We start from the raw sequence: 144,179 nt of genomic DNA, 5'->3' as shown, positions 1-144,179 counted from the left end.
AATCACTTGGAATGGGTCTGCCTAGGTAAGATGACTTGAATGATCACTGGACACATGTAGGCTTAAGCCCCAAGAGGAAGAAATATGATGCAGAGCTGAACATTGCAATTCTTTCAAATTTATCTTACGATTGTCATTCCAGATTCCCTAAGATAAAGAGTATAAAGGAATGGAGAGTACCCACAAAGGTCACAACAGTGGAGTTCCCTATACCCGAAAGAAAACAAGATGCAAGGGGATGAAGTATTTTCCCCACTCCAGCAGCCTTTGAACCCAGTTAGTCACTCTAGACCCATGATGTTTTCATTATACTGACTGATCTTAACTCTAGGTCATTGATTCTCATTTTCCTCCTCCCTCACTCCCAAACAGCCTTGAGATAAAAAGGAAGCCAAAGGCTTCAGGCTAGAGGACAGCTGAGTTTTGGAAATAGAGTAGTTTTTTAAGTTTCTGCACTTAGGAGATAAGACTCCTGAAGTGGTGTTCCAGTGTAGGCATTAGGCTAAGCATGCTGCACAGAGAGAAAGGCACTGTGGTTCTTCTGCAAAACTCTTTCTGAGTGAAAGCTGCCAGTGAGCATTAGTGGTATCCAAGAGGGAGAGCTACTCTGCAGCCTGTTGTGCCTTCACAGAGGGAGATTTTGATGATTCCACTTAAAAAAAACACACAAAACTTTCCAACATCATTGACTTTGTATTGTTAAAATTTTAAGTCTGGTGGTATGTTTCTATGTGGACGTCACCATTTTGATGGGTCAGGAGGGTCAAATTATATCATCAATGATGTCTTCATTACATCACCTGGGGAGTTACTCAAATGAAGAACTACTCTTCTTCCTAAATAATTATACCTCTCTGCATATCTCATGCTGCCTTTGCTGAGAAATGGTGTTCTTTTTTAACTTAGCCGCACAATGAACTTGGTGAAATGTGCACAATAAAAGAGGTTCCTATTTTGAGCTGCTTTTTAACTAAGAATATTTTATACTACTGCATCTCCATAGTCTTCAACACACTGACATTATGTAAATTAAATATGTTAATCCCCAACTCTATGCAATCTTCTTCCATTTAAGCTTTTTTCCCCTTTTGTTGCCAGAGAGGAGAAACAAAAAGAAAAAAAAGAGGATGGAAGAAAAGACTCCTGCAGAAAATAATAGCTATGTTCAATGTTTTCCCTGGCTTCTTATTGTTTAAAATGTGCTTTTCCTGCCAAGGTCCCATTAAAGTGCATTACCTCCACATGCTAATAGACTAATTAAAATATGAATAAATTAAAAAACATTTCCTATAAACTTATTTTTACCTTTTCTGGTGAATTTGGAGTTAGAGATTTTCTGAACTTGGAGTAATCAAAAAATGTCCTTCACTTTATTGCTTTCTTGCTAAGAAAACTTCAGCTCCTTCCTCTGTCTTCAGTATAAACCTATGAGTGGATAGTGCTCCATGGAAGTAGAAGAAAAATGTTATTTAGGATCAAGAAGCCTACATTGGCAGCTTGGCTGTGTAATCTTGTTCTTGGTATCTTTTAACTTCTCTGTTCCCATTCTTTTCTTACATATGAAATAGGTATCGATTTACTGCATCTCGAAAGGAGATTATAAAGAAGAGGTGGTGGTTTTGACAAGGCCTTCCTTGCATCTGTCAAGCCCTGGTATACAGAATTACATCTGATTTATCGTTTATCCTAATCATTTAGCCCAGGTAGGGAGCATAATAGGACTTTGGAAAATGTTCATCACATGGATGTAGTTTTGAGGATTATGGCATAGGTTAGATTGTGGAGGTCTGTGAAAGCTGATCTGAACTGTGGCTAGGAAGAGCTTGGTTAAACCATCCGTGTCCCTGATGTCCTAAGTAAATAAGAGAAAGCAAATAGTAACGAAGATGTGAGACAATTTATTGGATTCTAGAAAGCTATCCTTGTTGCCTAAATGTTGCTAATTGAATCTCATAACTTTTGGGTATTTAATAAGTATCCAAGAGTATATTATAGGCTACATTTAGAACTTATGCTTAAGGGGCTTCCCTGGTGGCGCAGTGGTTGAGAGTCCACCTGCCGATGTAGGGACACGGGTTCGTGTCCCGGTCCGGGAGGATCCCACATGCCGCGGAGCAGCTGGTCCCGTGAGCCATTGCCGCTGAGCCTGCGTGTGCGGAGCCTGTGCTCCGCAATGGGAGAAGCCACAACAGTGAGAGGCCTGCGTACCGCAAAAAAAAAAAAAAAAACAAAAAAAAACCTTATGCTTAAAATGTTGTAACAAATTGGACAGGTTACACACTAACTCATACTTAATGAATCATTATGGGGAGAGGAGACTGCATTTATCAGTTCTTTACAATACAGCCACTGAGATAGACCCTTTCTTGGAGCATTTTGTTTAACCCATGTGACTGTCTATGAGGAATAAGTAATATTGTTTCCATTTAACAGATAAGGAAAATGAAGGAACGGTATTTAGAACTCAGTTTGTGTACAAAGATTTTATTCATGAGTTGTGGTGGTTTTTATGTGCCTAAATAACTCAGTGTCATTACTAGGACAAAGAGGTTGATAAAGTAATTGATTGAGGCACTATAGTAAACAGTTATATAATGAAGCCAGAGAAGAGTGAACTGAGTGGTGGTCATCAGGATTTCCCTTGGGATAAAAGAGATGGGTCCACAAGGTCTGGGTATCCATTTCATGAAGTTTTGAAGCTCAGGAAGTCTTGGACAAGCATCTAGTGAATAGATTCTCCTGACTATGGCCTAGGGCAGAAAGATCTTTTTTCCTTTGGATCATCTAACACCTCCAACGTCTTTTAGAAAGACGGATGATATATATTTTTAAAATATGTATTTATTTATATGGCTGCATCGGGTCTCAGTTGTGGCACATGGGATCTTCGTTGTAGCAGGCGGGATGTTTTGTTGCGGCGCGGGCTCTTTGTTGCAATGCGCAGGCTTCTCTCTAGTTGTGGTGCATGGACTTCTCTCTAGTTGTGGCACGCAGGCTCTAGAGCACATGGGCTCAGTAGTTGCAGCATGCGGTGCTCTCTAGTTGTGATGCATGGGCTCTAGAGAGCACAGGCCTAGTTGCCCTGTGGCATGCGGGAATCTTAGTTCCCCAACCAGAGGTGAAAGCCACATCCCCTGCACTGGAAGGTGGATTCTTAACCACTGGACCACCAGGGAAGTCCTGAGATGGATGATACTTTATTCTAAAATGCCTGATCTTTCTCACATGTGGTATTGCTTAGAAATTGAGTTTTGTGTCACTTGATTACAGCTGCATAATTTCACTAAAATGAACAACTCCTCTTCCAGCAACACATATTCCCTATTCATTGATAATGCTTGGTGCTTGGGATCCTTTCCTCATCGTAGAGAGGGATTTATGCCATAATTATAAGAGTAAAACAAATGTCTTTTCCAAGCGTACAGCCTCATGTTTGTGGGTTCCTGGAATAAAATGTAAGAGTTTCTGAGGAGAAGACAGGAAATCAGAGTGTCAATTTTGGGATTCAGAAATCAAATTTGGCAGCCACAGTCTCAGGTCAGCTCTTGTTATCAAACTATAAATATCAATCCTTTTTACACCAAACTCCAAACTGGGTTAAGCCTTTTTATGATCCATGTACTTAATATTCACTTGTTCATTCACCAAATATTTGAGTTACTACTCTATTTAGTCACAATGGAAAACAAAGGGAATGTTTTAATAAATTAAATAGGCATGATCCATGATCTCAAGGAGCTTGTAATCTGCTAGAAGAGATAGACACTGATCAAGTAAAGAAATAATTCATTATATGATTCCTCATTGTGTTACATTCTATGGAGGATTCAAAGAAGGTGCAGTGACAGAATAACGAGAGGGACCTACTTATATATGGGATAACATTTAAAACTCTAAGCTCAGGAAGAGAATCAAATTTTTGACAAGGGGAGAAGAGGAGTTTCCAGGCATAAATAGGAATTTCACATCTTCAAGGAGGAAGAAAACCTTCTTTACGTGGGAAGTTGTTCAGTTTTCCGGTGTTAATCTATGGCTCTCCATTCTGCCTGCTCTATTCCTTCTGGCTATCTTTTTCATTCCTGTCTATCCACTGCTGATACCTACATCTCCACCTTAGATGTCTCCTGTGAGATTCAGATTTTAGAGCCAGTTTGTCCATTGAACACCTCAAACTATGCATCTCACAGGTACCTCAAAGTGACTGTGTCCAAAATGAAAGCCTTTACTTTCTCTTTCAGTCCTTCACAATGTCCTATAATCTCTGACGCCTTTCTGCTTCATTCTCATGTCTAATTAGTAACCAAAGTTCATCAGTTCATCTTTTTATTTTTTCTTATATATATTTCCCACCTCCCTGTCCTATTGTCTCTTCATATCTGCTGCTTCCTCTCTACTTTAGGTTTTTGTTTTGATATTCCTTTTTACAGCCTCAGAATGATTTTTATGAATTCCAAATCTATCATGTCACATCCCTGCATAAACATCTAGTGATTTCTCATGGTCACAAGAGAAAGTGCAGGTTCCTATTGACATAGAAAACCTTTATCTATCTGGTACCAACATATTTTTCTTGACCTTTCCCCTAACCATCCTCTATTTTTAAATATATCATTGTATTATTTTGTTGATTATATTTATTTTATATTAAATATCTTCTAGGTATTTCAATCAAGAAGAATAAAGGATACTTCTCTGCCTTTGCACATGATGTGCATTCAGCCTAGACTGCAACCTGCTTCTTTGTGTGCCAGTCATTCTTCTTGTCATACTTCAGGTCCCATATTATATATTAGATTCAGCACTTGGGGGCTACATCTATCAGATCAGTCAGCACAGTGGATTCTAATGATAGCTGTTTTTCTTTCATGGCCATGATTCTTTTGAGTCCAGGAATTTCCCCTTCATTATTGCATTATTATATCTTCTAACCCCCTACACACATTAGCAGGGCATTTGGTACAGAGTGAGTTCTTGAATGAATGAGGGCATGAGTTGTCAGTGGACAAAAGTGTCTTTCAGGAACCACTTTCTTTCATGATTCTGAAAACTTTAAAATGAATGACACATATGTCTGTACAACAGAGAAATTACAACCTCACTTAAACATCAAATCCTCATTTGAGAGAACAAGTTAAATTGAGAAGAATGTATCCAAAATCAAGGAGCAGAATGTCTTTGTGCTTAAAAGGCTGTTTCTTTCCAGTCAGTGTGATGAGAACAAGGATTGACATTCTCAGCCTATCTGAAAAACAGGCCTTGAAGTATCAGACTTCATTGATCATTCAGTAAGCTGTTATAACAACAGAGCCACAACCAGAAAGTTCTGGAGGGGAACAGAAGGAAAGAAAGCTCTGGGTTCTGACTTAACCTTACCATTTAGTCAGTATCATTCAAAGATTCAAAAGTGTCTTATGTTTGTTGTGCCTATACACATAAATTTCAGCCATCTTTAATCTACCACAATCTGACTTCTGTGAAAAAGAAGGCATGCTTTGACTTGTCCTAGCTGGGAGCATGCTAGTTCCAGGTTGGGTTGTGGGGGAGGGAAAAAAAAAAAAAGCAAAGTGAAGAGAAAGAGAAATTCATACATTAAACCCTCTAGAGCAGTGATTCTCAGTCAGGGGTGATTTTGCTCAACGGGATATTTGGTAAAGTCAAGAAACACTTTTATTTATCATGAGGCAGGTACTAGTGGCATCTAGTGGGTAGAGGTCAGAGCTGCTGCTAAACATCATACAGTGTACAGGATAACCCATCCCCCTAAACAAAGAATAATACAGCCCCAAATGTCAATAGTGCCAAGGTTAAGAAATACAGCTCTGTAGTCAGTGGCATTAATTGATCCTGTGACCTTAACAGTCACTTATAATTTCAGGACCTCATTTAACTCATTTGTGAAAGAAAGGGGTTGGACTAGATGGTTGTTGAATTTTCTTTGATATATGGTGTTATCTAAGTCCTAATCCTAATATGGGATAGAAGCATGAAGACATTATAAAATAGAAAGCAACAATTAGAGTAAGTAAAAACACACGGCAAAGACTTGAGTCATTTGCTTTGAAACATGTAGTTGATATAAGATAGGTTATGCAGGGATTTTTTACAAATATCTGGGGTTGATCTTCAACAACCCTCTGTATTAACCTTTGAGCTACTCCCTTGTAGAGAAAGACTGCAACAGAATTAAAAAGATATACCAAATAGAATCTAAAGTTCTTTAGGGTGTCTCTTTCTGCAGATTCAAAATTACTAGTCTCAGTGAAAGGCCATTTACGTGAGACTCTAGCAGTGTGTGCCAGTGATAAAGACAGACTCAGAGACATGGGGATGGTTTGCTGAATGATTGAAAGGAGGTATTTGTGTGGGCGATTTACTTTCAGTTTCAAATTTTAGTACCTTGCTCCCGCTTATCCTTCCAACTGTATAATAACCGTGACCCCAATTCACAGCTTGAATCTCCTTATACTAACAGAAGGTCATCTTGGAATAAATGGCCTTGCATTGCCAGATCAAAAAGTGCAGTTTGGGAAGGAGATAAGGAAGAGAGGACAGGAAGAAAGACCTGCTGACAGTTCCTTAATTCTTCCAACCTTAGAAGTAAGAAGACATTGATTCTCTGTTCTGGTGTAACAAACTATGCAAACCATCAGCTTATTATAAATAGGTCTTAATATTCTGTGGCTCAGGACACATCAGGGACCGTTTGTCTTTGTTCCATGATGTCTGGGGTCTTGTGGAAGCTGGAATGACCAAAGTACCTTGTGTCATCTCTCTGTCTCTCTGTCTCTTTCTCTCCTCTCCCTCCCCCATACCAACTCTCAATATGGCTAACTTGGGCCTTCTCAGAACATGGCAACCTTAGAGTAATCAGACTTCTTCCACTGTGGCTTAGGGCTCGAGGAGAACAAGACAAAAGCTGCCTGTCTTTTTCAAAGCTAGGCATGGAACTGACAGAACATCGCTTCTGCTGTACACTATCAGTGCAGTCACAGGCCTTCTCAGATTCAAAGGGAGGTGAGATATACCCCATCTGTCAATGGGAGAATTGTCAAAATTTGTATGACCATTTTAAATTTGCCACACTCTAAGTTAATTCTTCTGTAAAAATGTCGAAAGTGTGTTCTAAACACTCTGTTGGGAGCATCGGTATTTCACAGGGCTGGATAAGGAGAGAGGAAAAGATGAAGTGAGATATAAAAAGATAACAGTCAATGTAAAAAGTAGACTGCCTATATGAGACCTAATGTCATCAAAATTTTTTACTTTTAATTTATTTTAAACTCAACATCTGTGATTTGGGTTCCTCTAGTTGACTTTTCTGGCCTCTCATTTCTGCTCCTACAACCTCATTTGTATATGCATTACAACTGCAGTTTTTTCTTAGTCTCCCTTTAAATGATCTAGAAACTATGTGTCATTCAGAAGTTTCACTTAGCCACTTATTAATAATCTTAAGAAGTTACATTAATCATCCTGGTTTTCAATTTCCTCATCTTTGTAATGGTGTTAATACCAGTATTTACCTCATTAGATTGTTGTATAGATGACATAAGTTATATAAAATGACTACTACTGTTGAACACATAGAAGAAACTCCATGAGAATTTGCTGGATTAATTTGCCAATTCTCAAATTAAGGGCCACATTGGCAATAGCTAAGTGTTTGGTGGGAGAAGGGTGATTAAATATGGGTGAATTAAATAAACCTTTTGGTGGCTTGAATAAATTAGCAGGGAAAGGTGTCTTATGCATCTCTTCTTATTCTATATTTTACCTTGTTGATAGTTGATATTATCTGTCCCCTTGGTATAAATGATTATTTTTATGCTGTGGCTGCAAAATCTCTTTCTGTTATGACTTAACTTTTTAACTCCAGAATGGTATGTAATTAATTGTACAAAAGCTCTTCAAACCCTACATGTCCAGTACCCAACTCATATCATGCGAATTTTTTTGTCCTTTAGTTTGATTATGCAATTCAAGAAATAGAGCAATAAATAGAGCAGAATATAAAAGCTCCTATAGCTTTATTTGAAAAAAAATGAAACAAAAACAAACTACTTTAGAAGATTTTGGCATCTATAGTTTTAGATGTATTTCTCTTCATGTGTAGCTAGAAAAAGAAAGATAGATGGTTAAAAATATAAAGGAGTTGAATTGGTTTATTTGACCCAAAAAAAAGAGAAAATTTAATCATATTACATATGATTTAAAGCTCAAATGTAATATACCATGTGCAAGTGACTGGTGCACAGGAAATATTTGCTGTCTTCTATAAAATTATCCATTACAGTATTCTTCATGTTGAATTCCTATCCCTTCATTATGATTCTGCATTTTCTTCACTTCAATGAAAAATATGTCTTTATTTATAGAAAAACATGATTATATATTCAGTTATGTACTATGTATCCTTCACTAGGCACTAGATGTGCAAAAATAAAATACACTTTCTTCTTTTAGGAAATTATGAGGGGAAGAGGCAGGAACAATGAAAAAATCATACAGTGAATGAGCCACTGGGGTCACATGCAAGCCAGAAAGGTAGAATGGAATAAGGTGCTGAATCACTAAATATGTACAGTATTGATGTATGTTAGGTAGTGTGTTTGCTAGTAACCCCTTATTGTTGAACCTTAGGGTAACCATACAGCATAATCCTCAAGAGCACAGGCTATGAAAGCAGAATTTGTGGGATCCAGTAGTAGTTCTGCCAGTTATTATGACATTAGGCAAATTATATCATCTCTCTAATTCTCAGTTTTATGCATTTGCAAACACATATGTCGTGAGAATTAAATGACATAATACACATAAAGAACATGGAGGAGTGCCATGCATACTGAATACTCAGATGTCAGTCAAAATCAGAAGGGGAAAGGGAGGGGGAGGGATGGTTTTTGAAGTCCTTTTAGACTATGCGTAGAAAATATGAACTTTAACATGCTAAGTGATAGGTGCCATTGAAAGATTTTTAGCACAGACTTTGATATAGGAAAAAAAATCGGAACAGATGAAACTCATGCACAGGCAGAACTCCTCAACCAGGTACTACAGATGTGATTAAGGGAGTTCTAATGGTCTTTGTTTGGTGTGACCAAATGCTTGGCAGAGTTTTTCCTTTCTATTAAATAAAACTTTCCGTAGCCATGAGTTTTCAAACATTTTGTGTTTCAGAGATTGAAAAGATCTCCCACACTTTGTCATTATCCAGGTGGATATAACAGCCTCAAAGTATGTTTTGGATTTCAAGCTCAGAACGATTTGGCAGCAATTTCTAATCATGAGTGTATTACATCATTTTTTTAAACTCAAAACTTCACACAAGGTCCTGACTATCCCATAGTACAATAATAATTTTTAAAAGGACAGTTTCCGCATAGTACAAGAATAATTTTTAAAACGGACAATTTCCCTCAATTTTACGGGTAGCCTTCAAGTATTTGTAAGAATGTTTTTACAAAATAAGAGAAGTTTCTTATGTTATTTCTTATCAATAACATATTGAAGTTATTTTGATGCCATTCAAGTGAGGCTTGAATGTCAACCTCCATATGTGTTCTGATACTTGTCAGATCATAACATGACAGAGTCTGTTCGTTGTCAGAGAGTCATTATTGCCAAACTCACAATATTCCTTGTGAATGATTCCTGAAAGACCATCTCAGATTTTGACCCAAGTGAAGCCAATGCCATCTGTTCGTGGGCAGTGGAGTTCAAGGATTGGGGCAGTCAATATCCAGCTTCTGAAATAAATTTCAGATTTAATGAGACACAAATAAAAACAGATAATTGCGGCTGTGGATCTGAGAGGTAAGGTGTGGAGTCCATGCATGACTGAACAGGAAAAAGTGCTGCTTTCCTGTGGCACGTTACAGGACTGCCAGACAGGTGTGATTAAGGCAATTTACACATGAAATTCGATTATGAATAAAAGGATTCCCCTTCTTTCCATGCATGTTACGTGAGGGAAATTTGTGAGTGGTCTTAATTAAAAATAACTGGTAGCTGATTGGCAGTTGGGCATTAGGTGGAAACTGGCAGCCGCTAACGGGAGAGAAGATGGAGAATTAATGACAAGTGAAAGCTTTGTCAGAAAAAAGAACTAGGTGCTTGCTGTCAGTCATCCATCCTGTGCCTCCACAACCAGCGATTCTCCCGAGGATGCAGGCTGCTGGGCTGGCTTCTGCAACATGGCAGTCAATATCACACTACTCAAACACAGAGTCTAAAGTGATAGGGGACTTCGGCAATGGTGTGTAGGTGTAGATAAGGCAAAATTCTGACTTTCCCCATTACCAAACAACTCAATCTTTTCTGCATTTATAATTTCCTTTAGAAGTCACACTGTAAAAATTGTTATCACACTCCTCTTACAATGAGGAGGAGGAGGAAGAGGAGGAGGAAAAAGGCAATGGAAATTCCTTGTAACATTTTAAAGGTCATGTAACTCTTTTAATAGAGTTTTTTTTTTTAACTCAGTGTGGAATAAGGGACATAAAAATGAAACAGGATAAATAAGTTGAACAATCTATCATTAGCAATCAACTATTTTAATAATGAGAATAAAATGAAACTACATTAGTATTTTTATTTTAATAATACAAACCTTTTATCTTATATTGCACACACAGTGTCATCCAAGATAAATGCAATGAGATAGCTGTTATAAGTGCCATTTTATGGATTTAAGGGGGAAAAAAAGCCCTGAGAAGCAGTAGGGTTAAAGAGATTTCTAGTCATAATGAGTGTACAGTCCAGATTACATCTTTCTTTTTTCCTCATTTAAAATTCTCTCTCTTTCTTTCATCTCTCTCCACACTCAATTACCTCTGCTTTTTCTGCTTCTGCTAACACCTGGCCAAATATGGCTTTCCAAGACCTGGCTTCACATCACCTCAGGTTTAAAATCTGATGTAAAATCTTGTAAATGAATTTTAGAATTAGAGTATGAACTGAGATTTAGATTCTCAATTCAGAAAAAGTCAAATTTTTATATAAATAAGAATTGAAGATTAAATTATTTTCCCCTAATATAAGGATCGGAAAAATAAAATGGAAAAAGTTGGTATAAGGTGACATAGTGGATATAGACACAATTAGAGCAAATGTAACAACAGGGCTGCAGATACCTCACATAGGAACACCAGGCATCAGGTCTGAATCCTTACTATGTTATACTAATACATAATCTTTTCCCAGAGGTCTTCATCTCCTAATGTGGCATTGATATTTCCATTGTGGAAAACACATATTCATGTAAGGAATATACAAAATCTAGAGATTCTAGGGAGTTCTGTTACCTAGAGGAAATATAATAAATAGGAGATGAGGGCTTCCCTGGTGGCGCAGTGGTTGAGAGTCCGCCTGCTGATGCAGGGGACACAGGTTCGTGCCCCGGTCCGGCAAGGTCCCACATGCCGCGGAGTGGCTGGGCCCGTGAGCCATGGCCGCTGAGCCTGCGCGTCCGGAGCCAGTGCTCCGCGACGGGAGATGCCACAGCGGTGAGAGGCCCGCATACCACAAAAAAATAAATAAATAAATAAATAAATAAATAGGAGATGAAATTGCAAACCAGTTAGTAGGTATTTAACAAAGTGGTTGAATGATTGAATAGCTGAACCCATGCAGTCTCTCTAGAATATATCAATGAATTACATGTTTTCTCTGTTTGAAATAAAACCCAGAGTATCCAAAATATTCAAATAGGGTCAGTGAGACTTGACCAGCCATGAGTGTGAATGATCTATCTATACCATCAAAGGCTAAAAAGAAAATATATGAACAAAATACAATAACTAGTGCATGAATAAAAATCATACTTAGAAAGAACTATGTGGAAAGAATGATGGTGAGGTTATGAATCATGCCTACTTCTTCAAGTGTATGGATTAAATGTCTTTACATATACACATCACTCTGTAAGTGCATTAGACTAAGTTGGTGCATAACAACTCAAATGGAACTTTTCTCATTTCTTGCTTCCACTTCAGCCTTTTTCCTTGTGCTTTTCTTTTTCTTCTCTTTCTTTCTCTTTCTTTTTGCTTCTTTTCCTTCATAATCCTCACCTGAAAGATGGACACTGTTATGTAAGTTTTACAGAAAAGGAAACAATGACTTATTACCATTAAACAACTTGCCCAAAATTTCAGTAAGTGAGAGCTGGAACTTGTACCTAGCTTGGTCTGTGTCCAAACAAATCACACATTCAAAAATATTTCCTCCCCTCTCAATTTCTGGCCCATTTATCCAATTTTGTCACTTTATAGATGGAGATATCAAACTTTGGTTACTGAACTACTGAGGAGTCCAATTTAGTTTTAGTTTGAGAATTGCTGACATATGTGTCTAAATATTTCACAAATCCTACTGCCAATGCATCAAAGCAGCCTTTGATAAAATGGTATCCTATTTTTCTAACATGATTCTTCAGCGATAGAAATTTATGTGAACCAAATCTATAGTTTTGTCATCTCTGTGTCTAATGCCATTTCTTTCAGAAATTGCTTGGAATAAGGGACGTAATCCTTACAGAACAGCTTACACAAAATACAAAGGTTTATCATGGGGCCCAAGGGCAGGAAAGTCAGTTAGGCCTCCCTTGAGCCAGTAACCAAGGGGCAAAATGGTATTGTATTGCAGGTAGCTGTGCTCTTCTCAGGCCGCCTTAATCTCTTATCTCTAATTATCTCTCTCTCTCATCTATCTCTACAATCAACTACCTTTGCTTTTTCTGCTTCTGCAAACACCTGTCCAAATAAAGCTTCCTCATACCTGGCTACTCCTCACCTCTAATTTCAAAACAGTGCTTGACTGAACAAGGTGAGACTGGATTCCAAATTCCTACAAGAAAGAACATTATGGGCCCTCTTTGAGAGGGGGGTTTACCTCTGGTCCAATCAGCAGTGGACTGGGACAGGGTCATGTGACTCTCCATCATCTTGGCTGAGGTTGTGATGGTGAAGTGAGAAGGCAGTGCAGGCCTCTACAATGAGAGTGAAGGATGGGGGCAGAAATGATTAGCTTTTCTAGGCCAGATATTGTCAGGCATAGAGGTATGGTTAAGATAAGGTGCTCAAGAGCTCATAGAATGAAGGGCAGGTTAGCATGAGGCAAAGATGTAAGTAATTGGCATATTTGCAGCTCAAGAAACCTATCAGTCTGTAAATTCTCATTCACGTTTCTCAATAGTTCTTTAAGTGTACTTAAGACAATATGGTCATTGCTTTCACAGTTGCCTTTATTTACCCAGATGAATTTCTGAGGAATGAATGAGAAAGGAGAATAGGGGAATGAAGACAAATGAAGGAAAGAAAGTACAGTCAATCCTCAGTATCCATGGGTTCCGTGTACTATGTTTTACATTTGAGGCTGGTTGAATTCACAGGTAAGGAACTCGCAGATACAGAGGACTATGGGAATTGAGCGTCCTCAGGTTTTCGTATCCATGGTGGATCATAGAACCAGTCCCTCTTGGATACCAGGGGACGACTGTAGGTTATTTACAGGATGGGAGAAAAAGGAAAATGCAGCTAAACTGAACTATATAACACAAACACAGACCAGGGGATGGGAGAGAGAGGAAGAAATGGACAAACAGAGGGATAATATAAGGGAATGAAAGACCTCAGAGAGTGTATGTGGAAAGAGGAAACATTCAGTATTGCTGGATTTTAAGAATTTAATCTTCTTTAATAGTTCTAAACTTCCTAATGAGGGACTGGAGTGTTTTGATGAACTGTGCTGTAAGCAGTACCTAAGTTTCTGGATTCAGGATTCGTGGAATAAGGATCTGACAAAAGGAAGTTGCTATAGGAATTTTCAAATTTGAAGGAACATCTGTCAGAGGAAAAGTTAAATGCTTTGAGGACTTTGTAGTCTTTGGTTTGAGCCTTGAAGGGGTTTAGGCATGTGGACTCTAGAGGACCTGCCCATGGAAGTGAAGGAAAAAGAAAGAAGTTGGGGTGAGGTAGCACTGATCCCTTCTGCATGAAAGTACTAAATGTACCTTCTATGCAGTTAATTCTTCTCAAGTCCCTCTAAGACCCTTAACTCCATTTATAGTCAAGGAACTGAGGCTGGGTAATGTTATGTCCCACAGCTCAGTAGTGGCCAGGTATTCATTGAAATCCCTCCTAATTCCAGAAGTCATGGTGATCCCAGTTTACCAGCCTTTCTCTCAGATAGGAGATAAACACAAAATTTGTTCATTTGTTGTATCGTTTTTATTTATTTTTAAAATATAACTAGTCAAAATGTGACCTCTTCCTTATATAGTTGATTTTCTAGCAATGCAGTGAGTCAGGGACTCTGATTTGTATTCACAGGGATTCTATCTGTCTTTTATTATTATTATTTTATTTATTTATTTTTTGCGGTACGCGGGCCTCTCACTGTTGTGGCCTCTCCCGTTGTGGAGCACAGTCTCCGGACGCACAGGCTCTGGACGCGCAGGCTCAGCGGCCATGGCTCACGGGCCCAGCCGCTCCGCGGCATGTGGGATCCTCCCGGACCAGGGCACGAACCCGTGTCCGCTGCATCAGCAGGCGGACTCTCAACCACTGCGCCACCAGGGAAGCACCTTTTTTATTATTGAAGTATAGTTGACTTACAATATTATATTTGTTTCAAGTGTACAACATAGTGATTTGACATTTTTATAGTTTATACTTCATATAAAGTTATTATAAAATATAGACAATATTCCTGTGCTATATATTACATCTTCGTATCTTAACTATTTTATACCTAGTAGTTTGTACCTCTTAAGCCCCTTCACCCATCTTTTCCTAACCCCCCCAGCCCCCTCCCCACTGGTTACCACTCATTTGTTCTCTATATTTGTGAGTCTCTTTCTGTTCTGTTATATCCCTTTGTTTTATTTTTCAGATTCCACATATAAGTATACCTGTCTTGGATCATAAATCAAATCATGATATAGAATAATATGGTGTTCATACCTTCTTAGCTCTTGACTTTTATATTTTAAGCAAAAAGGCTCTATGTTAAGTTATATAAATATAGGGACTTCTCTGGTGGCACAGTGGTTAAGAATCCGGCTGCCAATGCAGGGGACACAGGTTAAAGCCCTTGTCCGGGAAGATCTCACATGCCGTGAAGCAACTAAGCCCCTGCACCACAACTACTGAGCCTGCACTCTAGATCCCGTGAGCCACAACTACTGAGCCTGCGTGCCACAACTACTGAAGCCTGTGAACCTAGAGCCCGTGCTCCACAACAAAGAGAAGCCACCGCAACGAGAAGCCCGCGCAGTGCAACGAAGAGAAGCCCCCGCTTGCTGCAGCTGGAGAAAGCCCGTGCACAGCAACAAAGACCCAAGGCAGACAAAAAATTAATTTAAAAAAAAAAATATATATATATATATATTTATATATATAAAACTTCCTCTGTACCATGTTTGGGAATTACTTTTATTTGTAAAACTAGAGACCTTGCCATGGTTTCAGAATGGAGAAGTTTGACATATGTTTGGACATTCATGAGTTCTCCTTTCAGAAGTAAAAGCAGCAAATTTAACAATAAGGCTAGTGTCCTTTCTGGGACATTTTAGAGAACTTTCAAGGAAAATGTAAAGAACTGAGCAAAAAACTGTAGAGAGGAATTCACCAAGGAGAACTTTTATAAAAATCACCAAATTCAGAGGAAAGCGGTTAAAATTCTGAGCTCTTGAGTGACTATCTGGTCCCACATCCTGCCTTTACAAAAAATTTCTAGCTGGTAACCTTTGACAAGACAACCTTTCTCAGTTTCTACTTCCTCATCTATAAAATTGGATGATACTATTATTATTGCATAAAGTTGTAGTAAGGTTTAAAAGAGTTAAAATGTGATAAGCGCTTACACCAAAGCCTAGCACATAGTAATGGCTCTAAAATTTTATCTGCTCTCATGCTTCTCCTGTATGACTTTTTTCCTCCCCACATATCTATCCTATTTCTTTAAAGAGATTCTCGGGAAACTGGAGACTATGAAGTAGAAATCTAGGGAGGTGGTGGCCTAATTTTGCAACCAAGCACTGGAGGAAGAAGCTGAGACAAGTATGTAGAGATGGTGGGGGGAGTGATAAGGCCAAAGCAGATGTACCTGGATTCCTCAGGACTGTGGGAAGTAAGGAGGAGGAAAGGATAGAAGGGAGGGAGAGGAGGAGGAAGGGAGATGCATGATCAACATTAGTGAAGAACTATAAATTCCTTGAGGCTGGTGTGAGATGATATCTCATTGTAGTTTTGACTTGCATTTCTCTAATGATTAATGATGTTGAGCATTGTTTCATGTGTTTGTTGTCAATCTGTATATCTTCTTTGGAGAAATGTCTACTTAGGTCTGCCAATTTCTGGATTGGGTTGTTTGTTTTTTTGATATTCAGCTGCATGAGCTACTTGTATATTTTGGAGATTAATCCTTTGTCAGTTGCTTCATTTGCAAATATTTTCTCCCATTCTTAGGGTTGTCTTTTCGTTTCATTTATGGTTTCCTTTGCTGTGCAAAAGCTTTTAAGTTTCCTTAGGTCCCATTTGTTTATTTTTGTTATTATTCCCATTTCTCTAGGAGGTGGGTCAAAAAGGATCTCACTGTGATTTATGTCATAGGGTGTTCTGCCTATGTTTTCCTCTAAGAGTTTTATAGTGTCTGGCCTTACATTTGGGTCTTTATTCCATTTTGAGTTTATTTTTGTGTATGGTTTAGGGTGTGTTCTAATTTCGTTCTTTTACACGTAGCTGTCCAGTTTTCCCAGCACCACTTATTGAAGAGGCTGTCTTTTCTCCACTGTATATTCTTGCCTCCTTTATCAAACAAAAGGTGACTATAGGTGCGTAGGTTTATCTCTGGGCTTTCTATCCTGTTCCATTGATCTATATTTCTGTTTTTGTGCCAGTACCATACTGTCTTGATGACTGAAGCTTTGTAGTATAGTCTGAAGTCAGGGACCTGATTCCTCCAGCTCCATTTTTCTCTCTAAAGATTGCTTTGGCTATTTGGGGTCTTTTGTGTTTCCATACAAATTTTAAGATTTTTTGTTCTAGCTCTGTACAAACTGCCATTGGTAATTTGATAGGGATTGCATTGAATCTGTAGATCGCTTTGGGTAGTAGAGTCATTTTCACAGTATTGATTCTTCCAACCCAAGCACACGGTATATCTCTCCATCTGTTTGTATCATCTTTAATTTTTTTCATCAGTGTCATAGTTTTCTGCATACAGGTCTTTTGTCTCCTTAGGTAGTTTTATTCCTAGGTATTTTACTCTTTTTGTTGCAATCGTAAATGGGAGTGTTTCCTTAATTTCTCTTTCTGATTTTTCATCATTAGTGTATAGGAATGCAAGAGATTTCTGTGTATTAATTTTGTATCCTGCTACTTTACCAGATTCATTGATTAGCTCTAGTAGTTTTCTGGCAGCATCTTTAGGATTCTCTATGTATAGTATCACGTCATCGGCAAACAGTGAGAGTTTTACTTCTTTTCCGGTTTGGATTCCTATTATTACTTCTTTTCCTTCTCTGATTGCTGAGGCTAAAACTTCCAAAACTGTGTTGAGTAATAGTGGCAACAGTGGGCAACCTTGTCTTGTTCCTGATCTTAGAGGGAATGGTTTCAGTTTTTCACCACTGAGAACGATGTTAGCCGTGGGTTTGTCATATATGGCCTTTAATATGTTGAGGTAAGTTCCCTCTATGCCTACTTTCTGGAGGGATTTTATCATAAATGGGTGTTGAATTTTGCCAAAAGCTTTTTCTGCATCTATTGAGATTATCATATGTTTTTTCTCCTTCAATTTTTTAATATGGCTTATCACATTGATTTGCATATATTGAAGAATCCTTGCATTCCTGGGATAAACCCCAGTTGATCATGATGTATGATCCTTTTAATGTGCTGTTGGATCCTGTTTGCTAGTATTTTGTTGAGGATTTTTGCATGTATGTTCATCATGATATTGGCCTTTTTTGGTAACAGCTTTGTCTGTTTTGGTATCAGGGTGATGGTGGCTTCGTAGAATGAGTTTGGGAGTGTTCCTCCCTCTGCTATATTTTGGAAGAGTTTGAGAAGGATAGGTATTAACTCTTCTCTAAATGTTTGATAGAATTCGCCTGTGAAGCCATCTGGTCCTGGGCTTCTGTTTGTTGGAAGATTTTTAATCACAGTTTCAATTTCAGTGCTTGTGATTGGTCTGTTTATATTTTGTATTTCTTCCTGGTTAAGTCTCCAAAGGTTGTGCTTTTCTAAGAATTTCTTCCAGATTGTCCATTTTATTGGCATATGCTTGCTGGCAGTAACCTCTCATGATCCTTTGTATTTCTGCAATGTCAGTTGTTACTTCTCCTTTTTCATTTCTAAATCTATTGATTTGAGTCTTCTCCCTTTTTTTCTTGATGAGTCTGGCTAATGGTTTATCAATTCTGTTTATCTTCTCAAAGAACCAGCTTTTAGTTTTATTGATCTTTGCTCTCGTTTCCTTAATTTATTTTTACTTCTGATCTTATCTTTATGATTTCTTTCCTTCTGCTAACTTTGGGGTTTTTTTGTTCTTCTTTCTCTAATTGCTTTAGGTGTAAGGTTAGGTTGTTTATTTGAGATGTTTCTTGTTTCTTAAGGTAGGATTGTATAGCTACAAACTTCCCTCTTAGAACTGCTCTTGCTCCATCCATAGGTTTTGGGTCATTGTGTTTTCATTGTCAATTGTTTCTAGGTATTTTTTTATTTCCTCTTTGATTTCTTCAGTGATCTCTTGGTTATTTAATAGTGTATTGTTCAGCCTCCGTGTTTTTGTATTTTTTACATATTTTTTCCTATAATTGATATCTAGTCTCATAGTGTTGTGGTCAGGAAAGATAATTGATATGATTTTAAGTTTCTTAAATTTACCAAGGCTTGCTTTATGACCCAAGATATGATCTATCCTGGAGAATGTTCCATGAGCACTTGAGAAGAAAGTGTATTCTGTTGTTTTGGGATGGAATGTCCTAGACATATCAATTAAGTCCATCTTGTTTAATGTGTTATTTAAAGCCTGTGTTTCCTTATTTATTTTCATTTTGAGTGATCTGTCCATTGGTGAAAGTGGTGTGTTAAAGGCCCCCACTATGATTGTGTTACTGTTGATTTCCCCTTTTATGGCTGATAGCATTTTCCTTATGTACTGAGGTGCTCCTATGTTGGGTGCATAAATATTTACAATTCTTATATCTTCTTCTTGGATTGATACTTTGATCATTATGTAGTGTCCTTCTTTGTCTCTTGTAATAGACTTTATTTTAAAGCCTATTTTGCCTGATATGAGAATTGCTAAAGCCTATTTTGCCTGATGTGAGAATTGCTACTCCAGCTCTCTTTTGATTTCCATTTGCATGGAATAACTTTTTCCATCCCCTCACTTTCAGTCTGTATGTATCCCTAGGTCTGAAATGGGTCTATTGTAGGCAGCATATATATGGGTCTTTTTTTTGTATCCATTCAACCAGCCTGGGTCTTTTGGTTGGAGCAGTTAATCCATTCACATTTAAGGTAATATTGATATGTATGTTCCTATTACCATTTTCTTAGTTGTTTTGCATTTGTTTTTGTAGGTCTTTTCCTTCTCTTGTGTTTCCTGCCTGGAGAAGTTCCTTTAGCATTTGTGGTAAAGCTGGTTTGGTGATGCTGAATTCTGTTAGCTTTTGCTGGTCTGTAAAGGTTTTAATTTCTCTGTCAGATCTGAATGAGATCCTTGCTGGGTAGAGTAATCTTGGTTGTAGGTTTTTCCCTTTTATCACTTTAAATATGTCTTGCCACTCCCTTCTGGCTTGTAGAGTTTCTGTTGAAAGATCAGCTGTTAATGTTATGGGGATTCCCTTGTGTGTTATTTGTTGCTTTTCCCTTGCTGCTTTTAATATTTTTTCATTGTATTTACTTTTTATAGTTTGATTAATATGTTTCTTGATGTGTTTTTCCTTGGATTTATCCTGTATGGGACTCTCTGCGCTTCCCGGACTTGATTGACTATCCTTTCCCGTATTAGGAGAAGTTTTCAACCATCATCTTTTCAAATATTTTCTCAGTCCCCTTTCTTTTTCTCTTCTTCTGGGACCCCTATAATTCGAATGTGAGTTCATTTAGTGTTGTCCCTGAGGTCTCTGAGACTGTCCTCAATTCTTTTCATTCTTTTTTCTTTATTCTGCTCTCTGGTAGTTATTTCCACTATTTTATCTTCCAGATCATTATCCTTTTTTCTGCCTCAGTTATTCTGCTATTGATTCCTTCTAGAGAATTTTTTATTTCATTTATTGTGTTCTTCATCATTGCTTGTTTGCTCTTTAGTTCTTCTATGTCCTTGTTAATCGTTTCTTGTATTTTCTCCATTCTATTTCCAAGATTTTGTATCATCTTTACTATCATTACTCTGAATTCTTGTTCAGGTAAACTGCCTATTTCCTCTTCATTTGTTTGGTCTGTTGCGTTTTTACTTTGCTCCTTCATCTGCTGCGTATTTCTCTGTCTTCTTATTTTGCTTAACTTACTGTGTTCAGGGTGTCCTTTTTGCAGGCTGCAGGTTTATAGTTCCCGTTGTTTTTGGTGTCTGCTCCAAGTCGGTAAGGTTGGCTTGGTCCAGTGGGTTGTGTAGGCTTCCTAGTGGAGGGGACTGGTGCCTGTGTTCTGGTGGATGAGGCTGGATCTTTTCTTTCTGGTGGGCCGGATTGCATCTGGTGGTGTGTTCTGGCATGTCTCTGAACTTATGATTTTAGGCAGCCTCTCTTAATGGGTGGGGTTGTGTTCCTGTCTTGCTAGTTGTTTGTCATGCAGTTTCCAGCACTGGTGCTTGTTGGTCATTGATTGGAGCTGGGTCTTAACATTGAGACGGAGATGTGTGGGAGAGCTCTCACTGATTGATATTACGTGGGGCCAGGCTATCTCTGGTGGTCCAATGTCCTGAACTCGGCTCTCCCACCTCAGAGGCTCAGACCTGACACCTGGCTGGAGCACCAAGACCCTGTCAGCCACACGGCTCAGAAGAAAAGGGAGAAAAAGTAGGAAGAAAGAAAAAAATAAAAGAAAATAAAGTTTTTAAAATAAAAAAATAAATATTATTATAATAAAATAATAAAAACCTAAAAAAAAGAGAGCAGCCAAACCAATAAACAAATTCACCAATGATCACAAGCGCTAAAAACTATTCTAAGATAAATATAAAAATCAGAAACAAATCAGTCGCATACAGCAAACTCCCAAGTCTACAGTTGCTCCCAAAGTCCACCGCTGCAATTTTGGGATAATTCGTTGTCTATTCAGGTATACCACAGATGCAGGGAACATCAAGTTGATTGTGGAGATTTAATCCGCTCCTCCTGAGGCTGCACAGAGAAATTTCCCTTTCTCTTCTTTGTTCGCACAGCTCCTGGGGTTGAGCTTTGGATTTGGCCTTGCCTCTGCATGTAGGTCGCCCTCTGGCATCTGTTCTTTGCCCAGATAGGAGTGGGTTAAAGGAGTGGCTGATTAAGGGGCTCTGGCTCACTCAGGCGGGGTGGAAGGAGGGGTAAGGAATGCAGGGCGAGCCTGCAGCGGCAGAAGCCAGTGTGACGTTGCAACAGCCTGAGGCGTGCAGTGTGTTCTCCCAGGGAAGCTGTCCCTGGATCACGGGACCCTTGCAGTGGTTAGCTGTACAGGCTCCTGGGTGGGGAGTTGTGGATAGTGACCTGTGCTTGCACACAAGATGTTTAGTGGCTGCAGCAGCAGCCTTAGAGTTCCATGCCCGTCTCTGGTGTCTGCGCTGATAGCCACAGCTGACGCCCGTCTCTGAAGCTCATTTAGGCGGTGTTTTGAATCGCCTCTCCTTATGCACTGCGAAACGATGGTCTCTTGGTAGTTCCAGACTTTTTCTTGGACTCCCTTCCGGTTAGCTGTGGCGTACTGGCCCCCTTCAGGCTGTGTTCACTCAGCCAACCCCATTTCTCTCCCTGGGATCTGACCTCCGAAGCCCGAGCCTCAGCTCCCAGCCCCCACCCTGGCAGGTGAGCAGACAAGCCTTTCAGGCTGGTGAGTGCTGTTTGGCACCGATCCTCTGTGCGGGAATCTCTTCACTTTGCCCTCTGAACCCCTGTTGCTGTGCTCTCCTCTGTGACTCCAAAGCTTCCCCCCGACCCACCCCCCGTTTCCACCAGTGAAGGGGCTTCCTAGTGTGTGGAAAGTTTTCCTCCTTCAGAACTCCCTCCCAGAGGTGCAGGTCCCGTCCCTATTCTTTTGTCTCTGTTTTTTTTTTTTTTTTTTGCCCTACCCAGGTAGGTGGGGATTATCTTGCCTTTTGGGAAGTCTGAGTTCTTCTGTCAGCATTCAGTATGTCTTCTGTAGGAGTTGTTCTACATGTAGATGTATTTGTTGGGAGGAAGGTGATCTCCGCGTCTTACTGCTCCACCATCTTGAAGGTCCTCCCCTATGCCCCATTTTCTAATTCCCTCTAACTCCCTAATCTTCCCCCATTTTTTCCTCCATTCACTCCTATTTAAGACCATTTTTCTTCTCTTCCCCAAGGAAACTCAGCTCCTCATAACTGAGAAAGAAAAAGTCCTGGCCATGCTTCCTTCCTTATTCCCATAAGCCCTGCTATCTCCAACTTTGAGAAAATGATAATGTAGGGTTTGCTCTGTCTTCATGCTTTGAAGAGGGTAGAACTGCATGGTGGAAATAATTCAGAGCCTGCACATGCAGGCAAGTCTCTGCCCATCCATGGCTATTGTCAGGTTCTTCCTGAAATTCTTAGGAAGAGATCATTCTGGACAGAGTGACTTTTCTTGTGCTGAACACAATACACTCTACTTCTAAATGAGGAAAATATGTTCCCACTATTAATGTGATTTTGACCACCCTCAGGTTTTGAAAAAAGTAACTCTGGCATTATCGAGTTATTCCTGCTGCACCCCACAACCAATGAAGGAGATTTTGAATAGAACCCTCCCTGCCCCAGCCCAATCAAATGAGAATCTTTGGGAGTGTGGTCTTAGCATTAGAGCTCTTTAAAAAGCTCCCCAGCGGATTGTGTAGCAGTGGTGGGAAAGCTATGTTTAAAGAACATCAGTCTACCTCCTATTCTGATTTTATTACAAAGTATCAAAAGGAAGGAAGCAGAGAAAAGTCATAATTAACTCAATAATTCCTGAATACATTCTTTCTGATCCCCGAATTCATTATAGAAGGATGGGGAGGGGCAAATAACCAACATTTTACAGTAAAGTTATTGTGTGGATTATGTATATTAGGGAAGCTAGCACTGATACCTTGCATATAGTTGGTGCTTAATACATTGTAAATGTGTATGTCCATCTTTTCCTCTAGCTCTTCATAGAAAGAGAAAATAAAATGAATTGGCACTGATGTACTCCTAATGCAGCGACTTGGGAACTGTTTCAGGATTAGGTTCAAATTCTTCCTGTGTCTACAGCCCTGACAGTCAGTTTTCTGATCTGTAGAATTCTTTACTAAATCTAGTTCATAGGATTAAATGAGTTAACCCTCTTGAAAATGTCAGGCTCACAGGAGGAGATCAGTTAATATCAGTGACCCTCTCCTACTGCCCCATTTTTGAACTGAGGTTACTGCTAGGCTGCCTGAAAAAGTCACTGTTGAGACTTCCATTTTCTGTGCATCTAACATCTCCCAGAATACTAACAAGCATCAGCTCCCCCTGGTTATTTGTGGTGACTTTAATTCTTGTTCATCCAAGCTGCCAGCCAGTGCTTTTAACACTTGCTAATAATCACAGCCTCTACATTAACATTAAGGGCTCTGCAATGGCTAGTTGTTTCCTCAAAGGTCTGCTGTACAGGTTGGTAAATCAGTCTTCCTGGTGTTGAGACCAGGCTTCTGGGAGGGGGTTAATATTCAAAATTTCCAAATGATTTCCTCAAATAACAGTCTTTGTTCCTAGTAAAAATATCTCTCTACTATCAAGCTTTTATTTTCCTTCAGCCAACAACATCTATTTAGTTAAGCAGATCTGCACATCCACCCCAGTGTTCACTCTTGTTTTTATTCTTATTTCCCCACTGACAATTGACTGTGAATCTTGAATGTTTGCAGCAGTGCTTGGAGTGGCCAGGAGGAAGCCTTATTAGCTAAATGTTATTTTAATAGTTTTTAGGTTTTACTTTTCTCGCCTATTAGGTTATTTCTCATACTCTGTCCAAGTGGTGTCCACAATCCATTTCAGGACACTTAAGGCCTTGCTGGATTTGTCATCAGCCTACACCTCAAATCAGTATGCATCCATGCAACCCACGGATCGGAACAGTTGTGTGCTTTCACCTCAGTCTGTTGAAGTCATTGTCATTTGTACCTGAAAGCACTTCTTCTGAGTTCCCAGTGGGATTGTCCCTCCTTTGTCTGATTGTACTCTTATCCCAGGAGCTGTCCTATTCTCTCACTAGCTATAGTTGTTTCAGTGCTAATCTATCTTCTTGGCTACACTAGAAAAAATCTTAGAGATTATGTTTGTTAGTCGCTATACATCTCAGAAGTTGGTAAATACAACCAAAAAATATGCTTTACAAAGCTTATTGAATTGGATTACTCCAAATTATACCATTTTTTTCCTCAATTACATCATCACCATGGATTTCAAGCTAAATATTGGTTGAGAGCACAGAGCATCCTACCCTCTGTAAACTGATTCTTTTCTGTAATTAGTTCAAGATCCTAATTTCCAGATTTGGTTTAGTTCTCGTCCTAAAAATCTTGCCATCCCTTCTCATGTTCTTTCAGAGACTCCTCTTACTTTTTGTTCTATTAATTTCATATTATGTTCTAGAGTTTTGAATTGTCATTCCTCTTCCTTATTTGCTATTCACTTTCTTTGGGCAGTGTGAATTGCCACCATGATTTTAATTATATAAGCCAATAGCTCCAAAATCTGTATCTCCAACCTACACCTCTTCTCTGAATTCCAGAAGTTGTCCCATGGTCTGGAATGGAATAGATGCTCATTGAAGTGTTTTCTGAATGAATGAATGGTATTTTAAGTGTGTACCTAGTCTTAGAGGGCTTCAGAAAGTCAGATGCAGGTCAAACTTGATGCACTGTACAACAGAAATTTAATGCAAACCACATATCTAATTTTAAATGTTCTCATAGCCACATTTAGAAAGCAAAAAAAAAAAGGTAAAATTAATTTTAATAATTTATTTTCCTTAACTCAGTATATCCCATAGATTGTCATTTCAAATTGTGATCTCTGTGAAACATGGTCAGTGTGATATATTCTTTTTCATATTAAGTCTTTGACATTCAGTGTGCATTTTACACCTACATGTCAACTAGAATCAGATGCTAAATTCAGTTCCTTGGTCTTACCAACTACATTTCTAGTGCTTATCAGCCACACATGACTTGTGACTGCTCTATTGGATGTCACAGCCATAGTAAATGGAAGTCATTGCAGGTCCTAGAGCAGGAGACAAATGTAAAACAGTAAGGTTTTGAAGTAAAATAAGAACAAATCCTCTCCTTACTTAAACGTTACCCTTAATCTTTTTTGTTTGTTTAAACAGATGTTTAGTTATATTTTGCAACACAGCAAAAAGACTGTACCAGAAGGAGAAAATGATCATTATTAACCTGAAGACTTAAATATCATTAAAGACTGGCCAGTTTGAGGCTGATGTCTGTCATGAACTTAAATATCAAGACTTAGCTCTTCTGCCCCATTTTGCCCATTTGACTCTTATTACTATCCATTTTCATGTGTAAGATTTAATACATTGAGTCTTTTTCACTAGAGTTGCTGCTTTCACTTCTCATTTTTCTCCTTCCCATAGTCATTGTCTGTCACATCCTACAAGAGTTTGGATAGGAAATTGAGAACCAACATGAATTGATCTGACCTGATTGTGGAAAGTCATATTGCAGTCTAAAATAATGAAAGAAAGACCATGTCATATAAAGGGAGTGTGTTTCCGCTTAGATGTGCTGCCACACAACCTTTATAAAAATAGCATTTTCTCTTGCTAAATAGTATTGGACTCGAGTCAGTGACTCAGAACCATCTGAGAGTCTTCCTGAGGTTTGCAGACGAGTCATGGAGATGCAAAATGCCTCAGGACCTGCAGCTTACCTCTTGGTTTTTGACCTTGGCTTTGTCCTCCATCGCACATGTCAGATCAAGGAAACCAGGCAACAGCTTGAACGAAGCAAGTTGTGTAATATAAATACAATGAAAACTCTGCCCAGATGACTCCTATTGATCCTCTGGGGCTTTGAGCCATACCACATTGAATTTTTTTTTTTTTTTTGGCGTGCTGACTGCAAACAGATTTCACTGGATTTATATGACTTTTTCAAGCCACTAGGATACCAATTAACAAAGAGCTAATTCAGTACAAGGCTTGAAATAACTGATGCAGCTCTGTGAAGGCCTAAATCCTGAGGAATATTTTATCCTCTAGAAAAAGCCAGCTGTTTAGAGGCTTTCAGACCACTGACCCTCTCTGCTAGGATAAAATAGGAGGTGCTTTTGGGTTGGCTCCTTATCTTCTCTCCCTGCTGCTCCCTTGGCATCCTTTTGAACGTCAGCCACCTCTTGCCTATTACTCTGCCTCTTTCCAATAAACTCTGGAAAAGGGAAATGGAGTGAAAAATAAGCCCCAAGCCTTGCGGCATCGGTGTGGGTTTTAGAGGAGGCTGGCACAGCTGAGGATGGGGGAGGCATTCTTGTCTTCTGACTTTCTGTCAGTACAAGAAGGAATTCCACAGTTTCTTCAAATTAATCATCATTATGTTAACTTACCCTGTGTCCTTAGTCATAGCTACTACTTCGCTGAGAGGAAAAATAGTATTCTTCATGTCAATATGGAGCTATGAATAGTCTGATCACCATCTCTGAGCAGTGAGTAAAGAGGAAATAAGTAGGAAAATAAGTGATTTGGGGTGAGGGTAACTGTTTATCATCATTTGAAGGACAATGCTAAGGATATTCTTAGATGCCAAACGTAACAGTAAAGTGGAAGTTAAAGGATGGCAGAGTTTGTCTCAGTATACAAAAATAAAACGCTGACAATTGAGTGCCTTCGTCTTTATAGCTCTGTCCTGAAAAAAAAAAGAATAAACAGGCTTAAAAGAGGGAAATCAATGGAGTCATTCAGGAAGAGACGGGACACCATATTTGGAAAATATTAGAAAGAATTTAAGCCTTATACGGGTGTCACAATGCAAAAAAAAAAAAAGTCTTCTTTCCCCTTTAGTCCAGGAACTATGAGATTCTGTGGTTAGAGAGATCTCTTGTTATCAGAAATCCTAAGCCAGCTTGTTTTGCAGTTGGACAGTTGTTTGAGGATGAAAGCCCCTTGGTGACCCAGTGATAACATGTGCAGCAGTCCCCACTTGGAAAAGGTCTGGGGAGGATAGGAGTGTATGACACGGGGCTGAAGACATGAGGTTTATGCCTGTGAAACCTTTGAACCAGTGACGTGTTAAAGAAGAGTTATTAGGTGACTCTCAGAAATTGCCCTGCACTTTTTAGATTCTGTAATATAGGAATAACTATCTGGTCTGAAATGGCATGTTAAAATACAGAAATAGCACTATTGATGAGCCCTGCCTGTAACTTAAACAGAACAAATTAAGGTTGGCAGGAGGACACACTCCTTTTCTAGAGCCATCAGCATCTGCTCAATCAGATGACCTAATAAAAACAACACACAGATGCATTTTATGGCCTGGGGGTGTTTTCTGGGGAATGGATTAGATGTAAGTAATGAAGGCCAGGCAGCCAGCTTAATGCCTAGGCTGGCCCTGTGTGGCACGCTTGGCCAAGAAAAGCTCAATAACTAAATGACAAAGAGAACAGATGAGTCCTGTAATTGGCAAAAGGGAAACGTATTGGGGGCCACAGTAGGGTTGGCGGAGTTGGAGTAATACAAATTTCAGTGTGATCTTTCTCACATACTCTGTGGTGCTGGGATTCAGTGGGGGTGATGCTAGGATGCGTGAAGAAAAATTTCAGACTTAGGGAACATATAGCCCAAATTCTCACTCTTTTGATGAATTAATTTCTATATTTATATTTCAGTAAATATTCTTGACAAATAGTTCAGTTTGTTCTTGACTATGTATACTAATATTCAGTTTTACATTCCACACTGATCAGTGAATGTCTATTAATAGTCAGACCTGACTGAGGAATGAGGGATATAATTAAGAATGTTTCCTGCTTTGTATGTAGCTTACAATGATGTAGAAAGACAAAAACAAAACAAACATATAAAAACAATCTCCAGCCAAGTAAACACATATATTAGTGAATAGTTTCAAAGAGATCTAAGTATTGTGAAAGAAAACTATGTCTGAAATAGAAAATAATACATGGTGGGATAAATTATTGAATGGGTGGTCAGAGATGGACAAATGGAAGTGACATTTGACTTCAGATAGAAGGATGATAAGGTGTCAGGGATTCTTTGTGAGGAATCTATTCTAATGATGTAAACTTCTATTTGTGAGATTTTTTTTTCTTCAATATGGAGCTTTTCTCAGTTCAACAAGCACTGAATTTGGTAAGTGCATCAATGGGTCAGACATTGTGCTACATAACAGAGACATCATCCTTTTCTTTTAAGGGCTTGCAATCCTCTTGGAAAGGACGTAAAAGCCAACAGATACTGTACATTGTAATATATACAATAGTAGAATTTTATATCAGGTATTAATTTAACACATTTGATGGTGGGGTTCGTTTTTCCATTGGAGATTTAATAAAAATAATAATAATAATGGCTAATCTGTGTGCAGCAGAATGGTGAACCATAAAGGTGGAACAACCCAGCATGTGCAAAGATACGCTTGCATGAGATAACAAAGGATTTCAGAGTAACTGCAAGTGGTGTATAAATTAAGTATAAAATGGGACAGGTGGCAGAGAAATATTTGACTAGAGAGAGAGTCAGAAGTCATATATCAAGGATAGTATGTAAGGGCTTTGGTACCCAACTTATAGATGATTAGAGTAATCTCAAGTTTAAAACAGTAGAGTGAAATAATGGTAATAATAGTAAGAAGAAGAGGAGGGGAAGGTTGAGGAAGAAGAAATAACATTTATTGAATATTTAATAAATGTCAGGCATTTTCATAAGAACCTTATTTGTAGTAAATCAGTTCTTGTAAAAATCATCTGAAGAAACTGAGGCAGAAAGAGATCTAAAAAAATGTATTCAAGGTCACACAATTTAGCAGAGCCAGGTAGTCTTGCTCCAGGGTATATGTCCTGCAGGAGGCTACCACTATACATATATGATCCTATTTGTTGTACGTTTAAAGAGTCACCTTAAGAGCTAGGTGTATGTTCAATGTATGTTTAAAAATCACATCAAAGGCTATGTTAAGGATAAGGTCATGGGAACCTTGCAGTAGTCCAGGTATAAGCAATGATAGGGACCTACCTCTTGTTTCTTCTATGCACTAGTTCTAGTGCGCCCAATTAAGTTATACACTGTCCCTTCTGTAGTTTTTAGATATTAGAAAATCACCTGCTTCCTAGGTTTTTTCTAGGGTACCAATCCTCAGTTCTACCAACTGTTTCTCGTATGATGTCTGTGTGTGCACATTCACTGTTCTGATCACTGTTATTTTGAAATGGTCCAGATTGTCAATATCACCCCTCCTGTTTGATACCTAGAGTGTTTCCCAGTGTTCTAAATTATGTTGCTTCCATGCATAATGTGAGTCCCCTCTAGTTGTAATAGAGAACATGGGTTCTACATTTAGTCTTCCTTGGGTAATTTGTAAAGTATGAGTAAGTGTTAAATGGCCTGCAGTTCTCTCTTGAATATCACTCAAGGGACTTCCAAGAGAGGTATTCCTCTCAAAAGGGGATTGTCCTGTCCTGCCCAGTTTTAATCTCACAGAGAATGCTTTTGGTCTCATGGAAACATGTGGCAGATGTTCAAGAAATGCACATTATATCAATCTTGTTGCACTTATACAATAGATTTGACACTGTATGTACTAGTCAGGGTTTTCCATCTGTTTCAAGTGTCAGAGGGGTAACTCACATTAGCATAACAATGTATATTGGAAATTTCTAGAAGAGCTCACATTTCCACTCTGAATATACTTTTTTTCCTATCATCTCGCCTCAGAGTTTCTTGCATTATGTAGTGTAGTTCCACATTTTATACCACAGTGTCACCAAGCCTCCTTGGTGTTCTGTAAGCTAAAAATGTTATTTAAAGACTGCTTTCAACTTTCTGTATACAAAGTAAAACCTGGACATAATAGGATATCAAGGACTAGAGCTGAGGATTCTGACCCATCTCCATCCATTTCTTTTTCTCCCTTTGTTTATGCTTCTGTTGAGATCATTTTCTTCTACTGCATAAAGGACCCCTCCATGTGGTTGAGAGGAGGTCTGCCACATCCGTACGTCTATAAGCTTTGGGCTTGCAATCCAAAAGACAACAGCTCTATCTCACTGGAGAAAAAAATAGTTTAACTGACCTATGCTGTGTTCTGTACTCTATCCAGTTGTTGGGTGGAGAATACTAAGAGGACCCTGTGAAGAAGAAGAGCTCCTCAAATAATAGGTGGTGCAGTTATAAAACATGGTAATGGGAAATTGTATTCTGTGGAGAAAGAATAAAGGGAGGAAGAAAGAAGGGAAGAAGGCAGAGAAGGAGGAAGGAAGAACAGTTGCCATCACTCACAACCATGTTGGAAGAATTTGGCATGATCTAGTAATACTGAAGAAGTTACGATGATGAGTCATAGGTGACCTGTCACTCCTAAGCATGTCCCTTGGAGAAACCTTTGCACGTGTACAACAGGATACATGTACAGGAATACTTTACTGTAAAAGCCAAAATCCAGGACAAAGGTTCATCAGCTGTAGAATGTATGGATAAATTTTTGTATATTCATATAAAATTTTCTATGTTCATATAACACTGGAAGTGACTAAATCTAGCTACCTCTAACAAAAGAATAATCTCATTTACTTTAGATTGGCAAGAGGAAAGAAAGTATATAAAATAAATGTATTAAGATTCCACTTACCTTAAATTCAAAATAGGAAAAGATATACTGTATTGTTTAGATCAATATATATTGTTTATAGATAATATAGATCCAAATTATGTTGTTTACTGGTTAAAGAAAAAAATTAAATGGTTATCACGAAAGTCATTACAGGGTTTACTTTTTCAGGAAAGTGATGAGGCTCCTATCAGTTAAGAGTATATAAGGGGTTCCTGTTGTGGTAACAATAACTGATTTCTTAACTTAAATGATAGTTACTTGGAATTTCTTACTATAATTATTTGTTAAAATGCAGGTATTTTAATTAATTTTTGGTACTTTTTTATTGAAGTATAATTGACATACATTATATTAGTTTCAGGTATATCCATTATGAAATGGTCACCACAATAAGTGTAGTTACCCATTATAATATAGAGTTACAAGGTTATTTTTGTGATGAGAAATTTTAAGAATTAATTCTTAGCAACTTTCAAATTTACATTACAATAGTATTGATTATTATCACCGTGTTTTACAGTGCATCACCATGACTGACCTATTTTATAACCGCAAGTTTTTACTTCTTGATCCCCTTCACTCATTTTGTCCACCCCCAACCTCCCTTCCCTCTGGCAACCAGTAATCTGTTTTCTGTATCTATGAGTTTTGGTTTTTTTTGTTTTGTTTTGCTTTTTAGATTTCACATATAAGTTAAATCTTATGGTATTTGTCTTTCTCTGTCTGACTTATTTTACTTAGCATAATACCCTCAAAGTCCATCCATGTTGTCACAAATGGCAAGATTTCATTCTTTTTTAAGGATGAGTAGTCTTCTATTGTATATACATACCACATCTTCCTTATCCACTTATCCATTGTTGGTATCTTTTACATTAAAAATGAAAAAAATAGTTTTTACTGTACCCCCTTCTGACTATGTGTTTGTAAGTGAGAAATGTTCATAATTCTTGTTCCATGGCATGCTAACTAGGTGACATCGGGCAAATTCTTTCACCTCTTTGTCTGTCATTTTCTTCAGCACATAGTTGAAATACTAAAATAATGATGATTAAAATAGCAATAACAACAATGTTAACATTCACAAAGTTGTGAGATCAAATATGACTGTGCATGTAGAGTCACCTAATAATTTGGTTGGCGTATACTAAATGTTAAATGGAATATAATTTTTGTACTTTATTTCTGATAATGATAATAGAAAACTATTCAGTGAGAAGTATATTGTCTCCCTCTGGCTCTCTGCTAGCAATAGGCCCTTATCTTTGAGCTCTTTTAATTAAAATATAAAATTAACCAAACTAATTGTTTATCTGGGCCTGCATAATATTTTAGAAACTGTTTTCATTGCTCGGAGTCAAAAGTAAAAATAAAAAATTCTAGTCTTTAATAAGTCTCCATAGAGACTGGATTGCTCCCTCACTGCCCACATACTTCCAGTGCTAGGATTCATAGGCTATGTATATAATATGATATGATATCTGTGTCAGTATCTTTGTGCAAGATTATCACATGGTCATAGAATTTAGCAAAATTTTCAAAAATGAAAATATTTTGGCCACAACTGATTAAAACCACTTTTCTTTCTATTCTGACTTGCCCTTAACCACACTTTATCTCATGTCAGGTGGCATTAGAGTAGCTGTGGGCTGTGTTGTCATCCAGCTAAGGGGAAATTGAATTGAGAATGTACTTAATTTGTATTTAAATAAAATATAGTTATATGATTTACCTTCATGTCTGAATATCAGCTAGTTAGTTCTGGCCTTCCATTATAGGATGAGTTTCCAGGAATACTACTAAACCAAACTTTGCTGACTCACCTGACATCACAGTGCAAATGTGCAAGGATAGATGTCATATACTAATTTGAATGTATGTTATGAATCCCAGAATGCAAAGTATGTGGACACTGGGGGAGAAAGAAGGTTTGAAATGTGTGGCTCCTGAACCTGGTCTGTGAAATATTAAATTATTCAAAACATTATAATACAAAATAGTAAGTTCTGGTCAATACCTGCTTAAATGGAAATTCTCTTTTATGAGAAATATACTAATTATTCTCATATAAAGTAAATATATTGAATGATAGATCGATAGAGAGTAACTGATAGATTGAGTGATTGATTGGTTGATAGAAAATTTGATATAAATTACATGTGGTTCAATTTTTTATTACCCTGAATTTGTAGAGTAAAAACCTCTAGCAGTATTACATACAGCAGAAGCTTTGTGTTTGAAATTTCATGTTTTATGCATCTCAAATATCAATAAATTTTAAAATAGATGAAAACACTAGAGGAGAAAATTGGTGAAGTCTCTAATACTTTAATAAAATAATATTAAAAATATGTTACCTGAATAGATATATACCCAAATAAGATATACAAGTGGCCAATAAGCATATGAAAATATACTCAACATCATTAGTCATCAGGAAATGTAAATCAAAACCACGATGAGGTACAACTACAATGGTTATAATAAAAAAGATGGATACTCACATGTTTCAAGGATGTGAAGAAATCAGAACATTCATACACTGTTTGTGGGAATGTAAAATGATACAGCAGCTTCGGGAAATAGTGTGGAAGTTTCTTTAAAAAGTTACACACAGAATTATCGTATGTCCCTGCAATTCCATTCCAAGAGAAATTAAAACACATATCTACACATAAACTTGTATATGAATGTTAATAGCAGTAGCTCAATAAAAAAGTGATACCAGGAAAAAAATCCCAAATATTTGGAAATTAAACAAATAGAGATTTCACTTGGGACATTAGACAAGAAGTCAAATCAATTGAAAATAAATATATATGTTATGAAAATGTAGGAGATAGAGCTTAAGCAGTGTTTATTGGGAAATTTATATCTTAAAAAATTTAAAGATTATAGTAGATAAAAAGAATGATAGAAAGTCAAGGACTTGAGTTCTACATACTTACCATATGTTCCATCATTTCTAGGTATTTGCCCAAGAAAAATGAAAATACATGTCCACACAAGCACATACACATGATTGTTCATAATAGCATTAGTTATAATAGCCCCAAACTAGAAACAACCCAAATGTCCATAAGCTGGTTCATGGACAAATGCATACAGACAATGGCTTCTCAGCAATAAAAATAAACCAAACACTGATACATGCAACAACATGGACAAATCTCTTTAAACATTGTTCTGAGCAAAAGAAGCTATAAAAGACTACTTCTCTATAGTTCCATTCATATGACAGTCTAAAATGCATACATTCAGGGGCAGAAAACAGATCACAATTACTGAGAGCCAAGACTTCAGGGGGTGGGGGGACTGCCTGCAAAGAGACTGAGAAAACTTTTTGAGTAACTGGAAATGTTGTAAATATTGATTATGGTGTTGTTACATTATGCTTGTATTTGCCAAACTCATTGGACTATGCACTTGGAATGTATGAATTTTATTGCATGAAAATTATACCTCAGTAAAGTTGTTTGAAACCTGTCCTTTGAAAAAAGTAGGGTTTTTGGAGTTCAAATCCTTGAATTCATTTTTATGCAAATACCAGCTATGTGATGTAAGGAGTGTAGCTTACAGTCTATGAAATCAGTACCCTGTTTATAAATTGCAAGTCATCATATTTACCTCCCCATTTTGAAGAAGAAACAATTAAAATCATGTATATGGAAGTGCTCCATGTAAACTGTTCCATCAGTAGCACCATAGCACATTTTCTGCTCTTGAGTTATATGCCTTTTGTAATGTTTGTACCTTTAAAGCCTTTGAAGTAATAATACATCTACATACCCTATACTGTATTTCCACTCCCCATTATTTACTTCACATAGACCCAGGACTTGCCTGACATTCCCTCTGTTTTGCCGGCTTTGATATGAATGCCTTCATGAACGAACTACAGCAGTTAATTTCAGTTCCCAGAAGTTCACATGCAGGACTGTTTGAACAGTCTTGAATCCACAGTCTCCATTAGCAATGACAGGTGCCACCTCAAGGTGTCTTGGGCAGTTCTTCCGAAAGGTCAGCTATAAACACATTTGTTCTTGTACTTTCTCCTTCCCCCTCCTCCTAGCACCAAGCCCAATTACTTCTGTTTTATAAGTCAGTATCTTCATCAGTACCACACAGCAGAAGGAACAATATACTTAGGTGACAGTTTTTAGCTGGCGGCAGATCCGATTAATGAGGCAAGGCTGAAATTAACTTTTCCTCATGTCACATACATTTTCCAAGTCATGTAAAATCCCCCATGTTACGCTACCTATTAACATCTTCACTACCAATAACCACATTGAAATATAATCTACTTTTTACTGAAATAAGCATCCATCCATGTCCTATTATCTGTAAATAAAATGTGACATGATTTGATATTAACACAGATAAATTTGTCCACTTAGAGAGCTCTTTAGTCAATACAGTATTTCATGATTGCATGTCTCATATACATATATACATATAGGCATATTATGTTAAAAATAGTAATAGGTACATCTTGATGGCAAAAATGGAATATAGAATAAGGCAGAAATCTTTGACAGGTAATTATTGTGAATGGCAGTTATGCCATATACTTTAAAAATAATCAACCATGTAACCAAAGGCAGAATGCCATTCCCATTCAAAATTAATTTTCCAACGGAATGCTGTTCAGCATTCTGAAATTGTTTTCGGAGTTCAATAATAAAAATGGCGAATGCTCCAACTCTTCTCCTTTGTCTGTCTATACTTAAAATCCATTTGGCTCAGACCCACAGAGCTTAACAGCAAATGTTGCATATTATCATTGTAATTAGAAATAAATAAATTAGAAATCTGCTAATAGAAGATGTGTTTATAAATAGAGTTAGTTGGCCAAAAAATAATTAGAACTTTTTAAAAAGGTTAAAACCATAATTACTAATTTTCTTATTACCAAATGAAACCAATATTATTTTTTAGATAACTAGCTAAAAATTGTCAACATGGATTCAATTTACAACCTGGAAGCAATTAGATAAATTTAATGTGGAGGAATCTCTAGATTATTTGATCTGTAGTAATATAGGGACAAAACAGTATCTATTTTATGAGGTTTTATAAATATTGAATGAGCTTTTACACATAAATCACTTAAGATAGCATCTAGTATATTGTTAGTGCTCAATAAGTATTAGCTATTAATTATCACTGTGGTTATTTATGTTCTAGTTCTGTCTTGTGAGGTAATGGTGTCATGCTTTCTAGTCTGTACAACAGAGTGTACAGTTATACAGTCTGTTTTTGGTTTTGTCACTGAGTAATGTCTGGCCTTGAGCAAGTTAGCAGGCCTCACTGGATGTATTTTACTTTCCTTTTTTAAGAGATAATTTTGGTGTAGATAAAGATCCTTTTCTCTCTTAGAGACTATAATTAAGTCAATGCCTGATGTACATTAAAATGTTCCTGGAACCAAAAACATATTTGTGCTTCCAATAATATCTTTGATGATCTCATACAAAAGATGAATGATTATTACTTTTATTTCAAATGTTATAAATGGACAATGGCTTTAATATTGGGGGTTCAAGGTGCATTCCCATATCCTCCAAGTCACATCTTGGTGCATCCCTAGTCCAGCAAAGGGACATCTTTCATTATGTGTTCTCTCTGTGTGAAACTATGCCCAATAGATGGTTAGTGAGTGCCAACTGCATGCCAGGCAAATGCTAAGTATTCTATTTGGAAGATGTGTAAACTGAGGCTTATAAAGATTAAGTGAGTTGCCTGAGGACTAACAGTCTAGGAGTACCAGTATCAATAGCCTTTCTCTTTGTAAATGTAATGTTAACTCTCATTAAAAAAAATAAGTGTAAACAAAGTTAAAGTTAAAACCTTCACACCCCTACCTTCTCTCTTTAAATGCTACTCTTCCAGTTTTGCATTTTGTTTAAAAACAATAACAAATATAGATAGGTGAATAGATAAATTTAGATCTAGATCTATATAGGTTATCTCTATCTATCTACCTATCTGTCTTTGTTGTTATTGTTTTCAAATAAGCATAAAGAGTGAAAGAGGGATAAAGCAGGCAAAAGACATCTAAAGAGAAAGAAGGAAAGAAAAGGGAAGCGAAGCAAAGTAGTTTTCTCTTGATTTGTTTGATTTTAGGGTCAGTGCAAAGCGGAGAGACAGAAGGCAGGAAAAGCAAATCAAGATGATGAGTTCTGAAGCAAACTCAAAAGTCTAAAAACACAGTCCCATCTTTATTCTCTGGCATGGTCTCCAGTCTCTGGGCCCTTCCCTTGCCCTGTCCACAGTGGCTCACACATCAGCTGACCTGGTGACCAACTCAGCCCAATATGACCATTCTCTCCTCTGAGCCCAGCAATACTTCAGAAGAGGATCTGACACACAGGAAGGGGATCTTGGGGCCCTGCCATGACCATTGGCTCACAGGGTCTGCACAACTAAGGCCTCTACCTTTTACGGGCTGCAGACGCTCTCGTGAAATTCAATCGGTCGAACTTCATGATGGACACAATCTCTTTTAGCCCTGACATACAAAGATTTCAAAAATTGCCAAGTGTCCTACTGGCCTCCCATTTATAGAGCGTATCTCCAAGTATAAATAATGCTATTTTTTATAATCTTGGTCTCGTTTGTGTTCACAACAGCACTCAGTAGTGTCTATAAGCTCCATAGGGCAGGCGTAGCCTCATGACTAGCACAATGCCAGCAACAAAGCAAGTCCTCAAAGAAGGCTTGTGAAATTATAAGGAGATAGTCCTAATAAAGACTCCCTGTTTGACTCATTTACTGCAGTGGACTAACCCTGAGTAACAAAGTGTTAGACATTATCAAGTTTATCAAAATTTAATTTAATTTATAAAAATGCATCAATTTTAATTTATGATTATATAAGCTATTTAATTTATAATTAAACTTGATTTAATTATAAAATCCACAATTTTGGTCAAACCAAAATTATTAAAGTTCTTTCTTTGACTCCGTTAGCTATAACCCTTGTCTTGACATTGAGACAAAGGCAGACAAAGGCCTTAACTGTAGTCTTTGCCTTGTTATCAGCAAACAGTGTAGCTGGATTCCAATTGGGATCCCAATCCACTGGGATTGACACCCCAGTCCATTAAGTGATCAGTTGATTAACCAGTTTTTAAAACAATTGTGGACACTCCCAATAGTATTTTAATTTACCAACTATTTTACCACCCTTTTCTTAAGTCTGTAATGAGAGACACTGCTCAAAGGAAGGTCTATGTCCTATCAATTATGTAAATACAATTTGGCATAATTCAGGTTGACTCCTAGTGATCAAGGGTGTCACCAGATGGGATGGAACGAAAGGCACAGGCATCGTATCATACAGATCCAAATTTGGCCCCCATAACTTTGACTTTTCAGTCTAGTTCACTTATTCTCTCAGTCTTTCTTACTTTAAGCATAAAAAGGGACAATAGGATTTACCTTTCCTGCTTTCCTTAAGAATTACAGATATTTGTCAGCCATAAAATGGAATGAAATTGGGTCATTTATAGAGATGTGGATGGACCTAGAGAGTGTCATACAGAGTGAAGTAAGTCAGACAGAGGAAAGCAAATATTGTATAATAACACATATATGTGTAATCTAGAAAAATGGTATAGATGATCTTAGTTGCAAAGCAGATGTAGAGACACAGATGTAGAGAACAGATGTACGGATACCAAGAGGGAAAGGGGTGGGGTGGGAGGAATTGGGAAGCTGGGATTGACACATACGTTATTGATACTATGTATGAAGTGGACAACTGATGGGAACATGCTGTATAGTACAGGGAACCTCACCTAGTACACTGTGGTAACCTAAATGGGAGGGAAGTCCAAAAGGGAGGGGATATCTGTATGTATATGGCTGATTCATTTTGTTGTGCAGTGGAGGCTAACACAACATTATAAAGCAACCATATTCCAATAAAAATTAATTAAAAAAGAAAAAGAATTACAGATATTTGTATTAAAGCACTTGCACAGTAATATACATAGTAGGTGTTTAATAACTGATAGCTGCTATATTTTATTACTGATATTATTATAGATAAACTTTATTAAATAATACACAGGTTATTATTAGATATTCTATCTGGTATTTAGATTGTAATTGAATTAGGAAGTATGTAGTCTACAGTTTCTTTATTGAGATGTATTGGGGAAAAGTTGGGGGATTGTGAGGTGAACTTACAACTCCTCAGGTACAAATAAAATCCTGATGTAGTTAATGAGTGATCTGACGTGTGATAGTAAGACTCAAACTTCTCTTAGAATTGAGAGAGAAAGACTGGGGGGTGAGGGTGGGGGAGAAAGTATTGGGGAAGGAACCAGCAGAGAGAAAGATAAAAATATATCAATTGTAGTTTCTGAATAGTTGCATTCAAAGAATGTAGTGCTGGACTTAATTAAATATTTTGTCTCAAGTTATGAAACCTTCAATCCATTTATTTCTCCTTTTTAAGTCCCCTGCTTTTGTGTTCTTTTAAAATTAATAATAATAATTGTCAAAAACACTATCACTGCCACCACCTTCTTCTCAAATTAGTGCTGAGCCAATTGTGATAGTCAGTAAACTATAGTGGATAAACATCCATGTGATCTTAAATATCTTAGAGGTGTGCAAAGCCATGGGCCATGTGGGAGCCATCTGTAAACACTGAGAAGAAAAAGGCAGAATGGGGAGAGGTACTAATATCTTTTCAGTACTTTCTTCAGACTTTTCATGTTTTGTTTCATTACATTCTCAAAACTATTCAAAGGGTATTTATTACTTCCACATACTACAATGTATAAATTCTAAGAATCAAAGAGGTAGGGAATGGCAGAGCCGTGACAAATACAAGTCTCTGGGTCTCCAGTTTTTTCTGTTGTCTCCAGTCTACCAGAGTTGTTGAGTGAGAACATGGATAATATGATGAATAAAACTGAAAAAATAATGTCTTCTGTGATAAGTTGGGAAAGACTTCCTGGAAAAGAACACTGTGACCTTGGATTTCAACTTTCTTGAGATGACTACCCTATCTCCAAAGTGGGGCTAAGCATTCTAGTCTCTGCTGATTTTTGTGAAATGAAAATAAACAGATGGAAGTGAATGTGTTTTTAAAACCCTAAAGCATCCTAAAAACATGAGAACATTTTCAGAAAGGAAATAGTTGGGTGAGCTGGAATTGGTGATTGAGTCTCCTATAATACTAATCACCTAGACCAACATTTCCCAAAATTTGTTCCATCATTGATTCCAGGAACCATAGGTGCTTCTGGGGGGGAATGTCCCAAAGTCAGATCACTTTTTGTTGGTAAAGTTTTTAATTTTTTTTTCCTTTTTATGATATATTTAGTTCATATTGGCATATTAAAAGCTCTGTGATTTCTGCGATAAAATAGAAAACAGTTTCCATTCAATATTTTAAATGAATAATAATTTTTTTCAATAGGAATAAAAATTTATTCAATATGAATAACAATATTGAATGAAAGTCCTGATTCAGATGTTAGCTCTACCACTTACTAGTTATGACTTTAGACAACTCTTTGAGTTGATATTTGCTCATTAGATAATTGGGTGATCCCATTGCAAAATAGTGTCAGTTCAGGGAAATGTTGTAGGTACAGTGTCTAGTACACAGTAAGCGTTCAATAAATATTAGATGTCCTCTCCTTCCCTCTACAGATCCCATGTTTTTTTGTTTTGTTTTGTTTTGTTTTTCACCAGACAGATAATTGCCTTGGAGCAAAAACACTGTCTATTAGACATATTTGCCTTGCGTGAAAAGAGTTTGTGTCAAATCCTAGTTTTAGGAAGGAAAGGATAACTAAGCACTTTCTGTCATATTGGCAGGCACCCATCCCATTCTTGGAAGCTAATAAGATAAAACACTGCAAGTCAGTATCTCCATGTCATTTTCTAAAAATTTCATTAAGAAAAAAAAAATTTAAAGAGATACAAAATTGCTTCTGTATTTCATCTCTCACACACCAGGAGAAGAGGAAGTTCTGAAATCAGGCTTCCCCATCCCCAGTGGGCCATCCCAGGTATTTCCCTGTCTCTGTCCTCTCACATCCTTCCTCTGCCCCTCCATTTATCTGGGGCTTGTATTTGGAACTCATTCATGTTTACTCCATAGCTTGGATTATCTCTTTTACTTATGCTGGAATTCATCAACATGAAAAGGAGTGAGGGATGATCTTTCACTTCTCGTAAACACTTCATTATTTGCCTTTGGTATTTGAAGACAACAAAACAAAACAAAGCATATTCTTACAGAGTGTCTCCTCAGTAATTACAGCTGGTGTTGTCAGTTCCAGACTGCCCTCCTGCCAGCATCTGAAATATCTAGCAGAGAAAGACAAAGAAACAGCCATTTTTACTCTTTCCAAAATGATAGCCTAAAATCAACTCAGCTGTCCTTGCTCTCTGGCAAGCTCCCAGGCCAAATGTGCCTCCCTTGTTTGGGGTGCTAGTCTTCTTGAAAACACATTTGGACAGGGGGCTGCCAAGGAACTAGCAACAGAACTGAGCCAGTCATTTTGCCAAGACAATACCTGACCTTCAAAATGCTGCTTTTCTTTAATCCTGTATACTTTACAGTTGTCCTCATTGCCTTTGCTTGGCATTTCTTGGAAAGCCTTTGTTTTACATTTACTGCCTTTGCCTCTGTTTGCCGTGGCACAACTTAATGAACACTTTTAATTACATAGTTTTTTACCCCCTCAGATAAATGATATTAGGTGAAGAATAGTTTCTTAGAGCTTGCTCTTTGTTGTTGTTGTTGTTTATTACTCAGTTTACATGTACAAAGAAAAAGAGGACGTGGAAAAGAAAAAAATTGCCCTTTAGTAGATAGATCAAGCTTATTATCTCTACTGCCTTTTGCTTATTACTTCATGACCTTGAACAAATAGAATATGTTTTTGTACCTGAGTTTCTGTCACTGTTAATAAGGAAAAGTAATATCCATCTTTATTTTAAGAATAAAAATGGATATTTTTGGAACTTCCCATTCAGACAGGATGGCATAAACCTGTATCTTTCTGCTCTCTGCTAAACACAATATAAACCCTGGAAATAACACAGGCAACAACAAAAGGAGAACTCTGAAAATATGGTAAGAAGGAGCTGAGCTGGTTTGGGACCCCAGGACTGGAAGAACAGGCATTTTAATTTTGCCCCACCCCAACAGAAGAAGCCTACTAAGCTCTGACATTTTCTGACCCCAAGGCAAGCCATAGAAGGTGTCCCCGGTAAGTTCCTCCCTCTCCTGGATCTAGCAGAGTACTTACGACAATATCAGAAGAACTCAACACAAACATGACCAGCAAGGCAGATCTACAAGGAGCTCTGACAACAGTAAGTGTCCAGAGAAAGCACTCTCCTATACTGCAGGGCCTCAGACTCTACTTTCCCACTGAGAAATACTGAGGCAGGAAGATAGAATAGGCTGAAGGGATCTAGTCAGGAAAGGAAATTCCATTTGGGAGTCTCTTTGTCCACACAGTCCTGAGACTGTCGTTTTTCCCCTCAGTTCAGCCCCTCAACATCATCCAGAGACATTGGAGGTGGGACATAAGCAATGGATGGACACAACCACAGCGAGTGGCTAGAAATAGAAAACCTCACTCCTCTTCAGAGGTACTGGAGTGCATAGGCAGAATCAGCAAGAAGGAGCCAGCAGTAGCAAGCTGCCTGTTTTAGAAATGCTTTTTGACTCAGAGGGTCTGAGAGCCCCTGTCCCTTCAGAGGCAACCAGGCAGCTGAGGGAGGGGGAAACTGCTAAGGGCTTCCTACCACATCCCTCCCCCATGAAAAGGTACCCAGCAGCCCAAGATGGGGAAATCCCATTTGTATCTATGGTAGGAGCCCTGCTGGTACCTAATAAACTAAGAATAAAACAAAAACAAAAAAACACCCAACCAAACAAGGCTCTGGAAATTAAAGTGCCATTGGAACCACAGTCCACAAATGCAGGCCAAACTTGTGTGATAAACCTAAACATGGTGACTACCTGCTAAAATAAAGAGTTAAAGAAAAAAAGAGTTAAATAGGGCAATGAGTTGCTAAATTTAACAGACACAATGTTGAGAATACTATAAAAAATCACCCTTCATACCAAGAACCAAGAAAATCATTTATATGAGAAATGATACTAAATTAATGCTAATGCCAAAATGAATCCAATATTGGAATTATCCAACAAGGATTTTAAAGCTTCTTTTACAAAAGTGTTATAATAAGCAATTACAAATTTCTTGAAACAAATGAAAAAATAGAAAAAAAATTATAGCAAAGAAATAAATGTTATATTAAAAAGATCAAATAAAAGTTACAGAAGTGAAAAATACAATAAAAGAAATAACAAAAAAATTAACCAAATGGGCTCAGTAGTAGAGTGGAGATGACATATAAAGGAACCAGCAAACTTGAAAGCAGATCAGTACAATTTACCCAGTTTGAAACAAAAGAGAGAAAATATACTGAAAAATAAATTGAACTGAGTCTCAGGAGCCTATGGAACAAAAACAAAGCAAAACAAAACAAAAACAAAAATCCAATATTCATATTACTAGAGTATCAAAAAGAGAGGAGAAAGAGTGGGGCTGAAATAATATTTGAAGAAATAATGGCTGATAACTTCCAAAATGTGTTGAAGGAACCAACATATAGGTCCAAGAAGCTAAGCAAACCCCAGTAAGATAAGTAAGCACAAAGAAACCTATGCCAACAACAATAAGTAAACTTTTGAAAGCTGAAGACGATGAAAACACCTTGAAGGCAGAAAAGAGAAACAGTATCATCCATAGGAAACCCCATTTCAATGTCTGTGGATTTCTCATATGAAACCTTGGAGTCCAAAAGAAAGTGGCACAATATTTTTTCAAGTGGCAAAAGAAAAGAACTGTTAACCGCAAATTCTATTTCTGATAAAACTACCCCTCAAGAATGAATGAGAGATAAATTCTCAGTTGGAGAAAATGAAAAGAATTTATTGCTAGCAGACCTACCTTTATAGATTGGCTGAGAAAATTTTTCAAACAGAAAGGAAATAATAAAAGAAAGAATCATGGAACATCAGGTAGGAGGAAAAACCAATGGAAGAACAGAAACATGGGTACATAATGTAGACTGTTCTTTTCCTCATGAGTTTTATAAATCACATTTGATGATTGAAGCAGAAATTATTACATCATCTAATACTCAAGACGAAGATATTTAAAAGTGAGGAAGGTAAAGTGACCTGTGTGAAAGTGAGATTTTTATATTGACTTGAAGAGGTAAAATGTTGATATTCATAGACTGTGATGTTATACATGTATATTGTAACACACAGAGCACCCACTATGAAAATTACACAGAGAGATGCACTCATGAACACTACAAATAAATCAAGATGGAATCCTATACAATAATCAAGTAACACATGAAAAAGCAAGAAAAAAGAGGGATGAGAACTGGAGGAAACAAAAACTATTAGTAAAATGGCAGATATGATTCTAGCATACCAGTAACTATCTTAAATGTAAATAATCTAAATACAGAAATCAAAAGAGAGAATGATAGAGCAGTTAACAAGATATGACCCAATTTTTGCCTGCTTATAAGAAACTAACTTCAAATTAAATGATATATGTAGGTTAAAAGTAAATGGATGGAACAAAAGTTTAACATGCATATAGTATTTTTCAAATGGGAATTATAATAATAATACATAATAAAGTAGAATTCAGAGCAAAGAAAATTACTACATGCAAAGAGGGGCATTGCATAATGACAAAAGGATTATTCACCAGGAAGACATGGCAATTCTAAATGGGTATTCATCAACAATAGACGCTCAAAATACATGAAGTAGTAATGGAAAGAGCGTAAAGCAGAAATAAGCAAATAAACAATTATGGTTGCAGACTTCAATATGTCATCTCTATAATAGGAACTGACAGAAATACTAGACAGAACATCAGTAAGAATATTAAATCTCTAAACAATGCAATTAACCAGTAGGATCTAACTGACATGTATAGAACATGCTGCCCATAGACAGAAGGATCATTCTACCCTATATTAACGCCTACTATACATCTGTAGTAATCAAGACAGTATAGAAGTAGTGGAAGGAAAAAATACAGGCCAGTAGAATAGGGAACCCAGAAATAAAATCACACAAACATGCTTGACTGATTTTTGGCAAAAGTGCAAAAAACAATTTAATGGGGAAAGGATAGTCTTTTCAACAAATGGTGCTGGAACATTTGGATGTATAGAGGCAAAATCAATCAATCTATCTATCTATCTGGCCTAAACTTCTCACCATATACAAAAATCAATTCAAAATGAATTACACACTTAAATGTAAAACAGTAAAAAATTTAGGAAAAAAATAGAATATCTTTAGAATCTTATCTAGACAAAGAGTGCTTAGGCTTGATACCAAAAGCATGATCCATGAAAGAAACAATTGATATATTGGACTTCCTCAAAATTAAAAAAAAAATTACTTTGTGAAACCCATGTAAAGAAGATGAAAAGAGAACCTACAGACTGAGAGAAAATATTTGCAAAGGAGTAGTATCTAAAATATATTTTTTAAAACTCTCAAACCTTAACAGAAATACTTTTTTTTTGAACAGACATTTCACTGAAAAGAATAGACAGATGGCAAATAATGACATGAAAAGATGTTCAACATCTTTAGCCATCAAAACAATACAAATTTACACCATAATGACATATACTACACATCTATGTATAAAATAATAAATAATGACAACACAAAATGCTGGTGTGGTTGTGAAGAAATTGAGTCATTTATACATCACTGGTGGGAATGTAAAATGATTCAGCAACTCTGGAACACATTTTGGTGGTTTCTTATGAAACTAAACATTCAACTGCTATACATTCCACCACTCCTTGGTATTTATCCATCCAAAATGAAAGTTTATCTTCACACACACACCAAAAAACCCTGTGCATGAATGGTCATAGCAGCTTTATTTGTGATGGCCAATACTGGAATCAGAGCTAATGCCCTTCAGTAGATGAATGGTTAAATAAACTGTGGTATATACATACCATGGAATACTACTCAGCACTAAAAAGCAATGAACTGTTGATAAACACCACACTTTAGATGCATCTGTAAGGAATTATGCTGCATGAAAAAGCCAATCGCAAAAGAGATGCTTTCACTTATATAACATTTGAAAAGACAAAGTTTTAAAAATGGAAAACAGATTAGTGGTTGCCAGGAGGTATGGTCAGTAGTATGGGGATATAGTGTGGAATGAGAATGGTTTACAGAGTTTATACTTAGCTGTGCAAAAGAATCAGCATCACTCCATGCTAAATTTGTATCTTTATTTATGATTGTGTGTTCATTGAAATCTCTCTGTCTTCCTCCATTGTTTTTCTTCTTTCAGTAACCATGCATGCATTCATTTATTCATTCAACAAACAAGTTCAGTCAGCATACTTTTATGAGGCCTGCATTTCTTTAGATATGGAATTTAAAGTGAAAGAATCAAAACGCTCCTGGGAAAAAAATAAAAATCATAGTAAAATTTCTAATTCTGAAATAAATCTTTAAAGTAGTATTCTGTCCTCATATAACTTTATTACTATGAAAAGTTACTTGTCACTTTCTCATATTGCATTATTCAGATCAGCAGTATGTACCAGAAGTCATATGGAATAGTTATAGGACATTTTACTGTTTGGCTATAGCACTTAAGTCATTATAGGAAATGTACGTTTTACTCACCAATGTAAAAAAGAATCAGGAATTTGTGAAGCAAATCATGTTACACATTTTCTCTACCCAAATTCCAAATAAACTACCCTGCGGAATGTTTACCATGCTCAGACCTATTTTATTTTATTTCTTTTTAGTTTAATACTTTCATTTATATTGGAGTTTTTATTAGTAGTGGCAGTAAATAATGCATTATTCTTTGAAAACGTTGTTAGAATAAGTGTGCCTTATCAATAATGTACTGTGAGAAATCCATTGTTTTGATTTAAATTCTAAATTCATTTATTATTGACCAGTTTTGGAAAACTATCACATTATCTTTTACTTGAATTGTCAAGTGCTTCACATAATATCAATCCTTGGTCTCTGGATAGTCAAATGGCATAACAAATGCTGGATCAGCAGTGCTTATAGGTCTAACACACACACACATACACTCACACTCATACACACACACACACAACATTCAAAAATCTTGAATTTCAAGCATTACAACTTCAGTAATTATCTAACTTCTTACATTGTTTTCCTACTTTCCATTTTTGGGGCTAACTAAAATGCTAAGTTTGCACTTAAATCTGTGCTGGTGAAACATAGGCAAACTCCCTATATATTCCAGTTTTATCACATTCCAGTGAAATTATGTAAAGCCTACTTGTAAGGAAGGCATTGGTTTACTGCTTTGCTTGACTAGAAGTTCATTGAAAGGGAGTACACATTGTCAATTTAAGAGAGTCATTTGGAATAAGAGTTTAGAATTGGCATTGCTTGTAGACTAAAAATATTTATCTGTCATTGGTAGTTCAGTTTAATCCGAAAAAGGTAAGAGAGAAAGACAAGTAGCTTAGTGTTTTTTATTTCTTGCGATGTGCATGGGGCATTCCATAAATCCATTCATTGCAATAACACCTATACTTCAATATCCAAACATTTCTTTTCTGGAGTGAGACTGCTAAGACCAGAACTAGGATCTTCAATTTATTATCTTTGTCTCTTTGTGAAATTAGTTTATTACTCTATGCCTCAGTTTTCTCATCTGTAACATGCAAATGTAATAGGTAATAGTAGTACCCATGAAAAGGGCTTCAGCGGGCTTCCCTGGTGGTGCAGTGGTTGAGAGTCTGCTTGCCGATGCAGGGGACATGGGTTCGTGCCCTGGTCCGGGAAGATCCCACATGCCGCGGAGCGGCTGGGCCCGTGAGCCATGGCTGCTGAGCCTGCGCGTCCGGAGCCTGTGCTCCGCAACGGGAGAGGCCACAACAGTGAGAGGCCCGCGTACCGGGAAAAAAAAAAAAAAAAAGGGCTTCAGCAAGTATTAAATGTAACTATATATACATATAAAGCTATTACTCTGGAGGATGGCCCAGGGTCAGCATTCAGTGTATGTTAGCTATTATTATTATTATCTTTCTTACAAAGAAGTGAGTATTAGTCTCAAATTTTCAGAGTATTTTAAAGCTCAGAGAGGCTAAATCACTTGTTGCAGCTCAGACTGCAAATAGCAGAGCCAGGACACAAGCATGGATGTGTTGGGCTCCGTAGCTTTATCTCTTTCCACTTTGGCCCTGCCTTCTCCAGGATTTGATCAGGTGGAAAAGAAATCTCATTTCACATTCCGTGTGTACCAGCTGCTTAGAGCGATGCTGATTCTTTTGCACAGCTAATTGGCATAAACATTGTGCCTTTTTCTTAAAGAATTTCGATCTGCTTTGTGTACTTTTATTATTGCAAATTCTAGATTGAAGAGGAGGTAGTGGGATAACTTGATAATTTGGAAGGATTGCTTTAGAAGTTAGCTTGGAATAGAATATTTTGTAACCACTGGACACTGCAGTTATTGATAGAAAATTTTTTCTATATTCCAGGTAAAAAGATAAAAATGAAGGGGAAAGGGGTAAGATATCGGTAGAGGATTAAGAGGTACAAACTACTGTGTTTAAAATAAATAAGCTAGAACTTCCCTGGTGGCACGGTGGTTAAGAATCCGTCTGCCAATGCAGGGGACACGGGTTCGATCCCTGTTGTAGGAAGATCCCACGTGCCGCGGAGCAACTATACCCATGCGTCACAACTACTGAGCCTGTGCTCTAGAGCCCGTGAGCCACAACTACTGAGCCCGTGTGCCACGACTACTGAAGCCAGCGTGCCTAGAGCCCATGCTCTGCAACAAGAGAAGCCACCTCAATGAGAAGCCTGCGCACTGCAACGAAGAGTAACCCCCGCTCCCTGCAACTAGAGAAAGCCCACGTGCAGCATCAAAGACCCAACGCAGCCAAAAAATAAATAAATAAATGTTCCTTTTAAAAAATAAATAAATAAGATATAAGCATATATTGTACAGCACAGGGAATATAGCCAATATTCTATAATAAGTACAGATGGAGTATAAACTTTAAAAATTGTACACCTGAAGCTTATATAATATTGTGCATCAACTATAAGGCAATTAAAAAACAGGTGTAAAAAGGTAAGAAATGAATTGATTGTTCTTCATAATTACTTTACCCTTCCAATATCACGAGAGTCAATCTGGGCTCAGAGCATATTCTAGTGTTTCTTAAAATGAACCTGTATATGAATCATCTGGATACTTGATGATTTGTGTACTGATTCTCTAGTTTTTTATTGAAGTATAGTTGATTTACAGTATTATATTAGTTTCAGGTGTACAGCCTAGTTATTCAAAATATTTATAGATTGTACTCCATCTAAAGTTATTATAAAATATTTTCTATATTCCCTGTGCTTTAGAACATATCCTTGGAGCTTATTTATCTTATACATAATAGTTTGTACCTCTTAATCCCCTACCCCTATCTTGCCCCTCTAGGTTTCGTTACAACTTGTTTGGGTAAAGCTTGGGACTATTCATACTTAGGAGCAATTCCGGATATCTATATGAGGGTGGTTTGGAAACAAAACGTTGATCTCTAGGTAACGTTTAGTGTAGCAGTGATATGCACATATTTAATACCAGCATTGGGGGTGGTATCCTCAGTCCTTTGGTATTTGTTAACACCTCTCTTTGGTTTTTGAACCAAGAGTTTGTTTTTCCCCTAATATTTATTTATTTTATAATAAATTTATTTTATATTATATATAAATATATATATATAATAAATTATAATTTATTTATAATTATAATTTATAATTATACCATATATAATTTATATTTTATAATTATAATTTATAATTGTATAATTTATATAATTTTTATATGTATTATATAAACTTATATAAATATAATTATAAATATAATTATATAATTATAATTTATAATTATAAATTATAGCATAAATTTATTTTATAATAAATTTATAATAAATAAATAAATATTTATTATTTGTTTTTCCCCTAATATTTATTTTTTATTTATGTTTTTCCTTTATATTTATTTCATCATTATGATAAAGATTTTACTGGAGAATGATTCCCGTTTTCTTATAAGTAACTAAAATGTTACATCAGATTCTAGCATGTTTCTACTTTTTTTTTTTTTTTTTTTGCGATACGTGGGCCTCTCACTGTTGTGGCCTCTCCCGTTGCGGAGCACAGGCTCCAGACACGCAGGCTCAGCGGCCATGGCTCACAGGCCCAGCCGCTCCGCGGCACGCAGGATCCTCCCGGACCGGGGCACGAACCCGCATCCGCTGCATCAGCAGGTGGACTCTCAACCACTGCGCCATCAGGGAAGCCCCATGTTTCTACTTTTTATAGAAATATGATTAAAGAATATTTTTATACAATCAGTAAATAATTTGTGAAATAGGAAATAGGAAATTTAAGCAACAATTGTCAATTTCTACTTAATTAGAGAATATATATTGATAGCTGTTAATTTAGATGACTCAAATTTCTTTTTTTTTGTTATCTACTTTATACATATTAGTGTATATATGTCAATCCGAATATCCCAATTCATCCCACCACCACCACCGCCCACCCCACTTTACTGCCTTTGTGTCCATACATTTGTTCTCTACATCTGATTCTGTTTCTGCCTTGTAAACTGGTTCATCTGTACCATTTTTCTACATTCCACATATATGCGTTCATATACGATATTTGTTTTTCTCTTTCTGACTTAGTTCATTCTGTATGACAGTCTCTAGGTCCATCCACGTCTCTACAAATGATCCAATTCTGTTCCTTTTTATGGCGAATATTCCATTGTATATATGTACCACATCTTCTTTACCCATTCATCTGTCGATGGGCATTTAGGTTGCTTCCATAACCTGGCTATTTTAAATAGTGCTGCAATGAACATTGGGGTGCATGTGTCTTTTTGAATTACATTTTTCTCTGGATATATGCCCAGCAGTGGAATTGCTGGGTCATGTGGTAATTCTAGTTTCAGTTTTTTAAGGAACCTCCATACTGTTCTCCATAGTAGCTGTATCAATTTACCTTCCCACCAACAGTGTACAAGAGTCCCCTTTTCTCCACACCCTCTCCAGCATTTCTTGTTTATAGATTTCTGATGATGCACATTCTGATCGGTGTGAGGTGATACCTCACTGTAGTTTTGATATGCATTTCTCTAATAATTAGTGATGTTGAGCATCTTTTCATGTGGCTCTTAGCCATCTGTATATCTTCTTTGAAGAAGTATCTATTTAGGTCTTCTGCCCATTTTTTGATTTTTTTTTATTATTGAGCTGCATGAGCTGTTTATATATTTTAGAGATTGATCCGTTGTCTGCTGATTCGTTGGCAAATATTTACTCGCATTCTGAGAATTGTCTTTCCATCTTATTTATAGTTTCCTTTGCTGTGCAAAAACATTTAAGTTCAGTTAGGTCCCATTTGTTTATTTTTGTTTTTATTTTCATTACTCTAGGAGGTGGGTCAAAAAAGATATTGTTGTGATTTATGTCAAGGAGTGTTCTTCCTATGTTCTCCTCTAGCAGTTTTATAGTGTCCAGTATTACATTTAGGTCTTTAATCCATTTTGAGTTTATTTTTGTGTATGGTGTTAGGGAGTGTTTTAATTTAATTCTTTTACATGCAGCTGTCCAGTTTACCCAGCACCACTTATAGAAGAGACTGTCTTTTCTCCATTGTATATCCTTGCCTCCTTTGTCATAGATTAGTTGACCATAGGTGCATGGGTTTATCTCTGGGCTTTCTATCCTGTTCCATTGATCTATATTTCTGTTTTTGTGCCAGCACCATATTGTCCTGATTACTGTAGCTTGGTAGTATAGTCTGAAGTCAGGGAGTCTGATTCCTCCAGTGCCGGTTTTTTCCTTCAAGGTTGCTGTGGCTATTCGGGGTGTTTTGTGTCTCCATAGAAATTTTAAGAATTTTTGTTCTACCAATTACAAATGCCATTGGTAATTTGATAGGGGTTTCATTTAATCTGCGGATTGAATCTGTAACACTTAATAATTACTTCTTGTGTAAAAGTTCATGATATAACTACTGCGTACTACTTAGTCAGAATGGGAGTTGTCCCATCAGGAAGCTTGCACATGCTGCTTAGATAGCCTCATCCATCAGAGAGCAGAAAGCAGAAGCAAGAAGGACTACAATCCTGCAGCCAGTAGAAAGAAAACCACATTAACATAAAGCCAGACAAAATGAAAAGGAAGAGGACTATGTACCAGATGAAGGAACAAAATAAAACCTCAGAAAAACAACTAAAGAAAGTGGAGATAGGCAGTCTTCCAGAAGAAGAATAATGATATTAAAGATGATCCAGGACCTCAGAAAAAGAATGGAGGCAAGATGGAGGAGATGCACGATGTTTAACAAAGACCTAGAAGAATTAAAGAACAAACACCTAGAAGAATTAACGAGCAAACAAACAGAGATGAACAATACAATAACTGAAATGAAAAATACACTAGAAGGAATCAGTAGCAGAATAACTGAGGCAGTAGAACAGATAAGTGACCTGGAAGACAGAATGGTGGAATTCACTGCCGCGGAAAAGAATAAAGAAAAAAGAATGAAAAGAAATGAAGACAGACTAAGAGACCTCTGGGACAACATTAAATGCACCAACATTCGCATTATAGGAGACCCAGAAGGAGAAGAGAGAGAGAAACGACCCGAGAAAATATTTGAAAAGATTATCATTGAAAACTTCCCTAATATGGGAAAGGAAATAGCCACCCAAGTCCAGAAACGCAGAGAGTCCCATACAGGATAAACCCAAGGAGAAACACGCTGAGACACATAGTAATCAAATTGACAAGAATTAAGGACAAAGAAAAATTATATAAAAGCAACAAGGGAAAAACGACAAATAACATACAAGGGAACTCCCCTAAGGTTAACAGCTGATTTCTCAGCAGAAACTCTACAAGCCAGAAGGGAGTGGCACAATATATTCAAAGTGATGAAAGGGAAGAACCTACAACCAAGATTACTCTACCCAGCAAGGATCTCATTCAAATTTGACGGAGAAAGCAAAAGCTTTACATACAAGCAAAAGCTAAGAGAATTCAGCACCACCAAACCAGCTGTACAACAAATGCTAAACGAACTTCTCTACCTAGGAAACACAAGAGAAGGAAATGATCTACAAAAACAAACCCAAAACAATTAAGAAAATTGTAATAGGAACATACATATTGATAATTACCATAAATGTGAATGGATTAAATGTTCCAACCAAAAGACACCAGCTTACAGAATGGATACTAAAGCAAGGCCCATATATATGCTGTCTACAAGAGACCCACTTCAAACCTAGGGACACATACAGACTGAAAGTGAAGAGATGGAAAAAGATATTCCATGCAACTGGAAATCAAAAAAAAATCTGGAGTAGCAATACTCATATCTGATAAAATAAACTTTAAAGAATGCTACAGGAGACAAGGAAGGACACTACATAGTGATCAAGAGATCAATCCAAGAAGAAGAAGTAATAATTATAAATATATATTACCCAACATAGGAGCACCTCAATACATAAGGCAAATGCTGACAGCTATAAAAGAGGAAATTGAGAGTAACACAGTAATAGTTGGGGACTGTAACACCTCACATACATCAGTGGACAGATCATCCAGAAAGAAAATTAATGAGGAAACACAAGCTTTAAATGACACAATAGAGCAGATAGACTTAATTGATATTTATAGGACTTTCCATCCGAAAAGAGCAGATTACACTTTCATCTCAAGTGCACACGGCACATTCTCCAGGATAGATCACATCTTGGGTCACAAATCAAGCATCAGTTAAGAAAATTGAAATCATATCAAGCATCTTTTCCAAACAGAAAGCTATGAGATTAGAAATAAATTACAGGGGAAAAAAAAAACGTTAAAAAAAAAAGCACATGGAGGCTAAATAATATGCTACTAAATAACCAAGAGATAATGGAAGAATTCAAAGAGGAAATCAAAAAATACCTAGAGGCAAATGACAACAAAAACATGATGATCCAAAACCTGTGGGGTGCAGCAAAAGCAGTTCTAAGAGGGAAGTTTATAGCAATACAGTCCTACCTCAAGAAACAAGAAAAAGCTTAAAGAAGCAATCTAACCTTACACCTAAAGGAACTAGGGAAAGAAGATCAAACAAAACCCAAAGTTAGCAGAAGGAAAGAAATCATAAAGATCAGAACAGAAGTAAATGAAATAGAAACAAGAAAACAATAGCAAAGATCAATAAAACTAAAAGCTGGTTCTTTGAGAAGAGAAACATAATTGATAAACCTGTAGCCAGACGCATCAAGAAAAAGAGGGAGAGGACTCAAATCAATAAAATTAGAAATGAAAAAGAGAAGTTACAGTGTACACCGCAGAAATACAAAGCATATTAAGAAACTTCTACAAGCAACTCTGGCCAATAAAGTGGACAACCTGGAAGAAACGGACAATTCTTAGAAAGGTATAATCTTCCAAGACTGAACCAGGAAGAAATAGAAAATATGAACAGACCAGTCATAAGTAATGAAATTGAAACTGTGATTAACAATCTTCCAACAAACAAAATCCAGGACCAGATGGCCTCCCAGGAAAATTCTATCAAACATTTAGAGAAGAGCTAAAACACCCATTCTTCTCAAACTCTTCCAAAGAATTGCAGAGGAATGAACACTCCCAAACTCATTCTACGAGGCCACCATCACCCTGATACCAAAACCAGACAAAGATACTACAAAAAAAGAAAATTACAGACCAATATCACTGTTGAATATAGATACAGAAATCCTCAACAAAATACTAGCAAACAGAAGCCAACAACACATTAAAAAGATCATGCACCACAATCAAGTGGGATTTATCCCAGGGATGCAAGGATTCTTCAATGTATGCAAATCAATCAATGTGATACACCATATTAACAAATTGAAGAATAGAAACTATATGATCATCTCAATAGATGCAGAAAAAGCTTTTGACAAAATTCAACACCCATTTATGACAAATACCCTCCAAAAAGTGGGCATAGAGAGACCCCACCTCAACATAATAAAGACCATACACCACAAACCCACAGCAAACATCATTCTCAATGGTGAAAAACTGAAAGTGTCAGGAACAAGACAAGGATGTCCACCTTTGCCACTATTATTCAACATAGTTTTGGAAGTCCTAGCCACGGCAATCAGAGAAGAAAAAGAAATAAAAGGAATCCAGATTGGAAAAGAAGAATTAAAGCTGTCAGTGTTTGCAGATGACATGATACTATATACATAGGTAATCCTAAAGATGCCACCAGAAAACTACTACAGCTCATCAGTGAATTTGGTAAAGTTGCAGGAATCAAAATTAATATACTGAAATCTCTTGCATTCCTATACACCAACAATGAAAGATCAGAAAGAGAAATTAAAGAAACAATCCCATTTACCACTTCAACAAAAAGAATAAAATATCTAGGAATAAACCTACCTAAGGAGGTAAAAGACCTGTACTCAGAAAATTATAACACACTGATGAAAGAAATTAAAGATGACACAAACAGATCAAGAGATCATGTTCTTGGATTGGAAGAATTAATATTGTGAAAATGACTATACCACCCAAAACAATCTACAGATTCAATGCAATCCCTATCAAATTACCAGGGGCAGTTCTTACAGAACTAGAACAAAAAATCTTAAAATTTGTATGGAGACACAAGAGACCCCTAGTAGCCAAAGCAATCTTGAGGGAAAAAAATGGAGCTGGATGAATTAGATCCCCGGACTTCAGACTCTACTACAAAGCTACAGTAAGCAAGACAATATTGTACTGGAAGAAAAACAGAAATATAGATCAGTGGAACAGGATAGAAAGCCCAGGGGTAAACCCATGCACCTATGGTCAACTAATCTATGGCAAAGGAGGCAAGGATATACAATGGAGAAAAGACTGTCTCTTCAATAAATGGTGCTGGGAAAACTAGTCAGCTACATGTAAAAGAATGAAATTAGAACACTCCCTAACACCATACACAAGAATAAACTCAAAATGGGTTAAAGACCTAAATGTAAGACCAGGTACTACCAAACTCTTAGAGGAACACTTAGGAAGAATACTCTTTGACGTAAATCACAGCAAGATCTTTTTTGCCCCACCTCCTAGAGTGATGGAAATAAAAACAAAAATAAGCAAATGGGACCTAATGAAACTTTAAAACTTTTGCATAGGAAAGGAAACTGTAAACAAGACGGAAAGACAACCCTCCGAATGGGAGAAAATATTTGCCAACGAATCAACGGACAAAGGATTAATCTCCAAAATATATAAACAGTTCATGCAGCTCAATATTAGAAAAACAAACAGCCCAATCAAAAAATGGGCAGAAGACCTGAATAGACATTTCTCCAAAGAAGACATACAGATGGCCAAGCTGACATACAGATGAAAAGCTGCTCAACATCACTAATTATTAGAGAAATGCAAATCAAAACTACAATGAGGTACCACCTCACACCAGTTAGAATGGGCATCATCAGAAAATCTACAAACAACAAATGCTGGACAGGGTGTGGAGAAAAGGGAACCCTCTTGTACTGTTGGTTGGGAATGTAAATTGATACACTCACTATGGAGAACAGTATGGAGGTTCCTTAAAAAACTAAAAATAGGGAACACTCTTGCACTGCTGGTGGGAATGTGAATTGGTTCAGCCACTATGGAGAACAGTATGGAGGTTCCTTAAAAAACTACAAATAGAACTACCATATGACCCAGCAATCCCAGTACTGGGCATATACCCTGAGAAAACCAAAATTCAAAAAGAGTCATGTACCAAAATGTTCATTGCAGCTCTATTTACAATAGCCCGGAGGTGGAAACAACCTAAGTGCCCATCATCAGATGAATGGATAAAGAAGATGTGGCACATGTATACAATGGAATATTACTCAGCCATAAAAAGAAATAAAATTGAGCTATTTGTAATGAGGTGGATAGACCTAGAGTCTGTCATACAGAGTGAAATAAGTCAGAAAGAGAAAGACAAATACCGTATGCTAACACATATATATGGAATTTAAGAAAAAAAAATGTCATGAAGAACCTAGGGGTAAGACAGGAATAAAGACACAGACCTACTGGAGAACGGACTTGAGGATATGGGGAGTGGGAAGGGTGAGCTGTGACAGGGCGAGAGAGAGAGGCATGGGCATATATACACTAACAAACTTAAGGTAGATAGCTAGTGGGAAGCAGCCGCATGGCACAGGGATATCGGCTCGGTGCTTTGTGTCCACCTGGAGGGGTGGGATAAGGAGGGTGGGAGGGAGGGAGACGTAAGAGGGAAGAGATATGGTAACATATGTATATGTATAACTGATTCACTTTGTTATAAAGCAGAAACTAACACACCATTGTAAAGCAATTACACCCCAATAAAGATGTTAAAAAAAAAAAAAAAACTAAAAATAAAATTACCATATGATCCAGCAATCCCACTACTAGGCATATACCCAGAGAAAACCATAATTCAAAAAGACGCATGCACGCCAATGTTCATTGCAGCACTATTTGCAATAGCCAGGTCACGGAAGCCTCTTAAATGCCCAAGACAGACGAATGGATAAAGAAGTTGTGGTACTTGTATACAATGGAATATTACTCAGCCATAAAAAGGAATGAAATTGGGTCATTTGTAGAGATGTGGATGGACCTAGAGACTGTAATACAGAGTGAAGTAAGCCAGAAAGAGAAAAACAAATATCGTATATGAATGCATATATGTGGAATCTAGAAAAATGGTACAGATGAACCGGTTTTCATGGCAGAAAAAGAGACACCGATGTAGAGAACAAAATTATGGACACAAAGGGGGGAAAGTTGGGTGCGGGTTAGTGGTTGTGGGATGAATTGGGAGGTTAAGATTGACTTATATACACATATATAAAATAGATAACTAATAACAGCCTGCTGTATAAAAGGTATGTAAATAAAATTAAATTAAAAAAAATGAATGGTTGTTCGGGATGTGTCCATAACTCTTTGACGTCCTTCACGTGACACATGTTTACATTATATAACCCCAAATCTCTAATCTTTTTTTCTGGACATTAGATTGACTGCATGTCCCTTAGAATGTGTTTCCAGAGCTTGACATATTGCATCTGTTACCTCAATGAGGATAATGTAGCTGAACTATATATGCACTCCACTGTGTTCTCATAAACTTCAGAAGGCATTTCTTAGTGTTCCTTTCCCATTTAGTTACCTGAGAGGTTAGTAATGCTCATATTCTCTAAAGATCTCACCAGAACTTACAATTTTAATGTAATTAGCAGGTTAAGTGAACATAGTGATGTCATGTATCTATTTGACTAACTCAAAACAGTCTGTTGATGTTGTTTGCTGAACATCAGTAATTTGTGGTTCAAGGCAGAGCCTTAATTGGGGGTATTGTTTTAAGCCTGTATAGTTTTTTTTTCTGTTTGCTTGTTTGTTTAATGCATTGCAAACCCAGGCTGGAATAACCTTCTAAAGAATGCTTTCTGTGAGAGCAGCTCTACCTTCGTTCTAAATACCAGAATATTAACTGCAATAATTAGGTTCAGCATACCCAGTATCTTAGGTCAGGCCTGGAAGCAGAGCCTGAGACAAGATTTCATGTGAAAGTGATTTTTTTTTAAAGTCCTCTTAGGAGAAATCTATAAGGAATGAGGGGGAAGAGATAAGGACAGGAAAACAACCCAAGAGCTCAGCTTCAACCTCATATCATAGGAAATTCTGGAGGTAAATTGTTTCACAGATGTCCCACTAAAGGCAAGAAGGCAGGACTGCCATGGCTGTGGACTGCCTTGGAGGTATGAGGTCTATAACTTTCTAACATTCCAGACACCTCTGTCAAGTTTGCTCCAGTTAGTCAAGGGTAATGCTCTGGAGAAGATGTGTGCAGGTATTGGCAGTCAACACCCAACATTAACTGAGGGATGGAGGTACTCTCCTAATAAAGTGGATCCGATTAGGGAATCAATAGCATCTGCTTCACTCAGCCATATAGCAATAAGAAATAGGAACTAATGTGGTTCTTTATTAGAAGGCTTTATGAATACAAGAAAAATAATTGAGAAGAGATGACTGAAACTATAAAAGAAAGAATCTAAATTCAAACTATACTTTCTTATGGAAAACTTAAAATGTCAATTGCAGAAATTTCTCAATATATCATATTACAATGACTTAATGATCACACATTATGTTTGGAGACTTCATTTGTAGTCCGTGCAGTGGTGTCCATGCAGAGCTGAAGTTTTAGAATCTGTCCTTTCTGTGTAACAGTATAAATACCAACATTATCATTACGACTTTCACATAAAGACACAGTAAACCTCTCTAGATTTAGTATCTGCCTCTCTGAGCAGTATCCATCATTTTCTTAGCCCTGATACTTGTACTATGACACTACAGGAATCTTCTAGTTCTCTCTAGTAGTGAGGTGAAAAGGCAACATATTCTAGGTTAAGAATAATGTGTTATAGCAGAGAAGTCATTTGATATATAGCCATGCCCTATTCATATACAAAAAATGGCTTTGTGAGCTGTATCAGTATGGAGTTTCATGGTTTAACATTTTTTGAAGACATTCTCCTTGTCAATTATGATCTCAGTTGTGGTAACACTTCTGTTCATCAATATATGGTTTTCATCTACTTCTGAGTCCCTGGGAGGAGTTGAGTTCCCCACTTCTCAAAGTTTTATGCAAAGCCATATGATTTGCTTTTAAGCAATAGTATATAAGTACAAATTATATGCATCAGTCCAGGTAGAAGTACTTAATTGTTGATGCTCAACTCTTCAAACCGTGTTCCCCTGCAACAATGTTTTTGGAAGTATGCATTTAGGTAGGGGCATCTAGGGATGCTGAGATAACATGTAGAGGATAGCTGGAATGGAGAATCACCTGGACCAGACATTTGTTTTAACATGACACTGACACTTTGTTTTACCATCTGTTTTAACATGACACTGACACTTTTGAGGTTACTTGTTAACCCAATGTGACCTAGGGTATCCTAATATAGAGATTGAATCACTTTACTCTCTTACAGGCATAAATGAATACCAATATTATGCCAATTTGACAAATTAGTAAGCTGAACTGCTAGTACATTACATGATTTCACTAGCAGCAAAGAGAAAATGGGTGAAAAAAAGAAAAGATTTGAAACCGAATCTGTTCTGAGCCTATGGCAATTTTCTACTACTTGTAGAAAGAAAACAAAGGGTCTTCTTTACTGCCTACTTATAGTGGATTTAACCACGTGATAATTACATATCAGTGTACTGAAGGCTGCCACTGAAGATACACAACCATTTGATTGTCATATTTCCACAAATACCTATGATTGTTTTTTCCCAAGGAAAATTTTAAAACGTTTTAGACCATTTAGGAAGTAACACAATGATCAATGCATTTGCAGTTCTATAGAGCTAAATGTTCTGGACTCCAAATACAATTAAAATCTAAATCATAGAATTTAGAATCAGAATAATAACAAAATAATAACAGAGCCACAACTGCATCTTCTTGACTTGCTTCTACTAATTCTAGTATTATTGTCATCAACATGTATCACCATGTATTAATTCTAGTATTATTGTCATCACTATGTATCAGTTTTTTAACTAGTTACATTTTATGTAATTTAATCTTCATTAAAATATAACCCAGATATTACTGCTCACAATTTACAGCTGGAGAAACTGAAAATTAGAAAATGTAAATGATCTGTCGAAGGTCACAGAGTTTCTATGGGAGAGGATTCAAATACAATTTCATCTGAGTAGGACCTCATGAAAGACCTTAGCTTGTATCTTAGCTTAACGACAACTCACTTACTGGATGATCTCAAACAAGCCCTTTTTCATTACTCAGTTTTTCTCATATGAAATTAAGGATAATAATACATCTCAGAGGTTTGTTGTGAGTATGGAATGAAATGACATATGAAAACATCTGTACATTATAAAATCTCACACAAGACAGTATAGTTTTCTTATTATTTTACAAATAATTGCGGGAATACTCTAAGGGTTATTATGAATCTGTGCCCATACTTGGTTCCATTATATTATATACCATTTCTTGTAACGAACAGTGTTTTTTAAGAAGCTGTCTTACATGTAATTATATAGTGGGCAAGTATAAGTGTTTAGTTAACTGTGTTGGTAGTTCTTTTTTGAAGAATATCCCTAGCAAATAGCTGTATAGCTCATTGGAGCAATCAAAATTAAAAATACATATCTGAGGCTTAAATACTCAAAAATAGCTCACATTTAAACATCATACTGCTTAAAATTTTAAAAGATGCAATTATCTTTTTTTTGGCAATCTCTGAATATTCTCTGGATTGTTGGTGGATATAAAATGGTTTCAAACAGTACCTTTTACAAGATACTATTAATTTGAAATACAGATGGGTATGCTATTTTCCTCTCTTACTATAATCTCTCCTCCAATTTCCTCCTGGAATATACATACTCCCTGAAAAATTGATTAATTCAGTCAATTTCAAAGGTTTGAAATAGTGGTAGGTGATTAGAAATTCAGTCCTTATAAATGTGTAAAGTAAAATAATTTTACTTCATTCCAAATAGTTTTGGAATACCCATCATACACACACACACACACACACACACCATTGCATTATTTAATGTCATACATGCAAAATTCTCTTAGAATTTGAATCTTATAGGGTATGATAACATTATTATGATAGTGTCAAAACAATTCAGAATATAAAATAATTTTTTTACTGAAAGATATTAGAGGAAGAGATGTAAAAATAAAGGTAAATGGCAATGCTATGGTAAGCATATGGTGTATTATTTGTATGCCTGTTCATTGGACACATATATATTGGACACCCACTATATGCCTGTCATTGTCCTAGGGGTTGGGATATAGCAGTAAAAACAGACAAAGCCCATTTTCTTGCAGAGCTCATATTATAGTGAACAAGATAGATAGTAAACAAACAGATATATAGCCATGCTAAAGGATGATCAGTGCCCTGAAGGGAAATAAAGCACAGTAAATGTGTAAGAGTTGTGGGACTGCTATTTTATATAGGATTGCATATTTAAGGTTCTTGCAGGAACAAGATGACACATTTAAATTGGGATAATTGAGGGTAATTTAATAAAGAGACTGTATGGACTAGATGTTGGGAAATGCTAAAGGATGGTTTCATACTTCCAGGGATAGTAACAGCTGTGTACAGTACCAGGTCTAAAGGGGTCCAGAATAGAATCTGGAGTAGAGAGAGAGTTTATGGATAGAGCCACTTTACAAGGAGCTGTGACTTCCATACAAGAGAGCAGAGGAATAAATACCCCAAACTAACATGCCTTATTCCATCTAGTCTCCAGATGATGCACTTCAATGGACAAGCCCTACCAGAAATAAAAGGACAAGGCAGTTTTTCTATACAGTAGATACTGGACTGCCTGGTAGGACATAGAGCAGGATAGAGAAGGACAGCAGGATAGAGAAGGACAGAGACTAGTTCTAGAGGGGGAAACAGAAGATAGAGCCACAGGTGTTCAAGGCATCCCTCTCTGGAAGGTGATAGTTGAGGAGAGACCTGAACTAGATAAAGGAGAGAGACACTAACGGTAATCTGGAGGAAGCTCTTTCAAGATTGAGGGAACAAAAAATTTTAAGGTCTTGAGCAGCTCCCCACTTTCAGGTGGTGCCTGAATATCATGAAGAACTTTATGTAAAACAGGTCCCAGTGTTCTCTTCTTCTGTCAGTATAGGTGATGTCCTATCTTGTCTTTTGGATTTATATCCCTTTTCCAATTCCCACTATTATCACTGTAATTTAAGTCTTCATGATTCTGGCCAGTATTATGTGTGGTGTCGTCCGTTTTTCCACATCTAACTTGTAGGGGCCCAGGCCTGACCAGGTGAATTATCGCTGCTAATAACGTCTAGGTAATTATTTGTAGAGGGTTAATACATGCCAGACAAACACCATCAGAGTAAGATAGCCAGTCTGAAATAGAGCAAGGGTGTTTCAAGATGCAAAATTGTAAACTTAATGGGATTCTGACAGTGATGGGGCAAAGCAGTTGTTTGCAGGTAAAACACTGGAGCTATTCCTGAGTTTGTGGGCTGGTACCTTTAGTGACTATTTCTTGCTATGTGTGGCCATTAAAGGCATGGGGAGAAAACAAACATCTGTATTACTTTATACATTCATTCAGGAAATATGATTTGAGTGTCCACCATATTCCAAGTTCAAGTGATGTAAAATTATTGGGGGTTTGGTCTACTTTAAATGGGGTGATCAGAGAAGGGTTTGTGAGATGACATTTTAAACATATACTGTAAATGAGCATGGGGAGAAAAGGGCAAGAGTGCGCTGTCATATATAACAGCCTCCTAATCTTTATCTCTTAATTCACCCATTAATAGAGAGTTTGTCTCTAGAGTAAGTGGTGATGATGATGATGCTAATTATGGGATTAGGATGAGGAGAATGATATTGAAGATAATAGTGATGCTAAAAGTGATAAGAATTGATATAATAAAATTCCCATGAGGGCAGAGACCATGTGTCTGTTGTTTGCTGCTTTATCCTCAGCATCTATCACAGACATAACATTGATATTCAATAAATGTTTGTCGAATGAGCAGAAGCATGAATGAAAGATGATGGTAATGACTAGGAGTGGTTCAACACAATTGAGTTGATGATAGAGTATTATGTACCTCAGAACTAGAGACTGTCAATTTTCGTCTGCTTCAATGGCTTTTAAGGAAATGAACCATTCCAGTGATATCGAATCTCAAAGAATTAATTTTCACCTTATTCTGTTGAGCATTATCACCTAGTATTTAGCACATTGTTAATTATCACTTTGTAACCATTTGTAAAGTGTGAAAAACCTGCTGCACATATTCCTTTCACTAATTGTGTTTCTATCCAATCGAGAGCAGTGACAAGCAGAAAATACAGCATTTACAGTAACGTATCTAAAATAAACTGATTATAACTTTTCTTCTTAAAAAAGAAAATGCCAGTAATTCCTCTGCATGTACTGATAAAAGATAGAAATATGTTATGTAAAGTATTGAATGTTTCATGGAAAAATCTACAATAAAATCCCAAATCAGTTGTGTATATCTATATGTCAATAGAATACTGATATAGAGGAAGGAAAAATAACAGCTCTGGGGTCAATAATACATACATGACTCAAATCTGAACTGTGCAACTGGCTATTGGGAGAATTATATAAATACTCTAATTTTCATTTTCAACGTTTGTTACAATTATGAGGATTAAAATTACACCCAGCATAAAGTAGGTGCTCATTGGATACTAGTTGCTGACATCTTTCTACATTCAACACACTGTCTTATCAGAGCAATTGTCAAGCTATGGATGGAACTAAAACTTACAGTTTTAACTGCTCAAATAAGCTTTATTATCTTTGACACCTACTGCGTGTACAGTTTAGTGACATACATTTTGGAAGATCTATTAATGCATAAATATGGTCCTTGCCATTAGCTTACAGCGTATGAATGGAAATGGTTTTATACATCAATAATTCTGAATCAGTGTTTATTAAAAAGTAAGTACAAATAAATTCTGAAAAAAAGCATTATTTTTATTCTAATGCTGTGTAATCATTTAATACAATTATGAAACTATGCTTAAATAACTTATGTTTATATGATTAAAGCTACTATATAATTGTGTATAGATACAATTTTGTTATATTTCCTAGAGAGTCATCTCTTGCCCCAATGCCTCCTAAAGCCTTTCTCCCTTTCCAGTATTAGAAACATGTCATCCACAACTTAATATAGAATTGTTGCTACAGAGAACAGATACAAGCCAAACCTTGTTCCTTGATCTGTGAATATCAAGACATTGTAAGGGCCAGAGATTCTGAGCTTAAAGAACATGAAATATAAAAAAGTTCAAGGATAATCTGAAGTCTATATACATATTATATGATTCCAAATATGTGACCTTCTGGAAAAGGCAAAACTATGGAGACCATAAAAATCAGTGGTTGCCAGGGGTTAGGGATGACAAAGGGGAAGGATGAATATGCAGAGCACAGAGGACTTTTAGGACAGTGAAATGCTTTATATGATACCATAAAGATGGATACATGTCATTATATATTTGTCCAAACTGATAGAATATACAACACCAAGAGTAAATCATAATGTAAACCATGGACTTTTGTGACTATGATGTGTCAATGTAGGATCTTCAGTGTTACAAATGTACCACTCTAATGGGGGATGTTGATAATGAGGGAGGCTATACCCGTGTGGAGGCAGGGGATACACGGGGGATCTCTGTAGCTTCCTTGCAATTTTGTTGTGAACCTAAAACTGCTCTAAAAAATAAAATCTTAATAATAAAAAAGTCCAGGCATAATGGCTGTCATAAACTGTAAATTTTCAGAAGTACACGAACACTCAGAGTTGATTTCTGTTCCCACAGAGCAGTCAATATTTCTAACAGTTGGATAGGGAGGGCATCAGATTGAGGAGATGGGAGACTAGGTGTTAGAATGGCCTTGACAAGAGGCTGTTTCTAGAGCTGGATATGGGAGGGAGAAGAATTTATAGAATCATTGATAGGTTTGGTGATTTGAGGAGAAAGACCTTAAGTTGCTTCCAGTTTGTGCCTTATTGATATCCTTGTCAATCCTAGTGCATTAGAAATAGAAGAGTAAAAATTGTTATGTAGGATAGCTTCTTTAGACACATCAGAGAATTGAGTTCACAGAGCAAACTGCCACCCCAAAATCTGGGGAGGCAGGTGAATCCAGAGAGTCACAGTTGAAATCTGTTTACTTGGAGTAGAAGTTGCTGAAGTGATAAACTGGTAGAAAGACTTAAATGATAATTTTGATAAATTGCTGGAGGCTGAGTGGGGAGTAGCATAAGACTGAGAAACTCCTGGGTTTGGAGCTGTCTTAGAGTGACTTCCACACTTTTGGGGGTTTTACCTCCAGGAACCACACCAGGTTCTTAAGGTAAAGATCTGAGAAAGATCCCTTCTTGACTCTGAGAGGTAGATGGGAAGAATAATTCTGAAATACTCCCAGAGCAGTCTTTACAGCAAAGACTTACTCTCCAGGAGAAACATCTTTATCAAAACTTTATCTAATGTGGGGGGAAAAGAAAATACACCACTCCAGTCCACTCTAGTCTTCCTGTGTCACCAAAGGGAAACAAAAAGCTGAGAAACACTTGTGAATGTCATAGCCCACAGAGGGCTACTAAAAGATTAGGAGTTAATAAGTATATAGAATGCTTCCCCTCCTCCATGCCTTACTACTGTGCTAATAGAGCTCCAGTATAATAGGAGAGATTACAACTGAAGGAGGTGCAAGACACAAACTCTTTCTGAGGAGAGTTATGTAGGAAAGACCACAATCAAGAGAGGAAACAAAAAGAAAGATGCTAGAGGAATTTGAAGCCGCTGGGAACTACAGCTACGACAAATATTTAAAAAGCCCACTTCTAACCAGATTAAAATAGCTTCTCACACCAAGGACCTACGTACCTTATTTACCATCCTAATACATGTCCATCTTTCAACAAAAAAAATTATGAGGCATGACAAAAGCAAGAAAAAAATAAAAGAAAAACAGTCTGAGTAGACAAAGTAAACCTTAGCTCCAAACTCAGAAATGGCACAGATGTTTGAATTATCAAATAGGGAATTTTAAATATCTGTGATGAATATGTTAAGGGCTCTAATGGAAAAGTAGACAGCGTGCAAGAACAGATGGTTAATGAAAGCCAAGGGATGAAAACTCTAAAAAATAATCAGAAGGAAATGCTAGAAATCAAAGACACTTGTAACAGAAACGAAGAATTCCTTTAATGGACTCCTCAGTACACTGGACATAGCCAAGAAAAGAATCAGTGAGTTTGAAGATAGGTCAGTGGAAATTTCCCAACTGAAATACAAAGAGAAAAAAAGAAATTAAACAGAACACCTAAGAAGTCTGGGACGATTTTAAAATGTGTAAATATATGTGTATCTGCAATATCAGAATATGAAGAAAAAGAAAATGGAGCAAAAAATGTATATGACTCAGAACTTTAAAAATTAATGACACACACTAAATCACATATTCAGGAACCCCAGAAAACACCAAGTAGGATAAATACAAACAAAGCAAAAACAAAGAAATGAACAAACCAAAAAACTACACATATGCCTATCATAGTCAAACAGCAGAAAACCAAAAAAGAAAAAAAATCTTGGTGAAGCCAGAGAGGAGGAAAAACTAACTTACCTATTCATGAACAAGGATAAAAATTACAGTGAACTTCTCAGCAGAAACCAAATAAGAAAAAAGAAAATGGAGTGAAATACATTGATTGAAAAAAAAAAACAAAACACAATCTAAAAGTTGAGAATTATGTTTTATATGGAGCATTACTGAAGACTATAGCCAGGAAGCAGCCTCTCAAATAACTCTGAGGAACTGTTCCAAAGAGGTAAGGGTGGAGCCAGGATACACAGGAGTTTTTTGCTGGGAAAAAAATACATGTAGTCAAACATCAAAAGATTACTGCTAATCACACACACACACAAAAAAACCCAGACATCTCAAATTAATGATGTTAGTGCTTTTCTGAATAGGGGAAGATGCAAGAGTTAGGGCTTATTGAAATTATTCCTTTGATATGCATCTTAACTGTGTAGGGCCAGTATCCTGTTTTTCTCTATCCTGAATTCCCCTCAGGGTGCATCTTTGCTGGCTGCAGTGGCCGATGGATTGTTGGCAGGCAACATCCTTTGTTTACTGATATGGCAGGCAACATTCTTTGTCCACAAATATTTAAAGTATTGAAAAAACTTACCAAACTAAAATTATTATCCAGTGAATTGTCCTCCAAAAATAAAGGAGCAATTAAACCTTTCTCAGACAAATAAGAACTGAGGGAATTCATCAAAGCATATATGACCTGAAGTAAATGTTAGAAGTAGTTCTTCAGGGAGAAGGAAAATGGTAAAGATCAGAAACTTGAATGTATGTAAAAGAAGGGAAAGCATCAGAGAAGGAATAAGTGAATGTAATTTTTTTCATATTCTTAACTTAGCTAAAACATACCTCTTATAACATTACTGAAAAAATGAAATGATTATGTATAAATCAAACAAAATATGTGCAGGATATATAGTATGTGGAAAACTACAACACTCAAAAAAATATCAACAATATAAATAAATGGAGAAATAGCCATGTTCATCAATTAGAAGAGTCAATATTGTTAAGATGTCAGTTCCTTTGAACATGATCTATAGATTCAATGTAACCCCAAGCAAACTTCCAGCAAATTATTTTGTACATATCAAAAAAACTCAATCCGAAGTTTATATTGAAAGACAAATGACCTTGAGTAGCCAACATGATGCTTTATGAACAAATTGGAGAACTGGCATTACCTGACTTCAAAACTTAGTATAAAGCTACAATAATCAAGAGAGTATAAACACATAAATCAATGGAATAGAAAAGGAAGCCCAGAGGTGGAGCCACAGAAACATAGTCAACTGATGTTTGACAAAGGAAAAAAGACAATTCAATGAAGAAATGATATTTTTTCAATAAATGGTGCTGGGGCAATTGGATGTGCATCTGAAAAAGAATGAATATAAACCAGACAAGTACATTTTTTACAAAATTGCCTCAAAATGGGTTATAGATTTTAAATTTAAAACACGCAACAGTAAAATTTCTAGAGGAAAACATGAGATCTAGATGACCTTGGGTTTACCCATGGGTTTTTAGATACAACACCAAAAGCATTATCCATGAAAAAAAGATTTATACTTTATTATACTTAGAAACTTCTGCTCTGTGAAAGACATTGTTAATAGACTATAAAAACAAGTCATAAGTTGGAAGTTTAGTATTTGCAAAACACTATCTGGTAACTTTTGTTTGTTTTATATTTTAATCTCAAACATTCAAAGAACTCTTAACACTCAAGTATAAGAAAACAACCCAATTAAAAAATGAGGAAAAGGTCTAAACAGCCATGTTTACAAAGAAGATGTACAAATGGCAAATACATTTGAAAAGACAAGTAACATGATTTAACATTATAGGACTTCAAAATAAGACAAAAGTGAGATACCACTGCCCACATATAGAGTAGCTAAAATGTAAAAAACATAACAAAACAAACAGTACTGTTTGCTGGTGAGTATTGAAAGCAAGAAAAAGTGTTAATCATTGCTGGAGGTGATGCCAACTGATAGAGTCACTTTGGAGGACAGGTTGGTAGTTTCTTACAAGTTAGAAACAGTCTTACCATTCAGTCTAGCAGTTGTGCTCCTAGGTATTTACCCAACTGATTTGAAAACTCTGCCTGTACAAAACGGGCAAGTGAATGTTTGTAACAGCTTTAACTGTAAATGCCCCAAACCAGGAGCAACCAAGAAGGTTTCCAACAGGCGAATTGTTGATCTGTGGTACATCTATACAATGGAATATTATTCAGCAATAAAAGGAAATGAACTATCACTCCATGAAAAGATACAGATTAAGCTCATAAGCAAATGCTGAGTAAAAGAATTAAGTTTGAAAAGATACATCCCATTTGATTCCAAATACATGACATTTTGAGAAAGGCAAAACTATAGAGGTGTTAAAAATATCAGAGGTTGCCAGAGAGGAGAGAGGCGAAGAGGGCTAAATAAGTGAAGCTAAAAATTCCCTAATTTTTTAGGGTAATGAAACTGTTCTATATTGTAATGGTAAGTACATGGCACTGTGCATTAGTCAAAAGCCATAGAACTTTATAGCATAAAAATTGAAACTTGGTGTATACAAATTTAAAATATGCATAAATCATAGTGTCCCAGGACAAAATGTAGAATGGGACAAAGCAGTCTAACTGTATTATATATGTAAGAAACAATTTCACTGAATGAGATGGGAGAAAATATTTTTGCTTTAAATAATTTTGGAGATGACCGGAGTCTAAGACTAAAGGCAAAAGAAACTGTACACAGACACTGTAGTCGAGTTGTTAAAGTTATTTCCTTCAGGCGTAATGGTTAACAATTCTGATACTGTTATATATGTATACCAGAATTGCACAATTAAGCAAATGGATGGCTGATGGTGAAAGCCAGGTTTCTTGCTGCTAGAGTGAAAATTTATAGAAAAACTAAAGTAAGGAGGTAATCTATGTGGTAATGGATTACAGTTAGATTCACCAGTATAAATTTGTGTTTAGCTTAATATAGATAGAATTGGTTACATATAGAAATATTTATAGATATGTATATACATATAGGTTAATATAAACACATCTTTCTTGTTCTTTCAGCTTGAAGGGTCTTGAAACATTAACACCTCAGTAGCTACAAGCACACCTAGTATTTAGATCTTGGCTTCTAATATGATTCTTACAATAAGAGGAACCAGACCTTCTTGGAGATTTGGCTGAATCTAGGACTAGGGTAGGATATACAGAAAAGAGGCCTTGAGTATCTTGCAGTGCAGAAAATGAAATAGTACTTAAAACAAATAAGCACGCACAATAATGGGAATATGTCAAAGGGACACAGGAACCAATTGGAAAAGCTCTCAGTGACCACAGCTGGAACAATTTGAGCAACAAAATAAATAAAATTTTATTGGATTATAACCCAAAGTATAAAGTAAGTATCCATGAATTCATTCTGATGTTAATAAGTCATTGAATAAACAAATAAATAGAGAATAGAAAAATCTATCATCCATAATTTCAGATAATTTATGCAGATGCTTTGCCATCAGGGAGGTGGGCTGTGCCTCAAGGATTGATTTCTTTCCAAAGACTACAATGTGAAAGGGTTCAACAAGAGTAACTTCACAGTGGAGAAAACTGGTAAATGCTACCTCAGCCAGGTGTCAAGGTTAACATCAATAGTGATAAGTCATGTCAGTAGTAAGTACCCTTGATATGATGTGAAGAATAGGGCACTTTATTTCTGGTCTTCCTCACAAAATCACATAATCCCACTATAACCTTGAAAAATAAAAGACAAATCCCAGCTGAGGTACAGCTTACAAAATATCTGACCATTATTTCTTAAAACTGTCAAGGTCATCATAAACAAGGAAAGTCTGTAAAACTCCCACAGTTAAGGGAATCTAAAGATACATGACTAGTAAATGTAATATGGCAATCTGGATGTAATCCTGGGACAGGAAAAAAAAATAGGTAAAGATTAAAGAAATCTGAATAATACCCCAAATTTAGTTGATGATAATGTATCAGTATTGGTTTATTAATTGTAAAAATGTGCCATGTGAATCATTAATTATAGGGGAAACTGGATGTGAGTCATATGGAAACTCCCTAAACAATCGTCACAGATTTTCTCCAAATCTAAAACTACTCTAAATTAAAAGTTTATAAAAAACATAATCAATAAAATTGTGATATCTATAACTTAATATGCTTGATGATGTACTTTTGCTAAAACTGACCATTTTGTTTAATAGTAAAAATGTTTGTGTAATTTAGTTTTATATTTCACCTGTATTTGTATTTTTCCTCAACAAAACTACTACAGAGATTATTCTTTATTTTCATTAATATGTTATAAAATGGTATTGATGATTTTAATGATTTATTTGCATGGTAGAGAAATCAACCATTATGCTAACCCAAAACAGTACCAGGAAGCAGTCCACTGTAATTAGATTTACCTGTTAACTTTCTAAACTTGTTTCCTTGAAGATAATTTTAATGATAAGGTACAACTGAAGTTAGATGGTTATCTAATTAATAAAAATCATCATTTAGTGTGATTTTCCTACTGCATCTAATGCTAAGTATCTTTTCACTGATATAAAATGAGCAATGTATCTACTTACCACATATGTGTATACACACAGTATATGAACAAATTCGTTACTTTAATGCAGATACACACATGATTTAGAGTGATAATAGAGTTATAATACAACATAAAGTATTTAACCACAGCAATAAGTATGTATGCATGTTTCTGTATATATAAATAAATAAATATATATACATAGAGAGAGAGAATATATGTGTGTGTATGTGTGTGTGTAAATGCACATAGTATAGGAATAAATTCATTAATATGTTGTTAAGCTGTGGTATTAAGTGAACGTGGGAACATCATTTACAGATTTTGGGGAAAAATCTCAATTAATACTTCTATTGGCAAGGTACAGCCCTGAGTTAAAGAAGCCCTCTATATGTTGCCATTGAATTGTGTGTAAACTAACACTATCCATTTCAAGTCAATAAGAAAAGAGCTACTATTTTAGAGCATCCAAAATAGCATGAGCTATTGGCTATCACTGTATAGTTACTCAGAGATTTGTTTTTATGAAGTGCCAGTATGGTCCAATTTTACCCACCCCTGATCCCATGCCCAAGTTCCTCTAGAAGAAATGTTTTTCATTTGTATTTTCTCCCAAGGAAAACAAACAAACAAATATTTTCATTTGTCTACCCAGTGTGACAATCAGAAAATTTTGAGCATTGGGAGATTAATACAGCACACATCTCAAAGACAAATCAAATTATCAGTGTGTGCTCTTTAATTTTTTTTTTCAGTACAGCCCTTGTATCTGGAAAACAAGTAACAGGCACTCATATTTTAAATTCTTGTAGTATTTTTTAGTGATAAAAGTCTGGGTCAACATACGTTGAAAAGGATTACCAGTTACCAAGTTACCAAGCACCTTTCACTTCTGCCATCTTTCATATCTGCTTTGCATGAGTTCTTACACTTATGTCAGGAAAATACTTTTTGAATCTTATAGGAAATCATACTTCATATGTGAAATATATGATCCCTAGACAGAGAAAAAGAGAGCAAGAGAGAGAGGGAGAGAGAGAAAGCAGAGGTAGTTAAGGGGAAGCTACTATGTCTACTATATGTTGGTTATTTTTATCCATGTCTTTTAATTTCTTCTACACAATTTTTCATGAAGAGGTTAGGTTAGGTAATTATTTTTCTATTTAAACCAGGTTTGTGTCACCAAAGAGATATGCCAATTCTAGTTTATATATTCCTGTATCAGTGAACTACCATGTTAAAAGAAAGCTAGTTTTGACATTTTTCAAGGGTCCTTCCCCAATAATACTCTCCAGTTAGAAAGCATGTTTGAGTTTGAATATTACTTTAAATTTGTAATTATTGTAATAAGATTACAGAATTAAAGAAAACATAGAGGCAATTGTGTCCAACCTTTTATTCTTCAGCTATGGAGAATTTCCCTTACAGATATCACATTTCAAACATTACATATCTACTGGCTATCAAAATTGAAACTCTAACCCTGGTCTTCCAGCTGCAAAGTACATTGCCCTGACCACTACAAATATTAATAATGCTTGTGTACCTACTGAGGGCAAGGTGGCATGCAGAATATGAGGGGCAGCCTTAGGCTATGACTAATGAGTCTCTTCACACTAATGGTGCAACTTGTGATCAAGATCTTGGCCCTCAGTTTTGCAAACTGAGAACCACTAATTATTCACATAGAGGCAATGCATCCCTAGACCAACTCTGAAAAACAATCTAACAAATTGTGATGTTTCTGTGTTAATTTATAATGGGATATAAACTCTGGCAGAATCATCAGCTCTTTTCTTCTGTTTATTTAACTGCATGAATATTGACTACTTTCAGTGTTCAACGTGTAAAGTTGGACATTATGGGTAACAAACTTGAAGACCACGCAGTCAAATCACAGTATAGATTTTAGAGCTACGGGGCAAAATAGGGGAAATAGCTCAAAAGATAGATCAGTCAATGTTGGGGAGTCCTTAAATAGCAGAATGATAAATTACAACTTAATTTCTTTGGCAATTAGAAGATGTTGAAAGTTGTGGAGTAGGCAAATTATATGATTAGAGATGTATGTCAGGAAAATTGATTTTGCAAATATGTTATAGTTCCAAATATTGTTCTTTTCCTGCCTAAGATTGTTTCTCTCATATTCTCAGGGAATTGCCCCATTTTTCTTTAGGAAGCCACCCTGTCCCTAGTGATAAAAGTATTTTTACTGGATTGAAGAGAAAAAGAGGTAGTAGTAGCTAGGGTTGTTTTGATATTATTAATATTGTTAAGACAAGGGGGAACAAAATCTGTATGAGGGAGACATTGATGGTTTTGATTCTTAGTAAATTAGTCAAGTGAAGAGCTAGAGGGAAAGAGGGAAATGGAGGATTAAAGTATGTCTCATTTTGATCTTGGAAAATGAGAAAATAGTGATGGTTTTGACATATGTAATGGTGTCTGATGGAAAAGTTCATTTAGAAAACCAGGAGAATAAGATCCTTGCCCCTCCAAGTAGTTATGTGACCTTAAACAAGCCCTCTACCTTCCATATTCTTCGGATGTTTCATGGTAAAATGATGGAGTTGAACAAAGTGATCTCTAATCCAGATCTAAGATCCATATTATAACTGAAATGACCATTTTTATTTTATCATGGAGAATTCAATTCCTTGGATGATTACACATTATTTGAGATCCTTATGTGAGCATAAAGTTCATTTCATACACTAATACAGAACCAGACTCTAATTAAACAATAGAACTCAGAAACATTTCATTAAGTTCAGTTTATGACAGCAACAACTCAGAATGACTATTTTATAATAGAGTAATAAATATACTACTGCATTGTTAGTATCTTATGATCTCTTACCCTTGATTTCTCTTCCTGATGGGGCCCCCAGGCCCTTAGCATAGACTAGTGAGACCTCAATCCTGTGACTCTAGTCTGGGCTGATCAAGACCACTGTTTTAAAACTCTGAGGGCTCACTATACAGTAAACAGTCCTGATAATCTGGCCCTAATTGTAGAAACTTAATATCTCTGTTATATTTGAGACAAAGTCTAGCCCGATGAGTGTAGAGATAGGATCTCAGTCAAGTTCTCTGCACATAAATCTGTTTGATTCACCATCATATACACAGCACCAAGCAAAGTTCCTAGGACAAGTTAGAAGCTCACAGTTTCATTTATCAGATGAATTAATGCTGTGTCTTTGTGTTGATTACTTGTCCAGGGGGCAGACAATGTTTTAAATGTGACTTCTTTGCTCTAATGGTATTGCTGCTGTTTTAATATTCTCCATTGAATTCTTTAATTTGCACGGACTCACTTTGTAGTACACTGCACAATGAGTGCTCTCAGCTCCTGTGGCCATGGATATTTAATAGCCATATATGCTTCTATCTTGGCTTCTCTCCTTTAACATATTCTGCCCTAACTTATTTGTGGTTTTTGAGGGTTTTTTTTGCTGTTTTAATTGTATGTTTTTGTTTGTTTTGTTTACTTTCTTCCCAGATACCCTTCAAGGCAAAACTCAAATTAATTTGACCTATGCAATTCTTCTCTTTGTTCTCCTTTTTTTTTTTTGTCCAATGTGCCAAGTCCTGGGAATGGAAACTAGATAAGTCCCAGTTCTTACAGAACTAGAAATTCTCAATGCATTCATCTCTCACTCAGGTTGTAAATGAATTCATCAACAGTCTAGTAGTATGGTGAAATTGAAGGAGCTCAGAAAAAGAGCCAGTTGACTAGCTTTTGATAACTTTTGAAAGTTTTACTTTTGTTGTGTTTGTTTTTTCCCCAGTTGTGAAATTAAGAGACTTGCTTAGATCTCTCTGGATTCCTTTTCACTTTTAATTTAGATACCTAAAATATATTTCTTGTTAAATTTTAAATTTTCAAAGTAATGTTGGAGATACATTTTTACTTTGTTTCATTTTTATTGAGAGGCTAAAAAAATCAGAGGGAAAAGTACTCTTTCAGCCATTGACTGGGTAGCTATGATGCATATTTATGCCCTTCTATCACAGATCAGTCCATGACATTTTAATAAGATGGAATTTTAAACTGTGTATAAAAACAACCAACTTACAGGCAAGCAGGACTTGCTTCAAGTCTTTGCTCCAATGTATACTGTATGACCTTGGACCCATGCCTCTACCTTTCTAAGCTTTAGTTTATAAACACATTAATTCACAGTATTACCTAATTCATCATTTATAGTGAGGTTAAATGAGGTGTTAAGTTTAACCCAGTGTCAGGCACATGAAAATGCTTATTAAATCTAAATATAGTTAATTGTATAATTAGTAGACATATTCTTTCTAGTGTGCTTGCAAATTTATTCTGTAAGCGTGAGGATACTCATGACCATCACTGGTGCTTTAATACTGAGACTCCTGTAAAAATCTATAGGCCCGTTAATTAAGCCTTAGTAAATAGTAGTTTGTTCTTGGAAGACAGGATGTTTTCTCAAATTTACGTCTCTCACTAACCCTAGCACAGGCTCCAGTGCATTATATGTGTCTTGTTTAATATCTGTTTATGATATCATCTTGCCACTGTGCTACGACTAAAGCAATACATCATTTTTCTTTTAAACTCGATTTCCAGTGGCAAGCTTCAACAAGTTCCACAACCCTTTACTTTAAAGTCTGGCGAGAGTAGTATAAATCACTATCCCAGGATGGAGTGTATGTGGCATGCCTGTATCTTGGCCGACTTATTAATAACAGCATTTTTTCCTATAGAGTCTCCACATAGCCTTAAAAGTTTTCAACAGAATGTTCCAGAAGGCCATTACCAATGCATGAGAGGGATTGAAACCTCTTTCACAATCTTGATCTAATTTTCTTCATTATATTTATGTTGAAAGTGAGACCCAAGGAATTTAAGTGACTTTCCCATGAAAATCAAGATTTCTGGTTCCCTAGGTTTAGAATTATAAAATTGTGAAATTGTGGAGGGTGAGATATTAAAAGAAAGAGAAGTGGTATTTATTGATTACTTATGTTTTGTCAAGTCATGATATGTGTTATGTGAACTCACCTTCACATCACTCTAATTATAAAAGTTTTCTTTTTTATGATGGGGATACATGTAGGAAGCAGTAGTGCTGAGATCTGAGCCTCAAATCATCAAAACTGTTTTTCCTTTATAATTTTTCTCCTTCAATCATGTAATTAAAACCCCTCAATTGACAAATAAGTGCTTCATTCCCAGTGCCCTAGGTTAGATGGTTTGTTCAAGGTTATAAATGCATCACGTCAGTGGCAGTGCTGGGTGCATTTCTGAGTAAGATAGTGTTCATTTGCCAAACACAGCTGAGGTCTTCATCCTGATGTTTCTTTTTTCAAAAAAGGGGGACATAATACTTGGCATCCACTGAAAATATTTACTTAAAATTAGAGGAGGGTTAAGTCAAGTTCCTGATAGATTGTCAAAGGAGTTTAGACTTGAAATCTCTTTATAGTAAGTTTACAGAGAATACTTCCAGTCACTTAATGCCTTTGGTGCTTCTTTTGATACCTCTGGAAATATGCTACATTAACTATGACATTTTATTCATTTTGTTCATATTCTTGGCTCAATTTGTCCAAAGCAGAATCTTTATTACAGTACATCTTAAAGAGGACAAGTCTTAGCAGACAGACTCCCTTATTAGGCAAACCAAGAGCACCACACAAAATGTACACACCTGTGCACACACGCAGGCACACACACACACACACACACACACTCCCCAAATAGGTCTGTGTTTCCTTTTGGAAAATGTTGTTTCAGTATAAAATGTATACTTTAAACACAGCTTCCCGTATTTAATTCATCTACCACCAAAGGGACATGCTTTAAAGATAATGAACATCAATAGAGACTTCTGCAAAATGTTTGCCTAGTGAATGGTAAATCTCTCTGAGCTCTGGTAATTCCTCCAGTACACTTCCTATAGGAATCCCAGCACAATTAAGGGCAGATGAGGACTGCAGCAGATCAGTTAATGTATTTCTTTGTCATTCTTACAATAATATTGAGTACTAAATGATAATACGATATATCTAGTAAACCTTTCTGAAACTTTTTCCCCTGTCATTTGATATTTTGGTGGGTGATCTCTAGCCAACCCCCCAAACCAGGAGATTTCAAGTTCAACAATGGCATTAGGAGGCAGTTACACCTGGTGGCAAATCATAGAAATTCTGGAGTCTGTCTTTTAACACCAAATTCTATTCTTTCTACTTGTGAGGTTGTCATATAAGGCAAATAAGTTTACCCATCTAGCCTTTATTTCTTCATTCTTGAAGTTGGGATAATAATAATGCTTAAGGAATGTTGCATTTTCCAAATGAAATAAGATAATCTTTTAAAGCATGTGACATAATGCCTTTCAACAATAAAGGTTCAATAAATGATTCCTAATTGTACCACAGGGCACTATCTCTAATGCTCAAAACAATTCCACAAGAGAGAAATCATTGTCCCCACTTTACAGATTTAAAAAACTGGGCCTCAAGGTGGTACTGTAATTGACAAACTATTAAGTGGTTAAATCAGTTCAGACTCTAAACTCTAGTCTATTCAGTTCCAAAGCTTATGTGTTTTCCACCCCACTAAGCATGACATTACTATAACATTCAAGAAGTGGTCATAGGAGGTAAATGAACCTGTTAGCAAGGCATCATTAGAAAGAACAGCTCAATTTCAACCCTGCCAAAACTCTGACCATTGTGTTTGGCAGACACGCTTCAGCTTCCAGATGGATAATTTTGAGCCAAACCACTAATCAGGTCAGTAGGTCAACCCAGAGGAAGTGTTTGCAGCTAATGTATCCTGGCAGGTCTATCAAAATGTGGTCATGCTCAAAATCTCGTGCTCTACAGGGCATTTCAAGGGCCTTTCAGAGCAGAGGCAAATGATAGAAAATGCCTGTCTTCAAAACCTCCCATACTAAGCCCACTTTCTTCATGCTTTGTGGAAAAGAACTGCAGGCATCAACCATATATTTGCACAAACCTTGAAGAGATAAGGCCCTGCCTCCTAAAGAACATTTTGGAGGATAGGTGTTCTTGCCATTTTGAGGCAAAGTGCACATCAGGATTTTACTCTGTAGAATAAAATAAGGCATGCCCGTTATAGAGAGATAGTACAGAGGGAGAAAATAGCATGTATTTAGGACAGGGGCCAATATGGTGCTATTCCTAGCTCTTGTCACTTGTGACCTTGGGCCAGTTGCTTAACTCTCCTGAATTTCATATCATATGTAGCAATGATGGAACAATGCATACAGCATGGAGTTGCTGTGAGTAATCTAGAGAAAAAAAAGTTTAAAGCAATCAACACAGTTGGCATCACACAACTTCAGTTCATCTGCTTTCTCTTCACCATCTTGCAATTAAACTACTATACTCTGACATCTTAAAGATCTTCATATGATCATATATTCTACACAGTGTACTGCAGCTGATTTACTGAAACTGTACTGGCAGGGTCTATAGGAGTCAGGAACACAGCAATGTATTGATTTGACTGTAAATTAATGGTTACCAAAACCAAATGGATCCTCAACAATCTAGCAACATTGCTTTGTTTATCTTCCCCTTATCTTACTGCTTTCTCATTCTCCATGACTATATTAAAACTTTCCCACTATCCTCAAAGGTCTAGTGTCTCCTTCTCCATCCCACTCTCCCTTCACCTTAAACATATGACCCAAAAGATGCCCTGAAAAATGTCTCTTAGTATCTGCACTTTTTGGGCAGCAAATATAAATATACTAAGAATTATTTACTGAACACAGTTTTTCTAAAAACAAATTTCAAGGGCATACCACAGCTTCTGCAGTGGAGTAGATGTTCAAGACATATATACTAAGTGAATGAACAATGGTACATATATACAATGGAATATTACTCAGCCATAAAAAGGAATGAAATGGGGTCATTTATAGAGATGTGGATGGACCTAGAGTCTGTCATACAAAGTGAATCAAGCCAGAAAGAGGAAAACAAATATCATATATTAACGCATATATGTGGAATCTAGAGAAATGGTACAGATGAACCTAATTGTAGGGCAGGAATAGAGATGTAGACGTAGAAAACAAATATCATATATTAACGCATATATGTGGAATCTAGAGAAATGGTACAGATGAACCTAATTGTAGGGCAGGAATAGAGATGTAGACGTAGAAAACAGACATGTGGACACAGGAGGGGAAGGGGAGGGTGGGACAAATAGGGAGATTAAGTTTTATATAAATGCACTACCATGTGTAAAATAGATAGCTAGTGGGAACCTGCACAGGGAGCTCAGCTTGGTGCTCGGTGATGACCTAGATGGGGGGAGAGAGGGGGACGGAGGTCAAAGAGGGAGGGGATATATAAGTATACATATAGCTGATTCACTTCATTGTACAGCAGAAACTAACACAAAATTGTAAAGCAATTTTACTCCAATTAAAAACAAAAATTTCAGGAGATTGCCTCAAGATGGCAGAGTAGAAGGACATGCACTCACTCCCTGTTGTGAGAGCACCGGAATCACAACTAACTGCTGAACAGTATTCAATAGGAAGACACTGGAACTCACCAAAAAAGATACCCCACATCCAAAGACAAAGGAGAAGCTTCAATGAGATGGTAACAGGACGCAATCACAATAAAATCAAATCCCACATCTGCTGGGTGGGTGACTCACAAACTGGAGAACACTTATACCACAGAAGTCCACCCACTGGAGTGAAGGTTCTGAGCCCCACATCAGGCTTCCCAACCTGGGGTTCCAGCAACGGGAGGAGGAATTCCTACAGAATCAGACTTTGAAGGCTAGTGGGATTTGATTGCAGGAATTCAACAGTACTGGGGAAAACAGAAACTCCCCTACTGAAGTGCACACAGAAAGTAGTGTGCACATCAGGACCCAGGGGGAAGAAGCAGTGAGCCCATAGGAGACTGAAGCAGACGTACCTGCTAGTGTTGGAGGGTCTCCTTCAGAGGTGGGGGGTGGCTGGAGTCCCCCCATTAGCCCCACCAAAGAGCCTGTAGGTGCCAGTGCTGTGTCACCTCAAGCCAAACAACCAACAGGGAGGGAACTCAGCCCCACCCATCACCAGACAAGTGGATTAAACTTTTACTGAGCTCTGCCCACCAGAGCAACACCCAGCACTACCCACCACCAGACCCTCCCATCAGGTACCTGGAACAAGCATCTTAGATAGCCTCATCCAACAGAGGGCAGACAGCAGAAGCAAGAAGAACTACAATCCCGCAGCCTGTGGAATGAAAACCACATTCACAGAAAGATAGACAAAATGAAAAGGCAGAGGGCTATGTACCAGATGAAGGAACAAGATAAAACCCCAGAAAAACAACTAAATGAAGTGGAGATAGGCAACCTTCCAGAAAAAGAATAATGATAGTGAAGATGATCCAGGACCAAGGAAAAAGAATGGAGGCAAAGATCGAGAAGATGCAAGAAATGTTTAACAAAGACCTAGAAGAATTAAAGAACAAAGACCTAGAAGAATTAAAGAACAAACAAATAGAGAAGAACAATAAAATAACTGAAATGAAAACTACAATAGAAGGAATCAATAGCTGAATAACTGAAGCAGAAGAACACATAAGTGACCTGGAAGACAGAATGATGGAATTCACTGCCGCAGAACAGAATGAAGAAAAAAGAATGAAAAGAAATGAAGACAGACTAAGAGACCTCTGGGACAACATTAAATGCACCAACATTCGCATTATAGGAGTCCCAGAAGGAGAAGAGAGAGAGAAAGGACCCAAGAAAATATTTGGAAAGATTATAGTTGAAAACTTCCCTAACACTGGAAAGGAAATAGCCACCCATGTCCAGGAAGCTCAGAGAGTCCCAGGCAAGATGAACCCAAGGAGAAACACACTGAGACACATAGTAATCAAACTGACAAAAATTAAGGACAAAGAAAATTTATTAAAAGCAACAAGGGAAAAACGACAAATAACATACAAGGGAACTCCCCTAAGGTTAACAGCTGATTTCTCAGCAGAAACTCTACAAGCCAGAAGGGAGTGGCATGATATATTTAAAGTGATGAAAGGGAAGAACCTACAACCAAGATTACTCTACCCGGCAAGGATCTCATTCAGATTCGATGGAGAAATCAAAAGCTTTATGTACAAGCAAAAGCTAAGAGAATTCAGCAGCACCAAATCTGCTCTACAGCAAATGCTAAAGGAACTTCTCTATGTGGGAAACACAAGAGAAGAAAAGGATCTACAAAAACAAACCGAAGCAATTAAGAAAATGGTAGTAGGAACATACATGTCGATCATTACCTTAAATGTGAATGGATTAAATGCTCCAACCAAAAGACATAGTCTCATTGAATGGATACAAAATCAAGACTCATATATATATGCTATCTACAAGAGACCCACTTCAGACCTAGGGACACATACAGACTGAAAGTGAGGGGATGGAAAATGATATTCCATGCAAATGCAAATCAAAAAGAAAGCTGGAGTAGCAATACTCAGATAAAATAGTTTTAAAATAAAGAATGTTACAAGAGACAAGGAAGGACACTACATAATGATCAAGGGATCAATCCAAGAAGAAGAAATAAAAATTATAAATATATATGCACCCAAAATAGGAGCACCTCAATACGTAAGGCAAATGCTAACAGCTATAAAAGAGGAAATTGACAATAACACAATAATATTGGGGGTCTTAACACTTCACATACACCAGTGGACAGATCATAGAGACCGAAAATTAATGAGGAAACACAAGCTTTAAATGACACAATAGACCAGATAGATTTAATTGATATTTATAGGACATTCCATCCGAAAATAGCACATTACACTTTCTTCTCAAGTGCACACGGCACATTCTTCAGGATAGATCACATCTTGGGTCACAAATCAAGCCTCGGTAAATTTAAGAAAATTGAAATCATACCAAGCATCTCTTCCAACCACATGCTATGAGATTAGAAATAAATTACAGGGAAGAAAATGTAAAAAACAAAAACACATGAAGGCTAAAAAAATACATTACTAAGTGACCAAGAGATAACTGAAGAAATCAAAGAGGAAATAAAAAAATACCTAAAGACAAATGACAACATAAACGCGATGATCCAAAACCTATGGGATGCAGCAAAAGCGGTTCTGAGAAGGAATTTTATAGCAATACAGTCTACCTCAAGAAACAAGATATATCTCAAATAAACAATCTAACCTTACACCTAAAGGAACTAGAGAAAAAAGAACAAACAAAACCCAAAGTTAGTAGAAGGAAAGAAATCATAAAGATCAGAGCAGAAATAAATGAAATAGAAACAGAAAAGCAATAGCAAAGATCAATAAAACTAAAAGATGGTTCTTTGAGAAGATAAACAAAATTGATAAACTTTAGCCAGACTCTCAAGATAGAGAGGGAGAGCACTCAAATAAATAAAATTAGAAATGAAAAAATAGAAGTTACAACAGACACCACAGAAATACAAAGCATCCTAAGAGACTACTACAAGCAACTCTAGCCAATAAAGTGGACAACCTGGAAGAAATGGACAGTTCTTAGAAAGGTATAACCTTTCAAGACTGAACCAGGAAGAAATAGAAAATATGAACAGACCAATCACAAGTAATGAAATTGAAACTGTGGTTAAAAATCTCCCAACAATCAAAAGTCCAGGACCAGATGGCTTCACAGGGAATTCTATGAAACATTTAGAGAAGAGCTAACACCCATCCTTCTCAAACTCTTCCAAAAAATTGTAGGGGAAGGAACAGTCTCAAACTCATTCTACAAGGCCACTATCACCCTGATACCAAAACCAGGCAAACATACTACAGAAAAAGAAAATTACAGACCAATATCAGTGATGACTGTAGATGCAAGAATCCTCAACAACATACTAGCAAACAGAATCCAGCAACACATTAAAAGGATCATACACCATGGTTAAGTGGGATTTATCCCAGGGATGCAAGGATTCTTCAATATATGCAAACTAATCAATGTGATACAACATATTAACAAATTGAAGGATAAAAACCATATGATAATCTCAATAGATTCAGAAAAAGCTTTTGAGAAAATTCAGCACCCATTTATGATAAAAACTCCAGAAAGTGGGCCTAGAGGAAACCTACCGCAACATAATAAAGGCTATATACGACAAACCCACAGCAAGCATCATTCTCAACGGTGACAAACTGAAAGCGTTTCCTCTAAGATCAGGAACAAGACAAGGATGTCCATGGCAATCAGAGAAGAAAAAGAAATAAAGGGAATACAAGTTGGAAAAGAAGAAGTAAAACTGTCACTGTTTGAGGATGACATGATACTATACATAGATAATCCTAAAGATGCCACCAGAAAACTACTAGAGCTTATCAATGAATTTGGTAAAGTTGCAGGATACAAAATTAATATACAGAAATCTCTTGCATTCCTATATACTAATGATGAAAAATCTGAAAGAGAAATTAAGGAAACACTCCCATTCACCATTGCAACAAAAATAATAAAATATCTAGGAATAAACCTACCTAAGGAGGTAAAAGACATATACTCAGAAAACTATAAGACATTGATGAAAGAAATCAAAGGTGACACAAACAGATCGAGAGATATACCATGTTCTTGGATTGGATGAATTAATATTGTGAAAATGGCTATACTACCCAAAGCAATCTACAGGTTCAATGCAATCCCTATGAACTTATCAGGGGCAGTTCGTACAGAACTAGAACAAAAAATCTTAAAGTTTGTATGGAGACACAAGAGATGCCTAGTAGCAGAGCAATCTTGAGGGAAAAAAAATGGAGCTGGAGGAATCAGACTCCCTGACTTCAGACTCTACTACAAGGCTACAGTAATCAAGACAATATGGTACTGGAACAAAAACAGAAATGTAGATCAATGGAACAGGATAGAAAGCCCAGAGATAAACCCATGTACCTATGGTCAACTAATCTATGGCAAAGGAGGTAAGGATATACAATGGAGAAAAGACAGTCTCTTCAGTAAGTGGTGCTGGGGAAACTGGTCAGCTACATGTAAAAGAATGAAATTAGAACATTCCCTTACACCATACACAAAAATAAACTCAAAATGGATTGAAGACCTAAATGTAAGACCAGACACTACCAAACTCTTAGAGGAAAACATAGAACACTCTTTGACATAAATCACAGCAATATCTTTTTTATCCACCTCCTAGAGTAATGGAAATAAAAACAAAAATAAACAAATGGGATCTAATGAAACTCTAAACCTTTTGCACAGCAAAGGAGACTATAAACAAAGCAAAAAAGACAACCCTCAGAATGGGAGAAAATATTTGCAAACGAATCAACGGACAAAGGATTAATCTCCAAAATATATAAACAGCACATGCAGCTCAATATTAAAAAAACAAACAAACCAATCAAAAAATGGGCAGAAGACCTAGATAGGCATTTCTCCAAAGAAGACATACAGATGGCCAAGAGGCACATGAAAAGATGCTCAACAACACTAATTATTAGAGAAATGCAAATGAACACTACAATGAGGTATCACCTCACCCCGGTTAGAATGGGCATCATCAGAAAATCTACAAACCACAAATGCTGGAGAGCGTGTGGAGAAAAGGTAACCCTCCTACACAGTTGGTGGGAATGTAAATTGATACAGCTACTCTGGAGAACATTATGGAGGGTTTTTAAAAACCTAAAAATAGAATTGTCATATGACCCAGCAATCCCACGACTGGGCATATACACAGAGAAAACCATAATTCAAAAAGACACATGCACCCCAATGTTCATTGCAGCACTATTTTCAATAACCAGGTCATGGAAGCAACCTAAATGCCCATCAAAAGACAAATGGATAAAGAAGATGTGCTACATATATAAAATGAAATATTACTCAGCCATAAAAGGGACGAAATTGGTCATTTGCAGAGACATGGATGTACCTAGAGACTGTCCTACAGAGTGAACTAAGTCAGAAAGAGAAGAACACATATCGTATATTAACGCATATATGTGGAATCTAGAAAAATGGTACAGATGAACCAGTTTTCAAGGCAGAAATAGAGACACTGATGTAGAGAACAAAAGTATGGACAGAAATGGGGGAAAGTGGGGTGCGGCTTGGTGGTGGTGGGATGAATGGGGAGATTGGAATTGGCATACATTATAATATGTATAAAATAGATAACTAATAAGACCCTGCTCTATAAAAATATTAAGAAAGTAATTCATGAGCTCCAAATTTAAAAAAATAAATATAATAAAATTAATTAGTATTTAAAAGAAGTTTCACATATAATGAGCTAGATGGATTGAAACAACAGGAAGTTTTAAATTTGTATTGAGAATAACACCTCCTTATAATCTGTCTGTTCTTTACACAATATGGGGTATTTTAGTTCTATGATAATTCCTAAGTATTCTGTGATGTAGGCAGGTCAGAGATTTTGATCTCAGGTAAATGACAGTTCAGAGACCATAGATAACTTTTCAGAGCGAATTAATCAGCTGGGATTAAGGTCTTCCTTTCCCAATTAATTTTTTTTTCTGTATACTACATGGTATTACATATGCCTATCTTGAAGAACAATGCCTATACTCAGAAAGCCCAGAGCTGTCCAATACTAAATGCTTATGTAATATTTATAGATAGCAAAGATCTGATCCATGTATACTGTGTTCTGGGTTTGTTCAGTCTAACAGGTATGCCAGTAGTGCTCACCTTTCATTGTTCAAGGTTCAGTGATTTGGAAATGACTTCTTTTAAAGCAGGTATCATCATACTGTCCTGGATACTCTATCATTTGGGTATACTGCTGTTAGGCCCACAACTAGTAGACTTTAAATGTCTGGGACTGAAGGCCTATTCACGTAGACTTTGGATAATATTTCCTAGATAGTAACTGTTATCTCATTCTCTTCTGTATGGTACTTTCTTTGTTTATAGTTATGGGCTTTCCTAAATTGGAAAGATTCCGTAAAAAGAGTGCTTAGTTTGTTTTCAGTGGTTTTAATGTCAAGCACATTCCTCTCTAGTACTTGTGTTTTCGTAACATCAGGGGAAATTAAAATGTGATCTTTTTACACAAGAAAATATTGTTGCATTTGGCAGCAGCAATATTATATGAAAAGGTGAGATCTAGAGAGCCTGCAACTTTTTGCTCTGTGACCTTAAGATGAGTCTTATAATCTCTGTCTGTGAAGTATGACTAGTAATTACCTATCTCACCTGATTATTGTGGGTGTGTAAGAAGGCAGTGTATATGAAAGTGATGAAGATAGTTATGTTATGCTCATTACTATCTTAAAGTTACTAATTCCTACTGAGTATATTTCTCTATTCTTCTATCTCCAGCTAGTTATTTGTATGCAAAAATGAATGTTTTATTCCTAAGAATAAAAAAGATCTTAAAAGTACCTGAAAGTCTAGAAAATTGAGCCAGAAATAATTTAAGAAATGGAGACTTTTTAATCAATACCTTCAACTTTTACAAGACACACACACACACACACACACTCACTCACCATTGCAATTTTGTCACATTCTTCTCTTTAATTTGTTTTGTATTCCTAAGTGTGCAGTGTGAAATCTGCAGAAGGTTTGATCATGCTAACTACAGAATTGTACAAACACAATGCCATTCAGATGAAAGAAAGAAGGGGACAGAAAAGAGAAATAGCATTATTTAGATCTGTTCTGTGCCATTTAGTAATTCAAAGAAAGCCAAAAGAAATCTGTAACATAGGCATTTCCCTGTTACTTTAGAAGTAGAGACTGTGGAAGCTTATCAAGCTTAAGTAAGCAGACAAAGAGCACGCAGCTATTAAATTGTGGTTTCAGAATTCAAAGTAACTCACATCAGACTGAATTCCAACCTTTTTATTTGCATGATGCATGATAAATCCTACTAACATTTTCTAATTTATTTAGCTTTTACCCACAGGCAGACGCATTATCGAGTGTTAAATATGAAATGTGCACAGTAATCCTTCTCCAGCTACTCCCCTTTCTTTTATGTCCTCCACAGGTCTCCAATTTCTTGCTTCCCTTTCTTTGAAAGCCCACTTATCTTGGCTTTCTTGATTAAAAGCCATTAACTTTTCTCTTGGTGATAATCTGAGCTGCAATTTGGTGGTACCTCCACCCCTGCCTGTGACCCATAGGATCTCCATATCCCTACTGGCCATTCTGACCACTTACTGACCATTGGGCCTCAGTAAGGAAAATCAGCCTAATTTCACCATGTAGTCATCTTTTGATTGTAGAAATCAGTGAACATATCAGACTTTTGTCCAGAACAAAGGGTTATTGTGGCAACTAAGTCCTTTATACTGAGTTGTAGATGGCTCCCTCTTGAGGGTTAACATCTGCTTTTTAAAAAAGGCTTTTTAAACAAGGTTCTACTGTATAGCACAGGGAACCGTATTTAATATCCTGTAATAAGCCATAATGGAAAAGAATATGAAAAAGAAAATATATATGAATATGTATGTGTGTATATGTATATGTGTGTATATATATCTGAATCATATATGTATGTGTGTGTGTTTATGTATATCTGAATCACTTTTCCATATACCAGAAACTAACACAACATTGTAAATCAACTCTACTTAAAAAAAAAAAAAAAAGCGTTTTAAATCCTTGCCTGGGACGTTGGGTTATCTTTACAACCATTTTATACTATTAGATTTCTATTTTAATGTTGGATGGACTGGATAGTCACTACAGATTCTTATCATTTGCAAGCTAGAGAGGCTTTATAGGTGTAACCCATTATTTCCCAGTCCACATTAGCCTGCAGGAGGCTCGACTGACTTTATTACAACTACACTTCAGATGGAAGGAGTAAAAACAATGAAAGGAAAAGGAAAGTACAATAAGCTGATTAACAGTGTATGTCTCTGCAGAGGGGGCTAAAGAAGAATCAGTTATGGGGACAGATTTTCATGACTGGCCCAAATTTAGGAAATAATCACCAGTCCTACCTCTCATTAGACAAATAAAACTACAGAAACTCAAATGCCTTCTTAAATCACATAACATTGCTGGAAGGGGCGACTCCTTCCTCCCCCTTCCCTCCGCCTTTTTTCTTTTCCGTTCCCCTCCCCCTCCCTTCCCCGTCCCCGATGACCAGATCCTGAGGAGGCAGCTGCAGTGGCAAATGCTGAGTTCTCGGTGAAGGTATTTCATTTCTCCCATCCCCTTCCCTTCCCACCCCATCCATTAATATTATTCTTTTGAAGATTCTTCATTGTCAAGCTGCCGAAGTGAAGAGTGAGATTGCAGAAGGCGGTACTTCTCGTTTCAGTGCTTCTTCTGGCGGAGGAGGAAGCCGGGGTGCACCTCAGCACTATCTCAAGACTGCTGGCAACAGTGAGTTCCTGGGGAAATCCCCAGGGCAAAAACGCGCAGAAATGGATTCCTGCAGGAAACACTAGACGAGGTGACAACTCCGTAGCAAACAACTATGCAAATGAAAAAGAACGACATGATGCAATCTTCAGGAAAGTAAGAGGCATACTAAGTAAGCTTACTCCTGAGAAGTTTGACAAGCTTTGCCTTGAGCTCCTCATTGTGGGTGTAGAGTCTAAACTCATCCTTAAAGGGATCATACTGCTGATTGTGGACAAAGCCCTAGAAGAGCCAAAGTATATAGCTCACTGTATGCTCAGCTATGTCTGCGATTGGCAGAAGATGAACCAGACTTCGATGGCCCAGCAGCAGAGGGTCAACCAGGACAGAAGCAAAGCACAACATTCAGACGCCTCTGAATTTCCAAATTACAAGATGAATTTGAAAACCGAACCAGAAATGTTGATATCTATGATAAGCGTGAAAATCCCCTCCTCCCCGAGGAGGAGGAACAGAGAGCCATTGCTAAGATCAAGATGTTAGGGAACATCAGATTCGTTGGAGAACGTGGAAAGCTTGATCTTATTTATGAATCTATCCTTCCAAAACACTTTTGGAAAAAAAGAAGAGACTCCAACTCAAAGATATGGAAGAGGATTTGGAGTGCCTCTGTCAGATAATGAGGACAGTGGAACCTAGATTAGACCAAGAAAGAGCCAAGTCCTTAATGGATCAAGTACTTTGCCCAAATGTGCTCCTTGATGTTAAGTAAGGAATTGCTGGTGAGGATTCGTTTCCTGCTGCAGCATACCACAGAGTTGAAAGAACACCATTGGGTTCCTCACAAGGCTTTTCTTGACAATGGACCAAAGATGATCAATCAAATCCGTCAAGATGCGGTAAAAGATCTAGGAGTGTTTATTCCTGCTCCTATGGCTCAAGGGATGAGAAGTGACTTCTTTCTGGAGGAACCGTTCATGCCACCCAGGATGACAATGGATAGGGACCCACTTGGAGGACTTGCTGATATGTTTGGACAAATGCCAGGTAGCAGAATTGGTACTGGCCCAGGAGTTATCCAGGATAGATTTTCACCCACTATGGGGCGTCATCGTTCAGATCAACTCTTCAGTGGCCATGGGGGACACATCATACCTCCCACACAATCACAGTTTGGGGAGATGGGAGGCAAGTTTATGAAAAGCCAGGGGCTAAGCCAGCTCTACCATAACCAGAGTCAGGGAATTTTATCCCAGCTGCAAGGACAGTTGAAGGATATGCCACCTCAGTTTCCTAAGAAAGGACAGCTTAATGCAGATGAGATTAGCCTGAGGCCTGCTCAGTCTTTCCTAATGAATAAAAATCAAGTTCCAAAGCTTCAGCCCCAGATAACTATGATTCCTTCTAGTGCACAACCACCACACACTCAAATACCACCTCTGGGACAGACACCTCAGCTTGGTCTCAAAACTAATCCACCACTTATTCAGGAAAAGCCTGCCAAGACCAGTAAAAAGCCACCACCATCAAAGGAAGAACTGCTTAAACTAACCAAAACTGTTGTAACCAAGTATCTGAATAGTGGAAATGCAAACGAAGCTGCCAATGGTGTAAGAGAGATGAGGGCTTCTAAACACTTTCTCCCTGAGATATTAAGCAAAGTAATCATCCTGTCACTAGATAGAAGCGATGAAGATAAAGAAAAAGCAAGTTCTTTGATCAGTTTACTCAAACAGGAAGGGATGGCCACAAGTGACAACTTCATGCAGTCTTTCCTGAGTGTATTGGACCAGTGCCCCAAACTGGAGATTGATATCCCCTTGGTGAAATCATATTTAGCACAGTTTGAAGCTCATGCTATCATTTCGGAGCTGGTGAGCATTTCAGAACTAGCTCAGCCACTGGAAAGTGGCAGCCATTTTCCTCTCTTCTTAGTTTGTCTTCAGCAATTAGCTAAATTATAAGATTGAGAGTGGTTAACAGAGCTTTTCCAACAAAGCAAGGTTAATATGCAGAAAATGCTCCCAGAAATTGATCAGAATAAGGACCACATGTTGGAGATCTTGGGAGGAAACGGACTGAGTTTCTTATTCCCACTCCTCAAATTGGAGAAGGCACTGTTAAAGCAAATAAAGTTGGATCATCCCCTCAAACCATATATAAGTGGATTAAAGATAACATCTCTCCCAAACTTCATGTAGGAAAAGGATTTGTGAACATCTTAGTGACTAGCTTCTTACAGTACATTTCTAGTGAAGTAAACCCACCCAGTGATGAAAGAGATTCTTCCTCTGCTCCTTCCAAAGAACAGAGCAGGAAAAACAACTGCTTCTTTCCTTCAAGCCAGTAATGCAGAAATTCCTTCATGATCACATTGATCTACAAGTCAGTGCCCTCTGTGCTCTTCAGGTGCACTGCTACAATAGCAACTTCCCAAAAGGCATGTTACTTTGCTTTTTTGTTCACTTCTATGACATGGAAATTATTGAAGAAGGTTTCTTGGCTTGGAAAGAAGATATAACCCAAGAGTTCCCAGGGAAAGGCAAGGCTTTGTTCCAGGTGAATCAGTGACTAACCAGGCTAGAAACTGCTGAAGAAGAAGAATCAGAGGAAGAAGCTGATTAAAAGAATCAGCTAAAGCCTTAAATTGTGCAAAACGTACCATTACTATGACATAACTGCATTTGACCTAACCACTGCGAAAATTCATTCTGCTGTAATGTTTGCACAATATTTAAAGCAGAAGCGTGTCAGTTAGGATTTCCTTCGGCATAAGTTTTTTTGCAGTGTAATGTCTTAATCATAGTCTACCATCAAATATTTTAGGAGTATCTTTAATGTTTAGATAGTATATTAGCAGCATGCAATAATTACATCATAAGTTCTCAAGCAGAGGCAGTCTATTGCAGGGGCCTTCTTTGCTGCCAGTTATCATAGGTTGTTTTAAGTTAGAAAACTGAATAGCAACACTGAATACTGTAGAAATGCACTTTGCTTAGTAATACTTGGGTTGTTGCAATATTTACTTATCCATTTGGTTGTTACAGAAAAATTCTTAACTGTAATTGATGATTGCGTAATAGTATATTGCCAGTATTTCTACCTCTAGTAATGGGTTTTATGTGCTAGATTTTAATATCCTTGAGCCTGAGCAAGTGCACAAGTCTTTTTAAAAGAAACATGGTTTACTTGCACAAAACTGATAAATTTTGAGAGATTGTAAGTGCCCTTGAAGTGGTCTTTGTGAGTGTGAAACTAATGGTGAGAATTTGAATTGGTCCCTTGTATTATAGTATTGAAATTAAGCCTACTTAATTTATCAAGTCATGTTCATGCCCTGATTTTATATACTTGTATCTATCAATAAACATTGTGATACTTGAAAAAAAAAACATTGATGGAAGGGGAAATACTAAACCCTAGACGTTATGGTTTACAGATGCACAATATTACCACCTAGACACATTCACCAAGCAGTCTCATGTGGGCCTTAATTAAAGCTTAATTCTGCATTTCTTCTAGTAATTATATGTGCAGGCTGCTGTTAAATGAAGAATACTCTTTATTTTCCTGGACCTCTTAAGAATATTGCAATCCAAGGTTGGGACTACAAATTAATACTAAGAGGTTTAATTACTAGAGCATATGCTATGACATTTATATGAAATAATAGACTGAGCATAACAAAATTTTTAAAAGTAGCACTATCATATGCCAGACACCCTCCTCAATCTACTGTCTGCCTTAATCCTCACAAAATTAGATTTAGTCGTACTGCTATGACTGTTACCAAAAGCCAGACCCTATATAGAACGTATGATGTATTAGCCATTGTTCTAAGTACAGACACACACACACACACACACACAAACATGCATGAATGTATGAAGTTGTTTAATTCTTATAATCACTCTATGAGATAGGCATTTTTATCCCTGTTATATAGATGAGGAAATAAAGGGTCAGAGGCACTAAATAATGATTATTCAATAGGTATTAATTAAATGTCTCCTCTTGTTGGATATTATGTAAGCACAGGGGATATAAGGATTAATATGAAAGAAGTGTTCCTGGAGCCTTCAGTCTAGTGAGGAATACAGATTTTAAACTGATAGCACCAAGAGTTATTACTCATTAGAATAGAATTTCTATAATGAAGAATTTTATGAGAGTATATGATATAGAGGTAAAATCTGATCTCCAGAAAGGGAAGCTTTTCTCTAAGCCATAATAGCAGATTAGAACAGCTTCCCAGGGAAGGGCGGAGGGAGGAGAGTGAGGACAGTAAGGGTTTGAACTACACTGTCCAATGAAGGACATGAAAAACGGCTAGTGTAAATTTAGGTGCGCTGTAAGCCCAGTATACACAAAAACTTCTACATGTTGTTATAAAAAGAAAAAGAAAATAAAATACCTTGTTCATACCTCCATTTTTATATAGACTACTTCTCAAATGTTAATGTTTTATATATATTGGGTTAAATAAAAAATTACTATCAAAATTAACTTCACCTGTCTAATTTACATTTTTAGTGTGGCTACTAGAAAATTTGTAATTACACGTCAGACTTGCTTTGTGGTTCATACTATGTATCTATTGGGCAGGATGACGTAGGGTTTTAGACCAAAACAAATGCCAGAAGCTTGGAGGACTCATTGGTGGGAAGCAGACCTGTGAGGCTGCAGTAGGTTAACTATGATGTGGCAAAAGCTGAGGCTGGAGATAGAGGCAGGTTAAGGGCACACACCTAGGACTTTGGTGTCAGACACTAGGGTATTCTTGCTTCTTCATTCAACCAACAGCCGGGGTTCTCATCACTCTGAAAGCTCTGGGATACACAGATCCATGTTCCTGGAGTTTACATTCTTCAAATGAGCTGCTCAGAAAGAATGTACCAAAAACTGAAAATGAGAAAAATGATTCATCTCTGCCAGTTCCCTGAATGAGCAAGATTTTTGGCCCAGGATGTGGCACTGGGAAAATAATATAGTTTACTTTCTTACTGGTTACCCTACCCTCTCTCTTCTTTTTACTACCCTTCCTCTGTGGTTAACCATGTTCTCTTTTTTCCTGTTTTTCTTTTTTTTTTTTTTCCTAGTGGCAATCTCCCATTAAGAAGATCCCTGGGGGTCCACTCTCATACATCTTGTGCTAAACCCTACCACTTTCTGAAGGAGCTAATCCTATCTCAGTGCAATGTATATATTGTTCTAGGGCTTATTACATTCTTCTTTGAGTTTTAGTTGTATTCCCCCCCACCCCGGGATAAAACAAGGTAATTTACTGAAGCAGAAGTGATACTAAATGACTGTTACAGTTACCTCCGTAACTAACTGAATAAATAAAAAGAGAAAAGGAAACACCAGAGAAATACAATCAACATTTTTTGTAACACGTATAATATTGGTCATCTTGTATTTATAAGCACCAAAATCTATTTTAAAAGAGAGTGTATGCACATGGCGTGTGCATGCATGTGTGTGTGTCTGTATGAGACCCTCATCATGTGTGTGCGTGTCTGTGTAAGACCATCATCTAGGCCAGAGGTGAGATGTCAGTGTGGACAGCTGTACTTTTCTCTCTCATTCACAGTAATTAAAGTGTGTTTGTTGTATTTTAAAGAAAATTTCTATTGGAATCCCCCTCTCTGAGTACATGGTAGCTAAAGTGACCTATGTCATTTTTATTGATATGCGTCTACTATTTTAATGGAAGCCTAGTTAAAGATTAACTAGCTAATCTTTATGATGATAGAATTTATTTGCTTTGAATTTTCTTAAGATTTATTGCGGGGCTTCCTATTGCTCCCTATTGCACCCTCTCTCTCCTGTTCTCAGTTTTTTGCTTATTAAAAGAATATTGAATGGCTGTAATTCTACCATATACCCTGAACATGGCCCTGAGACTGTAAAATTCAATCTACCCAGGAAGAAAGTATGTAAACATAAGCTGTAGCTGCCATAGCTATGTTGAAGAAGCAAGGATGTGGTTTACAGGTGATAAAAAGCATAATCCATGAAAGAGGTATTGTTTCAGATGATTCTTGACAGAAACTTGCCTTTAAAATGATGGAAAGAAATCCCAGATAGAAAAATTGGAACAGCAAAATTTTAGGATAGTGACAAAAAGTCACATTCCAGAAAGCACAAGTAGTTTGGGGTAGCTGGAATGTAGGCTATAAGGACATTAGCATATTGGAAATTAAGTTGGAGAAATGGGCAGAGGTTCAGTTAATGTCATGTTAAATAATTTAGGCTTTATCCTGTAGACAGAAAGACACTAAAGACATTTTTCAACAAAATGGTATGTAAGTAGCTTTGTGTTTGAGAAAGAACATCCTTGCAGTAATATAGAGGTTACTTCCTATGTGTGCTACCTTGTTCATTTATATTTAAAAATTCTGAAAGAATGAGACCTCCTGTTTCAGTTTCTTTCTTCCCAAGGAACTCAGTGTAGTCCTCAGCAAATAATAGGAACTTACGCATCTTTATTGAAAAGAAGTGAATATTATTGGAGCATGTTTCTTTAAATAGAACATAAGCTTTGGCACAACACAAATCTAAGTTAACAGCCTAATTCTACTTCTTACTAGTTGTGTATCATTATTGAGCCTCAGTTTCTTCATCTGTCAGAATGGGAATGAAAATATCAAGTACAAATATTACTGAGAAATTTGCTTGGTGCATAGACATTCCTCAGTCAGATTTAGTGTTTATACCTTGGTGTATACAACGACTGTCGTGTATTCTTAAATTATTCCTCTCCCAGAGTGTATCTTCAAAACAAACTGAATGAAATGATGTTAGATTAGATCGCCATAAAAACAAAACAACCAACTACTACTGAAAAGAATTTATTTTAAACTTTATTAGTACAATATGTCAGCTACAGAAAAGAAAGAGAAGATTTTAATGAAACCACTTCAAATTCTGAACAACACATACCAAAAGTTTAGAGCAAGAATCAAAGCCTAGCTACACATTGGGTTTTAAGCACATTCTAACTGACCCTGAACAAAAATCCAAATTCTCTTCTGCACAGATGGCAGAAAGCAATATTCCTGTGCTGCCAAAAATATGTGTGGGCTGAGAGAAGCACTAGATGACTTATTAAAATTGTTCTTGGACTTGCCTGGTGGCGCAGTGGTTGAGAGTCCGCCTGCCAATGCAGGGGACACGTGTTCGTGCCCGGGTCCGGGAAGATCCCACGTGCCACAGAGCGGCTGGGCCCGTGAGCCATGGCCGCTGAGCCTGCGCGTCTGGAGCCTGTGCTCCGCAGCGGGAGAGGCCACAACAGTGAGAGGCCCGCGTACCGCAAAAAAAAAAAAAAAAAAAAAAATTGTTCTTTTAGCATCACCTTTGATGAGAGCTTCAAGACATTTCAAACTAAATGAAAAACTCAATGACCTATAGAATGCAAAATGAATATAGGATGCTGTTGCTTTGACGGGATGTATTCCCAATGTGGAATAAGATTTCAAATTGGAGTACTATGTAGAGACAAAAACACCTACTGAAACTGCTAACAAAGTTTATAATCTGAGCTGGGGAGATAAAAGGGTGGAAAGTCTTCCAAATAGTTGCATTTAGCATTGGGTGCAGCCCAGTTTTCATTCCAAGTTCTTCCTTGGGAATGTACAGTTACTCCTGGGGAAGTCTCCATCAAAATTTTCTCAACACACATTTAGCTCTGGCTAAATCCAGATTTACTGCCCTCTGGGACCTAGTTCCTCTGGTTTGCCAATCCAAGTGATGCTTTTTCAACCCTTGTATTGGCTGAATTATTTTTAAAGGTTTAAATGATAGTTTGAAGTTCCTTTTTTTTTTTTTTTTAACTTAGCTCACTGTGCCTGTGGACCAGATGGCAGTGAATGCTGCTGCTGTTAATTTAAATAAATAAAAATAAGAGGTCAGGCAGATTTTCAAATGTTCTGTGTGAAGCAAAGAACAACATGCATCCCCCAACTTCTTTTCTTTCTTGTCTTTTTCTTTAAAATGTTTAAGTTCAATGGAAAATTCAATCAGCATATCTCTGATTCCTTTATACTTAACACATCAGAATGTTTTTTAAATGCTAGTTGGTATCAAAGATACATTATGAAGATTTGTGTAGGTAGTTTCCAGCCTTTGGTTTTAGAAAGAGAAAAGTTGTATTTATGTTAAATGAATCTAAAAAGGTTGATTTTGGTGCTACGCTTGAACTCCACAAATGATAACTCCACAAATGATAACCTCCAATCTCAGGAAAATATATTTCTCCATAGACATTGTTATAATATGCAGTTTTATGAGGCATAATATCCTCATGCACAATCTCCTTTGTCATAAAAGTAAAAGGGTAACAAGTGGGTGTTTGAAAAGGGTAAAATTATTGAAACAGTAGAAATGACTCTGGGCATAAAAATAATTGTTGAGAAAATAAGTGTTTAACTTGGATGGTTTTAGCATTTGTGGCAATTAATGCTTATGTATATCCATGAATTAAGAATCTATACACATTAAGGGTTGGGATGGACAGGAACAGATAGAGACCAGAAAGTTTTGTTTGAAATGCCATTATTAAGGTCAGTTAATCTCCCTGTAACAGTAATATATGTTTAGGTATGCCCAAGTAGCAAAGAACCCCTCAAATCTCAGTTATTAGCTTTAGTTGTGGGGATTAAAATAAGGGCCCTATTCATTGTGGCAATTCAGGGATCCAGGCTGAAAGACATTTTATCTAAGTGTACTTCTACATTAAACACAGGGGTACAAAGGCAATCTGATGAATTGTGGCCTCCCTCTTTAAATTTTCATCCAGGAGTGACATATCACTTCATCTCTCATTTCTTAGAAAAAAAACAAGTCACATTCCCACACCCAATTTCAAAGAGAATAGGAAAACTCAATCCAACATTTGCCTAGACTGCTAAGAGCCTGAAGTATTTGGTCAATCCCACTTAGGTCTACTGCTCTAACCAAAGAAGCCAGGAATGCAAGACCCAGAGAATGTGTCACCAACGTTCTTAGAAGCCACCTCAAATCAAAATTTAGGAAGCTATTTCACATCAAAAAGAACAGGGTTGAAGCCATTAAAGTGAGAGTAAAATATGAAACAGTTGAAACAAGATGGAAGGAGATTGGTGAATTTTGGTGACTGTCTTACATAGAGAGGGATCTTCTTTAACTCTAAAATAGTCCTAACTCATTGTATTAAGATTAGTCTGTGTATCTTAAAAGTACAAGGTCAAAGCTGGTAACAAACCTGAGAGACTGTGCATCACCAACAAACTCTTCTCTCTTAGTATTTGATAGTTGTATTTGTGCCATTCAATGGATTGAATTTAATTCACTATATGACTGTGCTTTAACAACTTTAAAAACAACAACAAAACCTTTTCCTTTCTAACCTATATGGTGTGCAGTTGCTAAAACTTGACTACAGAGATGATGAAGTCAAGTCTTTTTCTCCTTGGATTGAGGTATTCCCATAAGAACCTTTGTTTTCCAGATGTATATTCCCATTTTGAAGATTCTTGTATATCTAAAACCTTCATTCTTCTTTTGGCACACTTGAAGCCCATTTGTGCTCTTCAATAAGCCACAGTGGAAAGATTCTAGGGTTCAGGGTCAAACAACAGGAATTTGAGTGCCAACTATGCAGTTTTAACTATGAGTCACCCTAGCATTGCCTTAGTTTTATCATCTACACAATGAGGATAATGTTACTTATTTTGCATTGTTTTATAAACATAAAATACTATTTTAAAAAACATGGCTTAAAATTCAAAAGGTAATAGACATGGATTAAATATTTATTTCCTGGACAAACTTTAATGGTGATATTATTTTAAGGGAGGCTGTATACCATAGTATTTAAAAGTAGAAATAAACTACCTTTGTTTAAAATTTGTATGGAAAAACAAAAGACCCTGAATAGCCAAGACAATCTTGAGAAAGAAGAACAGAGCTGGAGGAATAACAGTCCCTGGCTTCAGACTATATTATAAAGCTACAGTAATCAAAACAGTTTGGTACTGGCACAAAAACAGACACATAATTCAGTGGAACAGAATAGAGAGCCCAGAAATATACCCACACACTTATGGTCAATTAATCTATGGACAGATGAGGCAAGAATATACAATAGAGAAAAGACAGTCTCTTCAATAAATGATGCTGGGAAAACGGGATGGCTACATGTAAAAGACTGAAATTAGAACATTCTCTAACACCATATACAAAAATAAACTCAAAATGGATTAAAGATATAAGTAAGATAAAGATAAAGTAATGATATAAATGTAAGACCAGATACCATAAAAATCCTAGAGGAAAACAGGTGGAACACTCTTTGACATATTGACATTGCTAAATCATAGCAGTATTTTTTTGGATCCATCTCCTAAAACAAAGGAAATAAAAGCAAAAATAAACAAATGGGACCTAATTAAACTTAAAAGCTTTTGCACAGCAAAGGAAACCATTTACAAAATGAAAAGACAACCTACTAAATTGGAGAAAATATTTGCAAATGATATGACTGATCAGGGGTTAATATCCAACATATATAAACAGATCAGGGCAGAACTGAATAGACATTTTTCCAAAAAGGAAATGCAGATGGCTAACAGGCATATGAAGAGATGTTCAACATCATCAGGGAAATGCAAATCAGAACCACAATGAGATATCACCTCACACCTGCCATGATGGCTAGCATCAAAAAGAACACAAATAACAAATGTTGGCGAGAATGTGGAGAAAAGGGAATCCTCATACACTGTTGATTAGACTGTAAATTGGTGCAGCCACTGTTAAAAACAGTATGGAGCGTTCTCAAAGAACTAAAAATAGAACTCTTTGATATATATATATGAAAAAAACAGCAATTCCACTCCTTGGTATATATCTGAAAAAACCAAGAACACTAATTTGAAAAGTTCCATGCACCCTGATGTTCATAGCAACATTATTTACAATTCCCAAGATATGGAAGCAACCTAAGTGTCCATCAACAGATGAATAGATAAAGAAGATGTGATTGAGATACATATATATATATATATATATATATATATATCTCACAATGGAATACCACTTAAAAAAGATGGAAATTTTGCCATTAGCACCACATGAATGAACTTGCAGGGCATTATGCTAAGTGAAACAAGTCAGAGAAAGACAAATACTGTATGATATCACTGATATGTGGAATCTTAATAAAATACAACAAACTAGTGAATATAACAGAACAAGGAAACTCACCAATACAGAGAACAAAGTAGTGGTTACCAGTGGGGAGAGGGAAGGGCGAGGGGCAATATGGGGTAGGGTAGAAAGATATAAACTATTAGGTATATAATAAGCTACAGGGATATACTGCACAACACAGGGAATATAGAAAATATTGTATAATATCTATAAATGGAGTATAACCTTTAAAAATTGTGACTCACTATATTGTACACATGTAACTTATATAATATTGTATATCAACTTGTATATTTAAATTAAAAAATTAAAATAAAAACCAGACCTACATCAACCACTGTGTAACCTTTGGCAAGTCATCTTTGAGATGACTTGAGATACATCTTTCCCATCAGTTAAATTGGAATGATGATAAGAATGCCAACTTTATGGTATTGATGTAAAATTAAAGGCAGTAATCTCCCAAAAATTAGCTTTATGCCTGGCAGATAGTGAGTACTCAAAACATGTTAGGTATTATAACGGAGTTCAACATGTGAAAATGCTTTGTAAGCTATCATATGATGCAAATGTTAGTTAGAACATCATTATTCTTATTAGTGTCATATTTCATTTTCTTGAAAGGAATCATAATAACACTATCATGCTCCATAGATTACTGATAGTTACTCAAATTAATGTGCCCAAATGATAATAACTTTGTCATTGATACACTAACTGTTAGAGAAGGAAAGAAACTGTCAGTGGTTTTCAGTGTATTTTTGGAAGTGGAAATATTTTTGCTTTTCCCCAAATGAACCAAATAGAAAATCTTAAAAAAAAAATTAAATCTGAAATTGTATGTGGTGGGTTGGTTTTGGAATAATGCCTTAGTCCTTTCTGTTTTGAACAGTTTATTATTTATACTCTATATCATATTCTTTATTCTTACCTTTGTTTTCCTGAATCACTTATATGCTGATTAATATAAACCATGTTTTAACTCAAATGAGTTAATAGATCTGAGAAATTATACAATATAACTATTTTAATATCAAATTAAAGACTAACCTTAAAACAGAAATCTTGAAGACATACAGAGCCTGTTCTGTTTCTCTATCTCTTGGTCTGCCTGTTTCTCTCAGTCATTTCCTTACAACTATAGACACATATGCTTTCCCTTTTCACAAAAAAGCTGGTCCTGTCAGCAATAATATTAAAAAAGCTTGAACATTCCATACATTTTATCAAATATGAATAACCTATTATGTTTGAAGAAGTCACATTCTAATTTTAAATAATTCATACCAATTAAATACACAGCACTTCAGACTGAAAACCAGGGGTAGGCTTGCAGATAAGGATTCTAGCCTGGAAAATCTTACAGTTCGGTAGGAAAGATAGGCAAGAATACAACTAAGTTTAAAAGAAGCCAGTGCAGTACGCATTCCAAATGGGGTTTGAAGCAAATTGCCATGTGTTCAGGGTAGGAAGAGTGATTAATTCAGGATGGAGGCATCAGGAAAGGTTCACAAATGCATTCCATCATCATTTGTGTGGTGTGGGTCGGGGAACACAGGATCATTTTAGGTTCTTTATTTTTGACTTCCAACCAGGCTCTAATGAATTTCCAAGGGACTCTCCCCTTGGATCAGCTCTTCCCTCCAAAGAACAACGTCCATCCCCACCTCCCAACCTTTTAATCGTTCATGCATTGATCGCTGAGAAAGCTTTTGTCAAATGATGAGTAGTTACTCATTTCCCTACATTTCCTGGGTACTGGGTATTTCAAATGACATTTTCTGTACATGAGGGATTTAAATCAAGACACAAACCATATTTTTGAAAAGTGGCTATCTTTTGTTTCTTTGTTTTACATTCAAACCATTTCTCTGGGCAGTATTTGTTCCATTGTTTCATTAATGTGTGGACAAAAGTTTTAATGATCTAATCAAATCAATGTGTCATTTATCAGAAAGAAGGAAAATGTGTGTGTGTGTGTGTGTGTAAGCACAATGTTTTGTACTATCAGGTTTGTAGGGGAGGTAGATATGCAAACAATGAAATAAATAACCTACAGCAAAGCAAAATATGAATTGAGCTCAGATAAAAAAGGGACGTCTACAACTATTTGGGGTGAGATTTTTTCTTCTCTCCCCTGCCCCATCCTACCCCAGACATGGAGAACACTTTAAACCTATAGACTATAGAGTTTGTAAACAAGCAATGTTCATTCAAAGCCTATTGTTTAAATAAAAGTTGTCATGTCTGCTCTTATATTTTGCAACTGCTGGGAAGGCATTTGAATTCAGTTAGTCTTCAGAGAATCTAAATTTACATTGTTATAGTTGTAAATATACCAGAGTCCATTGGATGGTATATTTCCCTTTACTCTTCCTAGTCAGCTGCCCCTTCATACGTCTTCTTCCTCTGGACACCCAGAAATGCCTAGGTTCCTTTTCTTCCTCCTCCTCTGGGTTTCCTCCCTTTCTCCCTTTAGGGCCTAGCTTTATTGTCCTACTTTGTACATGAGCTGGTAAGTTCCATTTCATGCCACTGCTACTTTGGTTGGAGATAGTGGAGCCTTCACCATGGAGTCTCTAAGACACTCTACTTCACTCCCTACACAGCATAAGTTCAACCAATTATTGTGCTTAGATGTTATCTTCCCAACCAAGAGTGAAAATGGAGGGATTCCAAGGGCTGGAGACAGAGAACTTCTATCTATTCTACCAGATTTGCATACATTCTATAAGATATTGGAGATCCATGAAAATTATGTTTTCAGGAATTGTAATACCATGAGAAAAAGCTTATATTATAATATTAAATTTAAATAGCAGGATACAAAAGTTGTGTACAAAGTAGAACACAAGAATTATAGAAACATTGGTCAAAGACAAAATAAGAAAGAAAAGAAATGAAAAAAAAGGACAAGTAAAATACAAGATGCTATGAGTATTTGTTTGGTACTATGGCACTATGGTAAAAACTATGGGTGCCTTTTTTCTGCCTTTTTCTTCTTTCTGTATCTCTCTCTCTCTCTCTCTCTGATATTCATTAATCACAATGCCTATATAAGTAATAGCATTATTGAAGAAACACAATCTGTTAACAATATACATTCTTCATTTTATAAGCAAATGCATACATTAATTAATGGTGCATTAAGAATACATAACTCTTTCTGGTTTCATCAGATTGACATGTGATAACACTATTTGTTTTAAATGCTTCTTAGTTTTTTTAACACATGTGAAACATATACACACTAGAGCTTCCTTCTAAGTGATAATTACAGAAGAAAGTCAACTTGCATTGTATGAATTGTATAAAAATAGATTGCTGAGAAGGTTAAAACATTAACCAGGTATTATCAATACAGTGCTGATTAATTATTTCTACTTTGGGGAGTAAAATCACTATGTCAACCTGTAAAGGAAGGACAATAACGATTTGAGGAGTGATTTAAAACATGACTCATGTAGTAGAAGGCAAGAATTCCTTCTGTTTTCTTTCTTAAATTCATCTCCCTCCAGTGCCACAATACTTCTGACTAGAAAGGCTTAAAAATCTTCTTTGTAAAGGTAAGAAGGGGAGAAAAATCCTTCTACAGAATTGTACTTTCCAAGTTTTCATTTGCGCGATGCTTTCCTTCCCCTTGATGTTATGTATTGAGAACAACTGAATTATGACCTTGGCTTCCAGTCAGATCCTGTTGAGTCACAGAAGATAAATTGATGAGCAGTGCTAAATTTAAGGCTCATAATTCAGTTGTCCAAAGTACATCCTGCCGAAGCAGTTTGTATAAGCAATAAAAAATGGGGGAAAACTGCTAGGAATGGTCCCTTTTCCATTTTGTTTTGGTTCTTGGAGAGAGTTTTGCCCAATAAATGTGTTTTGCATTCTTCAAATTTAATGCCTTTTGAGCCAAATCTAGAAAATGACTGGGTTTCCAAATTTGATGGTTTATTATCTATAGAAAAATTCAGGTTTCTTAAAAAAAGTAAAGGATGCTTTCATGCAGTAACACAGCAATATCAGGCCCAGAATTTGTGCAGGGAATTCTGACTTCTCCCCTGTATATGTCATTCACCCATAAAATCTTAAATTTATGCAACTCCATGCATTGAATATATTTTATATGCAGGATTAAATGATATGTTTAATGTGTGTTTTATTGGCTAATCTATAAACTTCAACATCTTTAGCATTCATTTTTGTGTCTCATGTTAAGCAGAGGGCCTAGCACATAGTCTAAGCACATAATCAATACCCAGTAATTTGAGTATTAACTACAATACTCCATAAGTATTATTTATAGAGTTTCTACTATGTATCGGGCACTGTGATTGTCATATAGGAACAACAACAGCAGCAAAAACAAACAATTAGCTTTTATTGAATTGTTAATATGTGCTGAGAATTATGTCAGGTACTTCATACTCGTTTAATTTCCAAAATAAGTTTAAAAGATCGGGGTCATCACTTTTTATATTTTACAGATAAAGATGTTGAGGGTAAGGCAGGTTAAATAATTTTCCTAAATTGCAGAGCTAAAAGGCAGAATTAGAATCTTACACAACACTGACTTTGCATGCATCACCTTATTCAGTCATTACAGTAAGTACACAGGTAGATATTATTACACACTTATTTCTCAGATGATAAAACTGAAACTAACAGTATCTAAAGAAAATGCTTTTTTTTTTTTTTTAAATAGAAGAGGTGAAGAAAAAAATTGAACCCAGTTTTGAATGCCTTTAAGGTTAATGCTCTTCCCCTGAGAAGCAGGTTCTTTGGTGGTTTTAAGTGGATTTTAGAGATTGAACTCTCACTCAAGAAGCTAAGGACTGAGAAGAGGTTAAGAGATATACAGAAATGACACAAAGCAGGAAGTGACAAATGCTATGAAAGAAATGTGGACAGATAACAACATCTTATGGGAGTTTTAAGAAAGGAGGCGGAATCATGAAGAGCTTCAGAAAAGAAGTAGCATTCAAATTTTCCTTGAAGCACAGGTGGATCTAGGCATAAAAGGATATAAATGCAATAAGCCATGGATCCAAAACGTTGGGTTGGAGCATATGCTTTGTAAAGGAGAGAGAAGATAGGTACACTATATAGTGCTAAGGATTTCAGTACTACAATCCCTCAGAAAGTTTTTTTTTTTTTAAAGAAACTGTTCATACAGATCGTAATATATGATGTACAAAAAATCAACTTTCTTCAAGTCCTTTCTGTACATAATTTTTAAAAGATGAAACAAACTGACATTAATTGAACAACTACTCTGTGGAGGATCCTGTAATAGGAATAGGGGTGAGGGGAGAGGGGGAGGTCCACCAAAAACGCTGGCAGAGTGGCTAACCTAGAGGGGACTAATGAGAATGTAATCAGTTGGAGAGCGAACCTTCAGCCAGAACAAAATAAAAAGCTAAGCGGCCCATACAAAAATTGAATTTACAACTGGCCTCATTTAGTGCCCTGTTCTAGCTAATTGGGCCGTATGTTAACACACTGGGCATGCAGCAATGTTGGAAGATAAATGAAAAAGGGCTCCTCTTCCAACTCCACTATCATGGATGTATGGAGTACCAGATGGTGGCACGTTATAAATGGAATGAGTCATTCTGGAGGCACATCTGAAATACCAATAAATATGGGGTTCACATAAACAGAAGTTTATCTACAAGCACCTTCTCTAAACAGAGGTGGAGAAAAGAGTCAACAGTGATTTGGGACAGAGCACTGGACTGAGAATCTGGAGACTGAAGGTTTAATACTGCTGACCACATTTGAACCTACTCCTCCCTGTCTTTGGAGTTCACTTCCCCCAGAATTTTGTAAGACTGACTCCTTCTCAGATTTTATTTATCATCTCAGTTATCTGTCCTCAGACAGCTTTCCCTGACTAAAAGGCTAAAAGTAAATCTTCCTTCATATTCTCGACCTCACCACTGTATTGATTTCCTCCAAATATGTGAAATTTTTAATTTACTTGTTCATTATGTTCCACCTACACTAGAATCTAAGCTCCATGAGGACAGGGATTTTTTTCCTGTCTTGTTTACCAGTATATCCCCAATGTCTAAAATAATACCTGGTTCACGGTAAATGCTCAATAAATATTTCTGAGTAATGAAATTGTGGCTTTGCCCTATACTATCTGACTTAAGACAAAACATTTGGTCTGATATAGTGCTGTCATTATTATTAGTGAGTATAAAAAATAGCAACCCTGTATGCTGTTATAAAGATCAAAACTGTCAAATCATGTGAAGACCCTTCAAAATTTGTATGGGATGATAGAACATGAGTTTGCCATTTTCAGTAAAAGAGAACAGTCATGGGAGGATAAAGCTTAACGGCCAAAAGGAGATACCAAGTGTCTTTTTGAATAAGGTGGTAGGAAATTGTGTGTCCTTATCCAATTCTGTTTTCTATTCTGTTTCAATTTCTGTCATTTGTGGGGTCCCTCATAACTCTAGAACATGATGAATTACTGATGATACAGCAGATTTTTTTCTTAACACCTTTATTAGAGTATAATTGCTTTACAATGGTGTGTCAGTTTCTGCTCTATAACAAAGTGAATCAGTTATACATATACATATGTCCCCATATCTCTTCCCTCTTGCATCTCCCTTCCTCCCACCCTCCCTATCCCACCCCTCTAGGTGGCCACAAAGCGCCGAGCTGATCTCCCTGTGCTCTGTGGCTGCTTCCCACTAGTTATCTATTTTACATTTGGTAGTGTATATATGTCCATGCCACTCTCTTATTTTGTCCCAGCTTACCCTTTCCCCTCCCCTTATCCTCAAGTCCATTCTCTAGTAGGTCTGCATCTTTATTCCCATCTTGCCCCTAGGTTATTCTGACCATTTTCTTTTTTTTTCTTTTTTTCTTTTTTTTAGATTCCATATATATATGTTAGCATATGGTATTTGTTTTTCTCTTTCTGACTTACTTCACTCTGTATGACAGTCTCTAGGTCCATCCACCTCACTACAAATAACTCAGTTTTGTTCCTTTTTCTGGCTGAGTAATATTCCATTGTATATATGTGCCACATCTTCTTTATCCATTCATCTGTTGATGGACACTTAGGTTGCTTCCGTGCCCTGGCTATTGTAAATAGAGCTGCAGTGAACATTTTGTTACATGACCCTTTTTGAATTATGGTTTTCTCAGGGTATATGCCCAGTAGTGGGATTGCTGGGTCATATGGTAGTTCTATTTTTGTTTTTTTAAGGAGCCTCCGTACTGTTCTCCATAGTGGCTGTATCAATTTACATTCCCACCAACAGTGCAAGAGGGTTCCCTTTTCTCCACACCCTCTCCAGCGTTTATTGTTTGTAGATTTTTAGATGATGGCCGTTCTGACCGGTGTGAGATGATCTTTCATTGTAGTTTTGATTTGCATTTCTCTAATGATTAATGATGTTGAGCATTCTTTCGTGTGTTTGTTGGCAGTTGGTATATCTTCTTTGGAGAAATGTCTATTTAGGTCTTCTGCCCATTTTTGGATTGGGTTGTTTGTTTTTATTGAGCTGCATGAGCTGCTTGTAAATTTTGGAGATTATTCATCTGTCAGTTGCTTCATTTGCAAATATTTTCTCCCATTCTGAGGGTTGTCTTTTGGTCTTGTTTATGGTTTCCTTTGCTGTACAAAAGCTTTAAAGTTTCATTAGGTCCCATTTGTTTATTTGTGTTTTTATTTCCATTTCTCTAGGAGGTGGGTCAAAAAGGATCTTACTGTGATTTATGTCATAGAGTGTTCTGCCTATGTTTTCCTCTAAGAGTTTGATAGTTTCTGGCCTTACATTTAGGTCTTTAATCCATTTTGAGCTTATTTTTGTGTATGGTGTTAGGGAGTGATCTATTCTCATACTTTGACATGTACCTGTCCAGTTTTCCCAGCACCCCTTATTGAAGAGGCTGTCCTTTCTCCACTGTACATTCCTGCCTCCTTTATCAAAAATAAGGTGACCAAATGTGTGTGGGTTTATCTCTGGGCTTTCTATCCTGTTCCATTGACCTATATTTCTGTTTTGGTGCCAGTACCATACTGTCTTGATTACTGTAGCTTTGTAATATAGACTGAAGTCAGGGAGCCTGATTCCTCTAGCTCCGTTTTCTTTCTCAACATTTCTTTTGCTATTCGGGGTCTTTTGTGTTTCCATACAAATTGTGAAATTTTTTGTTCTAGTTCTGTGAAAAATGCCAGTGGTAGTTTGATAGGGATTGCATTGAATCTGTAGATTGCTTTGGGTAGTATAGTCATTTTCACAATGTTGATTCTTCCAATCCAAGAACATGGTATATCTCTCCATCTATTTGTATCATCTTTAATTTCTTTCATCAGTGTCTTAAAGTTTTCTGCATGCAGGTCTTTTGTCTCCTTACGTAGGTTTATTCCTAGATATTTTATTCTTTTTGTTGCAATGGTAAATGGGAGTGTTTCCTTAATTTCACTTTCAGATTTTTCATCATTAGTGTATAGGAATGCCAGAGATTTCTGTGCATCAGTTTTGTATCCTGCTACTTTACCAAATTCATTGATTAGCTCTAGTAGTTTTCTGGTAGCATCTTTAGGATTCTCTATGTATAGTATCATGTCATCTGCAAACGGTGACAGCTTTACTTCTTCTTTTCCAATTTGGATTACTTTTACTTCTTTTTCTTCTCTGATTGCTGTGGCTAAAACTTCCAAAACCATGTTGAATAATAGTGGTGAGAGTGGGCAACCTTGTCTTGTTCCTGATCTTAGTGGTAATGGTTTCAGTTTTTCACCACTGAGGACGATGTTGGCTGTGGGTTTCTCATCTATGGCCTTTATTATGTTGAGGAAAGTTCCCTGTATGCCTACTTTCTGGAGGGTTTTTATCATAAATGGGTGTTGAATTTTGTCAAAAGTGGCAGAGGCCAGCGGGATGTTGCACCAGCCCGAGGCCTGCCGTGCGTTCTCCCTGGGAAGTTGTCCCTGGATCACAGGACCCAGGCAGTGGCTGTGGCTGCACAGGCTCCTGGGAGGGGCGGTATGGAGAGCGATCTGTGCTTGCACATAGGCTTCTTGGTGGTGGCAGCAGCAGCCTTAGCATCTCATGCCCGTCTCTGGGATCTGCGCTGATAGCCGAGGCTCGCACCCATCTCTGGAGCGCCTTTAAGCTGCGCTCTTATTCCCCTCTCCTCGTGCACCAGGAAACAAAGAGGGAAGAAAAAGTCTCTTGTCTCTTCAGCAGCTCCAGACTTTTTCCCGGACTCCCTCCCGGCTAGCCGTGGTGCACTAACCCCCTGCAGGCAGTGTTCACGCCGCCAACCCCAGTCCTCTCCCTGCGCTCCCACCGAAGCCGAGCCTCAGCTCCCAGCCCCGCCCACCCCAGCGGGTGAGCAGAGAAACCTCTCAGGCTGGTGAGTGCTGGTTGGCAGCAATCCTCTGTGCGGGAATCTCTCTGCTTTGCCCTCTGCACCCCTGTTGCTGCGCTCTCCTCTGTGACTCTGAAGCTTCCCCCCGACCCACCCCCCGTTTCCACCAGTGAAGGGGCTTCCCAGTGTGTGGAAAATTTTCCTCCTTCAGAACTCCCTCTCAGAGGTGCAGGTCCTGTCACTATTCTTTTGTCTCTGTTTTTTCTTTTGCCCTACCCATGTAGTTGGGGATTATCTTGCATTTTGGGAAGTCTGAGGTCTTGTGCCAGCGTTCAGTAGGTGTTCTGTAGGAGTTGTTCCACATGTAAATGTATTTCTGATGTATTTGTGGGGAGGAAGGTGATCTCAGCATCTTACTCTTCCGCCATCTTGAAGCTCCTCCCGATACAGCAGATTTTAACAACCATTTATGGCTGTGTTTAACAGATTGACATTTCCCTATTTCCCATTTCTCAGGTCATATTTAAGATGCCAACACAGAAAATATGTGTGTGTGTGCGCTTTTATACTCATTTTCCTACTCATTGAGAACTGCCACAGTAGTCAATATTAAAAAATAAAGTGGGAAAAACTTACTGTACGGCCAGCACAGGGCCAAGCCTTATGTTTGACAATGAATTTGCCATTCCAGGGGCATACAACCTAGATAAGAATGTAAGTTAACTGTTTGAAAAACCAGTGCATATTGCTCTCCTACAGTAGCTTTATTCTGAAATGATAAAGATTAAATTGTCTAGCATAGAAAAGGAAGGAAATAGCATATAAGCAAAAAAGTTCTTATATTACCTTGTATATAGTTTCCTTGATAATAAGACTAGGAAGACAGAGGCCAAAACTAGAGAGCAGGGAATTATCTCAGGCAAAATAACAAGGAAATTGGACAGAGGTTGCCTTTCTAAATAACATATAAGAGACACCAAATTCCAAGCATGGAAAATATGAGGAACATCATTTATAGGAAAGGCAGTGGTGTAAAATTCCAGGAACAAATGGAGGAAAGAAGTAAACTATCATTGTTTGAGCACATATGCTCGGCAAAAAAGAATTTTATGTTATATTTTGTTTATCTTCTGGAAACCTTGCACTGGAGGTATCATTTGTAGTGGTTTACAGAAGAGCAAACTGTGGCTTACATAGTTTCACTGGTTTGTCCAAAGCCACACTATTACTATGTTAAACAGCCACTTTTGAATCTTAGGGGATATAGGGAGTTTAGAATACTTGTGTAAAAACAGGGTTTACTTACGTTCATATAACTTTTGTAGACTTATAGCCCAGCATCTTTGTGTAAACGCTTGCCTGTCTAAAACTGCACCAAACTGAGTCTGATGTCTGAAATTTTTATGGTACTGCAGTAAATTTGAAGAGTCAACTTCGAAAGGAGATTGCAAAACCTTTACTATGACTAGCCCATATGGTAGCTTGTTTCACAGGAAAAGCTCAAGAAAAGCACATTGAAAATCCTACTTTATGCAGTGAGTTTCCCAGAGATAAAGTGCTATAGTTGTGGTGCAAGTTTCTTTCTATTTATCTGGGTCTGTATCTTAAAAATTTAATTTGAAAGAAAAGTTTGTGATTAGGCACATTTATTTGGCTCTTTTAATAATAGCAGTTTAACTTTGAAAATTTTATAGAATTGATAATAATAATGATAAAAAAATTAGGTAAAATGACAAACCAGGGTAAAAAATAAGATTGTAAGATTTTTTGTATTTTTATGCCTTACAAGTAATAATGTTTTTGTTTTATAGACTCTCATGCAGCATTGTTTGTTGGTGTTTATTTAATAAATATATACATATTCTGCATGTAGCAGAACTTGTGCTAGATGGCAAGGATTTAAAGATGCATATGGAAGTCTCTGTCCTTATGGAGCTCATAGTCCAGTGAATAAGACAGAAATAAATAATAATTTCAATTTAGTATATTAAAAACCACAGTGATTTTGGACAAAGGCTGACCACTTTTGACTGATGGCTTCAAAGAAGACATACTATGAAATGTTTTCCCTTGGTTGAAGAAAACAAAGAGGTCCCTTTGCCAAAGCAAGGTGGGGTAGACCACTCATGAAAAGAGAGCAGTTCTGTGTGGTTGAAGCTTTACCCATCTGCCTTGGAGTAAAGAAACCAGATTGAGAAGTAGTTCAGCTACCAATACTGAAGGGCCACAGATGCCATGCCACTGAATTTGAACCATTGTCTCATCTGTAATTGGAGCTCACAGTCACTTCCTTTTAGAATTAGCCTGGATAATCTAAAGCCCTGTCACGGATCCAGGGAAAACAAGCTGAAGCAAATGTAATACAGGGTTGAATATTTCAGTCGGGAGAAAATAACATGACAGCGTTAAGCAGTGTGTGGTTGAACAGAAAGCATTAGCAATGATTATATATCAGTCTGAATCTTAGGCTTATAAGACAGCAGGTGCAGATAAATCTGATTTTTATCGCCTATGACATTTTCAAACAATGAAGTATGACTTTTTGAAATTTTTAACATCTTTCAGTGCTTGCAGTCATGGTGTCAATAGTTTATAGGAAGCTTTTGCATGCCAATGCTCTAGACTTCAGGGAGTCACTCGCTGTCTACAGTCTCGACAAAAACCTTAGGGTTCTAGGGTTTTCACCTCGATGACTGTATATATAAATTTCCATTAATTGTGCCCAAAATGAGACAGATAAACAGGCAGGCATAAACAACCCTTCATTTCTTCTTTCTTTTTGCTATTCTCCCTTCATTCTTCTTTCCCTCCTTTCTTTCCTTCCTTCAATAAACATTTTTTGAGAACCTACCCAGTGACTAACATGGCTGTCATGAGTGACTAAAACACAGTCTCTGTTCTCAGTGAGGTTACACCCTGGGGAAGGTGTGATGGAGTACAAGACCTAGATAATAAATATACAATTAATCAAATGATGATAAATAAGTAGGATGTACTGAAAAGATCTATGTTATGGCCGTTTCCAAATACAGTGACCAACCTGTTCTGGTTTGCCCCAGACTCTCCTACTTTTAGGGACTGAAATTCACACGTCCCAGCAGTGCCCCCAGTCCCAGATAAACTGAGTCAATTGGTCACTACAAGTTCCATGAGCACATTGCCTTGTGAATATTGAGCATCACCTGTGAATAAAGAGGGAGACTTTAAAAAGATATTTTCAGTTTAAGCCTTAACTGTATTTACTCAGGATACAGTTCTGTCTAAGCAACCAGTAGGGAGGGTTTGTCAGGTGTTTTTTCTTTTTTTATGCGAGCTACCAAAAAGTCTGCTGGGAAATAACTTTTCCAGAGGTCAAAAATAATTTAGTCACAACATTACGTTCATGGATAGCAGGGCAGTTATAGATGTAAGAGACGAGAGTGTCTGCTAAGACTGATCTGTAGTCTTATCTCTGTACGTCTCAGAAGGAACATCTCCATGACTCCTTAGGGAAGCATAGGTGAGATCAGCTCTGGAGACAGAAGTATGTGGTAAAGTGGTGGAGAGGAGAGGTGAGGTAAATTTAAGGTATCTAGAGTAATGGGACAAAGGGTCAGGAAAAAATGAATAAATCTTGTTATAATATTTACTGCTATGCTGATATATACAAGAATGCATTGATTAGAATAATGTAGTCAGTAATTGTTCAGAATTTACTTATCCAGCAATTTTAATGACCAATAAACAAAATGATTTACTTACTCATTTTTTAAAAAACAGCATTAAAAGAGTTAATTTAGGATACAGAGGTAAAGGATACCTAAATGTGCTAAGAATTTACTAAATGCTGGGTCTTATGCCAGATAATTTGCATAATTTATCTTCTAAATCCTCAACAGATTCAATAAAAAAATATATTGTTTTCCCCATTTCACAGATCGGGAGATTGAGTGTTAAGAACATGGGTTGACTTGGCCAAAGATCACACAATTAGTGAATGCCTCTACAGAATTTCAGTAGAAAAACTGGAATAACAATGATGCTATGAAAATTGTGCTAGTGGGTATGAACCAAATACTCTGAAAACATTGGAAAAAGGGTGGCTAATTTTGCATGCAGTCCTCCAGAAAGGCTTCATAATACATCTTCAGAATCCATGTTGGGGAATGCTGCCTTCAGGCACCACTTTATGATAGCTGAGGGTAATCACTGATGAAAATAATAATGATCCTGAGTCAACAAAAATTGATAAGCACTTTTTTATTAGTGTAAAAGCTTTAGGATAATTTTATGTAAAAATTTAATGAAAAACCTAACAAGTTTTAAGCTCATCATGGGCACTAGAGATGCATATCAGTTTGAAAGCTTTCCTTTAACCTGCTGAATTTTTCAGTTTTCAAGGGCAAGCAACCAAAAAAGGAATAAAGGAGAAATCAAAAGGGATAAAGCAATACTTATATTCAACGATCCTTAGGAAAGTCGCCATCTGGTTGGTGAAAGGAGATCTGAGGTTTTATTCTGACTTTTTCACCAACTAACTTTGGTCTTTAGGCTATTCCTTTAGCCATTGTGGATTTCAGGATACATATATTAATACCTGTTCTCACTTCATAATTCAGTATTTCTTTTTAAGACCAAATGAGAAAACATATATGTTTGAAAATTAAAGATTACAGCAGATGACAAATAGTTCATGTTACTTAAATAATAAAACACTAATATCTAATAAAATAAAATATATAATTAATGGTTTAATTTTTATATTTTATAACTCCATTAGAATTCAATAAAATATCTTAATTTATTATAATTTAATATTGTTACTGCTTTTTCTCTACTATTAGAAACTGAGATGATCCATGGTCTGCCTGCCTGGAATTAAAATTTAAAACAAACAAATAAACAAACAAAAACTAGACACTGTTGAACCCCTAAAAGATTTCTACTAATTATATATAGTAATTATAACTTAAGTATATATAAATTATGTATGTATAAAGCACATTCCATATGCCAGACACAGGGCTTTGTTCTTTCCAAAACTTATCTCTCCTGATTTTGCATTAGCAATATGACAGATTTAGTATTGGTTCCATTTTATACAAGTGGAAACTAAGACTCAGAGACATACCTGAGATTATATTACATATATAGGCATCCCTCAGAGACATTGTGAGTTTGGTTCCAGAGCACTGCAACAAAGCAAATATTGCAATAAAGCGAGTCACAATTTTTTTGGTTTCCCAGTGCATATAAAAGTTGTTTATACTATACTGTACTGTAGTTCATTAAGTGTACAAGAGCATTATGTATAAAAAATGTACATACCTTAATTAAAAAATACTTTATTACTAAAAATGCTAACCATCATCAGAACCTTCTATGATCTATGATCTAAGATCTATGATCTTTGCATAGTAACAAAGATTATTGATCGAAGGTCACTATAACAAATATAATAATAATGAAAAAAATTGAAATATTGTGAGAATTACCAAAATGTGACACAGAGACCCGAAGTGAGCAAATGCTGTTGGAAAAATGGTGCCAATAGACTTGCTCCATGCAGGGTTGTCATAAACCTTCAATTTGTAAAAAAAAAATGCAATATCTGTGAAGCAAAATAAAGGAAAGCACAATAAAACGAAGTATGCCTGTATTGAATGGAGCTGAGGTTAAAGTAAGTACATCAGAGGTCCCACAACACCACTTTTCCATCACACAAAAATACCTGCCCAGTTTATTGCTCAGAGCAGGAGTAAGAAGTGAATGAGGAAACATGGGCTACATATTCTTTAGTCTCTAAAGCAGTGCTCTCTACCTTAAATGCCTGCTATGTTAAGTCCTGTGTAGATCAGGCTAGTTTATAAGGCTATAGGGAGAAGACCATGAGGCTCCTTAGAGAGCCTGCTGCTGTCCCCAGGCTTACTTAGTCTTTTTTATGTCTTTGGTGTGTTTTGGTATGATTCATTACCATCTTCATCTGACACACATGTATGTTCAGTCTGGAGCTGGAATGGGCCAGGACTTCCTGGTTGCTTTTGTGACTTTTGCTTAGAAGTAGTGTAATCTGGACTGTCTTGCATCTGTATTTCCAACTTGATTGAAATATTTTGTACCCAGGAATTTGCTTTTACATTTCTTTGCCCCACCCCCTAATACCTAAAATAGTTCTATGTAAAACTAGACTATAAATGTCTGTTGGTTGTTTTTATAACTTCAATGCTAAAAATAAAGGGTAAAAGGGGGGAAAAAAAGAAAACCTTTTGAATTCTCTCCCCTTGAAAATGCTCTTGCCTCAAGGATGATCTGAGGAATCAAGAAGCTACCACATGCCCACTGTCACCCCAAATGGAAGTCAAATCTTCAAAGCCTACCCAGTATTTAAACCCTGGCAGAAATAGTAAACCAATTTTCTTTGGAAGCAGGATTGTGCATGTTTATTTTGTGATTTAATAAAAAGCTGACATAGCGGTCATTAGCTTCCCAGAGTGGGCTCCGTTTAATATGCAAAACACACAGAAATTAACATAGTAATTATGTTAGAACTAACAGGATACAAACATTTTAAATGGATTTAACACATTAAATAATTTCATGTCTTATGTGGCCCTGGTGTCTTTCACAGATGGTCACAACATTTCCTAATTTGTTCTACAGGTAGTGTAAATTAATGTGATTTTCTTTGACTCATTGTTTTTTAATGTGGCCAAATAGCTTTATTTTTACTTAAAATCATAGCTACTCTGCTTAATGTGTTTTTGGTTCCTTTAGCAAAGAAGATCTATGTTTTTTTTTTCGAACTGGTGGCTTTCTTTGCATCCAAATTTGGATGTTGGGGAAAAAGAAAGGAAGTTAGTAAAAATATGTCCATTTGGTATGTCAGATAGCACAAATGTTAATGTCACTAATACTACTCAACTAGAAATCATTTATTCCTTTGAATAGCAGTCATTTTTAAGACACAAGCTATTCACAATGTACCCTACTAACTGCTGACAGTAAAGGATGAATAGTATGTATAATGTCTTCAATCTTTAAAGTCTATAGGGATTGCTAAATAAAACTTAAAAAATGAATATTTTTTCATCTTCTTAATATTCCAGCAAAGCAATATAAACAATATTCTGTAGGAGTTCAAGGAAATAAACTATCGTTACTACCAGTTAAATAGTAATAGACTTTAATAAAAGGAATAATTGCTTCTTGGAAAATGCCTGATTCTAGATCTAGGAAGGCAATATAAAGGATGATACAAGAGCATCTCTTTATACAAAAAATCAAGGACATAGTCAAAGTCTACCACAGTCATATCAAAACTAAAGGATTTAGGAGTCCGACTGAAGAGGTCTCATTAGTCAAAGATAAGATATTCTAACCATTGATAGGAATAATAACTGCAGTGGATTAAAATTCATAAGGTATGATTTAATCAGTCATTATTATGAAAACAAAACAAAGCAAAAATTGTCAGTTCTGATCACCTTTGGAGAATGCTAGAACTTACTCTTTCATAAACTGGTAACAGGAAAAAAATTAAGCATTATCCTGACCTTATTATGCACCCCTTATCTCAGACTAACCAAAGAATCAATGAGGGAAGCTTCCCCTAATATTCCAGCTTAAAAACAGAGACAAAAAAACAAAACCAGAAGGATTAATAGAACTAGAAAGTCACCATTTTCCAACCCTTAATGATTTTGTGGACATGGAAAATGTTCACGGATGGCTGCCATCATCACTAAAAGAGGGAAATGACAAAAGAACACACCATCTTCTATGAATTTGTTTTTAAAAATAAAAAGGATAAATGAAATAAGAACAGCAAAAGAACAACAAAAACCTTGATACAAATTCATGGTTCTCAACCAGGTGTAATTCTGTCCTTAGCTAACTTTTGGGAAAACAACAACAAAAACCTTGATACAAATTCATGATTCTCAACCAGGTGTAATTCTGTCCTTAGGTGACATTTGGCAAAATCTGGAGGCATTTTTTTTTAATTGTTACAGTTGGGGAAGTGCTAAGTGGCGTCTGGAGGACAGAGCCCAGGAATGCTGCTAAACGTCATACAATGCAGAGGAAGTCTCCTGCAACAAAGAATTATCCAAATGACTTAATAAAAAATGTCAACAGTGCTGAGGTTGAAAAACCCTGATATAAACATATGTTTACAGAAAATACAAAATACAGAGTATTGTGTTAAATAGTACAATATGCATGCACTCAGTAAAATCTGAACTGAGGAAAACTCTGCAGGGATAAAGACATGTCTCTTCAAAAAATAAATTGCAAAGAGAAGAAAAGAAAGAGATGTACATACAGACAGAGAGAAAGACAGAGAACAGAGGTATCTATAGATTAACAAGATTTGAGACTTATCACCCAATCCTAATATATAGCCATAAAACCATACTTAAGAGAATACAATATTAATGGGGTACATTGGGATTTTTGTAACATGACTAGAAATTTGAATTGCTAACAAATTATTATTTAATGTATGATAATGATATTGTGAATGTTTAAAATATTTGTCCGTATATTGTAGAGATGATGCAGAAATTTTTAAAGATAAAATATATATGGAAATTTCCTCAAAATAATCCAGAAATGGGAGAAACATATTGAGTGGAAACATACATGAAACAAAATGATCTCTGAGTTCATAACTGTTGATGCTGGATGATGGTTACCTAGGGGATCTTTAAACTATGTAGTGTTTGAAATTCCTCTAAGGATATTTTTTAAGAGTTATCAAAATAAAGACTTTATATCCCACCATTTCTAAAGTAGTACAAATCTCAAAAAGAATTCATCTATTAATTTGTTAACTTATTTATTCATAGATTATTTTGATCTGGTTTACTAGATGAAAATACTGACTTTTGAGTCAAACACCCTTGGATTTTAATTCCAGTTCTGCCAATTAATAACTGTATGACATTGGTGTGCAATTATCTCATTCCTGTCATCATCATTTTACTCATTTCCAAAATGTAGGATCACAATATCTAATATTAATTACTGTTATATTAGAGATTATAAGTGAAAAGTGCCTAGCACTATGCTTGGTATAGAATAGTTATGAAATGAATAGTTGCTGTTATCACTACAAACTTCAAGAAGGAAAACAGTCAACGTACTACCTTTAAAGAAAAATGTTTTGTTAAAATGGTTTATCTTCAGAGTATCCTTCACTAAGGAAGTAGATTTTGGATTGGTAAAATTGCCCTGTGAAAGAACAATAAAAATTAGAAATATATTTTAGTTTCATGCAGCTATACTTCCTAAGCCTGAATTTCCTTTGTAGTTTTCAGTGATCTGGTTTAACTTGGTTAAGCTGACTGTTTACGACTTATGCTGACCTTAAAATCCCTCAACTGTCTTCAGAGTGACTAATTATTGATTTTGTGTAAGGACTATTTAATTAAATAGATACCAGGAAGAGATAGCATTTCTGTATAGAGAGAAATGGCTGAAGGTGATTATTAAATGTTTTCCTTGTGGAATCTTGATAAAGTCGTTGTTAATTTATATTTTCTTCTTTAGGACATGCTCCTAAAGGCTCCTCATTCGCCTCCTTTTCTGACATTGTCACACCATTGGGATGGTGCCTGTTTATTTGAGATGTCTGACATTTCTCAAAAATTTGGCTTGACACGTGTACTAATAAATCTCAATTATTGAAAGATTAATAGTGCATTGGGAAAGGTCATGTATGAGAGAATGATGTATGTTTTGATATTTGAAACTTATTTAGGTGGTTAAAATAAATTAACCTGACCATTATCTGCTGGTATATACTACCATGGTCAACTCAGACAGTAATCAACAGTGCAAATACTGTAATACATATATGCTTCGATTACGAGCATTAAGTGTTTTTATTTCATTGGCAAATTTTTATTGAATGTTTACTAAGTTCCAAGCACTGTGCTAGGGTCTAGGGATGTTCTGGTCAATAAAATATGGTGAGTGGCTTCTCTTAGATTGCACAGCCAAGTGGAAAGTTTAATAAGCATACACTTGGAGAGCAGAATGTGTAAGTAGGAGGAAGGAAGCAATCTTAGGCAGAGTACTGACCCAGAGAAAGAACATACCATGGTACTGATGCTGTAAGTATAGCATCAGAATTATACCAGAATTAACCCCTAGGCTGGTATCTAAGAATTGACATTTACTAGCCTGGTTAAGAGAAATGAATAGGGGTAGGGATGGGAAGGATGACTCCAGGCATTAGGATTCATGTGTTGAAAGGGAGAGAGTCAAGAGGGAAAATTACACACTATTACTGATGTACTATTTTTGCCCCTCCAATTCATTGCTTGATGAGGCTAAGTGGATTTGTGTTTTTCATGGTCACACCTTATAATGTAAATTAAAAAGAAAATTCAAGTGCTTCCAGATTGTTCAAATTGTCTTCTCTCAACTCATGGATGTAATAGTTCATTCTGGAGGTATGTGATGGCCTTAAAATTAGAAGATGGGAGTTCAAAACATGACTTTACACTCATGACTTTGTAAAAATCTTATCACTAGGAGTTCTAGAACAGTGAACATATTAAATTATCTCCTACTTCATAAGATCTTAATTAAAAATTCATTGGGTCAAATGTGATATTGACTAGCACATTTTTAGAGGTAGACTAAGTATTTTGGGTATTTTTGTGGCAGCTTTAATGAGATATAATTCATGTACCATGAAATTCACTCAATAAAAGTATACAATTAGTGTGTTTACAAAGCTGTACAATCACGACCACTGTCTGATTCCAGAATATTTCATCACCCCAAAATTAACCCCACGCATGCCCATTAGCAGTCACTCCTTATACCCCCTTCATCTTTCCCCTAGCAATCACTTATATATTTTCTGTCTATATGGATTTGCATATTCCGGATAGTTTATAAAAATGAAATCATAAAATGTGTGGTCTGTTACATCTGGCTTCCGTTACTTTAGCATAATGTTTTTAAGCTTCATCCATGTTGTACAATAAATCAGTACTTTATTCCTTTGTATGGCTGAATAATATTATCTTGTATGGATATACCATATTTTGTTTATCTGTTTGTCAATTTATGGACATTTGGATTGTTTTTCTTTTTGGCTGTTGTAAATAATGCTGCCATGAATATTCATGCACAAGTTTTTTGTGTGAACATTTGCTTTAGATTTTCATAAGTATATAACTAGAAGTGGAATTGCTAGGTCATACAGTAACTCTCTCTTTAACTATTTGAGGAGCTGCCAGACTGTTTTGCAGAGTGTCTGAACTATTTTACAATTCTTACATCAAGGATGTTCCAGTTTTTCCACATCCTTGCAACACTTGCGATTGTCTTTTCATTTTAGCCATCTTGTCAGTGTGTGCTAGCACCTCATTTTGGTCTTGATATACATTTCCCTAATGACTAATGATATTGAGCAACTTTTTATGTACTTATTAGCCAATTGTATACCCTCTTTGAGAACTTAGGTTTTAAAGGCAATTTTGAATTTAAGTACTTATTGGTTAAATTACATCTTCACATATTGAATTAGATTGCCATGATAATATTTTTATAAAAATATAATTTATTAATGAATATTCTTCATCGTCTGCCCTATGTTTGTTGTGACCTGACATTTATATAAGAACAATAACATTAGTAATAATGTTAAGATAATGAAGAGTAAGAACAAAAAAATTACTCAACCAAAATAACAACAGTAAGACATCCTGCTTGTTAAGCACCTACTGTGTGTCAGGCATTCTCTGTATCATATTCTGCACATCTTCTGGTCCTCTGGAACCATGTGTTTTAACATTTCACAACTTTTACATGTTATGGGCAATGTTTCAGATACGGTATAAGGAGAAATTATTACTTGAAGATAGTGAGGAAATCATATTTGCATATAATACAGAATCCAGTGGAATTTATAAATGGAGTTTTCCTTCTTTAACAGTAATGAGAATGTTCATGCTTTAATTATGCTTTATTAAGTTTGGCTGGGATGGCAGTACTGTGTAGCATTGGGAAGGAAAAAAAAGTTCTTGACCCTTAAAATTTTTTCCCTTTAATCAAAGTCTAGCACATATGCCCTTAGAGATGTAGGAATTTTAGAAAATAATCAGATAAATATAGGTTCACATTCATCCATTGCTATTGTGCTTTAAAAATGTATTTTATTAAACAAACTGTGGCAAATTATAACAATGGAATAACAAAGAATATTAATTTTTATTCACAAAAACTATTATTATGTATTCAGTATGTGCCAAGGATCTGTACTGAGTGCTTGGGATATATCAGTTAAAAATTAAAATAATAATATAGATATGTACATATTTACATGGTAAAATGCATAAAATATCTTGTGAATGAAAGAATATATTGTAATATATCATACGTGTATTATTTTTGATATATAGTTAGATATGAAGCTTATATTGAATGCACCAAGATATAAATAACAGTGATCCATAATCACTGTTATGATTAACAGTGTTATGGTTTAACAGTGATTATGGATCACTCTTATCCATTATGGCTGAATTTTATTTTTCTCATCTATATTTTCCATTTTTTTAATTATTGAAAATAGATTGTATAAAATATAAGTATAAAAATAGGTTTAAATTTAGATAGATTTAAATATGAGAATATTAAATGCTTCCTCATCTAACAAAAATAAAGACCATATTATTTGGATGACAGTGATAATGTAAACATTAAATGGCATGTAAATTAAGTAAAATTTATCTAATACACTTTGTGATGGGTAAAGTATTTAAGTGCGTGCTCACATATAATTATTATTATAATTCTGTAAGAAGAGATTATTGTTCCAAATATACAAAAAAATATTTTAAAGAGTTCTTAGCCAAAGTTCCCATGTTAGATCTTCATGCAAACCCTAGCTCTTCTTCTTCAAAGTCTTTTATTAAACTCTCTTTAGAGCACATCAGAAATAAACTCTGGGGTCTAATAATTCTTAGAGCACAAACTGTGAAGCACATATATTGTTGGTTGACCTATAGTTTTATAACTTGTGTTTTCCATAATTTAGTAACACATATTGTTACAAGGTAGATAGAGTGTCTCAGTAATCAAAACCAGAGGCTTTTCACCTGAGTCCTTTTCATGCCCTTACCTGGTTCTTCCAAGAATAAAGGCTGTCAACTACCTGAGCTCGGATGAGGTATTTTGCCATTTCAAGCAACTGACATATTTTAGACATTATTTCTCTGAAACCTACGATAAGGCTTGAAAGGAGACTCTCCCTCTGCTCTCTTTTAAATAGAAGGTAAAAGCAAGAGAGCATTTTACTCTCCACAAACAGTGATACAAACTTAGGGAGACAATCATGTCTCAAGTCCCCACTCCCGTTTTTCATTTGTTTTATTTTGTTTTTGTTGTCACAAAGCAAAGTGAGGCATTTCTTTACCGAGGTCTTCAATTGCCATCTTCTGTTAAATTTCTATTGCCTTCCTTATCCTTCTATTTCTGCACTCAGTTTAGAAATAAAGTGTCCTCAGTTTGATTTTTCAACCCATTGAAATGGTTGGAAATTGAAGAGTGTTATACTTTTATCTTCTATCATTCACATGTTTAAAGCCCCACCAGTACTCTGATGTAATTTGTTCCATATGGATATTTCATCATATGATGTACATAATCTGTTTTCACAACTAATTTTTTCCTTTAATAGATTCAGTATTTTCTCCCTGTGTGTGAACGATAAAAGTATTTACTTTGATCACATTGCTACAGTTGGAAGAGCTTCCATAAGGAACCTCTCCAGGAAGCTCATTATTAATAACTTATGAATGTTTCAGCCTGACTCTCAGACTCTCCAATTCCAATGTCTGCTTTTTCACTGATACAATGGTGAAAGCCAATTACTCCTTACTCTAGATCATTTTTACTTCTTGATGGGAACTACCTACTTCAATCAAAACATAATCATACTTTTACATAAGACTCATTCATTCCCACATCCATAACTGCTCAAAATTTCTTTCCTATAGTAGAGTCTTCCCCCAGTCCTCTTGGACCCATTCATCCCCTATACAATTTTCAAAGTTTCTTTTAATTCTTTCTCTGCCAAGTTACTTTTGATCATAGAGATACTGTCCTTCCTGTGATTTATTAGTTTCATGGTTTCTTATATCTTTAATCAGACATAATATTTTCACTATATAGTAACCAGAGTGATCTTTTAAAACTGTAAATCAGATCAGGTAACATTCTTACTTATATCCTTCAATGGCTGCCCACTGCATTGAGAAAAAAAGCTAAGCTTCTCATCACAGCCTAAAGGAGACTTTCAAATCTGCTCATACTGTGGTCTCCATCTTTACCTCATTTCATCTCTGCAACTCTCAGTACATTCCAGCCACAATTACTCTATCAATTATCTCTTCCTGCATAAAATCAATAGCTTAAAATAACAGACATTTATTATTTCAAAGCTTCTGAGGGTCAGGACTCAAGGCAAAGCTTAGCTGAGTGCTCTGCTTTGGGATCCCTCATGAGCCTGCAATCAAGGTTAGCTAAAGCTGGGATCTCATCTGAAAGCTCAACTAAGGAGGGATCTGCTTCAAAGATTACATGGCTATTGGCAGGATTCAGTTCCTTGCAGCCTGTTGGATTAAAGGGTTTATTCCCTTGCTGGCTGTTGGCCAGTGACCATCCTCAGTTCCTGTCTGCCTGTTTATTGCCCTCTGTTGCTTGCCATGTGGGCCTCCCCAATATGACCTCTTGCTTTATCAAAGTCAGCAAGGGTGAGAATCAATAATGAGAATCTGCCAGCAAGACAGAAGTTACAATTTTATAGAATATAATCAGTAAAAATATTTACATCCCATTATATTTTCTGTATTCTGTTCATTAGAAGCAAACCATAGCTCCCACCAACACTCAAAGGCTTACACAAGGGCATAAATACCACACAGCGACATCTTTGGGGGCTCTTTGTCCACCACACTTATCTTCAATCTCATCCTTGAATAATGCAAATTCAGTTGACTTCAGACTGTTTGCAGGAGTTCTTCCCTCTGTTTCAAATGTCCTTTTACTGGCTGTCTGCATAAGTGGCTCCGTTTTACTTCTCATTTCAAATGCCATCTCTTTCGCTAGGTCTTGGCTTACCATCCTTAGGCATTATTACCGGTGCTTAATACATCGTCTGAATGAACACGTGAAAGGCTGCCTCCACTTGGTGTAGCCCTGCATTCAGTAGGAAATGGGCTTTGGATATCCATTTCTGAGTAGCCCTACACAATTTTATTTTCCAACACATTTTATATCTGTTCTCAGATGATAGTGAAAAGTCCCAAGCAGGCAGCAACAATTGCCTAAATTTGTATTTAGAACAGGAAGTCAGGTTGACTCTAACAAGAGCTAATGGATAGTGCAGGTCATTTGAATTCCTGCAAGTTGGAGTGTTTGAAATCCAGATTCCTCCGTTACTAGATTAACATTTGTCTCCAGGGCTTAATAATGGCATGTGAACATTGTTCAAGAAATATACATTGTATACAAAGAAAGAAAGAAGGAAGAAAGAGAAGATGGAAGTACATTTTCTGAGTCCGTTTCCTCATTTACTAAATGGGTTTAGCCACACACTCAGTGTATAGAAATATCGAGCATAGTAGAATGAGAAATAATAATTATTGTATTATACCAGTTTATAAAAGATAGAGGTAATGTCAATCCTTAGGCAGTAATAGTCCAATATCCTATACTCATATTCAGAGTGTATCATATTTGGGGAACCCAGTGTTAAACAAATTTGAACTGTTTTCCTTACTGGGGAACATCTTTGATATGCGCATCATTGATTTCCCAGTGAGGTAGGAGTGCCTCTGGGGATTGAAACTGCATTTTACAAGCATCTTTTATCATAACGCTCCTTCATTGAGAATCTCACAGGACATTGAAAAATCCCCATTAAGGCACAATAATTGATCTCTATTATAGTAACGCTGACCATTAACACACAATTTAGTATTTTCTATGCTTATCATGTTAGTAAGTTTCTGGCCTTTTAAAAGCTAAGTATTTTTTATTAGAACTAAACATCAGACTCTGTATTCTGCCCACTGTTACATCAACAGCAACAATGAGTCCCTTTTATAATGCTGGTGTCAGATAAGAAGACCCTCCATTTAGGCCAACATATCTTTCAACAAATGGGATTATATTTCAAGTTGTATGATTTAGCTTTTGGTATATTGGAAACTCTAAGATAAAAACTGTGTCATAATGGGATTCTTTTGTATTAGAGTATTTGTTTTTTGTTTAAAATACCATAAATTATTCTCAGCCCCACTTTTTTCATTTCATTGTGTTTCATGTATTAATGTTTTGCTTATTTGCTACTTCAAGCTCACTTCTTCAATTGTTCTGGTCAAATAACTCACTCCCTTTCACATTCCTCTAGGGTTTCTTACACCTCTCACAATGCCACTGCATCACACATACCCTCAAGTAAGTACTTATCTTCGAACAATACATAGCTTCTAATACATGTGGCGTGGGGGAGGATTTCACTCACTTTTAACATAGAGGAGTACATTCTTTATTTTTATTTCTCTATTATACATTCATATAAATATCTAGGACTAGGACTAGTCTAGATAGATTGGCTAGTTGAATCATTTTTGCATTGATTTCAGCCACCAATGGCTAGTTGAATCATTTTCACATTGATTTCATCCAGCAATGGCTAGTTGAATCATTTTCGCGTTGCATCTATCTGACTTTTTTCTCCCTCTTCTTCCACTTTTAAGGGTTCATGCAGTCAGATTGGGACAACCTGCCAAATTCAAGATACTCTCCCTATTTTAAGGTCAGCTGCTTGGTAACCTTAATTGCACGTGCAACCTTAATCCCGTTTTGCCATGTAACATAACATATTCACAGGTTCTGAGAATTGGAATTATGTGCATTATTGGGAGGCCTTTATTCTGCCTATTATTCTGTCCCTACAGTGAGTTCCCATTTCAATTTATATGCAATGCCATGACAGGATTTAATCACATTCTAATTGTCCATTTCCTTGTCTATACTCCACACTCTACGTATCCAGTCTTTGCCTACTCTAGACTGCAAGCTTTTAATAGAATAGATATTAGGTCTTCTGTTTCCCCAGAGAATAGCATAATCCCAGGGGATAGCTGTCCTGGAATATAGTTGCCTTTTAATAAATATTGGTTGCACTTTGACTAATGTGTTTATGTGTGTGTTCGTGTGTGCATGCATGTGCATGTATTTGAATTTATCCTGAAAGTAATTAAGTTTTGGGTAACTGGAAATTAACCAGTAGAATACTACTGATTTTACAGGAGGTGACAATGACTTCCAAACATATATCTTCTCTGAACTACTGATCATGCATCCATCTTTTTTGTATCTCTATTTGGATCTCAAAATTAGCATGTTAGAAAAAGAACCACCAATTCCTTTCACTCTATAATGTGATCTTTTTCCATCTGTCTCTGAATCAGGCAGTAGTACTACCGTATACCTATAGATCTGTTGTAGCCGTTTCTCTTTTCCTTAACGCTATGCTTAATTCATTAGAGGTAGAAAGCTGTGCCTTTAAAATAGCTCTTAAATCTGTCTACTTTTCTCCTTTTCTAATTTAATCAACACAAACTACCTTTATCACTTACCAGGATTACTAGTAAACTTTGCATTAATCTGCTCAGGCTGCAATAACAGAATACCACAGACTGGGTGACTTAAACAACATAAATTAATTTTCTTTCAACTCTGGAGCATGAAAATCCAAGATCAATAGGCCGGCGGGGTTGGTTTCTGATGAGGCCTCTCTTCCTGGCTTGCAGATGGTTGCCTTCTCACTATGTCCTCACATGACCTTTCCTCTGTGTGTGCATGCTCCGGGTTTCTCTTCCTCTTCTTATAAGGCCACCAGTCCTATTGAAATAGGGCCCTGCCCTGGTGATCCCATTTAACCTTAATTACCTTCTTAAAGACTCTATCTCGAAATATAGACACATTGGGGGCTATGGCTTCAACATATGGATTTGGGGAGTACAATCCAATGCATAACAACCTTACACCCCTACAACCCATTTTGCACTTAGTAGAATAGGTGATTTTCTTAAGACTTAATTTGCATGATAGCATTTCTCTGATTAAACCCTCTAGGCTTTTCACTAACAATTTAAATAAATTTCCAATATCTCGTCCTGGTCTGAAAAGTCCCTTTCATCTGACTCCTCTCTAACTCTCTAAACTTAACTTGTACTACTTTGTCCTTTATTTATATCCCTAGCTCATCCTTGCGTCAGTGCTTTTGCATTCACTGTTCCCCTTCTCAGAGAGCTCTTTACCTAGACCTTTTGGTTTTTGTCTTAGCTCAGATAATACTGCTGCAGCCTTTTTCACCACTTTGCATAAAGTAGGTACCCTGCAACTAAGTGGAAGCCATTGGAGCTATGTTTCAGGTGGTGCATAATCAAATTTGTCTACAAGCTGAAGACTGGGATCATATGACCCAGAGAGGCACTTTCCAACTTTAGAATCAAATGTTTTCATATTGCTACCAAGAAAACAACTATTTATAAATAGTTGTTTCTATTCTGCTGAAATACATTCAATCTAAGTAACAGAAGGTAATTAGCAAAGAATCTAATCAGCAGCATTCTTTAGTGCCCATCATTAAAAAGCTTAACTGTTGCACCATTTTTCTTTTCTGCTTTATGAAGAACTCATTTATGTACCATTTCAATGCTATTGTAATTGTGAGTGAGTTTTATGGGGGGTTTAAATTACTGGCCTCAATTTTACAACACAAACATTACCTGCAGTCTTCTATAACCCAGCCACGGGAGAAAATAGGGAAAAAAGGAAAAAAAATGGCATAAAAATACTGATGCTGGAACTGAACTTTGATGCTCATTGGTTTGATTGATCTGAGGTACTGCATTAAGATTTCAAGCCATATGTTATAAAATTTCCTTTTTATTTCATGACTTTTTTTTCTTGCAACTGATTCTTAATAGCTATACACTAGGGAGGACGAATGCACCTAGAAAGACTGAATGTTTAAAAGACACAAAATGTCAATTCGTAAATATTTGAGCATTTGGTTGACATCTCACCTCAAGAATAGAGTTGCCAAAACTGCTCTCACTAATAAAAAATTAAAAAACAAAACAAAACCCTGAAATGATTCATGTAGTTGGAGTCAATTGCAGTTATCTTTGTAGAGAAAGGTCAGTGTCATAAGATGAATAAAATTCATACAATAAATTATTTATTAGCCATTTTTTCTTGTAACTATATTAAATACATGTGCAAATCATGTATTTTAGGAGTTGTTCTAGAATGAGAAGGTACACTTTTCTTTCAAATACTGCTGATTTAAATCTACAAAAAAAAAAAAGTCTTGCCCTTTTATCCATCAAGTAATATTTAATTTACAAGTTTAACAATTATGTGTTGTTCTCTTTCTACAAATAGAATTTTGGTTCTTTGATTTTTTTTCTTTTCCATCTTCTTCTGTCTCTCTCGCTCTCTTAGATTAGATTAAAAAGTAAATGTTGAAGGTAAGATACCTCATTAAATGTAGGATATTGTTTATTCATTTATAATCCACACTCTATTTTAGATTTTATTCTCAATACAGTCCTCATATTAACCCCTTTGATTAGGAATCACTGTTCCCATCTCTTAGTTGAGGAGGTTAATGCTCAAGAGGTTAAGTGACTCTTGCAAGACACACAACTATTAAGTTGTGAAACCAGTATAGAAAAGCCTACCATGGGAACATCCCCAAACAACTTGGGGTGAACATAAAATTCTCAGCTGGGATACAGAGCCACAAAAAACAATCTGCCAATGACTACAGCCCACATGGAATAAAATAGCTGCATGATAATTGCACACATGGAAAGAGAGTAGAGAGAGGACAACTGAGCCAGAGAGGTGGTCTTGAAGGTGAGAAAAGGCAAGAGTGTGGGTGGTACTTCTTATTGATCAGGAATTTTTAAATATTTATATACAATTTTGAACTTAATTATTTCACTTATTTGTTCACATAAATACAGATTGTTAGTGCCACTTACAATAATAGTTGGAGAGGACAGAAATGATTTCTGCCTTGTAAACTTTCCATCTCAATGAATGAAACATAAGCTGGTTAAATAATTAACTTTTTCATGAACAGAAATCTGTAGTAAACTTTATGTAAGGGTATGACATCTAGGTACCAGAATAAAAGTGTCTGCTTGCCCTGGTGAACCACTACAGACAGTGAGATCCTGGAAACGGTGTCTGGGGACTGATTGGAAAGCCATGCTTAAGAGTTCTGTAAATTCTGCCTCTCAGAGATGCTGTTTTAATAGGTCACAGAGATCCAAAATTGTGCACAGTACTTCAAAAGTTTTACGACAGGGTGAGGCATTTCTCATTACTGAGGAGAGAAAGATTAAAGCAATTTCATAGCACAGAGTTTTACATTACTGAAATGCTAATGAACTTAGACAGTAAGTAATTTAGTATATAGTCTGAAACATAAGATGGCTAATGTTTTGTCCCTCTTAAAAAGATATAGCTTCTTTTGTCTGTGTGTGCATCCACATCCACACACATGCACATACACACAAATACACAAAAATGCATTCAGTCTTCTATAATCCAGCCACGGGAGAAAATAGGAAAAAAAGGAAAAATTATCATAAAAGTACTGATGCTGGAACTGAACTTTGATGCTCATTGGTTTGATTGATCTGAAGTACTGCATTAAGATTTCAAGCCATGTGTTATAAAATTTCCTTTTTATTTCACGACTCTTTTTTTTCTTGCAACCAATTCTTACTGGCACACCTGCCTATTAAAAATGATTTTGTAATTGCATATAAAAATCAATAAATGCGTAAAATAAGTAGATAGAAATTAAATACTGTATTAAAGGGCATGAGTAAATTGTAAGCATATTCTGAAGTTAATATTAAATATGAAAATCAGAAGAAAAACAAATGGAGATTTACCTTGTCAATCTGCAAGTAACTACGTTTATATTTTTATTTTTTTATTTTTTTTGCGGTACGCGGGCCTCTCACTGTTGTGGTCTCTCCCGTTGCGGAGCACAGGCTCTGGACACGCAGGCTCAGTGGCTATGGCTCACGGGCCCAGCCGTTCCGCGGCATGTGGGATCCTCCCGGACCGGGGCACGAACCCGTGTCCCCTGCATCGGCAGGCAGACTCTCAGCCACTGCGCCACCAGGGAAGCCCCTACATGTTTAATTTTTAACATGAGAAAAATATGTTCTCACATAATTTTCGTAATGTGAAAGAAAAATGAAAGTCTAATTTATGAGGCTGAGATGTCATTCCAAACCCAACTGTTGCCTTCCTTCTGCTTCCCATTCACAAACCTGTCAAGTACTGAACAGAAGAGGAGTTGAAGAAAGAATCTTAAACACAAAGGTGGCACGCATTGGAACCAATACGTGCTGATTGCACTGATAATTTCCTTCTTTGCCAGTGTGCATGCAACTGGCTGGGAGTGAGCGAGGGAGCTGGGGTTGATGAGGTAGAATGAGACTGTCATTTAAACTGTGTATTCGAGGCTTGTATAAAATTCTGATAACTTTGGGATTAGACCAGAGGTTAAAGTCAATAATAACTTCCTCATCTTCCAAAAAAAATATGGCTAAGGTTAACCTGTGACTGTATCCTCATACACCTGAACATCTACTACTTGTTTGAGTTGTCTGAATTCATCCATCCATCCATCCATTCATTCCATAATAATCTATTTTGTACTTATTGTATTTTGAAAAACCTGCCAGATACTTTCCTTTAAACATGGCAGTAATTCAGGAAAACAGATGATCTTCATCTTGATGATGAAGAAACTGAAGTTCAAAGAGCTCAATCCTTAAATGTATAGTTGATAAATGCCAGACCCAAAATTTAGTCCCACTCATGTTTGTTAATTTCTTTGTTCATTTGTTCATCATACACACTGTTGTGAGAACAATCAGCTAGATGTCTGGAGTCAGTGGAGGTTGGGGAAGTTGTAATTCCTAATCTCCTGGAGTTTGTAATCTACTATCTGGTGTCAAAATCGATTGCTCTTCTCTATTACATGTTTTCAGTAGAGAAAAAAATGCACATACTGAGCACCCACCCTGTGTTTGGCACTAACCATATTTCACTTCATGTAACAACCACAATATTCCCTTCAGTACATCTTTATAATATGCCCTGTTTTACGAATAAGAAAGCAAAGACTTGTTTGCAAACAATACTGTCATAAGCACTACAGCAAGTATGTGTAGGGCCAAAGTATCTCAAGACTTAGAGCTTACATAAAGGTCATAGAGAAATCTATGCTCCTTTGACTTTTTTTTAATGCTGGCTGGAAGTGAGGGTGGTGGTGAGAACTTTACTTCCTTGAGAAATTTCTGCCACGTAAAGCATAAAGCTCCAGGATTTTCTCTTGGTATTAAATTTAGTTTGGGTTAGGCTTAGAAAAGAATAAAGAGAAAAAGCACGTACTGAAGAAGCCAGAAAAGATAAACGTTCTTAAGCCTATATTGACATTTTTCTTGTTCAAAGAGTTAAGCTATGTACCACATATATATCTCAGAGAATGAAGTTAGGTATGAAATTATACCCACACTCACAACTGGGAGGAGTAAAAGGAAGAAAAAAAGAAACTCAGCATAAATGTTTCTCATAGAAAAATCCTTCAGGTTAACCCAGATCTTATTTCCTACAACTCATGTCTAGAGAGTTCCTAAAGGAACCACAGCAGCCTCAGGACTCAGAATAACTTGCAGTTAATTATTATGAAAATAATAATTTCAAATGAACAGTAATAATGATGATAATATGTCATGGTTAAGCCTAAAACGTAAATAAAATGCTTATATATTTTATATTCTGCGACGTTTTGGAGTGTTTTTTTTTCACTTTTTAAAACAATGTATAAAACTGTACAAAATGTACTAAGTGTACAAATGTACAAAAATAAGGAATATTAAAAGAAAATAGCAAAAGAAAGAAAAGAAGATGAGAAGGAGAACAAAAGTAGGTATGAAAATGAAAAATATGGAGGTGATTTCCTCTAAGCTGTCTTTCCTTGATTAATCTTGTGACTATGATACACCAATCTTACCCCTAAAGTCAACCAACTAGTCATCTTAATAAGCTGGGAAGAGAAGATTTAAAATAATCAAAGGACTCTTATTTAGGACTTGTTTAATCTAATAATTCCCCGGAAGATATCTAAGAACAAGGCTCAGCAAACACTGGACCTGTTACAATAAGCAAGGCAATGTGTCCATGTGATTTGGGAGAAGGTGAGAGAAATGAGCTTCTTTGCCAGGAACTCATAATCCTGTAAGATGAATCGAGATATGAGTCATGTTGTTCTAAGTGTATCAGTGAAGACACACAAGTTACAACTTTTAATGATAGATCAGGAAGGAAGCAGGAAATTTTACTTTGAACTAGATAGATCTGAGAATCCTGGTAGAATTGGTAGGGATCGTTTTGAAAGATGGAGATGCAGGGGGAAAGAATTCTGGTTGGAAAAAAAAACCAAACACTTCATGAACAATGTTAAATTATTGAAGAAAATGCATGGGAACCACAGAACTTGTGGGTTGTCCAATAATACAGGGAAAAATGGCATTAGTTTGGGAAAATATATCTTGGGATGATAACTGGCTTTAAGAGCTAAGAAAACCACTGAAGAATGATAAAACTTTCTATCTTAAATCTCATGAAGATTGGCTTGACAGAAGTAGACAGAATGTTTTGAAACAAGAGTGTAGAAGCCAAAGAATCAATTGAGAAACTACAGAAATACTTAGGTAGGACATAGCAATGATATTTTCTAAAGAGCCAATGAACTAACACTTTCTTTTAAACATAAGAAAACTAGGTACAGTGTGTGTGCTCAGTCATTAGGATGCCATGATGGAAACCCCTAATGCCCTGATTACAATCCACATACTTTGGGATCTGTAGTGTGTAAGTGTGAAGGAATATAGTACATACATCACTTGGAAAGTAGCTAGCAGAAACAAAAGAAAATGCAGCATCAAACATAGAGTTCAAACTTGCCCATTTTTCTTGCCCTCTGCTTTCTGTCTCTAAAAGAAATAGATGTTATGTTAAGCATACATTTATTTTTTTCTGTATAATTGAAGGAAATGCCTTTCATTTCCCATAGTTTGGTATGGTCCATACTTATTCATTAATATGACAACAGATGGGAAACAAAAACACTCATTGAGAGAACTATTCATTCTAGCTTGAAAACACCTAAGCATAATTATTTGGCAATTCGGGAGATTTTGTAGAAGGGATTTAGAGCAGTGTTACTCAACTGTGGCTACTTCAGAAACACCTGAGAAGTGTGTTTTTTAACAGAAGTGTGTGTTTTACTTCAGAAAAACCTGAGAATTTTTTTTTTTAAATCCAAATGTCAACGCTATATTCCAGTCTCTACTGGTAGGACCCAGGTATTAATATTTACTGAACTCCTCAGGTGATTCTAAAGTGCAGACGAGGTTAAGAACAACTGCCTCAGAAATACACAGGCAATAATTACAATACCAGCTATTAACACAACCCTCTTGGTCATGGGGAATTTACTAACTTATATGAGCCCTAGTTCTCTCATATATAAATGAGAATAAAATAACCACTTTTTGGAATTATAGAGATAATTAAATATCATAATATGTGTGAAAGACTTTAACTCACACATAATAGATACAGATCCAGTTAGCAAATATCCATGTCCATTCCTTTATTATTCTTTAGGGATTGGGGTAACGTCCACTGAAAAAGCCCAGGGATAAAAAGATATGTGAGTTTCATTGCCTGAATATAGTCTTGTTTTTATTCTCTGACTGCCTTTTTTTGAGAAAACATATTTAGGGGTGAGGATAACAAAGGATGGTAAACCCAGCATCACAGAGGGCAAGAACATTTCAGAAGCCTTATCATAGCAAGGACTGAGCTTTAACTACTTGGTAATTCTACTGGAAAAATGACAATTATGTGTCAAGTAGCATTAATGTTATTGAATTCTATCCAGATTATTGGATAATTAAGTTGTCAGTATTTAGTCCACAGTGAAAATCACTTGTATTGAAGACTTTTACTATGAAAAGAATCCCAACTGGAGTTCTATTTGGTCCTCCATAGGAATTTCAGATTTGTCATGGTTGGACTTTCATTTCCTTAGCATTCAGACATACGTCCAGCAAGAAGCAAGGAACCCTTTAAACTGGCCACAGGCATGTTTCCAGATTCCTTTTCAATAGAGTCCCCTAGAAGGCGCTGTCAGTCTCTGACAGGTAGCATTTTGGATTGATCTTCTTCCTCCATAACTGGCTTAGTTCCTTGAAAGAGGACATGTAGGTGAGCAAGGAACCTCCTGAGGAATGAGTCAGTGACCATGAGAGTATTTAATTCGAGGAGAAAGCAGGAGCAGATGGTACACATTGTGTGACCTCAAATGGGCTGTGTGAAAACTAATACCAAGGCAGCCAAAGATAAAACCTTTGCAGAACTATTTTTATAACTGCTTAGGGGATTTAATCTCAATAATCAATCTATGTTTTTATCGTCTTGGGATTTCTTAAAAACTGACAGATTTTATTGTATACATGGACAGAGAAGGAAATACATATATAAATTATTCTTTAGGATAGAAATAAATGGTATTGAAAAGAAAAGGTATGTGTGTAGAGATTTATACTTAAATACATCTAGAAATTCTGTGTTAAATAAAATTAACATTTTTTTTCCTAAAGAAGGTTTTAGGACTTTTTAGAAACGTTGATCTCTTAAAGCTGATTGTGACTCTCCAAAGGTGGGCTAAAGATAAGTAACATCACTGAAATATATTTGATCAGGGTATTGTTTTGTCATAGATTATGTTGTGTGACCACTATTCCACAGAAATCACTTTGACAAATGCAGGTATAAGACATTCTTATTGAACAATCTTACCAATTTTTTTTAATTAAAAAAAAAGGTAACTGGAAGGCAGGAGGCAGTTAGAGATGATAGATAGATAGATAGATAGACAGATAGATAGGCAAATGTACAAAGTCAGAAAGAAACAGAACCAGCATCAGCAGAGTAGGTCTGAGACAGAGAAATGAATAAAAAGATGCATTAGCAGGTGAAAAATTTAGAGACTTAGATCATCCATGCTGAGATTTTAAGCCCCTTCTTTTATGCTTCTGAATTTGAAGGTAAGGCTGGGGTTTTGGGATATGAATGACCTTAAAGGAGACCTGCTAAGACAGACATCTTCTAAGTCATTAAGCAGAAAATAACTCACCATTGCTCTCTAGTTTTGAAGTTAAGTCTTCCTTCCTTGAGTGTGTTTTTGTTACCTTTTCTGTGAATTGGAAAGATAGAGTCCCCTTTCTTACAGGGCAGTTGTGACAAAGATGTGATGTTTAAAACTACAATCCCTGGACACAATAAGGACTTAATTTATGTCAGTTGTAATTATAGTAACAGCCTGTTAAAACTGTCATTTCCTCAACCAATCTCTTGGCATAAAACCCGTGAGCAAGTCCTGGCCCTGAAGACATGATATTTGATACAAAGAGCTTTGGATTTGGACTTTGAACCTCTAATCAGAGATTCTGTTTCCGGCTCACCAAAGCAAAATGTCTTTGAGCAGAGCACTTATTTCTAATCATCAATGAAAAGAATTCTGAGTTCCAGTTCCATGTGTGTGGGGTGGGGAGGGGGTGTCCCCACCAAGTAACCAATTCTCTGGCACCAACTGGGTGTCCTATAATTCAGTTTAGTTCCAACACTATCTACCTCACCAACAAGGTGTCCTATAATTCCATTCATTTCTGACACTATTCATCCACTTGGAGATAGCACAGATCCCACAGGTTAAGGGCTCATCCCTGCAACACTAACCAACCACACACACTCACTTCAGATGCCAAACTCAGGTGAGTTATCACATATGCTTCTGACCAACTGGCTATAGATCAGACATTCCAATACCCAGTTGAATTAATTTGCTAGAGCTGCTCACAGAACTCAGAGAAGCATTCTAATTACTAGATTCCAGTTTATTATAAAAAAATATGACTCAGGAACATACAGATGGGAGAATACATAGGGCAAGGTATGGGGAAAGGGCCTGGAGCTTCCGTGCTCTCTGAGCACACCACTCTCCTCAACCTGTTCACCAACCTTAAAGCTCTCTGAACCCCATCCTTTTGGATTTTTATGGAGGCTCCATTACACAGGTATAATTGATTAAATCAGTAACAATTGGTGATTGAACTCATCGTCCAGCCCCTCTCTTCCAAAAGGTGGGGAATAGGAGTTGGGGGGATGGAACTGAAAGTTCCAGCCCTCTAATCACAGGTTTGGTTCTCCTGGCTACCAGCTTCTATCTTTAGGTGTGTCCCTGATTCACCTCATTAACCTAACAAAAGACACCTTTATCACTTAGGAAATTACAAGGATTTAGGAGCTGTGAGTCAGGAACTATGGAAGAGGACCAGATATATATTTCTTAGAAATCACAATATCACAATGCCTTCATGCAGCATGGTTTTTAACTCTTTTTCTGAAAATTCCCAAGGTTGCTGCCTTGGTGTAAGGGGTTGGAATCATCCATGATAAAATAGAGTCATGTTCCCAGTGACTGAGACACATGTGATCAATCACATGTCATAATCCATGTGAAAATGCTTGGATATATGCCAAGCACCAAGTGAAAATAGGGCTTATTGTCAAAAGATACAACTTGATAAGGGAAAATTAAGCTGTAATTTTACCCATTATGCATAAGATCACAACAATTCATTAAGAAATCTGTATGTAGGAAATAAATAACATTTAAGACATGTTTATGTGTGGATTTAACTTTAGGCTGAGATAAACCCATCAACAAATCCCTTCAAGCAGTGCTGTTTAGAAACTGGAAGAAATTTATAGAAAGTGTAGAAATATGAACATTTCTCACTCTCTGGGAATACTAGCACACTATGGGATGTGTGAGGTTCCCTTCTTTTCTATGCTTGACTCAGAAATACAGTCTTGGCCCAATAGTCTGTAAAATTTTCTCTTTATTTAGTTACTTGGTTCAGTGGCACAGTGTCATTAAATTGCACTTGCTTGCATCCGTCAGTGCATGGGGAACAATACTTGCTCAAGAATCCCAAACTGGCTCTAGAAATAAAGGACACCTCCCTATTCCTCCTTCTCTTTTCTTCCCTTGTTTCAGGCACTCGGGACATATCATGCATGCCTCCTTGCTCCTCTCAGAAGCTGCCACCACCTACTCTCTCCAGTGGGTGTCTTCCCCCAAAGCCAAGCAATCCTTTATCTACTGCCTCTGGAGACAAGCATAGGAGTTCTTTTCATCTAAATTGCTGTTTTGTTGATCACTATGGGGAGGCCATCAGGGAGTTACTAACCAAGATAAACCCTAAGAAACAAACAAAAAACCAACCCCAAAAACAAACAAACAAAAAAGAAAACAAAAACCCAGCAACATAGGGAAGGTACAAACGAAAGTGTTTTGCAGTCTTGTTCCATGGTGTCTAGTCCCATACTGCTTACTGATAGAATAAACAAAATAAAAAACAGAGTAAGGCTTTTATACATAACCAAAGTGCGTTCTCTCTCTCTCTCTCTCTCTCTCTCTCTCTCTCTCTCTCTCTCTGTCTCTCTCTCCTGTCGCTTATCAGTGTAGGATTTTCTGTATTGGTCCCCTCAGTCACTGTGAATCATAATTGCAGGGGGAGTTTGTTAAGATGTACAGTTTGGTGCTATTAAAGGGGTAAGCATTTCTCTGTTTTTCCTTCACTGTCCCATGAAAAAAGTTTATTATCATTAAGTAATGGCCCCATCCCTTCAAAAAGTGTATTTGTATTAGCCCCCACTGATATCATCAACTGGGTTCTTAAAATTCTGAGAGGTTCAAAGAATGTGAAAATGCTCAGCTAATTTGGTAATTTGCAAAGGACATTTAGAGAATGCATATCTCTTCAGAATGTGTATTTTAAATAAGAGAGAAGACTTTTTTCCCACCTTCTATCACTTTAATCTTATTCCCAGCTGACCCTATCTGAGAAAAGAAAAACATGTTTAATAAGATGATAAAAATAGAATAAGCATAAATGAAGATTTTGCTTTGTTTCTAGGGGCTGAGAGGGATGGTAGAAAGCAAAATCAGATAAGTAAAAAGAGCCTCAGCAAAAAGGAAGATGATTCCTATAGTTCCACCCAAGATATACTCCATAGTACTGTTAGGTAACTAGATAGAAACATTAAATATTTTATACCATTTCCTGCACCTGAGCTTTTCTGGTACTGGACTCTGTCTGTATGATGTCCCAATTATTGTGGACCTAAGGATTTACTGACAATAAATTTTTTTTTACAAAACAAGTAAAATTCTGGGGGACAAATTCAAAATAGAAAAGTGCCCTTTCGTAATTGAGTGGTAAAGAGGGAAAATTAAGGAGGAAAATTTAGGGCCCTGGGAAACAAAGTAAAGCCATAAAATTGGAGGACCTACTCACTACTCATTACCCTAAAACAAACCAATCCACTAAGGTAGCTGGACTTTCCAATACAGACAGAAGAGGGTGATATTTAACAAGGAATTTTGTAAAATGCAAAAATGCCACATATATGAACAAGAAGATTGATAAATTCATACATAATTTATTTTACAAACTCAGAAAAAAAGTCCAGAACCTATATGAAATAAGGAAAATTCTCTTAGGGGGAAAAATTCAAAAATCAAAACAAAAAACTCTGAAACCTAAATAGCTGTAAGAGAACACTCCAAACAAAATTATGTCATCAAGCAAACATTTGAAAATTGAAACAAAAAACCCTTGAGATTAAAGTATTAAGAACATTAATATTTTTTAAAGCAGAGGAAAATAAAGATAGTTGATTGAACTCAAACACAAATGGAAGAAAAAGACAAAATTATCTTGGAATGAAGAGTAAATTACAAAGTGCCTAAGGTTGAATAGTCTCAAATAAACATTTAGTAAGGAGAATGGGAAGAAAGTCCGATAAACAACTAAGTGAATAAAAATAAGTAAAGTCGTAAAAAGGTTCACAGAGAAGACATTGGAATGAAAGAGATACATAGTTAGGACAGCATTTCCATTGTTAGTCCCTGAAAAAGAAAAGAAAAATAATCTAAATAGCATTAATATTTAAAACTATAATCTAAGAAAATAGTATAAAAATAGAAAAACATGAATCTACAAATGGAAAGTGTTCATAGTATACATTGGAAGAATGGTTTGAAGAATAATACAGGCATACCTTGAAAGTCTAAATCCTTGATCAGTGGGCTGCAGAATAGATGTTGTGATAACAGGCATGAAAACAACATTAATCTCATTGAAAAACTCCATCAGAGCTCTTGGGTGGCCAGGTGCATTGTCAATGAGTGGTAATATTTGAAAGGAAACTTATTTTCCTGAGCAGTGGGTCTCAGTAGTACGCTTAAAATATTCAGTAAACCATATTGTGAACAGATGTGCTGTCATCCAGGCTTTGTTGTTCTATTTATAAAGCACAGGCAGAGTAGATTTAGCATAATTATTAAGGGCCCTAGGATTTTTGGAATAGTAAGTGGGCACTGGCTTCAACTCAAAGTAACCAGCTGCATTAGCCCCTAACAAGAGAGTCAGCCTGTCCTTTGAAGCCTTGAAGCCAGGCATTGACTTCTCCTCTCTAGCTATGAAGGCCCTAGATGCAGTCACCTTCCAAAATAAGGCTTTTTCTTCTACGCTGAAAATCTGTTGCCTAGTGTAGCCACCTTCATTAATTATCTTAGCTAGATCTTCTGCATAACTTGCAGCTTCTACATCAGCACTTGCTGCTTCACCTCACACCTTTATGTTACAGAGATGGCTTCTTTCCTTAACCCTCATGAACCAACCTCTAGCTAGCTTCAAACTTTTCTTCTGTAGCATCCTCATCTCTCTCATCCTTCATAGAATTGAAGAGAGTTAGGGCCTTGCTCTGGATTAGGCTTTGGCTTAAGGGAATGTTGTGGTTGGTATGATCTATGCAGACCACTAAAACTTTGTCCATATCAACAATAAGGCTGTTGCACCCCCCCTTACCATTTGTGTGTTTGCTAGAGTAGCACTTTTAATTTTCCTCAGTAACTTTTTCTTGTATTCACAGTTCGACTAACTTTTTTTTAATAGGAAGCCTAGCTTGCGACCTGTTTCAGCTTTTGACATGCCTTCCTCACTAACCTTAATCAATTTTAGCTTTTGATTTCAAGTGAGAGACGGGTGACTCTTCCTTTCACTTGAAAACTTAGAGGCCCTTGTAATGGTATTGATTGGCCTGATTTCAATAGTGGTGTGTCTCAGGGTATAAGGAGGTCTTAGGAGAGGGAGAAAGACAGGAAAAGACCAGTTGGTGGAATAGGCACAGACACAACATTTATCATTTAAGTTTGCAGTCTTACATGGATGCAGTACATGGTACACCAAAACAATTACAAGAGCAACATCAAAGATCACGGATCACATAGCACTATGACAAATATAATAGTAAGGGAATAGTTTGAAATATTGTGAGAATTACCAAAATGTGACGTGTAGACACAGAATGAGCAAATGCTGTTGGAAAAATGGTACCGATAGACTTGCTTGATTCAGGATTGCCACAAACCTTCAATTGGTAAAAAACACAGTATCTGCAGAGTATAATAAAGTGAAGTGCACTAAAACAAGATATACTTGTATTAGGAAGGGAGGTAGCCAATTCCTCAGTAACAGGTTACTCTTAATCCCATGTCCTTAGAAGCTTTCTTGCCAACCATATTTTACTTGACAATTTAATTGCTAAATAGAAATTCATTTTAATTTTCTTTATCTATTAAATGACAATCAGATACCTCCTCTTTCTTTTTTTTAAATTTTTATTGGACTATAGTTGATTTACAATGTTGTGTTAGTTTCAGGTGTACAGCAAAGTGCACAGTTATATATATATATAACTGATTATATATATATCCATTGTATATATATAAATATATATATATATATATTCTTTTTCAGATTCTTTTCCCATATAGGTTATTACAGAATATTGAGTAGAGTTCCCTGTGCTATACAGTAGGTCCTTGTTAGTTATCTATTTTATATATAGTAGTGTGTGTATGTTAATCCCAATCTCCTAATTTATCACTTCCCCCCATGTTTCCCCTTTGGTAACCATAAGTTTGATTTCGCTCTCTGTGAGTCTGATTCTGTCTTGTAGATAAGTTCATTTGTATCATTTTTATTATATTCCACATATAAGTGATATAATATGATATTTGTCTTTTTCTGTCTGACTTACTTCACTTAGTATGATAATCTCTAGGTTCATCTGCAAATGGCATTATTTTGTTCTTTTTTATGGCTGAGTAATATTCCATTGTATTTATGTACCACATCTTCTTTATCCACTCCTCTGTAGATTGACATTTAGGTTGCTTCCATGTCTTGGCTATTGTAAATAGTGCTGCAGTGAACATTGGGGTGCATAGAGTTACTTCCTCATCTCATTCGCTTAGGTCTCATCAATTTATTGGTGATAATTATCTGGAGTTATGCCAGTTGAAGAATTAACTCGAAAACATGAGGAAAAGGTATGAATAAATTTAACCAAAGATGTATAAGACCTCTACATGAAAAATAGAAAACATGGCTAAGAGAAATTAAGAATATTTAGTAAATGAAGACATATGCCATGTTAATGGATGGGAGTTTTAATATTTTTAAAATGATAATTCTTCACAAAATGATGTATAGATTCAAAACAATTTCTATCAGAGTCTATCAGAATTTCAGAATTTTGTGTATTTTGTGGAAATTACCAAGCTGATTCTAAAATTTATATGAAAATTAAAAAAAACCTAGAACAGCCAATATATTCTTGAAAAGGAAGGAACAATTTAGATGGTTTATACTAAGTTGTAAGACTTAGTATAAGGATTCAGAATATGAAATGATGAATTATGAGTATAAAAATAGGCATATATAGAGAGTCCAAAATAGACCGACACATATATATAGTCGATTGATTTTTGACAAAAGAGCTAATATAATTCAATGTGGAAAGGGTGGTCATTTCAATAAATGGTGCCAAAAAAAGTGAATACCCTATAGAACACAAAATTAACCTCTACCCCTACTTCACACCGGTGCAGTGAAGGGTTAACTCAGCAGATTTAGGATGTTCAAACACTCAGTATTCCAAAGAAAGGACTGGTCCTTAATCAGCTTCTAGGAGATATAACCCCTAAGCCTTTGGACTATCCTGACTCCTAAGAGGGTCTTTTGTATACCTGAGGCCTTGGGCCATGCAGATAGTTTATGCTAACCATGTGATTTATGGGGGGTACCTTAGGCTGTGGTGTATCAGTTTGACCTCTGGAAGGGCTAGAGACTGAGCAACTAAGGTCAGTCATACAAGTGCACCATACTCATAGGGCTGACCCCCAATAAACTCCCTATACATTAAGGCTTAGATGAGCTTCCCTGGTTGGAAATACTTCCTGCATGTTAAAACACATCCTTGCTGGGAGAATTAAATGCCTTTCCTGTGATTCCAGTGGGTGAGGACAACTGGAAGCTCCTGCCTGGTCTCTCACCAACTCTGCACTATATAATTTTTCCTTCCCTTACTTTAATCTGAATCCTGTAATTATAGTTAAATTATACTTTTATAACTATAAACTATATAACTATATAACTATATAACTATAGTTTTATAGTTAAAACTGTGAGTATAACAGCTTTTCTGAGTTTTGTGAATCCTTCAATCAAATCACTGGATATGTAGGTAGACATGGGACTCCTACCATACACAATTAATTTAAATGGACAATGACCTAAACATAAAAATTAAAAACATTAAACTTACAGAGAAAACATGAAAAATCTTTATAACCTTAGAATAGGCAAACGTAACATAGATAGGACACCTAACCATTAAAGGAAAACAAAATCAGAAAATTGAACTTCATCAAAATTAGAACCTTCTGCTCTTCAAAAATACCCATTAAGAAATGAAAAAAAAACAAACAAAAAACCCTAATTGGTAGACAACTGTCATGTACATCTGACAAAGGAATTGTATTTAGAATGTATAAAGAGGTCTTAGAACTCAATAATAACAAGACAATTCAATTTTTAAAAGGGAAAATATTGAACTGAATCTTTATAA

General features: G+C 36.4%; 1 pseudogene; it reads left to right on the top strand.

Moving 5' to 3' along the window:
- The first annotated feature begins 88,678 nt into the window (after positions 1 to 88,678).
- On the top strand, positions 88,679 to 92,165 carry LOC111165356 (eukaryotic translation initiation factor 4 gamma 2 pseudogene; annotated as a pseudogene).
- Positions 92,166 to 144,179: the final 52,014 nt, after the last annotated feature.

Source organism: Delphinapterus leucas, chromosome 20, assembly GCF_059928025.1.
Source record: "Delphinapterus leucas isolate spDelLeu-1000000601 "Yukka" chromosome 20, BTC_Dleu_Yukka2, whole genome shotgun sequence".
NCBI lineage: Eukaryota > Metazoa > Chordata > Mammalia > Artiodactyla > Monodontidae > Delphinapterus > Delphinapterus leucas.
The sequence above is the reverse complement of the archived record's forward strand: the minus strand, read 5'-3'. Positions and strand labels throughout refer to the sequence as shown.